Source organism: Bubalus bubalis, chromosome 24 (genome assembly GCF_019923935.1).
Source record: "Bubalus bubalis isolate 160015118507 breed Murrah chromosome 24, NDDB_SH_1, whole genome shotgun sequence".
Taxonomy (NCBI): Eukaryota; Metazoa; Chordata; class Mammalia; order Artiodactyla; family Bovidae; genus Bubalus; species Bubalus bubalis.
In genome coordinates this window covers 41377021-41508716 of record NC_059180.1, presented here as the reverse complement: position 1 = coordinate 41508716, position 131696 = coordinate 41377021, and the positions used below count along the sequence as shown (strand labels likewise).

General features: G+C 56.9%; 2 protein-coding genes and 1 long non-coding RNA gene across 6 annotated transcripts; 2 read left to right on the top strand and 1 right to left on the bottom strand.

Annotated features, from left to right (window-relative positions):
• Positions 1-35955: 35955 nt before the first annotated feature.
• LMF1 (lipase maturation factor 1) lies at positions 35956-93361 on the bottom strand. 4 transcript variants are annotated; one of them, XM_025274817.3, is made up of 12 exons: positions 93154-93361; positions 86951-87260; positions 83294-83304; positions 66058-66206; positions 55965-56030; positions 53539-53706; positions 43514-43697; positions 42913-43069; positions 42583-42766; positions 41843-41955; positions 40474-40601; positions 35956-40380 (listed from the first exon to the last, which is right to left on the bottom strand). In XM_025274817.3, the coding sequence occupies exons 1-11, from the start codon at positions 93344-93346 to the stop codon at positions 40493-40495; spliced, it is 1644 nt and encodes a 547-aa protein (XP_025130602.2). In that variant the 5' UTR covers positions 93347-93361; the 3' UTR covers positions 35956-40380; positions 40474-40492. The 4 variants fall into 4 exon arrangements, with proteins under 4 accessions (XP_025130602.2, XP_025130601.2, XP_025130600.2 ...); XM_025274816.3 differs by having other exon boundaries at positions 35956-40601; XM_025274815.3 differs by lacking the exons at positions 35956-40380; positions 40474-40601 and adding an exon at positions 41310-41528.
• Positions 93362-93530: 169 nt separating this feature from the next.
• On the top strand, positions 93531-96485 carry LOC123465349. The gene is made up of 2 exons (XR_006640572.1): positions 93531-93810; positions 95980-96485. It is a non-coding gene; the product is annotated as an uncharacterized LOC123465349 (long non-coding RNA).
• Positions 96486-104730: 8245 nt separating this feature from the next.
• Positions 104731-109744, top strand: SOX8 (SRY-box transcription factor 8). Its single transcript, XM_025274821.3, has 3 exons — positions 104731-105404; positions 106656-106882; positions 107574-109744. Exons 1-3 carry the CDS (start codon positions 104767-104769, stop codon positions 108311-108313), a joined length of 1605 nt encoding a protein of 534 aa, XP_025130606.3. The 5' UTR covers positions 104731-104766; the 3' UTR covers positions 108314-109744.
• The last annotated feature ends 21952 nt before the right edge of the window (positions 109745-131696 follow it).

Below are 131696 nucleotides of genomic sequence, written 5' to 3'. Positions count from 1 at the left end.
TGGCAGGTGACGTTTGAGGTGGCCAGGCATCCCCCTCCCCCCACGGCGGCACTGGTGAGCTAGACCGTCCGCCCGAATCTGTGAAAAAACGGGAGATGAGCTGTCAGGGTGCCTCTGCCCAACCCATATCCTCCCTCTCAGGTCCCCCACCTCAGGTCCCACCTTTCAGGTCCCCTCCTCAAGTCCCTCCTTAGGTCCCGCCACCTCAGGTCACCCCCTCAGATCCTCCCAAGTCCTCACCCCAGGTCCCCCGTCTCAGGTCTCCCCCTCAGGTCCCCCCCCTCAGGTCTCGCCTTCAGGTCCCCCCCCTCAGGTCTCGCCTTCAGGTCCCCCCCATCAGGTCCCCTCACTCAGGTCTCCCTCTCAGGTTCCCCCCCTCAGGTCTCCCCCCAGGTCCCCCCCGTCAGGTCCCCCCACTCAGGTCTCCCCCCAGGTCCCCCCCGTCAGGTCCCCCCACTCAGGTCTCCCTCTCAGGTCCCCCCCGTCAGGTCCCCCCACTCAGGTCTCCTTCTCAGGTTCCCCCCCGTCAGGTCCCCCCACTCAGGTCTCCCTCTCAGGTCCCCCCCGTCAGGTCCCCCCACTCAGGTCTCCTCCTTCAGGTCCCCCCCCTCAGGTCTCGCCTTCAGGTCCCCCCCATCAGGTCCCCTCACTCAGGTCTCCCTCTCAGGTTCCCCCCCTCAGGTCTCCCCCCAGGTCCCCCCCGTCAGGTCCCCCCACTCAGGTCTCCCCCCAGGTCCCCCCCGTCAGGTCCCCCCACTCAGGTCTCCCTCTCAGGTCCCCCCCGTCAGGTCCCCCCACTCAGGTCTCCTTCTCAGGTTCCCCCCCCGTCAGGTCCCCCCACTCAGGTCTCCCTCTCAGGTCCCCCCCGTCAGGTCCCCCCACTCAGGTCTCCCTCTCAGGTCCCCCCCGTCAGGTCCCCCCACTCAGGTCTCCCTCTCAGGTCCCCCCCGTCAGGTCCCCCCACTCAGGTCTCCTTCTCAGGTTCCCCCCCGTCAGGTCCCCCCACTCAGGTCTCCCTCTCAGGTCCCCCCCGTCAGGTCCCCCCACTCAGGTCTCCTCCTTCAGGTCCCCCCCCTCAGGTCTCGCCTTCAGGTCCCCCCCATCAGGTCCCCCCACTCAGGTCTCCCTCTCAGGTCCCCCCCGTCAGGTCCCCCCACTCAGGTCTCCCTCTCAGGTCCCCCCCGTCAGGTCCCCCCACTCAGGTCTCCTTCTCAGGTTCCCCCCCGTCAGGTCCCCCCCCCTCAGGTCTCCTCCTTCAGGTCTCTCCCTCAGGTCCCCCTCTTCAGGTCTCCTCCTTCAGGTCTCTCCCTCAGGTCCCCCCCTCAGGTCTCCCCCTCTGGTCCCCCCTCTAAGATCCCCCCCTTCAGGTCCCCCCCCTCAGGTCTCCTCACTCAGGTCCCCCCACTCAGATCCCCCCTCAGGTCTCCCACTCAGGTCCCCCTTCTCAGATCCCCCCCCTTCAGGTCTCCCCCTCAGGTCCCCCCCCTCAGGTCTCCTCACTCAGGTCTCCCCCTCAGGTCCCGCCTCTCAGATCCCCCCCTTCAGGTCTCCCCCTCAGGTCCCCCCCTCAGGTCCCCTCTTCAGGTCCCCCCTTCAGGTCTCCCCCTCAGGTCCCCCTGTCAGGTCCCCCCCCTCAGGTCTCGCCCTCTGGTCCCCCCCTCAGGTCCCCCCCTCTGGTCCCCCTCTCAGATCCCCCCCTCTCAGGTCCCCCCCTCAGGTCTCCCCCTCAGGACCCCCTCTCAGATCCCCCCCTTCAGGTCTCCTCACTCAGGTCCCCCCCTCAGGTCTCCCCCTCAGGACCCCCTCTCAGATCCCCCCCTTCAGGTCTCCTCACTCAGGTCCCCCCCTCAGGTCTCCCCCTCAGGTCCTCCCTCTCAGATTCCCCCCCCTCAGGTCCTCCCTCTCAGATTCCCCCCCCTCAGGTCTCCTCAGGTCCCCCCTCAAGCCCCCCCTCAGGTCCCCCCTCAAGCCCCCCCTCAGGTCCCCCCTCAAGCCCTCCCCTCAGGTCCCCCCTGTCAGGTCTCGCCCTCTGGTCTCCCCCTCAGGTCCCCCTGTCAGGTCTCGCCCTCTGGTCCCCCCCTCAGGTCCCCCCTGTCAGGTCTCCCCCTCAGGTCCCCCCTCAAGCCCCCCCTCCTCAGGTCTCCCCCTCAGGTCCCCCCTGTCAGGTCTCGCCCTCTGGTCTCCCCCTCAGGTCCCCCCTCTCAGATTCCCCCCCCCAGGTCTCCTCAGGTCCCCCCTCAAGCCCTCCCCTCAGGTCCCCCCCATCAGGTCTCGCCCTCTGGTCTCCCCCTCAGGTCCCCCCTCTCAGATCCCCCACCTCAGGTCCCTCCTCAAGCCCCCCCCCTCAGGTCCCCCCGTCAGGTCTCGCCCTCTGGTCTCCCCCTCAGGTCCCCCTGTCAGGTCTCGCCCTCTGGTCTCCCCCTCAGGTCCCCCTGTCAGGTCTCGCCCTCTGGTCCCCCCCCTCAGGTCCCCCTCTCAGGTCTCCCCCTCAGGACCCCCTCTCAGATCCCCCCCTTCAGCTCTCCTCACTCAGGTCCCCCCCTCAGGTCTCCCCCTCAGGTCCTCCCTCTCAGGTCCCCACCCCTCAGGTCCCCCCATCTCAGGTTCCCCCCCTCAGGTCTCCCCCGTCAGGTGCCCCCTCCCAGGTCGCCTCCTCAGATTCCCCTCTCAAGTCCTCCCCCTAGGGTCCACCTCTCTCAGGTGCCCCAACTCAGATCCCCTTTCAGGTACCCCCTCAGGTCCACCCCTCTTAGATTCCCCCTCTCAGGTCTCCCCCTCAGATACCCCAACTCAGTTACCCCAACTCAGGTCTCACCTCTCAGGTCTCCCCTCAGGTATCCCCTTCAGGTCCCCTCTGTCAAGTTCACCCTCTCAAGACCCACCACCTCAGATCCCCCCTCCGTCAGGCCCTCCCCCTCAAGTCCACCCGTCTCAGGTCTCCCCATGCAGATACCCGCTCTTAGGCCCTCCCTCAGGTCTCTCCCCTCATGTCCCCGCCCATCAGGTCCCCCCTTCTCAGATCAGCCCCTCCTGTCAGGTACTCCCCCTCCGGTGCCCCCTCTCAGTTCCCCCCTCAAACCTCCTCACCTAGGTCCCCTCTCAAGGGACACCCTCCCTCCTAAAGGGCTGTTCTGGACACCTGAGTGAGCCATGTGATTATTGTTCCAGGTGAATTTTGAGGTGTGCCATGGAACTGGACACCAGGCAGTTTTTGAAAAACTAACAGGCTGGGCAGACAGGCGACAGGGGACAAAGCTTGTCTTCCATCGTGACTCAGTAAGGACTTTGGGCACTGTCCTGATGGCCTGTGGCTTGGACAGCAAGTAAGCCAGGATTGTAGGGAGGGGGAGGGGTGTGTTGGAGACAAAATCCAGTGAATCAAGGCACAGCAGCTGTAAAGCCTGGTCTCCTGGGATCTACATCGAGTCTTGCCCCACCACCGTCTCCATTGGGAATGGTTGTGGGGTCTGGGGGTGGAGGCCAGGGGTGCTGCTCAACACCCACGGGGGTGGGGGTCCACCACCACCCTATCTTGGTGAGTCCTTGAGGCCCCCCTCTCCTTGTTTCTCCACAGCCTCTCCCTCCTCGAGCCCCCTGGCCTGGTCCTGGGCAGGGCCTGGGTTGTGCAGATGGCCAAGTTCCACTTTTGTCCATCTCTAATGGGCAAATGCACCAATGGCAGCACACGGCAAGAGGTGCTCCCTGTGGTATCTGGAGGTCCTGAGCAGTTCTTGGGCTGAGGTCTGTGGAGCTAGGTCTTTGGAGCTGGATCTCAGAGGAAGATCCCAGAAGCCCTGCCAAAACACAGTTTCATGTTGCATTTCACCTGAATTCCAAAAAAGCAGCTCCTGAAGTCCCATTACTGTGTGGTGGTGTCAGGCCATTCCATCTTCAGCTGGCGGCTCACCCATGTCCCCTGCCTGGCCTCTGCCACTAGGTGGAGCCACAGGCCTACCCAATTGCTTCCCCAAGTTGCAAACGCCAGACCTGCCTTTCAAATTTAGCGTCAGGACTCTTCAACTCTCCTAAATTTTTCAAGTTTCTGTTACATGGTGACATCTAGGGGTATTTAGAAACAAAAACAGAGCAGCTGTTACACTTAGGACTTTCACTTAAAACCAGTGATGATAAATCCAGTGCATGTAAACATCACAGTTTAAAGAAAAACAGCTTTATTTTCCCATCATTGGTGCAGATCCCTTAGAAGAGCTAGGTTATAACTACGTGGCCAACTCAAGTTCTTTTTGCTGTTCTGTCCACATTGATTTGCTGCTTTGTAATTCTTTTTGTTGAAAGATAAGGAAGGTCAAACATAAAATATTTAATGTAATTTTATGAGGATAAACAAGCTTGCAGAAACCTGGTTTGTAATCAAGGTTACTCTGCCCCGTCAGTCTTGCTGAGGCTCAGATATTCGGGATTCTCAGAGGACAGTGTCTGTGTTAGAGACTGGGTGATTGCGAGGGTCCCAGTCCTTTCAACTTTCAGGGTCTGAGGAGAGACTGGGCTGCTGTGATTACGGGGGCATCTTGCTACTTAAAAAAAGGTAATTAATAGACTGTAACTTTTTTTAGAGCACTTTTAGGCTTACAGAAAAACAAAGTAGAAAGGATGGTGTCCCTGTGTGCCCCCTGCCCTTCGCATCCCTTGTTGCTAGCCTCTACTCGTTACAGTTATGAACCAACCCCAGCACAGTGTTAGGTGGCATCCTCTTCCTGCAGCAGGTCCCCTGTCATGTGTGGTCCTTGCATCTCCCGGGCTCCCCTGGAATAGGGTCTCTGACTTAGTTTTGACTGCCTTGGCCATTCTGAGGTGTGCTGGTCAGGGATTTTGCAGGATGCCCCTCACCTGGGGTTTGTTGGATGTTTTTCTCTTGGTTGGGCAAGGAGATGGTGACTGCTGCTCGGATCATGACCTTTCTGTACATCCTGCTTCCTTCTCCTGAGATGAAGAGGGCCTGGAGGCACAGAACAGGGTCCTTCCTGTCCTCAAAGGGAGAAGGAGGGGGAAAGGGGCGAGTGCTTGAGGGGATGGCAACGGGGGCCAGGAGAGCACGCGGTGTCGGAGAGGCAGCAACAACAAAGCAGGGCTGAGGGAACTGGCCTGACACCCTTGAGCACCTAGTGGAGCACCTGGTGAGGAGCCCTGCAGCCGCTCGCGCCTGAGGCCTCATTTCAGAGAGAGCCAAGACTCTGCTTGGTGAGGGGCTCCTTGGTCACAGTGGTTGGGCTCTGTCTGGGCAGCACATGTTCTCCCAGCTTGGTTCCCTGGATCCATTGGGCAAACAGCCTGCTCTCTCCCTGCCGGGCTTGGCCTCAGGTGAGCTAGTAGGATTGTGAGTTCAGGCTGCTGTCTCTTCAGAACACCCCCTTTAGCTTTTCTGGGAGTTCTCCCTCTGGCCTCAGGGCCTTGAGCTACTGCCTTCATCTGCTTTGCCCTTTAGGGTCCACGTGTGGATTTGTGTTAGTTGTGGGTGACCAGCTCCTGCTGAGGGGCTTGAGGCTCCATGGGGAGCAGGCAGGAGAGGGTGAGAGGGAGCGTGGGTGTGCGCACAGACGAGGCAGTGACTGCAGGGCTGGCAGACACTCTGGGCTGAGTGGGTTGGGCTGGATTGGGGGGTGGGGGCGCCCCTGAAGGTCATCCCTGTCGCCTCCCCAGTGCTTGGGGTGGAAGTGGCTTGGAATCACATGGCCATCTGGTCCTTACCCCTCACTGTGCTGGTGACAACTGGTTTGTGGAAAAGCCTGTTTCCTAGAAAAAGTGCCTTTGGTTCCATTCTTCACTGACACATCCTTACTGAGTGAGGATGCTGAGTGAGGATCAAGGCTCCTGTCTTTTCATAAATGTTTTTGGTGAGTCTCTGTTTCCCATTGTCCCTCAGACACAGCTGATGGGCAGTCTTCCCATTTGTAGGACTCGCTTAGGCAGCCCCCTGCCCTGGACATCAGGATGTGGTCGAAGAGGTTCCTGCTGCCTTTGACAGTCTCTTGACTGACCGCTTTTTTTCAGTTGGCTCACAGCTTCTTCCAGACCCTCCACCTGTGTGCACCCCCCTGCCCCATGGCCTCCCCATCTGAGGAATCTGATAGCATTTAAAGCAGAAACACAACCAGCCCTACCCCCAGAAATTGAATTTTTTGTCATTTATCTTCAGAAAAGCACACCAAATGTTGAGTGTGGGTCACCTGGATTGCTTCAACTGTGGGTGAACAACCAGAAGTTCCCATTTTAATATCCACATGCCACCTTTCTCCCTTCCTAATGGGGGTCAGAGGTGCTTTGTGCATGACAGAGACCACCCCATTTCACTGCTTGAGAGCTCAGAGCTCTGTGTGTCAGAAACAGAGGGAGGGGGGCTTCCCTCCTGGTCCAGTGGTTAAAAATATGCCTTGCATGCAGAGGACGCCTCGGGAATATCCCACATGCCACAGGGCAACTAAACCTGTGGGCCACAGCTATTGAGCCCTTGCCCTAGGGCCTGAGCTCTGCAACAAGAGAAGCCACTGCGATGAGAAGCCTGTGCAGCACAACGGGAGAGTAGCCCCTGCCCGCTGCAACTAAAGAAAGCCTGTGCAAAGTGATGAAGACCCAGTACAACCAAAAAAAAGAAAAAAAGAAACAGTTAAGAGAAAGGAAAGCAGCATGGCCCTCTGCTGACTTTCTCCCATGAGTCTGGGAGTTGGACTGATGTTTGGTCTAACTGACATTTAGGGAATGGGTCTTATTTTGGAGCCAGACTGCTGGGGTTGACATTCTGCTGTTGTCCCCTCCCATTTTGTGTGGCTTCAGCTTTTCTGTGCCATGGTTTCTTCCCTTGTGAACTGAGGTTAACCCCACAGGGTGTGAGGATTAGATAAATTGGTACATTAAAAGGGCTAGTGGTCAGTGCTTGGTAAATGTGAGCCCAAGGTGATTTTGATGGTGGTGGTTTTGGTTATGATAATGGTGGTGATGATGGTGGGGATGATGGTGGTGATGGTGATGGTAGTTCTGGTAAGGATGGTGATGGTGGTGGTGATGATGAAGGTGGTATTTGTGATGATGGTCATGGTGATGATGGTAGTGATTTTGTTACTGGACCTCACAGCTTTGACTGGGTCTACTGCTAACTGCTGGGACCCAGCTCGAGGATGCCAGACCCCCATCCCATAGAACCAGTTCTAGCTCCACTCTTTCCAGCCACTTGACTTTGACTGTGGAGACATGTGGGACATTCTGTTTCATCTCCTTAGAGTAATTTTTCTCATATTAGAAAAGAAACACGTATACAGGAACACAATGGGTCCCATGTAAAAACAAACAAGATTTGTGTAAACTCAAATGTCAAAACATAATTCAGAGGATTATGAAAGGACTCACTGCTTGGTATTTTTTTGGTCTTTTTTGGTGTCCCAGTACATACTGAATTGACAAAATATTTGGGTCATAGACATTTCTAAGCACAGGTCTTATGTAGGAACTTAAGCATGCTTGTGTCTATATTTTTTTGGAAAAGGAGGGGAATTTATTCAGTTTATTCCCAGTGGAAAAAACTCTGATACATCAGGACAGAATTCTTGCCTTTTGCTGTTGTTGCAAAACTTTATCACATCCTCTGAACACAACCATGGTTTCACTGGAAGAGTAAACCCTGGAGAGATGGGGTGCTGGAGGTGAGTGGGGGCGGGGGTGGTACATGTGAGCCACTCAGCAGCATCGGTGTAGCCAGGGTTCCAGGAAGCAGCCCGCTGAAGGGTTTCTGTCAGAGGGTGTTCTTGTGACCTGTACTTGAGCATCGTGGACCAGGGGTCACTGGCCTGGCCTGGAGGGGAGGCTTTGGTGTGTCCCCTTCCTTGGCACCCCCTTCCTTGGCTCTGTCGGTGACTTCCTGGTGTGAGGACCCAACACCATTCATCTCCTCTGCTCCCCAGTGGGCTCCCAGGTTGCCAGGCGGGGGGGGCCACACTCCCCTCTTGACTCCTTCATCCAGTGTATGTTCTAATCAGCTTCATGTGGGAGATCAAGCAGCCCTTAAAGGATCTTCTGTACCTGGCTTTGGAGGGAAAAGCAGATGGCCCACACAGCAGCGACTCTTGCTGACCCAGGGGACTTGATTGGTGCTGGGTGACAGGGTGAACATGTGTGGTCATGGGTCATGAAGGGGATCAGGATGTGCCATGACAAAAATATAGCACCTTGGGGACTTTCCTGGTGGTCCAGTGGTTAAGACTCTGCTCTCCCAATGGAGGGCACTGGGGTTCGATCCCTGGCCAGGGAACTAGATCCTACATGGCAGCTAAAGATCCTGCATGCAGCAACTAGCACCCAGTGAAGCCAAATCATTTTTTAAATTTCAAATAAAGATTTTATAAAACTTAAAAAAATTAAAATAGCATTAACAAAACAAAACAGTACAAAATACAGCACCTTGATGTGAAGTTTATTTTGAACTGAAGGCATGCAAGAATCAACAGATGCATAAAGAGGGCTTTTTGGAGCGTCCCTCATCTGACTAAGAGCAGCTTCTGGGAAGTCAGGCAGTGGTAAATTCCTTCTGTGGGGGGTCTGCTCCCAGGGGACACTGGGAATAAGTTCTATCCCAAGTCCCTTCTAGGGGACATTATCACATACTTTGTTACGTTTCGATTATTCTCTTAAAACCCATTTGTCTTTCCTAAAGAGATTTGCTTTTCCTGTAAGAGGGCTTTTCTCCCGGCTCCCTTTCCCCTATTAAGTTAGGTATATAAGCATCTAATTGAAACCATTTATAGAGCCAGCTACTCTTCTGGGCTCCCATGTGCATACAAATGAACTTGTTCTTCTGTTAATCTGTTGTCAGTTCAGTCCACACACCTTGGTTACTACCCTACAGCTTCCTTCACCACAGAGGCTCCCTGACTTGGCCAGACCTGGGGGTGAGGTGAGGCGATGGGGGTGGAGGGGGCCAGAGCCAGGACTGAGGAGCCCCACGCCCTCCTTCTGCCCCTGCTCCACTCCCCTTGTGTGTGATATGCACAGAAACTCACCAGTTAGTGGGAAGGTCAGACAGGTGATGGCTTTCATGAGAAACAGAAACACTGTCAGGTGGGAAGGTGAGTGAGAGGAGAGGTCCAAGGGAAGGCAGATGGGGGGTTACAGAGAAGGGAGGGGTGCTCTTTCTACAGGGCGGGTGATTTGTCATGGTCTGGGGGACTTCACATATCGGAAAATTGAAAAAAAAAATGTTAGTTTTTTCCTCTAATTTTGGTTTGAAGTGGTTTTACAATGTCCCACGTAAGAAAAGGCAGTTTGCCATGTCCCACCTCCACACCTCGAACCTGTCTCCCTGGGCTCAGAGAGAACCACCAATCCATCGGCTCCATTGCCTGGGCCACGGGGAGCCAAAGGGCTTCAGGCAGCTCCGGTGACCCCCGCCCTCAGGAGGGGCAGGCAGCCACCCTTGCGCAGGATGCCTGCCCCTCCTCTTGGAGGCCACATCCTAACCAGGCGCAGATGCACTGGGCCGAGGTTTGCTGAGATGACTTAGAATGTTTCTTTTCTTTTAAATTTGTGAATTATTTTTGACTGTTCTGGGTCTTTGTTCCGCATGCAGGCTTTCTCTAGTTGTGGAGAGCGGGGACTTCCCATTGCAGTGGCTTCTCTTGTAGGGGAGCACAAGCTCAGTAGCTGTGGCTTGCGAGCTCTATAGCTTGGCCTCACAATTGTGGTGCATGGGCTTAGTTGCCCCTTGGCAGGTGGGATCTTCCAGGACCAGGGCTCAAACCTGCATCCCCTACGTCGGCAGATGGATTCTTAACCCCTGGACCACCAGGGGAGTCTCGGCTTAGAATGTTTATCGTTGAAAACCTTGTGTTCAGGTTGCAAGTGTGAGAGGTCATACCCGTATTTTCATGTAGGTACAGGATAACGTAGTTTCTGAATTTCAGGGAGCTCCTTTGAATCAAGCTGGTTTTCCAGGGTGAGACACTATAGAATGAAAGAGAGTTAAGATGAGAAGGGCCTTAGCACAACTCTCTAGCATCGCGTGTGCTTGGAGCACATCTGTTGAGAATTATGTGGGCCCTGCTTTTGTGGAAACGAATCTGAATTGCCTGTTTATCAAAGGAGGAAAATGAAGGGGCTACTGAGCCCGTGGCACAGGGGATGGACGTGGTGGTGCAGCTTTGAAGTGGCAGAAGAATGTTTGTCACTACTGTAAGCTTGGTGGTGGTATCTGGTATCGCTATGTGTTTTCTGGCTTTTTCTGATGAAGTTTGGTTCTTCGGGCCCTCTCTGGGATTGAAGGTGGCAGTGGGCTCGGGTTTCAGTGATGTGAAAGCCCTGATCGCTGTCTTGTGTTATGTGGCTTGAGGTGTTAACCTGGCCTCTGGGTCATTCCTTCTGCCCTGGGATAACTGGGATCCATCTCTTCCCAGGAGAAAACAAAATATTAAATATATTGGATGATGATGTCCTTTGATCAAAGATCCTTAAGGGAACACCCAGGAAGGAGATCATTAACAGGCTGAGATCATTCCCTCTGTTTCCAAACACTGACCAAAGATCATAGCCTGTGCACTGGAGGGCCCTGTGAGCCTCACAGAGTAGTAGGACCCCACATGCCCCAGACTCCTACATGCAGGGTTACAGAAAGATGAGTGGAAACGGGAGAAAGACAAACAACCCAGTTCAAAAATGCACCAATAGGGGCTTCCCTGGTGGTCCAGTGGTTGGAACTCTGTACTCCCAATGCGAGGGGCATGGGTTCAATCCCTAGTCAGGGAACAAAGATCTTGCATGCTGCACATTGTGGCCTAAGTAAAGTTTTTTTTGGGGGGGGCATGCCTTGTGGCATGTGGGATCTTAGTTCCCCAAGCAGGTATTGAACTCGCATCCTTCTGCAGTGGAAATGCAGATTCACAAATACTTCCCCAGAGAAGATAAGTGGATGGCCAACAAGGACATGAACAAATGCTTGACAGAATGCAAATCTGAGCCACCATAAGATTCCACTCACCCCCTCTCTGGTGGTTATAATAAAATAAAAATGCAAAATGACAAGTGCTGGCAAGGATGTGGAGAAATTGGTACCCTTGTGCACGGCTGATGGGGATGTAAAACGGTGTAGCAGCTGTGGGAAACAGTCGGAGTTTCCATGGAAGGTTAAGCACAGTCACCAGGTGACCCAGCAACTCCACTCCTGGGTACATACCCAAGAGAATTGAAAATGGGCACCTGAACAGATAGCTGCCTGCCCACGGTTTTTCCTGCAGTTACAGCAGCTGTGAGGTAGAAACAGCCTGGGTCCATTGATGGATGGTGGATAATTGGAGTGAAGTTGTCCATACAAGGGCCGTCATCCAGCTGTGAAAAGGAGCGAAGTGCCCACACACTACATTGTGGACGGACTTCAAAACCACTGTTCGAAGTGAATGAAAACAGACAGAAAGGGCCACATACCTGACATGTGTTCACTTGTGTGAAACATCCAGAACAGGCAAACTGAGAGACAGAAAACAGATTAGGACTTCCCTGGTGGTACAATGGATAGGAATCTGCCAGCCAGTGCAGGGGACACAGGTTTGATCTCTGATCTGGGAAGATCCCACATATCTCAGGGTGACTGAGCATGCACGCCACAACTGCTGAACCCGCTCGCCACCACTAGAGAAAGCTGTGCGCAGCAACGAAGACCCAGCACAACCAAAAGTAAATAAGTAAAACTATAAAAAAAGAAACCAGATTAGGGGCTGGGGTGGGGTGGGGAGTGAGTGCTAATGGGTGCAGAGTTTCCTTTTGGGGTGATGAAAATGTCTGGAACTAGCCAGGTGTGATGTTTGTACGAGGGAGACTAGTGAGACTCCTTTCCTGTCTGTCTGAGTGAGGACGGCGTGCAGGGGATGTCAGCAAGTGTGTTGTGCTGAAAGGCTGCATCTCCATCAGCCCTCCCCACAGGGTGTCCCTGAGTGGAAAGCAGTAAACTGGGCTCCCTAGCTGGAGGAGGAGGTTTCCCTTGGTGGCAGCGAGGGGCACGGAGGTCCAGGAGCCATACTACAGCCCCATGGCCTCCCACGTGGCCAGTTCTCTCGGCAGAGTCAGCTGCCGCAAGTTTTGTGTGGCGGTTAGACATCTTCCCGGCAGAATCCCCAGAGAATTCTAAATTTCAGTTGCACTCTCTAAATTTTCATTAAGAGCTTTCACCCAGAGAAAATGATGGATTAGATTTTATCATTGGAAAGAAGCCAGATAAAATTAGCTGCCTTTTAGTCCCCACGGCACCCCCCTCACTCCCTGGTTTTCTTTAAAGTCTCTGCTTTTCTCTCTTGGTTCCCAGGAAACAGGTGCCTGCGGATGTTTATTCGTTGAAAATACTGATGTTCGAGGCTGCCTTTGAGCCTCTCTGCTTTTGTTCCTTCAGTGATTTTGCTTTTACTCCAATCTCCTCAAGTCTGGGACAGCTTTGGGCCTTGGGCTCTGCATTGGAGAGTGTGTGGTTTCTTTCTTCTCCTCAGTAAAGCTTGTTTGTTGTTAGAACTTTACAGCCGAAAGCTGTAGAATATTTTTGCTGCACGAAAGAAATTCCTTGTCTGTCTTTTCTTTTCTCTCCCAAATTCTCCTTCTTGGCAAAGTTAACCTGTGTCTCATCCACCAAAGTGCAGTTAGGAGTTTGCCTCCCAACAGCCACTTTTAGCAAAGCTAGCCTTCTGAGAGGTGACTGTCTTTTGTTACCATGTGTGGATGGTGAATTGTGAAAACAGCTGTTATTTCTTCCCATATCAGTACAAGGAAGTCAGATTATTCTGCACAAAAACTCAGGCTTAGATCAGTCTGGAGGAGCTGAAACCATCGGGGAAGCTGGGGGCGAGGACATTGGAGTTATTCATGCGGGTGTGGGTTCCTTTAAATTCCACGTGCTTTTGGCTTCTTTATCACATGCACTAAAACTGAAACAATAATGAGCATGGCCCCTGCCCAAGGATGGGGATTCCTAGGTGGCTCAGTGGTAAAGAATCTGTCTGCCAATACAAGAGACACAGGACACAGAGGTTTGATCCTTGGGTTGGGAAGATCACTGGAGAAGGAAATGGCAGCCGGCTCCAGTATTCTTGCCGGGAAAATTCTGTAGACAGTGGAGCCTGGTGGGCTACATTCTGTGGGGTCACAAAGAGTCAGACACAACTGAGCACATAGTGTGTTTGTGTGTGTGTCTGTGTGTGCACATGCTTAATGATAACATGCAAATAAATGCATGAAGCATCTGTATCTTTTCATGATTGTTAAGTCAGTTTTTCCAGAAGAGTGATTTTTCAGATGGGTACCCTGCCCCCATTTTTAGGAGACTCTGTCAGGACTTTGAGACAATATGGCTTGAAAGAAAAGTCACATTAAATTTTATGTTATGGTTTGCATTTGGAAAATTTTCTAAAAATAAAACTTATTTTTATTTCAAACTATTAACTCTGGATCAGAAAGTATGACAGAGCCTTCCTGGCTATTAAGGCTGTGTGGAATATATATTCTAAGAGGGTGACCTTCGGGGCAGGGAGAGGCAAGTACGGATGGGACTTTCTCTGATGAGCACCAGGACCCTTTAGAGTTGCAGTGGCTTCCTTTCGCTGTCTTCCTGCAGCTCTGTTACTTGCCACTAGATGCATGTGAGTGCCCTTCATGACTGCAGTCATTTGGCTGATGCATCTATTCCTGGCAGTCAGTAGATAGGTATAAATTCCATGTCGAGTTCAGCAGAGATGTTGAGCAGGTTTCAGATGCCTTGCCCCATGTGTCCTAGCATCTTAAATTAATTGTCTGGGAAAAGGAGATTTTTGTGCTGTGTTGAGATGCAGGCGGATCCCAGTGTGTGTTCCCTGGAGCCTGGGAGGAACCTGGAGTCGGGCGCTGAGGTGAGAAGGACCCGTTCATACACGAAGGGCTTTCCCAGTGAAAACCTTTGATCCTCCTCCTGTGGTGCCAGTCCTGGCAGACTCTCAACACCCACCAAAGCATTCCTTCTGCCTCCCGCCCCTAAATTTAAATGTCATCCCAAAGGTGTTCTCCTGGCAGCTGAAAGGAAGATTTCACAGTCAATTTTATTGGTTTCTCGACTCTGTTTCACGATGATGCCGAAACCCCTAGGAACGTTTTTGAGACCGTGGTTTCAGGCCTCAATAAATCACTAAAACTGGGGGCCTAAGACAACACTGGTTCTCTCGCAGGCTGGAGCTGGAATCAGAGATGGCGCTGTCTCGGGGCCATGCCCCCTCTGGAGGCTGACGGGGCTGCAGCAGAGATCCAGGCTTGCCCAGCTCCTGGGGCACCAGGTGTCCCTGACCCGAGGCCATGTCACTTCAGCCTCTGTCCCCATCTTCATGTGGCTTCTCCTCTGTGGGGATGCCAGTCATTGGATTTAGAGCCACCCTGATCCAGGATGATCTCGTCTTAAAGCTTCTTTACTTCATTCCATCTGCGAGGACCCCATTGCCGCGTAATGTCATGATCTGATGTTCAGCTTGTGTTGGTTGTGTTTTACAGTTTTCTGTATCTGTGATGTTTTGGCATCTTAAGGAACCTAGCTTCTAGACCCCACCCACCTCCTTATCCAGCCCACACCCTATGCCAGTGTTCCCCCTGCCATTGGTCACCCAGGACCAGGGACCAGACAACTGGGGACAGCCCTAGAGCCCCTGGCCCCCAGGACGGAGAAAGGCTCTTCTAGGCCTCCCCCGGGTCCGGCTTCCACTCTTGTGCTTCCCTGTGGCCCTGCACATGTGGCTCCATCTCTGGGGTCTGTGAATTTGATAAACTTGGCTTTCCCCAGATGTTCTTCTGTGGCCACACCTGACCGACTGTCTCATGAGAGAGCACACAACAGCCTGGGCATGAATCATGGCGAATGTGGGTATTTGGGGACACTCTTAAGCCTCCCGTGTGGACTGCACATGTGTACATCGGTGTTGGATCAGCAGGTCTGGCCACTGTCCCCCTCCCTTGATGTACCTTGGGACTTGGGGGCTGGTCACCTGCAGGGCTGACTCTGTCCCAAGGCTGAGGCCCCAGGAATCTCCATCTGGGCTCTGAGGTGCTGCTGACTCAGTGCATTTTAGATAAGCAGGAAGTTCCTGGGAGGAAAACCACAAGCTTTATTTTTATTTAATTCCAGCTATTCTGTGGTTTTTGGAGATGGCCTTTAAAGATTTGTGTTTGATTTTTATCTCAAAGAGAATGCAGAAGAGCCCATGGGTTGGGGTCCAGAGAAAATACACACTGAGAAGAGAAGCAGCGAGCTTGCACCATGCAGCTGTGGGCAGGATGGGCCTGGGGGACAACCCCCCGGAGGCGGAGCGGCGACTAGGCTGGTGCTGCTGCCGAAGGCCCTGCCTGGCTGTGCAGGTCAGTCCCACAGGCCGGCGGGCTCAGTGGGCTGTTGGGTTTTAGGGGAGGTCTCTTTCATTGTCACTGGCCCAGAAAGCACACCAGGCTTTCCCCCTGTCTGGCCATTGTGAGGGTGACTGTGCCTCAGGGGTCCTGTTTAATGTCGTGGGGGACCAACTGGAGGATGGAGACTTCCCAGAAAACACTGTGGGGGCATCCCTTTGGGGCAGGTCAGAGGGCCAGGGAGAGAAGGAGGACCTTCAACCCGGGCCGGCCAAGCGCCACTGCTCTGGCTACAGCCCTGCCAGGGAGCAGCTTGCCAGATAGCAGGCCTCCCAAACCACCCTGAGAGCAGCGCTCTCGCCTGGGGCTCCGAGTCCCTGAGGAGGCCTTCCCGCTGCGGCCGCCCTCCCCCACTCTGGATCCTGGGAGAGTCTCTGTGTCAAGGGAGGGTCACCAAGTTCTTAGGGAAAAATCAAAGCAAATTCACCATAAAAGCTCATCTATGCTTTAGGGAATTTGGGCAGGGAGACACTTTGACAGATTGGTGCACCCTAAGCCCACCACAGTGGACCCCGTGCTGGCTGGGGAGGCGTGTGGGCCTGGAGCACAGGCCAGTGTGCAAGCGTGTTCATCTCCTCTGGATTTGGTGACTTTCAGCTTTTGGAGGATGGGGGCCCTAGCCTTGTGGGGACCCAAACTTCGGTCTGTATGATGTTGCCTCAGGACAGGGGGTTCACGCGTGTGCCTCTGTGAAGGATCGTTGCCTGGCACTGCTTGTCAGGAGGCTGTAGTTTCCACGTGGCTTGTTTCTGGCTGTGTGGACTCCAAAGGTCTTGCTCCTTGTTGGAGTCTCCATTCGTTCATTCATTCAATGTCCTATTTCCTGCTCCTGCCCCAGCATCTGGGCCTTGGCCAGTGGGAACCCCCCTCCTTTCTGGATGACAGGTGTCCGAGCTCTGCTGTCCCCGTGCCACTCTGAGGAGCCTGGGGCCCTCCAGTGGGAGGGGACTCTGGAGGAGCTCAGGGACGTGGCAGGGCGCACACACACGTTTGTCCATGCACCTCTGCTGTAGCCACTTGGACTGAAACTGAGTTCATGTCCATGTGCCTCTGATGCCCCCAGTTCCACAGCCTCACTGCCTCTGTGGGACGTGTATCCTCAACACGGAATCCCAGTCCCGCCACTCAGAGCACTTGTCTCTGTTCCTCCGCTCTGTGGCATCCGTCCCTGGTGAGGACCTGCCTTGTCGCCTTGCCTGGAGAGGACAGAGCTGATCTGGAATAAGTGAATAAGGAGGCGGGAAGGACCCGCACAGTGAGGGTGTACCCTTGCCCCCACCATGGGGACTTTGGCTCCACCGCCATCTGCTGTGGATAGGGTCACGTCACCTGCTGAAGAAGGAATTCATAGGGCCAGGACTCCATCTTAGGCCTGTTCATGCTGATCATGCTCGGCCACCTTTCCAATGGACTCTGAACTCTGTGTGAAAACAACAGAAGGATAAGACCCCCTCCAGACAGGGGAACCTTGAAGATTGTATCTAGGTTACTCATCGCCTAAGAGAAAATATACACCAATCACTCCTTCCTCTAGACAGGCCATAAACTTTTCTGTGTCTAACGGAGTGTAACCTCAGGTTTATTGATTATTGGCTAGTTGTTTGACTGTTTGAGCACATGAGCACATAGCACGTGAATCATGAGGTTATTGGGATTGTATTTTCCTTGGTTTATGTAAGTCTCAAGGAATTTGGAGTGGTGGGTTCAGACACGTACACATGGGGTATAAAAGATTTTCACAAATGCTGGTCAGGGTCCTTGGCTAAGAGGAGACTCTGCCTTGGGCCCGCCGGTGTAATAAACTGCATTCCACTATCTGCATTGTCCTTCTGAGTGAGTTTGTTTCCTGGAACGCGTGGCTACAACACTGCCTCAGTTTCCTTCTCTTGAGAATTGGGGTAACAGTGATGCCTGGCTTATTGGAAGAAGGTCATTTATGTACCGATGGACGCAGGCCTGGTGAGCCCTTGAAGCTGGGGTGTGTGCTTGTGCACATGTGTGTACATGTGTCTCTGTGTGTACGTGTGTCTGTGTGTGTGCACGTTGGCATGGCTCGGGCAGTAATGTGCAGAAGCAGGGTCAGGCGAGTCAGCTCAGCAGCTATTCCTGCACTTGTGCCTGAGGTGGGGCCCTGCCTGGCTCCCTGGGCCAGTGGCTGCCCTGCTGACCCCCGGCCTCTCTCAGCGGACACAGCTCTGCTCAGGAGCGCTGGTCACCTGGGGTGGCTCTGCAGGTGGACACTGTGGTCACTGGGCTTTCTGCCGGGCGCTTTGTCACTGTCCCCTCAGCTCTCTGGTCTGGACCCTAGCCCCTCTGGCGGCACTGAGCGCACAGACCCTGTCCATCTGTCTGCCGAGCCGCACTTCCTGTCTGCCACTGCCTGTCCCTGCTCACCCCTCCTAACTGCCCCAGGCCCTGCTGGGCCCATTTCTTGGTTTCCTTTTGGGGGCCCCCTGCGCATCCCGATTAGCATTTGAAAGAGCCCACATTTGCACTTAACAAGCCCGAGGTGGTTTCTGGCTGCAGCGCAGCCGAGTCTGCATCCTGTGACAGGGACAGACTCGGGAGGGGCGGTCTCAGCCCCTGGGCTCCCTGTCTGGCTGATGGGTCCCTCGGATGTTTGCACCTTGGACTCAGGCCTGTTTGCTTTCAGGGTCTGTTCCTTTCCCAGGGCTGCCTAAAAACGCCACAGGCTTGGGGGCTCCCGTCCCTTCACAGTCTGGAGGTCGGAGGTCAGATCAGGCCACTCTCTGTGGCTCCGGGGAGGCTCTTGCTGCCTCATCCACCTTCTAGGGCTGTCCATGGCCCTTGGTATTGGTCTCGTCTTCACACTGCTCTGGCTGTGTCTCTCCTCCTGTTGCAGGAAGGGGGACCCCTTCCAGAGCCTGAGAGTGGGCGCTTGTCTAACCTTTGGTGAATGAATTGTCCCAGGAGACTGCGTGCTGGCAAAGCCAGAGACTATTGGGAAGGGGCGCCTGGGCCCAGGAGCATTGCTTGGAAGCATGGCGCCTGGTCTCTCTGGGTTGTCTGTCCAGTCATCCTGACTCGCGGCGCTTCCTGGCGGTGCACATGTCGCTCAGCCAAGGTGGACTCCAGCAAGGAGGGCTCTGGGAGGTTGTAGGACCTGTGGGCTGGTGTCTTCTCTCTCCTTCTGACCTTTCCCAAATTGTTTCGTTTGGTGGTAACTCGTTAGTTCCGTGTTCCTTACCAGGACTTGCCGCTGTAAGAGAACTCTCACAGGTGGTTTCTATCTTGCCTGGCCAGGATGGGTGGTTTCAGTCTGTTTTCCCTAACACTCCTCCTGTAAGTCCTCCAGTCTTAGGGGATCAGGGCTGCCTTCCTCCAGGGGGGCCTCATCTTCTGCATTCATTGGCCGATGGATTCTTTACCACTGCACCACCTGGGAGGCCCCGGCGGGGGGCGAGGGGGGAAACCTTATCTTAAGGCCCCAGTTCCAGACAAGGTCACCTTCTTAGATGCTGTGGTCAGGATGTCAGCATCTACTTTTGGGGGACACAGTTTAGCCCATAGCAGGGTGCCAGCATATATTGTCTTGTATTTGAAGGTATCAATGTTGTTTATGTCTTAAAGTATTTAATTTTTAGGGATATGCATTGAAACATGAGCTCTGTGTTCCAGTGCTCCCAGTTCCTCCCTGGGAAATGGGTGCACCCCTGCTTCTCTGTGTCTTGGGTGTTCTGTGTGCGCAGAACCCTCCACACACACCCCCTTCTGCACCTTCTGTGAGGGGTTGACTCCACCTGCATGGCCTGTCTTTTGTGGACGTAATTTAGTGACATTAAAAGTTGGTAACCCAGTCTGGACACAACAGAGAATATCTTTGTAGAAGAAAATTCACTCACAGGCACAAGTGTGACCCAGGTTCCTGCAGGGGAGTGCCGGGTCACAGAAGGTGGGTATTTGTAATTCAGTTCTTTAACCTTTTATTGTGGAATGATCTCACATCTAGAGGAAAGTTGCAAAAACAGTATGGTGAATTCTGCATTCCTTTCTCCCAGCTCACCCAAAAGTCAATGTTTCCTGTGTTTGTCCTCAGAGATTAAGTTGCATTACAGTGCCCGCCCCTGACATATTCCAGGGGTGTGTTTCCTAAACACGAGGTGTTCAGTGTTCATTCTCCTAAAACTGAAGCACAAGGCAAACTCGGGATGTTAACCTCAAACAACACTGCTGCTGCTGCTGTTGCTGCTGCTAAGTCGCGTCAGTCGTGTCCGACTCTTAGCGACCCCATGGACTGTAGCCTACGAGGCGCCTCTGTCCATGGGATTTCCCAGGCAAGAGTACTGGAGTGGGGTGCCATTGCCTTCTCCACAAACAACACTAGGTGTTCTCTAATCTGAAGTTTGTACTCATACTTCTTTCAGTTCAGTTCGGTTCAGTTCAGTCGCTCAGTCATGTCCGACTCTTTGCGACCCCATGAATTGCAGCATGCCAGGCCTCCCTGTCCATCACCAACTCCCAGAGTTCACTCAAACTCACGTCCATCGAGTCGGTGATGCCATCCAGCCATGTCATCCTCTATTGTCCCCTTCTCCTCCTGCCCCCAATCCCTCCCAGCATCAGAGTCTTTTCCAATGAGTCAACTCTTCGAATGAGGTGGCCAAAGTACTGGAGTTTCAGCTTTAGCATCATTCCTTCCGAAGAAATCCCAGGGCTGATCTCCTTTAGAATGGACTGGTTGGATCTTCTTGCAATACAAGAGACTCTCAAGAGTCTTCTCCAACACCACAGTTCAAAAGCATCAATTCTTTGGTGCTCAGCTTTCTTCACAGTCCAACTCTCACATCCATACATGACCACTGGAAAAACCATAGCCTTGACTAGACAGACCTTTGTTGGCAAAGTAATGTCTCTGCTTTTCAATATGCTATCTAGGTTGGTCATAACTTTTCTTCCAAGGAGTAAGTGTCTTTTAATTTCATGGCTTCAATCACCATCTGCAGTAATTTTGGAGCCCAAAAAAATAAAGTCTGACACTGTTTCCACTGTTTTCCCATCTATTTGCCATGAAGTGATAGAACCAGATACCATGATCTTAGTTTTCTGAATGTTGAGCTTTAAGCCAACTTTTTCACTCTCCTCTTTCACTTTCATCAAGAGGCTTTTTAGTTCCTCTTCACTTTCTGCCATAAGGGTGGTGTCATCTGCATATCTGAGGTTATTGATATTTCTCCCAGCAATCTTGATTCCAGCTTGTGCTTCTTCCAGCCCAGCGTTTCTCATGATGTGCTCTGCATAGAAGTTAAATAAGCAGGGTGACAATACACAGCCTTGACATACTCCTTTTCCTATTTGGAACCAGTCTGTTCCATGTCCAGTTCTAATTGTTGCTTCCTGACCTGCATATAGGTTTCTCAAGAGGCAGGTCAGGTGGTCTGGTATTCCCATCTCTTTCAGAATTTTCCACAGTTTATTGTGATCCACACAGTCAAAGGCTTTGGCATAGTCAATAAAGCAGAAATAGATGTTTTTCTGGAACTCTCTTGCTTTTTCGATGATCCAGCGGATGTTGGCAATTTGATCTCTGGTTCCTCTGCCTTTTCTAAAACCAGCTTGAACATCTGGAAGTTCATGGTTAATTGTCCCATAATGACTTCTGCAGACTTGTTAGGTTAATTCTCAAGTGTTTCATCTCCTTGGTTTCCGAGGTTGGTGCAGGGGGTGGGTATGTATTGGTTGTTTTGTGTGGACAGAAAACTCTGGATTTCTGTGTGTGAATTTCATGCCTTTGTGAACTCACTTGTCGTTTGAGTCTGTTTTCCCCATTGATTCTTTAGGGCTAAGCCTGCTGTCCAATGCAGCTGTCACCTGCAGCTGTTGAATTTTTTTTTTTAATATTTATTTATTTGGCTGTGTCAGGTCTTAGTCGTGGCACATGGACTCAAGTTGTGGAGTGCGGGCTCCAGAGCAATTGGTCTTTGTTGCCCCCCAGCATGTGCGATCTTAGTTCCTCAACCAGGGGTCCTCTGCATGGCAAGGCAGATTCTTAACCACTGGACCGCCGGGGAAGTCCCTCTAGTTGTTGAATTTTGATGCAAAAGCACTAACTGAAAGATTGGCCATCAGAATACAACTCTGCTTGAGGAAAGGAGTAGTCATGTATGGATTTTTTTTTTTCCCCCAGTAGTCATGTGTGGATGTGAGAGTTGGACTTATTATAAAGAAAGCTGAGCGCCAAAGAATTGATGCCTTTGAACTGTGGAGTTGGAGAAGACTCTTGAGAGTCCCTTGGACTGCAAGGAGATCCAACCAGTCCACCCTAAAGGAAATCAGTCCTGAATATTCATTGGGAGGACAGATGCTGAAGCTGAAGCTCCAATACTTTGGCCACCTGATGTGAAGATCTGACTCTTTGAAAAAGACCCTGATGCTGGGACAGATTGAAGGCAGGAGGAGAAGGGGGTGACAGAGGATGAGATGGTTGGATAGCATCACCGGCTCGATAAACATGAGTTTGAGCAAGCTCCAGGAGTTGGTGATGGACAGGGAAGCCTGGTGTGCTGCAGTCCATGGGGTTGTAAAGAATTGGACACGACTGAGCGACTGAGCTGAACTGAACAACCAAGGCGGATTTTTCCCAAGACTCCAAAGTTACTTCACTATCAGAAATTCTATATAGAAAATTAAATTTTGTCAGGGCTTTAAAAAATATTTATTTATTTTGGCTGTGCTGGGTCTTCGTTATGGCACACATGCTCAGTAGTTACAGTGCCCAGGCTTATTTGTGGCACGTGGGATCTAGTTCCCTGACCAGGGATCGAACGTGGGCTCCTGCATTGGGAGCTTGGAGTCTCAGCCATTGGACCACCAGGCAAGTCCCTGTTAGTGCTTTTTTTGCACCTGTGGGGATAATCACGTGATTTTTGTCCTGAAATGTACCTATATAGTGAATTTTCTGTATCAAATTTCTGATAGTGTTGGGATAAATCCCCCTTCGTGTGGTGTCTTATTTTCCTCATACAGCATTGTATTCTGATGGCCAGTGTTTCGGTTAGTGCTTTCGCATCAGTATTAGTAAGTCATGCTGGTTTGTAAATGTCTTCTTTCATACTGTCCTTATTGTTGTTAGGTTACCAGTTTTCTTCTTGCATTAGAAAATGAATATAAAAGTTACCACCTCATTTCAACATTGTGGGATAATTTGTAAAGCTTTAAGACCATATGGCCCTTAAAGATTTGGTAGAATTTATCTGTGAAATTATCTAGGCCTAATTTTTTGGGAGGGTAGGGTGGGTTGGGGTGGTTTATGGTAACTTTTTTTCCATGGAAATAGGTCTGAGTTTTCCATCTCTAACAGTGTCAGTTTTGGTGTATATTTCCCCAGGACATTTCAAGGCTTCAGACTCATTTGTAGAGCCTGAAGTAAAGTGGCCTCTTTTCATGATTTCTATTGTTTCAATGATTATTTGCCCTTATTACTTCTTATTTTGTATATCTGGCTTTCTCCTCTTTTTTCAGTTAACTAATAGATGACATATTCTGTTAACTTAAAAATCAGGATTTTGGTTTACTAATCATGACTGGGCTTTTTCTGTTTTTCACCCTGGCATGTCTGTTCTCATTTTTTAGTATTTCCTTTCATATGCTCTTTATTGATTTACTTAGTTCTTTTTCTAAGCTTTTTTGGGTTGGGAATTTAACTTGTTTCGTATTTTTAAATAAAAATGTTTAATACTGCAAATTGTCTTATGATCAGTGCTTTAAATGTATTTCAAAGATTTTGGTATGTAGTGTTTTCACATCATTATCTTGTTAGAAATTCTGTAATTTTAGCTGTTTTTGTCCACTCATCCAGGAGTGAGCAATTAAAAAAAAAATTCCACATAGAAGTCTTTTTCTGTCTTCTTTTTGATACTTCATAACTTCTGGCCTTATTGCATTATGATCAGTTTTGTAACATTTCCACATGGTGGAATTCGATTTCTGTGGCTGTGTAACAGATTTCCACAGCTCGGGTTCAGTCACACCTGTTTACCATCACCTCTGGGCTCTGTGGGTGGGAGTCCCTGCCCAGCTCGCTGGGCCAGATCCATGGGGCCGCGGGCTGTGCATGTGCACCCTCGGGGGGCCATGCTCCTTGTGTGGGGGCGTCTCGACCGGCTCAGGTGGGAGCCTGGAGCCAGTGGGGAGTGGCGTCAGGGAGCCACAGTGCCTTTGTGCATCCTCCTGCGAGCCCACGCACACTCAGGGCCCAAAGCGATTGGAGCTCCGGAGAGGTGAGCGGTTCAGAGGTGCCCCAAGCACGATAGTCCGCAGGCAGTAGGTGGGCTCCTTCCTGGTTGTGCCTGAGGAGCTCGGGGCTGTGAGCTCCTGGGTGAGGGGGGAGAACTGCAGGGGGCGGGTGGGTACTTCCAGGGCTGGGTCGGGTGAGTGCTGACCGCGTGTTGGGCTGGTTCCCAGGGGCCACACGGAGGTGGAGGCTGGCGAGGGAGCAGGGCCCAGGGCCTCAGGCTGGGGGCTCAGCTGTGCTGGGGGGGCGAGCTTAGGTTGGGGTGACAGCAAGGCTGGAGGAGAGAGTGGAGGAGGGAGTAGGAGGCTGGGCAGGGAAGCAGGTGAGGGCTGGTGGGCGTGGCCTGTGGGGGTTGTCTGGCAGCGGTGTGTGTCGGGGTAGGGGCCCTGGACTGTCTGGGGTCTTCTAGGTTGGGAGGCTGTTGGAGTGGGGTCGAGTTGGGGGCAGACCCCCAGCAGGTTTGGCTGCCCCTCAGGGGCCAAGTCCTGACCACTGGACCACTCAGGGTTTCTTTGCTGTCCTGTCTGGAGGCGTCTCCACAGGACAGAGACTGGAGGTAGGGCCCCACCGTCAGAGGCAGCAGCGGGCCCTGCCACCAAAGCTGGCATCAGCACACAAGTTTGAGTCAGGGTTGTGGGGAAACAGCCAAGGGGAGGCAGGTTCCTCCTCTCATGTGTGAGCAGGACCAGGAAACACATCTGTGTGCTTTTCGTTATGTGTTATTTTTCCCTTGGCCTTTCCTCACTGGCAGAATCTAAGACCCATGTGAAATAGGTTAGATTAGATTAGTGGTTTGAGAACCTCCACGGGGGATGCCCAGGCCGCTTCCCCTCAGTTCTACCCAGTGTTTGCATGACGTGGGGCCGCAAGCAGAGAGGCCCTTGTCCCTTGGTCCAGCTCTGCCCTTGAGCTCTGCCCACAGACGCTGGACGTTGGTCCGAGTGAGGCCGATGTCCGGAGCCACAGACTGGTCAAGGCAGCTCCAGGGGATGCCCTGTGGCCAACACACAGGCTCTCGGCTCATGAGTACGAAAATCACCATGAAGCTGTCAAAATGGTGGTGGAATGAGGCGTGGGGAGGCTGCCTAGACCAGACCTGGTCAGTCGGGGGGCGGGTCTCGGGGCCCAGTGCCAGCCTCTCACCTCCAGAGGTCAGCATGACAGTCCTGGGGGTCCTGTTGACATGGTGACCCTCCCTCGGGGTGCCCCTTCCTGGGAGCTGTTGGCAGGCAGTGGCGGGCCAGCACTCACCTTGGCTGAACCTGGACTTGCGGGGTTCACATGGGGGTGCAGCCCCTTCAGACCCGGCCTCCGAGGGGCAGGGGCATCTGCAGGTCCACCCTGGGCCTGACCGAGGCTCAGCACTGGGCCCTGGGGAGTGGGGGTGGCTCCCGGGCTGGGGCCCCTGCCCTGGGGAGGAGACCCTGGTATGACTCTGTGTGGGACGTGGTGCTTGTCTGCCAGCTTCTCCCACTTGGCACTGGTAGCCATCCTGCCTTCTCTGGACTATCTGCCCCCTCCTACCCTGTCCCAGCTCCTCCAAACAGGGGTCAGTCCCCAGCTGACCGCTGTGTGGCTCTCCCCACTGAGGGGTGGCGGCTGTGGTGTGTCGACGCCTTTTGTCAGGCTCAGGAACCTCTGGTCCCAATTTGCTGAGAGGTGCTTGCTGTTTATCGTGAATAGATACTGAATTTTGTCTGATTTTTTTCCGCCTTTATTGATAGGATTTGTGTGGTTTCTCTTATTTGGTCTTTTAATTGATTTTTGACTTTTGAAACAGCTATCCATTCCTAGGCGGATCCCACTTGATCGGTGACTTGTTTTCTATGTTGTGAGGGGGTGATGGTCTCTGATTTTCTTATTTGTCCTTTCTTAATTTGGTTTGGATAAAGCTGACCTGGGAAGTGTTCCCTTTTTTTCTACTTTCTGGAAGAGATCAGGTAGGACTGTTGTTATTTCTTCCTTAAATGTTTGAAGAATCCGCCTGCAATGCAAGAGACCCAGGTTTGATCCCTGGGTGAAGAAGATCCCCTGGAGAAGGAAATGGCAACCCACTCCAGTATTCTTGCCTGGAGAATCTCCATGGACAGAGGAGCCTGGTGGGCTACAGTCCATGGGTTTGCAGAGAGTTGGACACGACTGAGCGAGTAAAGCACCACCACCAGAGTTCACCAGTAAAACCACTTGGGCCTGGGCATTTCTCTTTTGTAGTTATAACTACAAATTCAATGTCCTCCCAGTTATAGGACTATTCAGTACCTGTTACATTTGATTAGGTTTGGTTGTTTGTGGTTTGGGGGGATTTGGTTCATTTCATCTAAATTATCAAAGGAGAGCTGTTCCTGCGTCTGACTTGGGTGTGTCAGTGAGGCCGGGGCCAAGTGTGTGCCCCCAGGGCTGACCAGAGAAGTCAGAGGAAGCCGGGAGAGGGAGTCCCCGTCACACCTGCACTTGGGGGGGATGGTGGCTGTGTTGGTGTCCTGGGGCTGCGAAGTCAGATCCCCACAACCCGGACAGCTGAAATCAGGTGACATCCCCTGTGTGCCATCTCCTCTTGGTGTGAGGACCTCAGCCGCGTCTCCTCTTAGCTCATCGCACCAGAAAGCCCCTATTTCAAGGTTATGTTCTGAGGTTCTGCGTAGATGTAAATTTTGGGAGACACTATTCAACTCAACATTCAAAAAACTAAGATCCTGGCATCTGGTCCCATCACTTCATAGCACATAGATGGAGAAAAAGTGGCAACAGTGGCAGATTTTATTTTCTTGGGCTCCAAAATCACTATGGATGGTGACTGCAGCTATGAAATTAAAAGATGCTACTCCTTGGAAAGAAAGCTATGACAAAACCAGACAAGATATTAAAAAGCAGAGATATCACTTTGCCAACAAAGGTCCATGTAGTTGAAGGGGGTGACAGAGGATGAGATGGTTAGATGGCATCTCTGACTCAGTGGAGATGGTGAAGGACAGGGAAGCTGGGTGTGCTGCAGTCCGTGGGGGTTGCAAAGTCAGGCATGACTTAGCAACTAACAACAACAAACTCAATCTGCTACTGCCAACCTATAGGCCCTCCGTGGTGGAGTTGATCCCCCTGTGTGGGGACTGAGGAGCAGGGAACCCCAGGCCTGGGGATGCCTGTCCTGAGACCCGTGGTGAGGGACACACTGGGGTGGACCCGGGATGGCCTCTCAGGCAGACCTGTGTGCTAAAGCCCCAGGGCTGTGGTTGGCAAGGGGCGTGCTTGTCGCACTGGGTTGGAAGCAGCTGGGGGAGGACGGGACCGCTGGGGCTGGGTAGTTGTCTGGGGGTGTTGACTGGGCCTGGTCCCCCAGGACAGCGCATGAGCTCTGAACGTGCCATCCACTCCACTGGATGTGATGGTAAAAGGCCTCGGGGGCCGTGGTGCCCGGTGGAGATGGACAGACGGGACGGAGGGACGGCCCGGCCGGCTGCTTGCTGGGCGCCAGCCCCTGCAGCTGCACGCGGCCTCAATGGACTGAGGGGCTTTGATGGGGACACAGTTGGCCCCTGATAACTCGCTAATGGCGCTTCATATTTTTTCGTCTAGAAGAATTGTGTGAGTGTGAAGACTGCAGGGAGATGGAGGCCACTTGATGAAGAGCCTTGAGCCCACCCCTTAAAGGAACAAGGCGCGTTTCTCCCAAGGCCCCGACAGCTGGCTCCTCCAGCTCCAGCCCAGCGTATTGAGATGCAAATGCACGCCCGGCGGGAGCGCAGCTGCTGGCTGGCACCGAGGCCTTCGCCCCAGGTGCAGCCCCTCCGAGCCAGCGCCAGCCGGGGCTGCCACGCGGACGACCCTTCCAGGACAAACGGAATCGTGGCCCCACGCGGAGTAGAGGCAGGTGAGAGGCAGGTGAGAGGTACTGTCTGGTTCTGCCAGCTCTGTGTCACCGCTTGCCTGACTTTCAGCCCCAAAGTGAGGTGTCCCTGCAGGTAGATGAAGGAAGCTTTGTGAACCTGCTCTGGTCCTCAGGGCTCGGGGGAGAGGGAGGAAGGGCTGTCTGGGGGCTTTTGAGTCTCTCGCAACAGGTTTACAAACTCGGGGAACAAAGCCCTTCGACAATGGGCAACCATCAAAGGGAAAATGTGTCGGTCAGAACACAAGAGAGGTGGGAACAAAGCCCTTCGACAATGGGCAACCATCAAAGGGAAAATGTGTCGGTCAGAACACAAGAGAGGTGCTTGGGGCCCCCACCCGGAGTCAAGTGGGCACACACGGTCTGAGAAAAGACAAACACCCAGCTCCAGACTCTTACAATAAATGCAGCCTAAAAGGTCTGACACTATGACGAAAACAGATTTTTCTGTAGAAAACATTTTAATTGTGGATTGGAACACATATGGAAGTTCACAAAACGTGAGCTCAGAAAATGTTCACAAACAGAATGTGGGTGTAACTGCCCCAGGAGGTGCCCCCCAGTGTTGTCTGTATCGGCCTGCGCACCCATGGGGTTGAGTCGTACGTGAAATCCTGTGGCAGAATTCGAGTGCAGTCAGTTGTCCCATCGTGTGGTGCAGGCCCGTGTGTATTTCTCCACTCCTGAGAGGTGTCTGGGTCCTTAGTGATCTGTCAGTGCTGCTGTGGCCTCTTGTGCACGCCTGTAGTGCACAGGGACATCTGTCTACACTTCTATTGTGATGATTCAGACATGCCACTACTGGGTCCTGGTGTGTACACCGTCCGCCTTAGTAGATGTCACCAATCTCCAATGGGGACCAATGCTTCTACTGCTCTCAGCTTCACCAACACCTGGCATTGAAAGTCTTATTTATTTTAGCCTGCTGTAGTGATGTTTCAGGGTTTCTTACTTGACTGAGGGATAAGTGGTGGCATGCTGGAGCTGGCTTGACCGCCACACGAGACTGACCATGCTCACTGCTTCCAAGCTCTGTGCTGAGTGATCTGGTGAGAGTATTTAATCATGGAAATTAAAAAATACTACAAATCAGGGCTTTGTCCACAGAGTCAGTCATAATTTACATAAAACAAAATACACCTATGTTAAGTGTACAGCTTAACGGTTTTTGAGAAACCCTGAAGTACCTACCCTGCAATTAAGACAGAACATTTCCAGCTCTTGTAAATACTCCTTGTTTCACTTCCCAGTCAGCCCCTCCCCAGCCCGCCCCCTGGGGTTAACCCCTGATCTGTTCTCTGTCCCTGTAGTTGAGAATTTTCCCCTCCCTATAGCCTTGTATAAGGGGATGACAGAGGATGAGATGGTTGGATGGCATCACCGACTTGATGGACGTGAGTTTGAGGAAGCTTTGTGAGTTGGTGATGGACAGGGAAGCCCGACGTGCTGCAGTCCATGGGGTCACAGAGAGTCGGACATGACTGAGCGACTGAACTGATAGCCCTGCATACATGGAATTATGCAATGTGTATTCCTGTGTGTATTCCAGTGTGTATTAGCTCAGCATGTTTTCGAGGTTCAAGTTTGTAGCAATAATTTGATCTGTTTATTGCTAAGAATTATTTGTTGTGTGTTTACAGCGCTATGGGTTCATCCACTTGCCTACTGATGGGCTCCTGGGTTGCTTCCAGCTCTGCAGTTATTATGAAGAAGTCTGCTATGGACCTGCTTACAGGTCTCTGTGTTTTCATACCTAGGAGAGGAATGGCTGCATCATATGGGAGTACATGTTTAATGTTTTTTCAAAATGCCAAACTGTTTTTCATGTGGTTGCACATTTTATATTTTGACCATATTTTGTGTTTCCTCTTCCTCTATTTTATGAAAGTTTGTGTAGGATGATATTTTTTTCATTAAATGTTGGATAGAATATACTAATCAGGCCATCTTGGTCTAAAGTTTTGTGAGAAGATTTTAAATTAAGAATTCAATTTTTAAAATTGTTATGGAACTGTTAGGGTTTTCTCTTTCTTTGTGAGTCAGTTTTAGTAACGTGTACTTTCATGGAATTCTTTTTCACTTCAACTGGCATGTAAAGTCTATTGGAATAAAATTCACAATATTCTCTTAGTTATCCTTTCAGTGTCTATAGGATCTGTAGTGATGTCCCCCTTTTCCTTCTTGTTGTAATTTGTGTTTTGTCTCCTTTTCTGCTTGTTCATTGTGGCTAGAAGTTTATCCCTTTTACTGATACATGTTTAAACTTTTTAAAAAGCAAACATACTCATTTCTTTTCAAAAATGTTTATTATTTTTGACTGCGCTGGTCTTTGTTGCTGTGCGTGGACCTTCTCTAGTTGCAGTGGGGGGTCCTCTCTGATTGTGGTGTGCGGGCTTCTCATTGCAGAACCCAGGCTTTAGGGCACATGGGCTCCGTAGCTGTTGCACAAGGGCTTAGTTGTTCCATGGCATGTGGAATATTCCAGGACCAGGGATCGAACCTGTGTTCCCTACACTGGCAGGTGGATTCTTAACCACTGGATCGCCAGGGAAGTCTCCTTTTACTGATATTTTCAAGGAATCAGAGTCGGTTTCAGTGATTTTGTTCTCTAATGTTTGGTCCTGAAAGGGTTTTTGTTTTATGCAAAGGTCTTTGTTGGGAGTCCCCATGTCATCAGGACTAGGTGCCTCTTCCCTGCAGCCCAGGGTGCACTGTTCTGCCTTTCACCTCCTCTTGTACTGAATTATATTTTGTGTGTGTGAGTTCAGATACAAAATTTGATTTTTTTTTCCTCCAGCATTTTTACATGGTTTGAGCCAAAGGGGTTTTGCAGTAGACCAACTCACTGTAGTGAGATTTTAAAGGGACAACTTTTAGGTTAGAAAAAAGATATCATAAGAGAGATGGTGGGCCTCCACCTGGAAGCAAGCGCAAGAAGACAAGAGGGAAGTGCCTGGCAGCCCCGTGGTTAGGACTTTGTGCTGTCACCACCGAGAGCCTGAGTTTGATCCCTGGTCTGTTGTTGTTCAGTCCATCAGTCGTGTCTGACTTTTTGCAACCCCATGGACTGCAGCATGCCAGGCTTCCCTGTCCTTCACCATCTCCCAGAGCTTGTTCAGAGCTTGTTCTGTTGAGTTGGTGATGCCAGCCAACCATCGAGTCCTCTGTTGTCCCCTTTCTTCCCACCTTCAATCTTTCCCGGCATCAGGGTCTTTTCTAAGGAGTTGGCTCTTTGCATCAGGTGGCCAAAGTATTGGAGCTTCAGCATCAGTCCTTCCAATGAATATTCAGGGCTAATTTCCTTTAGGATTGACTGATTTGACCTCCTTGCAGTCCAAGTGATTCTCAAGAGTCTTCTCCATCACCACAGTGAAAAGCATCAATTCTTTGGTGCTCAGTCTTCTTTATGGTTCAACCATGACTATTGGAAAAACTGATTTTAGTTCAGGGCTGAACTAAAATCCCACACACTGTGCAGCCAAAATAAATGAATAAAAAAGAAAACAAAGAGCTTCAGGTGGGTAAAAAAGAAATAACACCATCCACTATTTGTATGTAAACTACAGACACAACTTAGAGATATCATGGGTTTGGTTCCAGCATACTGCAGGAAGCTTTAGCGCAATAACACAAGTCATATGACTTTCTTTGTTTCCCAGCGCATACAAAAGTTACCTTTACACTGTGCTGTTGTCTATTAAGTGTGCAATAGCCTTTTGTTTAAAGAGCAGTGTGCATACACACCTTCCGTTTAAAAACGCTAATCGTCATCTGAGCCTTCTGTGAGTTGCCTTGGTCTTGATGCTGCTGACTGAGCAGGGTGGCGGTTGCGGAAGGCTGGTGGCTGTGACAGGTTCTTAAAAGCAGATGCTGATGGTGCACGTTGACTGACTCTTCCTTTGTGAGCGAGCCCTCTGCAGCAGGCAGGAGTGCACGTTGACTGACTCTTCCTTTGTGAGCGAGCCCTCTGCAGCAGGCAGGAGTGCACGTTGACTGACTCTTTGTGAGTGAGCCCTCTGCAGCAGCCAGGACCACTGAGAGCAGTGCGCCCATAGCTGTTGTTCAGTTGCTCAGTCGTGTGGGACTCTTGGCTACCCCAAAGTTGAACTTCTTTAAAAACTGGAGTCAGTCCTCCCAAACCCTGCTGCTGCTTTATCAACTAAGTTCATGTAATATTTTAAAGTTTTGGTTTCCATTTCAACACTATTCACAGCATCTTCACTGGAGCTGATTCCGTCTCAAGAAGCCACTTTCTTTGCTCATTCATGAGAAGCAACTCCTCATTCATTAAAAATTCTGTCATGAGATTGAAGCAGCTCAGTGACAACTTTAGGCCCCACTTTTAGTTCTCTTGCTGTTTCTGTCATATCAGCAATTACTTCACTAAAGTCTTGAACCCCTCAAAGTTATCCATAGGGGTTGGAGTCAGCTTCTTCCAAATTCCTTTTAGTGTCGATGAGTCCTGAGTCACAAAAGTTCTTAATGGCATCTAGGATGGTGACTCCTTTTCAGAAGGTTTTCAGTGACTTTGCCCAGGTCCATCCAAGGAATCACTGCCTTAGGACATGTGTTTCTTAATTAATGACTTATCTTTGATCCTTGGGCTACAAAATGTATGTTGTGTTAGCAGGCATGAAAATAACATTAATCTCATTGTTCGTCTCCATCAGAGCTCTTGGGGGACCAGGTGCATTGTCAGTGAGCAGTAATATTAATGTTTTGAAAGGAACTGGAATTTTTTCCCCTGAACAGTAGGTCTCAACAGTGGGCTTATAATACTCAGTAAACCATGTTGTAAACAGATATGCTGCCATCCAGATTTTGTGGCTCCATTTATGGAGTGCAGGAGGGTAGATTTCACATAATTCTTAAGGGCTCTAGGATTTTCAGATGGTCAGTGAGCATTGGCTTCAACTTAAACTCACCAGCTGCCCTAGCCTCTGACAAGAGAGTCAGCCTGTCCTTTGAGGCCAGGCCCTGACTGCTCTCCAGCTCTGAGAGTCCTAGGTGGTTTCTTCCAATAGAAAGCTGTCTTGTCTGCATTGAAAATCTGTTATTTGGTATAGCCAGCTTCATTAATTGGCTCAGCTAGGTCTTCTGGATACCTTGCTGCAGCTCCTACATCAGCACTTGCTGCTTCACCTTGTACTTTTTTGTCATGGAGGCAGCTTCTTTCCTTCAGCCTCATGAACCTACCTCTGTCAGCCTCAGGCTTTCCTTCTGTGCCTTCCTCCCCTCTCAGCCTTTCCTTCTGCGCCTTCCTCCCCTCTCAGCCTTCATAGAATTGAAGAGAGTTAGGGCTTTGCTCTGGATGAGCTTTCTTTTAAGGGAATGTTCTGGCTGGTCAGATTTTCAATCTAGACTAAAACTTTCTCCACATCAGCAATAAGGCTGTTTGACTTTCTTATCATTCATGTGTTTACCGAAGGAGCACTTTAAATTTCCTTCAAGAACTTTTTCTTTGTCTTCACAACTTGGCTATTTGGTGCAAGAGGCCTAGCGTTTGGCCTGTTTTGACTTTTGACATGTCTTCCTCACTAAATTTAATCATCTTTGTTGTTGTTCAGTCACTAAGTCATGTTCAACTCTTTGCAACCCCATGGACTGCAGCATGCCAAGTTTCCCTGTCCTTTACTATCTCCCTGAGTTTGCTCAAACTCATGTCCACTGAGTTGGTAATTTCACCCAACCATCTCATCCTCTGTTGTCCCCTTCTCCTCCTGCCCTCAGTCTTGCCCAGTGAGTTGGCTCTTTGCATCAGGTGGCCAAAATATTGGAAAAAACTTTAGCTTCAGCATCAGTCCTTCCAATGAATATTCAGGGTTGACTTCCTTTAGGATTTACTGGTTTGATCTCCTTAAGTCCAAAGGACTCTCGAGAGTCTTCTTCAGCACCATAATTCAAAAGTGTCAATTTTTCAGCACTCAGCCTTCCTTATGGTCCAGTCATCTTTAGCTTTTGCTTTAAAGTGATAGATGTGCAACTCTTCCTTTCACTTGAACACTTAGAGGCCATTGTAGGGTGATTGATTAATTGGCCTAATTTCAGTATTGTTGTATCTCAGGGAACAGGGAGTCCTAAGGAGAGAAAGAGAGCTGGGAGGATGACAGGTCGGAAACAAATGTTGATCCATTAGGTTCACAGTCTTATAAAGGTACAGGTTGTGGCCTCAAAACAATTAACAGTAGTGACATCAAAGATCACCGATCACACATCACCATAACAAATGCAATATTCAAACATTTTAATTACTATTAAGAGAATTAAATTAATATTTAATTAAGTAAATATTACTACTAAAATGTGACATGGAGGCCTGACATGACAAAACGCTGTTGAAAAATGGTGCTGACAGGCTTGATGCAGGGTTGTTTCAATTTGTAAAAAGCACCAATATCTGTGAAGTGAGATGAGACGAGTCTGCCTGTGTTAGAACAAGAAGCTTCTACTTGTTGTGAGGGACGTGCTAAAGATGTCAAGGCAGTTTAGAGCAGTGGGGGCTGAGACCACGAGGTCCCAGGATGTATGATAAAGCTGTTATCATGTGGACCATGCGCACCCCTGGGCAGGTGTGACCCCTGGAACAGTGACGCACACAGCCCAGAGGCTGCAGGGTCACACAGCCCAGAGGCTGCAGGGTCAGCTGCTGCTCACCCGTCAGATCAGTCCCAGTGGATGAGGTGGCCACACACCTGCAGAGAGTGGGCAGAGGACCCCAGCTGTGCTCCGCCCCGAGGCCTTGCTAAGAATCTCATCTGAGTCGGGAAGAGGGGGTCGGTGGCCTCAGCAGACGCAGGTTTAAGAATCACCAGCACCGCGTAGCCACGACTGCCCTTCTGTTTGCCCTCCTTTCCTTGGCCTAGCATTGTGCAGCCATGACTGCCCTTATCATTTGCTTGTCTTTCCTCAGCTAATTGGTAGTCGCGTGTGTGACTGTCTTTCCAAGACCGTCAGTGACCAAGTGTGGTCACAGGCTGATTCTGGACACCCACCTTCCATCCCACCCGCCAACCACAGCCACATGTTTCAGCCTGAGTGAATCCAGCCGTGTGCACACAGCAGTAAAGGGATGGAGCACTTAATCTGCCCTCCCCCCAACGCTTTTGTGCCATGTGCCCCACACACATGGAAGCGTGAGGTCTCCCAGCCCCTGGGGCAGGGTCTCAGGACACTTACAAGGTTTTTTTTTTTGTTTTATTTAAAAAAATAGAGATGAAATTGACATTAAGATTAATCATTTTGCAGTGAACATTCAGTGACATTTAGTATATCAGTCTCATGCAGTTATCAACTCTATCTAGTTTCAAAGTATTTTATTACCTCAGAAAGAAGCCCTGAACCATTAGCAGTTGCCCCCCCCCCCCCACCCATTCTCTCCTCTGGCAACCACTAGTCAGCTTTGTATCCTTATATTTACCTGTTCTAGATATTTCTATAAAAGGAATCATATAACAGGTGATCTTTTTGTCTGGCTTATTTTACTGGGCATAATGTTTTCATAGAAAAGCTATGACTAACCTAGACAGCATATTAAAAAGCAGAGACATTACTTTGCCGGCAAAGGCCCATCTAGTCAAAGCTATGTTTTTTCCAGTAGTCATGTATGGATGTGAGAGTTGGACTATAAAGAAAGCCAAGTGCCAAAGAATTGATGCTTTTGAACTGTGGAGTTGGAGAAGACTCTTGAGAGTCCCTTGGACAGCAAGGAGATCAAACCACTCTATCCTAAAGGAAATCAGTCCTGAATATTCATTGGAAGGACTGATGCTGAAGCTGAAGCTCCAATACTTTGGCCACCTGATGTGAAGAACTGACTCATTGGAAGAGACCCTGATGCTGGAAAAGATTGAAGGCAGAAGGAGAATGGGACGACAGAGGATGAGACGGTTGGATGGCATCAACGACTCGATGGACATGAGTCTGAGTGAACTCAGGGAGTTGGTGATGGACAGGGAGGCCTGGCGTGCTGCAGTCCATGGGGTCACAGAAATGGACATGAGTGAGCAATTGAACTGAACTGAAAGTTTTATCCACATTGAAGTGTGTACTGGTACTTAGAAAAGAAATATTTATTTGGCTGCGTTGGGTTTTAGTTGCGGCACATGCAATCTTTAGTTGCCGCATGAGAACTAGATTGCAGTATGTGGAATCTAGTTTCCCAGCCAGCGATCGAACCTGGGCCACCTGCATTAGGAGCATAGAATCTTATTAGCCACTAGGCCACCAGGGAAAGTCCCTGAGTTAATTTTTGAATATGGTGTGAGGTGAGGGCCTAACCTCATTCTTTAGCATTTAGATCCATTTTTCCCAGCATCATTTGAAAAGACTATCCTCTTCCCTCTGAATGGTTTTGGCACCCTGTCAAAGACCATTTGACCAAACATGTGAGGGATTCTCTAGGCTCTGCTTTCTATTCTGTTGATCTGTGTGTCTATTTTTGTGCTATTACCAGTTTTGATTACTTTGTATTAAGTTTTAAAATCAGGAAGTGTGAGCCCGTCGACTTTCTTCTTTTTCAAAGTTGTTTTCATTATTTGGGGCCCTTGCAATTCCATGTGGACTTGAGGATTGACTTTTATATTTCTATAAAACAGGCCATTGGAATTTTGATAGAGATGCATCAACTTAGTAGATACTTTATTAGTACTGTCAACTTAACAGAATTAAGTCATCAAATCCATGGACATAGATGCTTCTCATTTTTGCACCTTTCAGTGTAGAAGTCGTTCACCTCCTTGGTTTTATTTATTCTTAGGTTTTTGATCCTTTTGGATGCTATTGTAAGTGGTATTGTTCCCTTAGTTTCTTTTTCAGATTGTTCATTGCAGGTATAGAAACACATCTGATTTTTGCATGTTGATCTCATACCCTCAGTCTTTGCTGAATTAATTTATTAGCTCCAGTAGTATTTTTGTGGATCACTGGACTTTTCTATATATGATTATATCATCTGTGAATATGGTTTCACTGCTTCCTTTCCAATTTCAAAGCCTTTTAATTATTTTTCTTGACTAATTGCTCTGGCTCAATCTCCAGTGCAGTGTTGAATAGCAGTGGTGCACATGGGTGTCCTTGTCTTGGTGTTGATCACAGAGGTAAAGTTTACAGTCTCTCACCATTGAGGATGACATTAGCTGTGGGGTTTTTCATGAATGTTTGTTATGTGTGGAAGTGCCCTTCTCTTCCTAGTTTTCTGAGTGGTTTTATCATGAGAGCAAATGACTTTCTTACATCAACTGAAAGACTTTTTTTCCCTGCACCTATATTCTGTTACTAGAGAAGGAAATGGCAATCCACTCCAGTATTCTTGCCTGGAGAATCTCATGGACAGAGAAGCCTGGCAGGCTACAGTCCATGGGGTTGCAAGAGTCGGACACGACACGGTGACCAAACCACCACCACCACATTCTGTTGATGTGGTGTATTACATTGATCGATTTTATGTTGAACCACTCTGGCATTTCTGGGGAAAATCCCACTCAGTCATGGCATATAATTCTCTTAATATGCTGATAGACTTGTTTTGCTAGTATTTTGTTGAGGATTTTTGTTATAAATAATTCTGATAACAGAATTATCTCTGTTCATAAAGGATACTGGTGTCTTTGTCTGTCTTTGTTACCAGGGTAATACTGCCCTCATAAGATGAGTTAGGAAGTGTTCCCTCCTTTTCTGATTTTTTTGGGAAAGAGTTTGGGAGGGATTTGTGTTAACTTTTCTTTGAATTCTTGGGAGTATTCTGTAACAAAGCCATCTGCTTCAGTCTTTTTCTCTGCTGGGAAGTTTTGATTACTGATTCAATCTTATGTGCAAGAGATCTCTTCAATTTCCTTTTTCTTCTTGAGTCACTTTGAGCGTTTCATGTCTTTAGGAATTTGGGTCGTCTAGGTTACCTGATTTGTTGGCACATTTGTTCACACTGTTTTCTTGTGGTCCTTTTTATGTCTGTGATGTAGATAGTAATGTCCCACTTAGCTTTTTTGATTTTAGTTGTTTGTATCTTCTCTTTTCGTCAGTAAAAGCTACTGTTGCGTCAATTCTGTTGATTATTTTAGGAACTATAAAGGTTAAGTTTTCTGACATGTGAGTTCCACCTTTGGAATTGAGTCCCTGAGCGCAAAGGTCCATGGTGTCCTCAGGCCACAGGATATAGGGTGGGAGTGGATCTTGGGGACAGGTTGTCATGATGCTGAGCAAGGGAACCTCTCCGCAGAGGGACGCAAGTAGCCTTCTTGGAATTCAAGTGTCCTTCGTACCAGAGTCTGTTCACTTCTGAAAGGGGTGTTGACCCAGCGTGCTGGCGGTGTGGGGGCGAGGGGCGCTGGGAGTGACAAACAGGCTGATAAAACTCAGGTAAAAGGCTGCCTCCCAGTCCCTGCGCGTGAGCACCTCAGTCCCTGCCTCTGCCGTTTGCTGCGTTAAGAGGAGACCACGGTCTAATTCACGAAGCCCTGCAAGCGCAGCCACTGTGTGAGGGTCCTCAGCTGTGCTTAGAAATCGGGGGAACAGGAAGAAAGACAGTAAGCGTGCAGCCCGAGGAGAAGACGGAAGGCAGACCTGGAAAAGGTGGCAGGAAGGAAAAGCACGCGTGCGGGTGAGACAGAGCAGGACAGCTGACCTGAGAAGCTGGAGTGGCTGCTGAGAACAGGGGCGAGGGGACCGAGAACAGCCCCCGACGAATGTCGGGGGGAGCAGGCCTCAGCCCCTGGGCGGCCTCCAGCGGGGCAGTCGAGACAGGTAGCCAGGCACTCAGGGCCGCTCAGGCTTCCACGTCTCCACGGGCCATTCTAAAAACTGACAGCCTCAGGAGATGGTCCTGCCCCTGAGGGGCCACAGGCCGGTGTTTACCGACCCTGTCCCTCCAGAGCCGGCGGCCTAAGAGCGCTGAACGTCGGGCCATCCCTGTGAGGACGCGGAAGCCTGGGGAGAGGAGGGCTGGATCTGACTGAAGGTGGGCGTGGCCTCAGCGTTTATCATCTCCGAGAGAGAAGACCTTCTGGCAAAGGGATGATGCCCAGAGCCCCTTTGATGGAGGCAGGCTCTCACACACCCTGCTCAGGGGGATAGGACCTGTGTTGAGCCTTTTGCTCTGTCCTCAAGCAAGAGGGAGGCAGTGGGTCCTCCCTGAGACAGGCCCCCAGCTGAGCCCCCAGCCAGACTCAGTGGGTCACCTGAGCTTAGCTGCTGCTTGGTGACCGGAGGCCCAAGTCCTGTCTTGGAGCAAGAGGGCCGAGTGCAGGGCCCTCGAGTTAGAGAGTTGTGGGGAGGTGTGGGGCTGGGCCCGGGCGTTGCAACCATCACCACATAGACCCCCATTCAGACTGAGGCAGCCACAGGGGCAGAGTGCTCTGCAGGGGAGAAGCCCCCAGACGGGGCGGGGGTCTCATCGAGGGCGAGCCTGTCAGGCAGAGGTTTCCATGAGGCGGCAGCTCGAGAGAGCGGGTGGGAAGAACTGACCTTAAATTTCCAGTCCCCTAGAGGGTCAATGCCCAGGCCACACTCTGCTCACCTCTCTTGCGAGCAGGCCACCCCTTCCTGTGTTGTGAGAATATCTCTGCCCCTGCCTTGAGTGGACTCCTGGTTTTAGAAGGTGAACCTAGGACCCTGTGCAGTGGCCCGTACCTGATAGAAATTCAGTTCCCAACCTGCAGCTGAGCTTCTTGTCGAGGAGGGCGGATCCTCACCCACCAGGACCCCCAGGACTCAGTCGCCTGTCCTGGGAGGGGTGAGCCAAGCCCCAACCTTGTGTCCCTGCCCCCCCGACCTCCCCACCAACAGCTGACTGTCCTGACACTGGACAGAGGCAGCTTCAGTTGGAGCAGACACACGTCTCTGGGCCTTTCTCTTGCATCAGGTCAACAGTGTATCCAGCACTGGGGGGCCAGCGTGAGCCCCTGCCAACCCATGTGTGACCAGGAGCAGCTGGGGTCGAGCAAAGGCAGGAGAGGTGGCCCTGAGTGTCGTGAGCACCGCGAGCTCCCAGTGCAAAGGCCCTGTGGCCCCACATGGCTGGTGGGTGAGCAGGATGAGAGGACGCAGGGGAGGGGCAAGGTGATGGGTGGAGACCACAGGTTCAGGCTCAGTGAGGTGGACCATGGGAGGGCTTTGCAGGAGGGTGGGCTCTGACTGTTCTCGACAGGAGGGTGTGGGTCTCAGGACAGGCTCTGAAGGTCGGGGTGGGGCCGCTTCTGACCAGTAGGGACCCCTCAGGGACCCGAGCCTGTGGAGGCATGGGCAGGTCTGATGGGGCCCTTGATTTGTTAGTGGGCCATGCACCCACCCTGACTGCACCTGGGATGTCCCCTGGGGTGAGAGCATGCCACTGGGTTCCTGGGCCACCTTCCTGCTATCACTCCTGTCCATGGCTCCACCCATGGCTCCGCCCAGCCTGCAGGTCTGAGATCACCGTCTGTGTGTGTCCTAAGAGGTCCCAGGAGTCTTGGGACCAGTATGGCTGGACCAAAGCCAAGAGAAGAGCCCATACCAGGAGTGCCGAGTCCTGACGGCTCCCCGGCCTGATCCCTGGGTGGCGCTGAGCCCAGAGTGTGGTGGGCAGGGCTGGCAGGGCGGACACCCACCACGGCTCCTGGCAAGGAGGCCACCTGTGGTTCTGGGGCCAGGGGGCCACCCGGAGCCAAGACACAGTGTCTCTTCAGGCCCCCTGCCCGTCCTGGGCCCCACAGGGGCACCCCTGGTACTCCCACCCACTGGCAGGGTCCCCAGGACAGCCCCCCGGGAAGGGCCCAGGCACGGCGGGCCAGCGGTAGCTCCATGCAGCCATCGTGGGCAGACGTGCTGGCTCCAGGCTCCGTGTCTGAGGCCCCATCTGTCCCGTGGTAGACACAGGGCGCCTGTTTGCCTGCGAGCAGAACACGGCCTCTCTGTTGGCACCTGGGCCGGCTGGCCCCCAGGCGGGCGGGGGGGCTCTGCACAGACTCACGCTTGTGCCCACCTCAGTCTGGCCTCCTGGCCTAGACCAGCTTGTTCTCGTGGGGACCCTCCGCATTGCAGCAGGCGCCGTGGATGGCTGGGGGGGCAGGTGTCCACTCACCGCTGACGTCAGGCTGTGGAGGTTCTGGGCTGCAGCCCAGGAGGGTCGCCAAGCAACAAACCATTAATCCAGTTCCACCTGAAGTGAGCAGGCCACAGAGCGGCTGCCCTGGGGACCCCGCACCCCAGTGTCCGGGCCAGGGCTGACCACTCTGCTGTGCCCCCCTCCCGGGTCAGGGTCAGGGTGCAGGAGGCTCCAGCGTGAGATGGAGCGCGTGGTCACAGGTGGGGGGAGGACCTCGATCAGGGTTGGTGGGGGTAGCCCACCCAAGGAGGACAGAGGCCCTGTCTACACCCTTGGGCATTGGTCACTGCAGGGGAGAGTGGGTGCAGGGGTGTGTGGGCTCTGAGGGGAGCCCCAGCTTCTCCCACACACGCACCTCCTGCATGCAGTGGGGACCCACTCTGGAGCAGAAAGGAGAGGCAGGGTTTTCTCCTGGCCACACTGGCATACGACACGCTGGGCTGAGGACCAGCCCGCTGGTGCCAAGGACCCAGAGTGGGTGCTGCAGGCACAGCTGGGGGCAGAGGCCACGCGGGCAGCACTGGGACGCCAGTGCCCGGGGCCTGCTGACCTGGAGCGCGGCCAGGGAGGGGCTCAGGGCCCCCTGGTGAGCAGCGATGTGGGGCCCAGGCAGACGAGGAAGCGTGGACCCCATCCGGGCCAGCAGCCCCTCCTCTCCAGCCCTGCTTCCCACACGTCCTTGGGGACGGAGACCCCCACTCAGAGCAACCAGCCGCTGTCTTCCTGCTTTATTTCCTGCCACGAGCCCTGGCCGCCTCTACTCAGGTTCTGGGTACGGCCACTCCCGGGACGTGAAGTAGCCCCTCAGGTCCTGGCGGCTGAGCGGCGGGAAGTAGGGGCCAAGCCGCCTGCGGATCCACCACTTGCCCTCGGCCGCGTGCCTGCCCCCAGGGCGGCTGAACTTGTACCTGTAGTGCTCTCCTCGGACCCACCTGCAAGGCGAGGGCAGCGGGCAGCCTCAGCCCCTGGACGGCCCTGGGCGCAGAGCTGGGCTGTGCCCGGCCAGAAGCAGCCAGAGGCCCAGCCTGTGATGGCAGGCAGTGGGGCTCGGGAGCAGAAGGGCCAAGCTTCAGGGCCTGCAGACTGAGCCTGCGGTCCTCAGTGGGTATGTGGGGCCTCGGGACTGCTGTGTCCAGGCCTGGTTCTGGGCCGGGCCGGCCCCCAGGGCAGAGCTCTGCATTTAGGAGAGAAGCCCTGAGGGGCAGCCGAGGCTGCAGCGGGGGCCTGTCTGGCAGGGGCGTCTCACCTGGGGGGGTCCCGGCCCTCAAAGGGGTTGTGGGCCAGCAGGGACAGGGCCTGCGCGTCGTTGGCCAGGAGCTTGCCCGCCAGGTGGATGATCCATTCGTTGTGCTCGTAGGTCTGGGGGTGAGGAGAGGACGGGGCACTCGGGGTGCAGACAGCTGAGAGCCCCCATGTGTGTGCACCCCGCCCCTCCCTCCTGACAGCTACCAGCCTTCAGGCTGCCGGCCTGGGCGCCCTGACTCAGCACACTTGGCAGTTAGCTCTCCTGGGTGGGGCTTTCCTGGGGGCCTGTACCCCGTGGTGTTGGTCCTTCCTGTTCTTGCCGCCTGCTTGCTCTCCTGGGCGCCTCCCCCGTGTCCTGTCCTCGGGGACCTGGGTGGAATGGGGCCAGGCCTGGCTTTGTCATTGGCAGGACCAGGGGTCCCAGACACGTGACTGAGCCTCCCAGAGGCTGTCGTCCTGGGCGGGGGTCACAGTCCTGCCGGTTTGCTCGGGTCTGAGTGAAGGCTCCGCGGATGCTGGCTGCCCTGCTGCTGGCCATGCCTGCCTTGTCTGCTCTGGGGGAAGCACTCTGAGAAGCCGGCAGGGAGGCCCGGCCCTGGGCACCCACAGAGCCTTGGGGGGGGGCCCTGGCAGGTTCCCATGGGCCACGCCCCAGCACAGACTCCCTTACCTCATCCTGTGTCTGTGGGGCCTCCCCACCGAGGGCCTCCCCATCGAGGGTCTCCCCACCGAGGGCCTCACCTGGAAAGCCGCGAACCACATGAGCCAGTCCAGGCGGTGGTGGTACGGCGAGATGAGGCAGGGGCGCCGCCTCAGGTCCCCGGGCTTGCACTTGAACTCGTAGTCCTCCCAGGCAGTGTCGGGCGCACTGGCGTTGGCGCTGGCTGTGCCCTGCAGGATGACCTCCGTGCGCTCCCTGGTGATGCTGGCAGGGATGGGGAGGGGCTGAGTCAGGGCTGAGCCTCCCCACCCTGACCCCCGACCCGAGCAGGCCACGGTAAGGCTGGGGGTGCAGGCGGGGGCTGGCCGCGTGTGCGCGTCTCCCCCGGGGTCTCAGTGGCCCTGAGGTACCTGCCAAAGGCTCCGTATGTGTTGACGATCCGGAGGGGGTTGAAGGAGCTGTTCATGACCTGCCGGGGGCTCAGCAAGTTGAGGACCACGGGGATGCTGAGCCAGGCTACCAGAACGCCCAGTGCCAGGTTGACCGTGCCCCGTGCCACGCTGCCTGCTGGGAGGGGGCACAATGGGTGGGCTGCAGCCCCCAGGCGTGGCCTCTCTGTGGCCCCTTGGGCCCACGGAGACCAAAAGAGGTATAGCTGGTCCCTAGGGGAGTCTGGGAAGGGCTCCCACCACGCGCAGCCCCTTCTCCCTGAGCCTAGGATACCTTCCAGGCTGATGTGGAAACACAGCCACTCCTTTCAGCCCCCCTCCAGCCCCCAAGCTGTCCCAAGACCTGGGCTGGAGTATCTGAGGTCACTGTGCCGAGGACCAGGACACACCGTCCATACCACGCAGGCGAAAGTGACCCTGCCCAGGCGTGGAGACACTGCTCTGTCTCCCAGGCCGCTGGGGTGGGCACGGGGCTGGGTGCCATAGCCTCAGGGGTTGATTGGCACCAGACATGGAGACCACCTGGGCTCCCCAGCCACGCCCGCCTTCCAGTGTCACCCACCACGTGTCCGGGGGGCCCCGGCCCCTCGGGCCTCCTCCTCCTGAATCTTCAGGACTTGGTCCTTGAGGCGGCCAGGCCCCGAGGGAAACAGGCCGCCCAGGGTGGCGTCATCGAAGCAGGCGAGGCTGGGCACGATGGTCAGCCAGTTCAGGAAGCTCAGGTTGCCGCTGATGATGAGGACCACCTGCGGGGAGACAGGCTCCAGCCGCTGCACCTCACGAGCTGTGGTGATGCACGGGCCGGGGTCGCGCCCTTCCCGAAGCCCGTGCTGATCCCAGGTGCCCAGCCCCCTACCCCACCCAGGCCGCTTGCCCTGCCTCCCTCAGACTGGCCCAGGGATGCCCATGTCCCAAACAACCTCAGAGGTGGGCTCTGCCCTGCGCCTCTGGTGAGACCCCTCCTGCTGACCCTGAGTCTGGCCTTTGCCCGCGTGCGGAGGCTGCTGGGGTTCTCAGCTTCACAGCCGGGAAAGGACGAATCTGTGTCTGTGGCAGCTGTCACTGTGACCAGTGAGCAGCAGGCCCAGCGTGCCTTCCTCGACAGCCAGCCCCGGGGCCCTGCAGCGCGTCCCTCACTGGGACGGGGTCTGGATGGGGCTCCTGCTGCTCCCCTGGACCAGGACTGGGGAGTGCGCTGGTGCATGCGCCTGTGTGCCAGCCCGGCTTCCACCACGGAGTGACCAGGCACGAGGCCAGCCCTGGGCCTGGGTCTATCCCCGGGGCAGGCGGCCTGCGAGGTCGGCCTGCACCTGGATGCAACTTAGCTGGACCCTGTCTTCGTGAACCTCCCAGTGCTATCTGCCGGGTGGCTGCCCGAGAGTCTGGTCACTGCCCGTCTTGAGAAGCCTCCATGGGCCCAGCTGGATCCGGTGAGTGTCCCTGTGAGCCTGGATGACCAGGGTCCAAGAAGCCCACACGTACTCAGTCCCCTGGGCTTGGCACTGACCAGACAACTTGTCAGAACTAAGGTCCCCCAAGTGCGGGACAGAAGGGGCTTCCGCTCCCTGGTCTGTCCACGAGTGTTGCTGCCTGCGTCCGGGGGTTGCCTCCCAGCCAGAAGCTCCATAGGGTCCCTTCTGGTAACCGCATGTCTGTCAGCTGTTCTAGAGACTCAAAGTGGCAGGTTCTCCATGATGCAGACCTGGCTGTCAAGGGTGTGGCTGGGAGTGGGGTGGTCTTCACTCAAGGGGAGAAGAGGCTGCAGGGTCACGCCCGCCCGTGTGCCCGGCAGGCGCCTCTGAGCACAGGGCCCCAGGCCAACTGCACACAGAGCTTCTGGGTCCTTACAGGAGTGACAGACACAGGGGAGGAGGCTCCAGGTGACTCAGCAGGGGGCTGGCTGGAGGCCAGGGAGGGTGAGGGGAGCACCCGGACACCCCCGTGCCTCGCTGAGTGCAGGTCCCGGCAGAGCCTGTCCTGTCAGCATGCAGACTGCCAGCTGCAGCCTCTTCATTTTCATTATTTGGTTTTCAAAGAGGTGACATTTTCCACTTTCAGGAAGTCCAAGTTACACTTTTAAAAAACTTTACAATTTTGCTTTTTGCGTCCCATCTAAGAAATCTTTTCTTCTTTCAGAGATATAAAGATCTAAAAATTTTCCAGGTCTGGATATTATATGTTTAGGTCTCAGATCTATTTCAAATTAGCGTTTTGGGGAAGGTGTGAGATAAGGGTCACACTGGCTCTGCTTTGGTCCAGGCTCTGCCCCTGGGGGTGGTGGGGCTCAGACCCGCAAGGAAGCAGGGGCTCTGGGACGACGGGGGTCTCAGGTGTGGGCGGTCCATGTGGCGGTGTCTACAGGGAGACACTGCCTCAAACACCACCTCAGAAAAGGGGAAACGACACCAGGAGCTGCAGGTCAGCAAGGTAGAAGGAAACGGGGATCAGTAGCACCAGCAAGTAAACAGACCCTCAGTGAAAAGAGACCCTCAGTGACAGCAGACCCGCAGTGACCACAGCGGAGTCGCCATGGTGATGAGAAGAGTAAGGAGGACTTCATCAAGTTCAGCTGTCCAACCAGATGGTCACATTTCTGCAGAGCAGTCAGACCCGGACCAGCCGACAGCCCCCAAGTAGCAGAGTGACCAAGTGCCCACCCAGGTCGTTTGTGTGCGTATCTGCCGCCCATGGGCTCCTCTGCTTCATGGGTCAGGGCTGAGTGGGGTGTTGAGGGAGGAGGTGAGACCACAGGCCCAGGCCAGAGCTATGCGGCCAGGTGAGGCTCAGCTGATACCCACTCCTTGATTTGTCGTTAAAGCTGTGTCTCCATCCTGGTGACCAGGGAGAACATGTGGTCACAGACACCAGCCTGACCCATGTCTAGCGGGGAGCTGGGTTTTTGACCAGTCAGTTTCATGGACCGTGATGGGGTTTCACAGAGTGTGATGTGAGATGTGGAGTCACAGCTCTCCCTGGATTACTTTGGGATTTTTTGGCTGTGCTGCACAGAGGGGGAATCCTAGTCCCCCAACTAGGGATCGAACCCGTGCTCCCTGCAGTGGAAGTGCGGAGTCTGAACCACTGGCCCACCAGGGAGGTCTCTCCCTGCATTACTCTGGAAAGCTAATTTTCCTGGTTCTGAGCCTAAAAATAATTTCTATGTTTCACTGTCTAGGATGTTAACAAACCCTGGTGCCCAAAGTGGCCCCACTTGCGCCTGCCCTAGTCTGGTGGTCTCTCCCACAGCCACGCCCAGCCCCTTGAGGTCCCTGGGCCTCTGGTCTTGAGCTGGCAGGGCTGCTCGGGGCTGACGGCGCTTTGCCCTGGGGTTTGCTGAGACTGCAGGATCCTGAGGGTCTGGGCTGGGGTGCCAGCAGGCCCTCCACCACCACGGAGGTGGCAGGGGTCATGTGGCCCGGGCCCAGCTCCCCCTGGGCAGACCTTGTCTCCGACCAGCAAGTCCTTAGATCTCCACTGGTTCCTCCTCTGTGTCAGCACGGGCTTAGGGGAGCTGTCCCTTTACCCCTCCTGACAGCCCCGCCAGCGCATTGTGCTTGCGGGTGGGCTGGTCAGCCGAATGGGGCCCGTTCTCTCCGAGGCTCAGCTGTGCAGTAAGGCCACTGGCATTGGAGATGGAGGGTGAGGACACGCGGGTCCCCGGGGGCCTGCCACCCTGGTGCAGCTGTGGGGCCACGTGGGTGGCAAGCCCTCTGCTTACTGCGCAGTTCTTGGCTGAGACGGCCGCCAGAGCTGGGGAGAAGCCCCTGGCACACTGCAGCCTCCATTGCGAAGACACCTCTGGGTCTGGCCCTGGGGGCCCTGCCCGTGTTCCACAGCCCTTGAGAAGGTGCGGGGAGCAGCCGGCCCCATCCATTGTCACACTGCCCTCGGGCCTAGTGACTGCTCGGGCCCCGCGGGCAGCGGATAGGTGGCATGTGCTCAGAGCCGCCGGGCTCTGGGAGAAGCCACCAGTCCCACCACTCCAGCCACACTCAAACTGCCCCCGTCACGCTGCGGAGCAGGGCAGCTAGAGGTTTCCTGGAGCCACCTGCCCACATTCACCCCAGGTGGCCCAAGGGCGGACCTCCCAGCTGTGGCTGGTGCAGCCTGCACCCTCACTGAGCCATAGCCTCGCCTTCCGGCCACATGGGCTCCCGAGACCCCAGAGGCATCCAGAGAAACCGAGGCAGGACACTGCTAGCCTGAAGGACCCCGAGGAGTGAGCAGTATCTGCTCCTCTGCACCCTTGCATGTACACACGCAACGCTAAAACCCAGACAGGTGAGCAGCAGAAGGAATGATGCTCAGGGAGAATCGTGATCTGGGAGACTGAGTGGGGGCCCTCTGTGATGTGGCGCAGGCGCAGGAGGCCCTTTGAGGGAGATGATGCAGCAGAGCCAACAGCTCCTAGACGGACTCCCGGACCAGAGTGAACGGCGCTCTCGGGCCTGAGGAGGCCTGGGATGAGGGTGCCTACAGTTTACTGGAGTGAGACCTCAGCCCACACGTGTTCTGGCCATTTCCCATTTCCGAGGATGAGTCAAAAGTAAAACAGTGTAAGCCTTTAGCCTGAAAAATGTTAAAAAATTAGAAGAAAAGGAAAGAAAAGTGAGGAAGGCAGCCCAGGGAGGCAGGACACCTGCCAACTGAGCTCGGAGCCCCTCAGTGGTCTCCACTCAGCTCCATGAATGAGAGGGAGGTGGGCAGCAGCAGGAATGTGAAGAAGGGTGATCAGGACGCAGGGTCCCTCAAGAGAGCTGAGCTGAGCATGAGGCCTGGCAGTGTCAGGACCCGCCACCCCTACCACGGACGAGGATCGAGAGCAAGGCCCACGGACACTGGCATCACCCCTGTTCCCCGCACACTTCCTCTGCTCTGCTGAGCCGAGTTTGCCAAGACCCCACCACCGCCGCCTCCACCCCAAGAAGCAGGGCTGCACCTCAGGGCTGTCTGCCTTATGCTCAGAGGCCACACAAATGACTGCATTTGGAAAAACGAAGCATCTGAGATGCTGGGAGCTGGAGGGGCTGGCTCGCCACGTGGGCACAGGGCAGGGGGCTCAGGAACCGAGAGCTGCAGTTCCGCCTCGGTTCCCTCGGCCACGGAGCTCGGAGGATGGGGCCTCCTCTGTGAGGCCGGGGAAAGTGCTTGACCCACCCAGGGTGTGTCCTCACTGACCTTACTCGGGTCTGGAAGACCCCTGAGTCCTGGGAACTCATGTGGAGAGACATTGTGTGTCCAGGAGGCTCAGAAAGCGATTTGTAAGGGAATCAGTGGCTGTCAGGAGAGAATCCGCAACACTGGCGTCCAGCAGTGACGGAAAGGTAACAGCCTGGAAGTGCTGAGTAGCCTGAAGGCACAGGCAGAGAAAAAACCTGCCCGGGGCAGAGTCAGAAGCCAAAACGGGCTGAAGCCAGTGGCTAAGAATGTGAAAACAGCTACTGTCAAAAATTAAGGGGCTTAAGACAGTCGTAAGTAAGAGAAATATGAAAATGCCAAAGAACTGGGCGGAAACTCGAGAGTTTAAAAAGTAACATATAAAACAATTCACTGGATAGGCTTTTGACAAAATTGACGCTGTAGAAGGAGTCGGTGAATCTGAGCCAGGACCACAGGAGCTCTGTGAAGTGAGGCACTGGGAGAAGTGGACCCGAGCAGGGCCCGGGGGACAGAGCCAAGCAGCCTGGCGGACGAGTGACCTAAACCCCGGGAGGGGAGGGGCGCGGAGGAACATGAAGAGACTTCTCAGTGATGAGAACTACATACAGATCACGGAAGCCTAGGAAATCTCAAAACAGGATAAACTCGAAGAAAGCCACACCCAAGGCACACTGAATCAACATGCTGAAAAACTGAAAAAGAAAAATCACAGAGGCTGCCAGAAGGGAGGAGTCATGGCCAGAGGGGTGGGGCTCAGGGCCCCCAGACTCCCCAGCGAGACCCCAGAGGGCTGAAGGGAAGTCACTTGCCAGCAGCCTCTGCTATGAAATGTTAGAAAACTACGGGACACAAAGGGAAAGTGGGCAAGCAGGACGCGCACGCCGGCAGGCAGGGGCTGGACATGGCAGCCTGTGGGCTGCTTATATGAGGCAGTTACGCAGCGTGGTCGCAGCTGCTGGAGTGACGGCTGCAAAGCTTTAACAGTGAGTGCGAACTTGTGCTTGTGATGAGAAGACCCCACATGCCCAGCAGGGTTCCCTGGGGGCCTTTGTTCCCCTCATTTCTGTTCCAAGCCAGTTATTTTCCATTCGGAATGAGAGTCATCTGAGGGGCCCTGGGTGCCTCTGGACCCATGAGGGCCACGGCCCAGCATGGGCACAAGGCTTCAGCTGGCGTGGCTCCCACAGCGATGACGCTGCCCACGCCCCCCCAGCTTTGGTCTGGGACCCCATCGTCTCACTGGCTGTAACCCAAGCCCTCCTGGAGAGACAGACACCAGGCCACCCCTGGGGGACCATAGTCTCTCCCACCCGCTCATGGCAAACATGGCTGGTCTGACTGCAGCCGTTGGGGGCCAAGGAAGCACCCCAGGGAGGGGTCGGGCGGCTCAGCACAGGTGGGGCTGGGACCCCTTGAGTCAGCTCAGGCCCTGAGTTTTCTGAGGGGGGGTTCTCCATCTTTGAATGGCCCCACCAGTGTGAGCCCTGGAGAGAGGCCATCGCCGTGCAGCCCTGGCACTCCTAGCCAGAGCTGTGGGGGCCGCAGGTCTGGGGCCATGCAGCCTTCTGAGGTCTGGGGCAGTGTGTCCGCTTGGCGCCTTGGCCTTGCTGGCTGGGGCTTTGAGTTCTGTGTCCTGAGGAGGCTTTGCTGGTTGGCCTCAGCCTCCTGCCCAGTGACCTCGGTGTCCCGGCTGCAGACTCAGCTGCAGGAGTTACGGTATGGGGCCAGCGCCAGAGTGGTCCTTTCTCCTGAGAGCTGTAGGAAGGCCAGGGCCACAAGCTGCCCCCACGACGCCGGTGTCTGGCTAGCCTGCCCTGGGCGTGGTCCTCTGGCCACTGGCTCAGGCTCCCCAGCTTTGGAGCCCAGGAGATGAGGACACTCCCTCATTGGCACAGCCACCTGAGTGGCCGTGACCGTCTGGATGTGGCAGGAGGGGCTCTTGTTGGGGGGCGAGGCAGGGCCCCGGGTGCTGGTCCACAGGCCACAACCAAGAACGCCCTGGCCCAGCAAGTTCCTGAGGCCCTGCAGTTCCAGCTGCATGAGGACTCGGCAGCCTAAGTCCATGTGTGGCCCTAACGACCTTTGAGCAATGCCTAGCTTTCCCACCCCAGTCCTGCCTCAGTGGGTCCCCTGGGCCCAGAGATACCCCTCCCTGTCACTTCACTGTGTGCCCAGCTGGGGGGTCTGACCCAGAGAATGAGGTTCATCAGAGCGTTTGGGGATGGAGGCCTGTTTCTAACATGGCAGCGGGAGCCCCAGGGACTCAGGAGGCTGTCGTGGCACCCCTGTCCAGCACACGCTGGCCATGACCCTGTGCCAGGGGACAGTGGGAAGACGAGCTGTGAGGTGCGACCTTAGGCCCAGGAGTTGCCCCTCAAGGAGGGGGAGGGTGCTCGTGGGTGATATTCTGTGGCCAGAAGCCCCAGGCAGTTACACTGTTACCCCAGCTGCGGAGAGTTCGCTCAGGCTGGTGGGGGCAGCTCTCTGTGCCCAAAGCTGTAGTGATGTCCCCACAGCGATGTTCCTTGGGCTGTGGCTGATGTCATGGAGTTTAGAAAAAGCCGGACGTGGTGGGAGGTAGGGACAGGAGTCTGGGATGTGAGGTGTGTATTTGCGTGGACCAGGAACCACGGGTCTGGTTCACGTCGGGATAGGAGGTCCCGCTGGGCCCACAGCAAAAGCTGACCACTGGCCCTGCAGGGTCTCTCCTTGGCAGAGCATGGGGTCCGAGGTCGAGGTGGTGCGCCTCCCCATGTAGACAACAGGCCGTCTCTGGAGAACTCGCAGAACCTTCCGGAACAGCTGTGCAAACTGAGCGTGGGAGGAGGTGCGAGTGCTCACATCCTCAGCCCTCTCCTGGGGAACAAACGGAAACAAACAGAGCCAGGGACCCTCGGGGTCGCGGGCGTGGAGACGAGAGCAGCATGCAAACCCACAGCACCCAGTGCCATGCCTGCAGAGGGCTGTGTTCCCGGGAGGCGGGCTTGCAGAGCCACAGGCCGTTCATCCTCTCTGCTCTGGACAGCTGAGGCCTGGCCCCAGGAGGGAACAGAGCAGGCCTCAGAGAAGAGCCGCAGCCTGGGCCTGTCCTGGGCACCATGTGGATGGGGGAATATGACGCTGGGATGTGCCTGGACCAAGGCTCCCAGGGCCTTGGGGGACGGAAGGCGAGTGCACAGCTGGCCTTTGAGAGTGACGCCCAGGGCCACAAGTCGGCCTGACCTGTCAGGGTCCGGCTCTGGCTCTCCTCTGCCCAGTGTCTGTCGCCACCACCGCCCACCACTGTCCACCCGGGCAGCAGAGCCCGAGCTGGGTGAAGACCCAGCCATGTGGCCTGGGAGCCACCGACCCCTGAGCCCCCAAGTCTGCATGGCCCCCACAGTGGAGATGCCAGCACCCCGGCCCAGGACACACTCGGCCAGGCCAGTCCAGTTAAAGGGTCCTCATCCTAAAATGCCATGAGACATCACGTGCACTGGGAACAAACAAAGGCATTTTGAGGCTGCTGGGTCAAATGTCAACATAAATACCTTCCCAAATCCTATTTTCAAGTAGCTAAACCCGTCTACCTGCACCAGTAACCCAAACTTCCTTCAATTAATTTTTTTGTGACATGGCCATTTGCTTTTCCTTACCGCTTGCCAGAGCTGGGCTTGGATTTCTGGAGAGAAACTAGTCAGTGAAGCCTGAGGGATGCCAGGAGGGCCCCTGCCACGTTTATAGCCCTGAGAGGGTTCCAGTGGTCCCAGGCTGGTGAAAGCAGCTGAAGCAGCAACTCATCAATGCCCCCACAGCCTCAAGAGCGATTCACAGTCACCCTGGTGACCATGCAGGCTGAGCAGACCTGGGTGCCCACAGAGGCTGTGCTCCAGGCAGGTCCTCTGAGTTGCCTTGGGAGCGGGACCCATGTTCTCCATCGGCAGAGCAAAGGGGAGCCAGCAATTGGGCATCCTGTGCCAGTGGAGGACCGTCTAGTGTGAGGCTGTGTCCATGCTGCCGGACCTCAAGGGTGCTTGAGCCTTTGCCTGAGCTGAAGTGTGTGCACGGCAGGGACGTGGAGGAGTGCCCCTGGGCTCCTGGGGACGTCCCTCCTCAGAGGCTGTTGGGAGTAAGGGTCACCGGCCAGCCAGAGTTTTGCCCTAGAGTCAAGTCCGGAAGAAGCTGTGGTGCATCCAGACAGTGAAGTATCAGTCAGCAGTAAGAGATGAGCTCTCTACCCACAGAAGGACACAAGCAACCTCAGCTGCACATCACTAAGTAGAGATGCCAGTCTGTAAGGGCCAGTTTGTACTCTTAACTCAGTTTTTCTGTAAATCTAACATTGTTCTTAAAAAGATTGTTGATTAAAAGCAAAGTAGAGCTTAAAATACTGGCAGCAAAAGCAGGTGGGTAGGGGAGACCAAGACGGCACATTGAAGCCACAGGACCATCATGGCGGCAAGGACAGGGATTCAGCATGTGCTCGCCTGAAACAGTATACTCAGTAATTAGGAGAGGGAAAATAACGGAATGAGAAAAACCTCAGAGGAGAGCTAAACAAGGGCAAAGAGAAAACAAAGCTGTGGAAATAAATGCACCTGCTGAAGTACAGGAACTTTTCACTGAAAGAGCATGAGGCTGGTTGGAAAAGAATCTGCTCTGAGCATCATGAGTGACAACTTCCAAGGAAAGGACACAAATCCAGACTGCAAAATAGGAGACTACCACACTTGTTCCTTGACCAGGACGTCTAAAAGCAGATAAAACGGACAAATTCCAAGGAAAATGTTTGCCATTAAAAAACCTACAGAAAACAGAGACCCTTCATGTTCAGCAGCCACGAAAGGTTGTCAGTGGCCACAAAGACCCCGCTCCGCCCACCATGCCCTGCCCGGGCCGAGTGGGGATATCGGAGCAACAGTTCCGTCTTGTTTATGAGGGTGAGAGTGAGACCCTGAGCAGAGCCAGACACGGCCAGTGTGGATAGAAAACCACTGAAGAACCTCACTGACAGTGCAAAAAACCCAGACAAAACGGTAGCAAGTGTACCCAGCAACGTGTTGGCATATACGCAGCACGACTGAGTTTGATTCATTCTAGGAGGGTAACTGACTGTGGCTGCATTTTTGCTAAACCTCACCCACTCATGACTAAAAATACCCAAAACAAAAAACACAAAACTTCTAGTAAACAAGAAACAAGAGAACTTGGTAGAAGCAGCCATAGTAAACAACCAACCAAGCCACAGGCTCCCTCCTGGCGTGGGTCCCCTCCCCCCGCCAGTACCATGGAGCCCACGTCTGGGGCAGCTCGGCACACAGGCCCCACGCCGAGGAGCGGGAAGATGGGGGCACGGTTCGCCGGGCGACGGGGGCCCTGCGGGTCCACCCCCACAGGCGCGGCAGATGGGATGTGGGAGCTCAGGTTCTCCGTGGGCGCGGCTCTCACCTGGAACAGGACCTGCAGGGCCCCGTGGACAATGCACATCCGCCGTCCGAGGAAGATGAAGAAGGGCACCACCAGCTCCAGGAAGTGGTTGCTGAGGGTCTCGAAGCGGTGGAACCACCACGGGGAGCGGTGCAGGAAGTAGGCCACGGGGTTGGGCACCGGTTGTGTCTGTGGGCGAGGGAGGCCCTGAGCTGTGCCTGGAGGCCCCCGGGGACCCGCCCTCCGCACCCTACCCCGTGTGCCCCGTGGCGGCCCTGCCGGAGAGGCACCCCCTCCAGCAGCTCACACGGCCGAGTTGGCACTCCTAGACTTCCCGTACTTCTGACGCCGACCCCTCAGGGACCCCTGAGGGCCCTGGTGACCAGGTGCTCAGAGACGGGGCGGGGGGCACTTGTGGTCACAGCGCTGAGCTGCTCAGGCGCTGGCAAACCCCCGTGAAGGGATGGGGTGTGGGGAGGAGGCGGGATGGCGGGAGCTCACACGTGGAGTTCCTCTCCGAGGACATGCAGGCTGGGGGCGCAGGGTCCCGGCCCCATGTGTGTGTTCCTGGGAATGGCCTCCACATGTGTGTGGGGTAGGCGGGTGCGGCAGGTCCCCAAGGCCTGTGTGTTGACTCAGCCGTGGCGCCGGCGCCCAGGGCCCAGCTGACGGGCCCTGTCCTCCCTGCACATGCAGCCGTCTGCAGAGGGGCCAGCTGTGCCGATGCTGTGTGGGGCTGGGGCGGCCACTGTGGACATCCAGCTCTGTGAAGGGCACGGGGCTGGGGGCGGGACACCAGGCTTCTGCGGCCCCAGCCCCGGTGGACCCACAGCCCCACTGACTCAGAGTGCGCCTCTCCGTGCCTGTGCACAGCGGGTCCGACAAGGGCGCCGGGGTCTGCTGTGCACTCCCCCTCCAGGGCCCTGTGTCCTTTGCACACACACGGCCCACACGTGCACGCATACAGACAGCACGGCTGCCATCAGCCATCAGAGGAAGTGAGTGAGTGTCAGTCGTGTCCAACTCTTTGCAACCACATGGTCTACACAGTCCATGGAATTCTCCAGGCCAGAATACTGGAGTAGGTAGCCTTTTCCTTCTCCAGGGGATCTTCCCCAGGGATTGAACCCAGGTCTCCCGCATTGCAGAGGGAAGGGCTGGGCCAAAGGTAAATGGTACTCTCGGTGGTAACTCCCCTGGATGTGGCTTAGAGCCCAGCGAAAGGAAGCACTCTCCCACAGCTGCCAGCCACGCGGCCCGTGCACCCTGGCCCTGGGTGTGGCTGCGGCCTGACCCTCTCCCTCCCGCCGTGGGTGTGATTCCTCGCGGATTAGCTGTGGACGCTGAGGCACCTGGTGTGCGGTGGGCACACGGAGATGCCGGTCAGAGAGCGCAGGCCCAGGTGCCTGGAGGGTGTGGTGTCCCACTGGACACAGGGAGGTGGGGGCTCCAAGTGCGACGCCCCAGGGAAGGGCCATCAACCCCCACTGGGAGAGTGTCTTCCTGCTAACTTCTCAACTGGACACGATTTCCATCTTACAGAGAAGTCGTTGTTTAGTTGCTCAGTTATGTCCAACTCTGTGACCCCATGGACTGTGGCCTGCCAGGCTCCTCTGTCCATGGGATTTCCCAGGCAAGAATACTGGAGTGGATTGCCATTTTCTCCTCCAGGGGATCTTCCCGACCCAGGGATTAAACCTGCATCTCCTGCATTGGCAGGCGGATTCTTTACTGCTCAGCCACCAGGGAAGCCCAGAGAAGTTGCAAGAACAGTAAAGGAACCTGGATGCCCAGCTTCCCAGGTGTCCCTCTTCTTCCAGCCCCTTCCTCCTTGGGTAGTTTTCTGTGCCTCCTAACACTGAGCTGTGATGACCTTGTGTGGGTCTCGTAGGAGCACAGTGGCCATGATGCTCTTCTGCTTGTTGCCGATGACGTCCTGGTCATGAGAGCAGCCGGGGCCTGGGACCCGCCAGCTCCTGCCTCTCTAGCCCACCTTCTGGGCACCAGGACCCTGACTCTGGGAACCCCAGCTCCTGCCTCTCTAGCCCCCGTCTGGGCGCTGGGATCCCGACTCTGGGACCCCCAGCTCCTGCCTCTAGCCCCCCATCTGGGCACTAGCACCCCAACTCTGGGACCCCCCACCCCCTCGGAGGGAGCAGGCCGAAGCCTCCCCGGGGAAGGAAGACATCCCGCCTGACAGGTGGTGCCCAGACCGGGTGAGAAAGACAGGGCTGGTTTGAGGAGCCCAGGCAAAGGGGGCTGAGCCGATGCCAGAGGAGAAGGTTGTTCTGAGGCCAGATGCCCTCAGGTGAATCACGGAAAGGCCCCAGCATGAGCCTGAGTGTGGTCAGCAGCAGCAGGAGCAGGGATTTGGAGGGCCTGTCCTGAGGGGATGGTGGGCTCAGCCTGCACCCACGCCCCCACCCACCCCTGGCCGCCCTGCTCACCTCGTAGTGGAAGTCCATGCAGGTGAGGTCCCGCCAGCACCGGTCCCCTCGGATCTTGATCAGGCCCTGCAAGGATGGAGAGGACTGTGAGCCACCCCTGCACAGACATGCAGGGGTGACTCAGAAGGGCAACTGCAAACAGTGTTCCTGGAGGGAACATTCAGCATCTCAGGAGTAACAGCAAATGCAGGAAAAAGAAACACTCTCCTTTTTACGTCAGTTCCTCCTGTGTTTCTTTAAAACCCAGCTTTTAGACTCTGAGCATCATCACAGTAATGCAACTGTGAGGTTTTAGAAAAGGCAAATTCATAAAGCACGAGAACACAGCCTGACAGAAATGCCAAGATGGGGGAGGGACGATGTCCCACTGGGCCTCAGACAGAGTATCCACCCGCTGCTGACATGATGGGAAACAGCACGTGGGAGACCCCGGCACTCAGGCACAGCATGAGGGAGACCTCGGGCTCAGGGACTCCTCTGCTGCCCAGTCCACTGGGCAACCCGCTGCAGAGAGGGGCTCCTGTGGGTGAGCGTCCTGGCAGCCCCGCCAGTCTCCCCGCCAGGCAGTGGCCAGCATGCTGCTCTTCAGTGGCCATGAGGGCAGTCAGCTCTCGTGCCTGCCACACATCCTGTTCACCTGCCCTTGGGAATCACAGCTCCACCTGACCCCTACATGGTCAGAAGCCATCTGTCCCCTGGCAGGAGTGAGGCTGTTGCTTGACACAGAGGTTCAGCCCTGATGTCTGTCTCAATGGACAACCGCCCTGGAAGGTGAGAACCGCATCACGAAGACAGCAGCCTGTATGGGAAGGACTCTGGGACAGTCGAGGGCTCTGAGCCAAGAGTAGACAGTGTGAGTCGCCCCACCTGTGGTGGCCAGCAAGGCGGGATGCCTGCCCAGGAGATGAGACGTGCCCCACTCCGGCCTGGCCGGGAGCATGGAGCCCACAGGATGGGCCGAGGACACAGCCAGCTCCTGGCCTGGGCCCCTGTGGGAGGCAGGGATGCCGTGGCACCCGGAACAGACACAAGAAACAGTGGAGCCCTGCGGCAGCCACACTGGCGGCTTCCACGGTGAGGCCAAGTACCTGTGTCCTGGCCGAGCTCACAGGCCAGGTGTGAGTCTGCCGTGCGGCCCAACAGCGAGTTCATACGTGTGTCCCATGGAGGCCACAATACCCAACTGTCCTGGGCACCGTCCTCCCTGGTGGCTGTCCAGCAACCCCCCCGGGGCCTGGGCGCCTCGCAGTCAGGTGGAACCACGCCCGAGGACCTGCTTGCCGTGTCTGCAGACTCTCGAGACAGGTCACTCTGGGGGCGGGGTTGAGGCTCTGGAAAGGGGGTTTGCTGAGATCACGGACGTGCTGAGGAGACAGCTCCCAGCATGGACACCCCAGACTTGGCTGCATCTGCATAGAAGCAGCGCTGCAGACCCCAGCATCCTGTTGGCCGAACGCCCCGCTGGCTCCTGAGGACAACGTGCCAGTTCACACGACGCTCCCCGTGAGCACGGCTCCGCTCCCTACATCCCCCGGAACCCGAGAGTGGCACTCTTTGGAGATTCACGCCAGGCAGAGAAGAAAAAAAACAAAATAATTAAAATGTCATTCAAATTCTAAGCTGATATGAGACACTTAAAAATCTGAAATGTTCTTCTGGGAGCAGAGGATAATTATATTCCTCCCATCTATTGATTTCTCTCTACAATGCAGATGTCAGATTTTCCACGGATTTTTTTTTCTTCCAGAGTAAGTGTCAAAGGAACAAAGCCTTCTTTGAGCCTTTTTCAGCCCAAAATTAATTCCAAAAAAATGGCACAGACAGGCCAGTAAGACACCAAGTGACCTGCAGCTGTCCGCCCAGCCCCTGCTTTTCTTGGGGAAAGGGCAAGTGCCAGGACCTGGGAACGTTCTGGGGCGGCTGAGGGGGCCCAGGCCTCACCTCATGGGCAGCGGGTGGGGACAGCGCCCAGGGGACGCAGAGGGGCTTCTCTCTGAAGCTCACAGGTCCCAGAACTCGCTTCTGAAAATCTCCCCCTTGGAAACGGGAGAAAGAAGGCCTTTGGCCACAGAAAGAACATCACTTTCTTGATGCTACATCTGTCCCCCCACACCTAACTGGGTGAGGGGCTCCCAGGCCTGTGGCGGGGGGAGGGGTGACGGCCTCAGGTTCCGAGCCAGCACCAGCTCCCTCGTCAGCGCCCCAGTGTTGCACGTGCCCTGCACCCCGTTCTCCCCTCAGAGTCTGCTCCAGGAACCCCACTGTTCATCTGTAAGCACAGGCGGCTGCCTTCTGTCTGCTCCTCCCACAAGTGGACACAGCACATCTGCAGGTGCAGGAAGGGGGCCGGCTCTCCCTGGAGCAGGCCTGCTGGTCAGGGATGTGTCCACAGCTGTGGGCATGCGGGCTGGGGTGCCTCAGTTCTGATCGAATCTGGCAGCGCCCTGCATCTTCTCTGGCCGCGGAGCTGACCCACGGGACCCCACGTGCTCTGCGAGAGGTGGGGGAGCCCTGTGTCCCGTCTCCTGATGATGCAACATTTGAGGGTCACAGCTCAGCGCTCAGACCTCACCTGAGTGCACATGGGCTTGCTCGGGGTCTCAGGACTGAACAGTCCACATCTGAAGGGGTCCCAGCCAATCCAGGGCCACCATGGGCCCCTTCTCTCCAGGACGGGGCAGTGTCTGCTTTCAGAATCCCAGGTGGGGTCAAACAGAAACCTGCCCTCTGAGCTCACCAAGGCAGCACGCAGGTGAGGGGCACTGCGTCGGCTGTGGGGGACCCTCTGGGCTGAACGTGAAGGGAGGGAAACTCTGGATACTGCTGGTGGGGGGCTCATCATGCCCCCTCCCTAAACCCCGGAAGCCTGTGAAAACCGCCCAGATGACCTCTGCCAGGGACAGACCTGCCAGAGCTGTGGAGCGGGTGGGGGGGACGGTCCAGGGCCCCCCACCACTGCAGGTCCAGGCACCACTGTCCTGCTGTGGCTGGTCAGAGACGAGGGACGGGGAGGGGAGCTGCTGTGAGGGAGTTCAGCTGGGTAGAGGTCAGAGCCCTTGGACAGTGCTCCTCAGGGTCCCAGGATGCCTCCCAGGAGCCGGGGTGACAGACTGCAGGCTCCGCAAGGAAGTGGCCGGGATGCCTACTTGATTTGTTCTTGGGGGGCGTGGTGTGTTGCATCCCCGTGTTTCTTTTATCACGTTAATAAGGTTTTTACTGCAGGGATTGACTTCTGGAGAGGAGGCTCTTCCTACTGAGCATCTGATCTTCTTTGTTGAAACAGCACTCAAAGCTCATTTTCTCCTTCTACACAGACACCCGGTGATTTCGGCACTGTTTACAAAATTGACTTTCCTTTTCCCTTGACCTGACTTGGTACCTTGGCTCAAAGTCAGTTGACAGCAGAGGTGGGTCTCTCTCCAGACTCTCCTCTCCTCCACGGATGTATTTTTGTAGTTTAGATCAACCTCATACTTCAGCTTTAAATTAACCTTAAGAATCAGGGAGTGTGAGTCCTCCAACTTTGTTCTTTTTCAAGATTCTCTTTATGTGAATTTTAGAATTGACATGTCTTTCCCTCAAAAAAGCCCACTGGGCTTTTTTGATAGAAATCACCCTGAATTTATATATACATCCAGGTGAAAAAGACATCTTGACAATACTGAGTCTTCTGCCCTGTGAGTGGGGGACACCTGTTTGCTTATGTAGGTCTTACGTTCATATCAGCAATGTTTTGCAGTTTTAATGCATGTCTTCTACATCCTTAATCAGATTTATTATGAGGCATTGGAGTTTTCAAGCAATGGCCCATAGTATTTTCAGAATTTTATTTTCAAATGACTTCTTTATAGTATATGATGGACCATTCATTTTTCACATTGACTGTATCCTGCAACCTTGCTAAATTAATGTATTCACTTCGGTAGCTGCTTTTTAAGATTCCTGGGGTTTTGTATGATCACATCTGTGAATGTTTCACTTCCTTTTTTGGAATCTTTGTGCCTTTATTTCTTTTTCCTGTCTTATTGCACTGGGATTTCAACACAGTGTTGGAGAGCAGCACCAGAAACAGGCAGCAGGCCTGTCTAATCACGCATGGATGCTCTCCCTCATCACGGCACAGGAGCCCCGCCTGAGATGACCTTGCATGGGCTCCTCGGTGTGCTCTGTGCTGAGACGGACAAACAGCTCTTCAGCTTCATTCTGCTGCTGTGGTGAAGTGCGTTTCTGAGGTAAGCCACGCCTCTCATGGCCAGGCTCGATCTGCCGGTGTTTTGCTTGGAGTCCCCGTGTCTCTGCTCGTGAGGGATGCTGGTTGGTTTTCCTTCTGCGCTGGCCTCCTCGGGTTCTGCTGGTCACGTGAAAGGACCTGGGGAATGGCCCCACCTCCGCTGTTCTCCAGGGTGTGTGTAGGACTGCCCTTACTTCCTCTTCAGATGTTTGATATCACTGCTGAAGCCATCTGTGCCTACACATTCTTTCTGGAATGGTTTTTTACATTTTGTTACAAATCCAATTTATTTACCAGATAGGAAGCCCTTTTGATTTCCTCTTTCCTTCTGTCTCAGTTTTGGTGAGCTACATTTGTCAAGGAATTTGTCCATTTCACCTGTGTTGTCAAATTCACTGGCCCAAAACTTTCATGATAGTCTGCGTGACTTTATGGCTGAGTTCAGACAAAACCGCCTTTATCTGAAGAAAGTGTTTTCTTGTGGGCCTTCAATCGCGGCTTGCCCTGCTGCATCCTGGCCTCAGCACAGTGGGTCCTGGGGTGTCTCTTTCTCCAGTTTAGATGCAGCTTTTGTGCGTTAACCAGACAGGTGTGGTCTGCACACCAAGAGCTGGGAATCCCAGGGTGTGTGTGCAGGTGTGAGGCTGGAGCTGTGGGTGGTAACCAGGCCCAGGCTGCCCTCCGCAGCCTGCAGGCACGCGGGTTGCCCAGGGCAGACAGAAAAGCGCATCCTCGTGCTGCCCCTGGGGGGCCCGGAGGCTTGTCCTCCTGCCCTGATTCTCCGCGGTCTCCTTTCATGCTGCGACCTCTCCATTTACGTCACGTAAAAACCACCTGCGTCAGGGACTTCCCTGCTGTCCAGTGGTTACGGCTCGGTGCTTTCACTTCTGGGCCCCGGTTCAGTCCTTGGTCAGGGAACTAAGATCCTGTAAGCTGTGTGGCATGGTAAAAAAAAAACCCCCGAAACAAAACAAAACAACAACAAAAAACACAACCTGCTCCGGCCACAGCAAAGATGCAATTCTCGGTGAAAACTGCTGACCTTAGCGGTGATATTGCTTAGTGAGAATTTAAGGTCCTACGTTCTTAACTCTTAAAATGTGAAGCAATAATAAAAACAACGTGGTACCTGGGGAAAGGTAGTGAAGGACGTTGGAAGAACTGTAGAGAGAACACGCAGGAAAAGAAAAGCCACGCTAACAACCTAGTCAATGCGGTGCAGGCCGACAGGCCCCCGCCCACACCTGGCAGCCGGATGGTCTCCCCGCCCTCCCCCAACATCCACAAGCAGGGCGCCCCCACTGACGTCCAGCAGCAGACAGGTTCCTACGGCCCTTGCTCTGGTGACACTGCGTCTTCTGGCTGCCGTCCTCGTGGGCCCTGGACGTCTCTGCGAGGCAGCCCCTGCCCCAAGGCAGGCTCCTACAGGAAGAAGGCCCGCGGCCCCCACCTGTGGTGACGCCCCTGCCCCCCGGCTGCTATGGGGACAGTTTGGGGTCGTCATGTCACCTCCACGTCCGCGGAAATGAAAACCAAGATAAGAACCCGCGACGCACAGGCCAGGCCTGCAGTCTGTGCGGGAGATAGGCGGGAAGCAGTGGCACCTGGCGGGGCTGCCGGTCGGTCTTTCCAGGGCTTGAAGGACGTGGCGTCACCTGCTGCTCCGCCCAGGAAAGCCCGGCCCTGGGGCATGCGGGGCTCTGCTCTCTGTGGGGCTGACGGGCGCCCGGCGCGGGGACGGCTGTGTGCACACCCGCCTGTGCTCACGCCTGCCCAGACCGCTCCCTCTCCTGAGTGACCCGTCGTCCTTCCCGGGCTGCACGCGGAGGCTCTGCCTGCTGTGGTGAGTGCGCCCCCAGCCTGTGGCTCGCCGTTTCTCAGTGGTGTCTTTTCAAGAGCTCAAGATTTTAATTGTCCAGTTAACCCATGTCTTTTCGTTAACGGTTAGTGGTTTCTGTGCTGTGAGCAGGCTTCACCTCTCCCAGGACTGCGGCTGTTCTACATTATCTGCGAGAGGTGTCTTGGTTTTATGTGTTTGTCCACCTCAAACCGCCTGTCATGGGAGGTGTGGTGGGGCGGGGGTTCGTGCACCCAATGGACACCCAGCACCTCTTGTGGAAGCTCCTTTCTGTCGTAGCCAACCTGGCTCACTGCCTTGTCCAAATGTCACCTGACGCTGATGTCAGCATGGCGCCGTCTGCACGCGCTGACCCGCCCATCGCTGCAGCCTTGCCGGCGTCTTCCTGGCACCTCGAGAGCCACCGTTCCTGGAGCATCCGGGACCCACAAGTAGCATGAAGCCAACTGCTTTACTCCCACTCAAGACTCGGTCCTGGGCATTTCCGTGCTCACCAAACAATCAGTTCACCGATTTTGAAAAAAAAAAAAACTCTTCTAGGATTATGTTGGGGCTGCATGAAATCTATCGACCAGTATGGGGACAACTGACTGCTGGCCACAAACAAGGAAGACTTCCTTGCCCAGGGCTCCTCTAAGCACCGTCTGGGGGTTTTCAGGGCCCAAGTGTCACACTTCTGTGAGTACTTCCTAAGTATTTTATGGTTGTTAGGGTTTATCTGCGGAGAAGGCAATGGCACCCCACTCCAGTACTCTTGCCTGGAAAATCCCATGGACAGAGGAGCCTGGTGGGCTGCCGTCCATGGGGTCACTAAGAGTCGGACACGACTGAGCGATTTCACTTTAACTTTTCACTTTCATGCATTGGAGAAGGAAATGGCAACCCACTCCAGTGTTCTTGCCTGGAGAATCCCAGGGACGGGGGAGCCTGGTGGGCTGCCGTCTCTGGGGTCGCATGGAGTCGGACACGACTGAAGCGACTTAGCAGCAGCAGGGTTTATCTGTAACTTTGTTTTCTGAGTTTTTGCTAGCAGGTGGAAACACTGGCCACATCCTGCACGTGGGTCAGCTTCACTCCCTAATTCTGCAGCCCATGTGATCGTCCATGTGTGGGATGAACACAGATGATTTCACTTCCTCCTTCCAGTCCTCAGGGCTTTCATCACTTTTTCTTTCTTTAAAGACAAGCTAAGACCTTCAACACACTGCTGAGTAGCCATGAGGAAAGTGGCCAGTACTGCCCTGTTCCCAAGCTTATAGGAAAAAACATTCAGTCTTTCACCATTTAGTCTGATGTCAGCTGTAGGCAGTTTGTATGTTATTTTTTATTAGGTTGAAGACATTTCCTTCTATTTCCAGTTTGCTAAGAACTTTTTTGTTAATTGTGAATAAGTGTTTAACACTGTCTAATGCTTTTTCTACATCGTAGGAGACTAATATGTCATCTGATCTCTTTCTTCCTTACGTCTGGCAACGTGGTGAATTACTTCGGACTGCAAGGAGATCCAACCTGTCCATCCTAAAGGAAATCAGTCCTGAATATTCGTTGGAAGGAGTGATGCTAAAGCTGAAACTCCAATACTGTGGCCACCTGATTCGAAGAACTGACTCATTTGAAAAGACCCCGATGCTGGGCAAGATTGAAGGCAGGAGAAGGGGATGACAGAGGATGAGATGGTTGGATGGCATCACTGACTCGATAGACATGAGTTTGAGTAAACTCCAGGAGTTGGTGATGGACAGGGAGGCCTGGCGTGCTGCAGTCCATGGGGTCGCAAAGAGGCAGACATGACTGAACTGAACTGAATTCATGTATCACCAGCCTTGCATCCTGGGAAACCCGTGTGGACCTGACCCCTCCATGTACTCTGGACCACCTGCTGACTGTTCCTTGAGAGTTTCTGTTGTGCTCTTGAGGAACACTGCTCTGGAACCTCCCTGTCTGAAATATCATTGTCCACTGGCCTCAGGAGTGCGCTGGGAAGGGTTCCCTCTCGTGTTCTCTGAATGAGTGCGTGTGGGTTTGCATTGATTCTTCCTTAAATATGTGACTGAACTCGTCAGTGGAGTGGCCTGGGGTTTTCGGTGGGAGGTGTTTACTGACTCAGTTCACACAACAGCTCAGCCCCGCTGGCCCTCTCATGTCAGTGCTGCGCACCCACCTCTGCGTCCTCTCAGCGCCCACTGCCCGCGCATGAAGCCGCTCATGCTATGTCTCTTTAATGTTGTATTTTGAAGAAAACCTTAGACTTCAGGAGAGCTGTAAAGACGGCATGGAGACCCTGCACACGTGTCCCTGCTGCTTCAGCCCCGCCCGGCTCTCAGCAGTCTCCCACGGACACCCTGGCTCACGGCTCCTCAGGCTGTAACGCACGGTGTGACGTGGATCCTCGAGATGCTGGCAGAGACCATCCGGGACAACCTGCCGGGCTGGTCCCGGGGGCGTAAGGCCCCAGGTCTGCCCAGCTCCCACGGACAGACCCTGGCTGCTGCCCCTCCTTTTCATCAAGCCAGCCTTGCCGCTCTGCTTTCCACAAAGCATGGCGAATAATATCCAGTGTACAGATAGAATCAAGTAATTACAACTTTTAGTGCACCTGATAATCTTTTATCCAGCTGGTGCTCACTGTCAATCAAAACTCCATAAAAGGTGCTTTACAACATGCTAATGATTCACCACCTCTGAGGCGTCGTGGGAGTTTGCTCAGCAGCGAGCTGCGCTCAGCGGCCTGACGGCTCCGCCACCCTGGGCTCTGCACCCGCTTGGCTGGGCTCCACCCTGGCCCTTGGCTTCAGTGCCACACACGAGGCTGCCATCATAGGAGATCCTGACACAGGCCTTTGAAACACTGCGTACGCTTTCATGCTTTTCAAAGCCAGATGAGAGAGAAGCCAGAGTCGAGCCCTAGGTGGGCAAGGAACTGCTAAAACAGATTTGAAGCTAAGAATGCCTTTGCTGTCAGGACGGCTCGTGGTCTCCTGTTTCATCAGAGGGACCCGCGAGCCATGCCCGCTCCAGTTAGGTGTGAACGAGGGCAGCACTGCACTCACCCTGGAGCCTGGACACACAGTCACCTGACGCAGCGCTGCCCAGTGCCGCAGCCACTCCTACCTGATTGGGTCAGGAGCCCGCGCCACCCCTCTGACCGCTCCCTACGAAGCTCATCCCCGGCACCTGGTGTCGGGGCTGGGGCGGTGTGTGGAGCTGAGAGCATGGCGCCTCGTCCTGGGGGCACGCCGTCCTGCTGGAGGACCGGCGCTCACTGCGGCCGGCAGGAACGAGGGTGTCGGACACTGTGCTGCAGGGATGCGGCCCCCCTGGTGTAAGATGCCCTTGAGTAAACAGAACACGGGTGAGGAGGGGCATGGAGTCCCGCCGAGTCACAGTGGCTGCTGACGCCTGGAGAACTGCGGCTCTGAGGGGGCCGGCAGGGCCAGGGGCAGGGACGCGCCCGCCGCACGGGCCCCACTCCCTGCAGGCACGTGGTTGCCCACGAGGAACAGCTTAGAGCAGATAGACGCCAGCCCGTCTGCACGGTGTGACTCTAGCGGAACAAGCAGGGCAGAGGTGGGAGGCACCGACCACAGAGCTGCGCGGCCTCTGCCTGGTGAGTCCCCTCACTCCTAGTTTAAGCTTCTGGAACCTCACAGGTGTAGCTAAAACTGAGATGTGCTCTTCCGCCGGCCGCGTAGCGGGCAGAGGCCTGGTCCGAGGGCCGGGAGGAGTGTGCAGCAGGAAGGGGGACGCTGAGCATGCGGCCTTCAGGAGCGACACCGGTCACACAGGCAGGTCGGGAGGAGAGACGGGAGGCCTCCCTGGGGTGGGGTCGGACACTCTGCACACCCTAGGAGGGCAGGGGGCAGGGGTGATGGGGGCCTCCCTGAGTGTCTTTTGTTCCCCGGGCCTTGGGGGAGTCAGGGTCTCAGAAACAGGCCCGTGGACCTCAGGGAAGTGGCAGGAGGGCACGTACCCCCTGCACATTAACGGGTAAAGGTTGTACTCACCGCTCCAAGCATGATTCTGAAAATCAGCCACCGGAAGCCCCACACGACGACCCGGGACGTGGGGGTGCCCCTGGGCAGTGCAGACAGCGTCCAGAGAGGGCACAGGAAGATTCCCAGGAAGCCGGTCTCCAGGAGCTGGGACTCCCACCCTGAGGAACAGAGAGCACATGAGCAGTAGCTTCCTGGGGCACCCGCGGCAGAGCCCAGGCGGGACGGCCTGAGAGGTGCTGAGCGCAGAGCAGACCGCGATCCCGGCTGCCCCGGGGAGGGGGAGCTGGCTGGGGGTGGGGGATGCAGGTCCAGGCTCTGCGTGGCTCAGCCTGGTGCCACCGGGTGGGGGCTGGTCGCTCTTCCCGCCGGGAGCCCGTGTGAGGGACACGGGTGTGGGCAGCACACCCGAGTGCTCAGTGTTTGTGAACATCTTCCTCAAAACCCAGACAAACCTGAATGAATTCTAAACCCTGTCTGCGCTGCTCGCTCTGAGACGCACTGAGTGTTCAGAGGAGAAACGCACAGATACGGCGACGCCAACAAGTAAAGCACCAGCCAGGGCAGGTGGAGCTGGTGGGTTTGTGGGTTTTCCCTGCACAACTGTTTGAAACTCGGCAGCTTAAAATTTTTCCTAGTAAAATATGGAGGCAGAAATCCCATTGACTCTCATTCGCTTTGTGGATTTCTGAAACTCAGTCCTCCTCTTGGAAAGAAGCCGGCGAGTTTGCTTTCTAGCGGCACCCGGAAGCCGCGGTGCGGGCGTCGGGGGGCGGTCCCGCCCGCCTCGGCCGAGCCTTCTGGGCTGCGGGCTCTGAGGACAGCAGAGCACCCCACGCAGTCTGGAGTTGATTCCAGAAGCAGAAGAAGCCTGGATGGTGCCGGGGAGGCATGCTGTTAGGAGGGAGCTGAGCAAGGTGGGCCCCAGAGCCCCAAGGGGGCTCTGTGATCAGGAGAGGAAAGCGGAGCCCATGGTGACTGGCCAAGGGGAGAGGGGCCCGCTGGCCCCCCAGGTGCTGCAGCCAGGACAGCAGGAAGGGCCTTCCCCGTGTAGAACCTCGAGGGTCCGCACACCGGAGCCACCACTTCACGTCCAGGTCTTGTCCTCCTTGTGGACATGGATGACCTGTGCTTCTTAACGCGCTTCAAACCTCCTTCCTGTCTCAACAGGAAGAAGCGGACTCTTCCTTTCTTGACAGCTTCTCTGGTGTTGTCCTGAGAGGTTGTGATCATTAAGTCTGGACTGCTTTCCAGTGCCATGGGGACATTTTATAACCTGCGGTTTACAGCAGCAGAACGTGGAGCGGCAGTAACGTGGCTCCGGGCGGACTTCACTCTGAGAAGGGCCCTCACAGGCCGCTCAACCCCACCCGCCTCTGCTCGGCCCCGCAAGTGGGCAGATCCCAGAGAGGCCAAGGCAGGAGCAGCACAGGCCCACCCGTGTGGGGCCCGCCTCCCACCTCCCTGGAGGCCCTCCACAGCTCGCAGGGCCCACGTGGGTGGGCGGAGGGGTCCCCAGAGCCCGGCCTGCCTTCCCTGTCACCTCGCTCTGCACAGACGCGACACACAGAATTTTAATGTGCTGCTTGAGTGACACCCATCAAAGTGACGTGCAAACGGCGGCGCCCAGAGAGCTGCTAAGTGCCGGGAAGCAGGTGACGGGCCTGCTGCACTCCAGGGACGCACGTGTCACCTGCCCTCCCGCCTGCTCCCCGCCCCCGGAAACTGCCTCGCCCTGCGGGGCGTGGGCACTCCGTCTCGCCCTCCAGGCCGAGGCCTGCTGCCATCAGCGCTCACTGGCACCCACCTGCTCTGCTTCCTCCACTGGGTCAGCAGCTGCGGCGCACACAAGGAGCCCCATTGTTCTCTGCGGCCCGGGACAGCCCTCCTCCAGACGCGCAACCTCGCCCCTCGCCGAGCGCAGGCCCGTCGTGGGGCTGGAAGTTTCCGCCTGCAGCAGGGGACCTCCCACCAGGGGCTTTGGGGTGGCAGTGAGCAGGCGGCCAGGAACCTACCTGACCACACCGCCCGCAGCTCACACTCACACCGCTGTGGCTCCGGGCTGGCTTCCCGGACACGGTCCAGGCTGGCCCAGCATGTGTGGGAGGTGTCCTTGCGAGCTTGAGGGTTGGCACCCCACCCTGCACGCGGGAGAGGAGAGCGTGGGCAGCTCCGTGGTCCCCCTTTTCCGAGGAGCCGCTTACCCACCGTCTCAGGGGACAGCCTGACAGGGACACGCGGTGTCATTCCGTCCCGTCCTGACCAGGGCTCAGGCCGGCCGCTGACGGTGGTCTCCATTTCTGAGTGCAGACACACTCCCCACCCTGCAGGCTGCGGCCACCTGTGGGCCAGATTGGCTGCAGGTGGGCAGACCAGAGCTCCCAAGCGCCTCTCTCCTGGCCCGTGCCTGCCGGGGCTGCCTGCAGCCAAGGGAGGCCCATGGTGTGCTGAACACTGCCCTCAGCCTCTCGGCTGACCTCACTCCCCACACCTGGGGCACCTGCTCCCCAAAGAACTGCTCCTGGACACGGTGCCGGCATTCAGCCCTGTCCTCCGGGCCTGTGAAGAGGGGAGACGTTCTTATGTTGAGGACCAAGGATCAGAAAATTCGCCCCTGGGTGGCCTGCGTCACAGAGCACGTGGCCACCACAGGGTGGGCATCGCGCTGCAGGACAGACATGGGTGGGGCCAGGCTGTTCCTGTGAGAGATGCTTGCTGACCGTCGGGGGCTCAGAGGGGGCTCCCAGATGCTGTGGTCAGTCACCCAGGGTCACGGGCAGCACACACAGGGAGGAAAGGTGACCTAAAGCAGGTTTCAGCGGCCATGGCCGCCCCAGGGCTCCGAGAGCAGCTGAAGCCTCACAGCCGCCTCGGAACTGTGACAGTTACTTAGGAGAGGAGTTAACTGCGGCAGGCGAGGATCCTTTACAGATGACAGCGCCCTCCGTGGGGTGAGCAGGAAGCCCATTAGCCTCACAGTCAGGAGCAGGAGACGGCGAAGGCGCCTCCCCGGGGCGCGGGGCTGCAGGTTTCCAGGCAGAGCAGCCATCCGCTGCTGCTGATGCCAAGGAAGGGCCGTTTCACACCTGGGACACGTCCTGGGGACGCTCCTATGTCCTGAGGCCACACCTCCTTCGAGGGGGTGGAGGATGGGGGCCGGGGTCACAGGTCAGCCGGGAGACGGAGGGGCCAGAGCAGCAGGCGGCCCCCCCTAAGGAACACAGTTCCGGAACGAAGGGCAGCTTTGCTGTGCGGTGTCCGGCCAGGGGGGTGAGCCGCACAGCGGTTGGCCAGACACTGAACCTCCATCCGCCCTTCACCCAGACGGGACCCCTACCAACACCGCCGTCCATTCAGCACTCCCTGCCCAACATGCAGCTAACATGCCTCCCTTCTTGGTTGAGACAAAATACAAAATGAGACCAGGTGAAAAGCACAAGGGAGGCCACACAGAACCTGAGGGAAACTCTCCCGCTGGTGTTTACAAATAGCCACCGGCCGCCGCATGTTATGGGGACACGCGTGTCTGTCTGTTCCCACCTGGATGGGGCACCAGGCGGCCGTGAGCCTGTCCAGTGAGGGCAGGAGCCCCTCACGTCTACCTCACACCCCTCCCAGAGGCCCCGCGTTGCGTAGGGCCTTGCCTAGGTCCGCTGACCCCTCCAGCTGTTGGAACCACTGGCAAAGATGCCCTGTCCTCGAGGAACCTGGGCCACCCTCAGGCCCCAGAGGTACTAATGATGCCCGCCTAGACGTGCGGCTGCTCCTGCTCACCTTCCCTCCCCCCACTGCCCTAAGCTGGGTCTGGCCTCCAGTCCACTGTCCCCCCACCCCCAGGACTCCATCTGCCCAGGAATCCTCTGGAGCTGGTGTGAGCTGCGCAGGTCTCCTGGGATAGGAGCCTCCTGGTCACTTCTCACATCTGTGAAGATTTCAGCCAGAGCTTGGATGGTGAATTTGAAAGAGCTGGTTAAAGGCTTCACGCTTTAAATAAAATAATTTTAAATTGCATGCTCCCAGTTAGGAAGCATTTAGCAAATTGGCAGTCTGTGTTTCACGGACGTCCTTGGGCGCTGCAGGGAACAGGAAGTGACCCGTGTGACCTGCGCGGTGACCCTCCTCCCGCTGCACTTGGTCACGGTGCTGGTTAATACTCGGTTGCTGTGGCAACCAGACTTCAGAGCCCCAGGTCCCCTGCTGCTCCGGTCCATGCAGGTGTCGCCAGCCAGCCCAAAACAAGATCCACGGTAATGACCTGGGCTGGCTTTGCGGGCTTGGGGTAACACACAGGAATGCTTCCTGTCACCGGAAATGAGACTTGGCAACAGATTTCTCAGGATTAACATATTCCAAACATTTAACATATATCAGGCTGGAGGGCACGGTGCCTTACTGTTTCTTTGTCTTTTGTTTCCTGTGCATGAGAATTAGCTGGCTCGTCTCAGAGAGCCGTGTCAGACTCCTCGCGAGAGGCGGGCGGTGCTACACGGGGCCCACCGGTCGCCAGGGCGAGTTCTGACCCGCCTCCACGCTGGCCACGCAGGGCTGACGCCCTGAGACTGGAGGAGGTCGGGCGGATCTGCATTGTCGGCTTCACCGGATGGCTCCAAGTCGCCGTCCTGGGGCTGTGGTGCTGAGTCTGAACAAAGTATTCAGGTGTAACTCTGAACACAAAACTTATTCCAGAACACGGCAAGAGACGTGTTTTTCAGAGCGATGGCTCCCGTGAGGAGGCGGACGTGGGCTGACGGATGCCTCTGACCGTGTTTCCACTCGGGCAGTGCAGGTGCCGCCAGAGGCGGGAGTGAGGGTGAGCAGAGCCCGCCCTGAGTGTGCGACGCCACAGCCCCCACGCAGAGCGCAGACGCGCGGGAGCTTGCGGGAAGGAGGGCAGGACCCGGCACGCCGCGTTCCCTGTGCAGCAGGGGGCTCTGCTCCAGTTCAGGTGCAGGTGAGACAGAGGGCGCCTCCCAGGGCCGCCGGCTCCCAAACCAGAGCAGCTGCCGCCGCCCGCACACCCGGCCTTGTCCAGCGGAGGCCGCCACGGGCGCTGTGACAGCACGGCCGATTCTGGCACTCTCAGAAGGGAAAGAGAGGAAGAGAGCTATCCAGGTACTGAAGATGAGCCAAGCGTTCACGGTGTTGGCTGTCCCGAATGCGGGTTCTGAACCAAGTGGCAGAGTGGTGGGGGCGGGAGGGAACGCATGACCCTTACCTCTCTGTCTTGTGTAATGGACCACGGACAGACCCACTCCCTCCATTCTGGACGGTGCTTTTCACCAAGTTAAGGCCTGAGATGCATGGATGTATCAATAACAGACCACCACACAAGCCTCCGGACAAAGCCACACACACACACTTGGAGCACAGGAAGGAGGGGCCCAGCCACGGAGGGTCCGGGAGGCCTGCAGCTGGAGGGCTGCCTGCAGGTCAGGGCCCAGCTTCTGTGCTTCCATCCCTGGGTCCCGCTGCTGCTCTTGAAGGAGATCAAACAGCTCTTCCTTAGATGAAAGGAGATTCCTCACCATCAAAACGGACAGAACCCGAGACACAGCACAGACGGCATAGGCGTAGACTGAGCTTACCGGGCGCCGATGCAGCACCAAGTGCCTGGTGGGGTCCCAGTGACCCCTGCCCCCAGCCCCAGCCTCGGGCACAGAGGAGGAGGCAGCCAGGTGAGGAGCTCTCTGCGCCCGTTGCTGGGTGTCTGGAAGCTCAGACCTTGAGATCGTCCCAGCCCCATCCTGCCTGCTCGACTCCACACCAGAGGGCCCTCTTGTAAGGACTGTCCCCAGGGAGGATGGCCCGTTTGTGGGATCCAGGCATCCCTGGGCAGCACCTCCTGTCAGGCACCGGTCCCAGGAGCAGGCCAACTTTGGAACTGGCCAAAGACAGGTCCTACTTGGCGGCTGGACACCCTGCTACCCTCCAGCCCTGAAGACCTGTACCCTCCTAAATCCCAGGATGCTGGGCCCTGCCCCAAACCCAGGTGGGGCCTGAACCTTACCTGCACCCCACCTTCGCCTCCTCTTTGCTGAGACTCTGAGACTCGTCCCAGGGCGTGAAGCCCCTCCTGTGAGGTGGAGACACTCCTCCAGCCTGGACAGCCACCAACAGGGCTTTTAGAAGCTCTTGTGGATAACCCTGGCCCAGCTCACGTCCACTCACCTTTGACTTCACTTATTAAAGCTAACTTATTAAAACTAACATTCATCCTTAACAGAAAACAAAAACGTTTAGTGAAGATAACTCAGAACCAGAGAGAAGTAGGAAGCGACCTGCTCACCCAGAGGTAAAGCTGGTTAACTCCTTGGTCATGGATTTCAAAACAGCTTCTAGAGGCAAGGTGGAATAGAGGACACACTGCTTAACGTGGCATAAACACGGCCCTGCACGCTGAACAGCACTGTGCTGAGTGAACCTTATCGTGGAGCAACGGGAGCAGAAGTAGCGTGTATGTAGCCAGCTCCCCACCTGAGCCTCAGACTCCCCCACAGTGGGGCGCCCTCCCCCACCTCCTGGTCCTGCTGCAGGAGCCCGGGGGGCAGCCCACCTGAGGTGCACGACATGCTCCAAAGGGGCGGCCACCAGCCTGCCCAGTCCTGAGAAAACAGCTGCTGCTGCTAAGTCGCTTCAGTTGTGTCCGACTCTGTGCGACCCCATAGACGGCAACCCACCAGGCTCCACCATCCCTGGGACTCTCCAGGCAAGAACACTGGAGTGGGTTGCCATTTCCTTCTCCAATTCATGAAAGTGAAAAGTGAAAATGAAGTCGCTCAGTCATGTCTGACTCTTAGCGACCCCATGGACTGCAGCGCACCAGGCTCTTCTGCCCATGGGATTTTCCAGGCAAGAGTACTGGAGTGGGGTGCCATTAGCAGACAAGCCCAATTTAGTCTCCAGTCCAGCTGCAGTGTCCAGGGCTGGCTCAGTAAGATGTCCATGGAGGGGCTGGGCGGAGGGCTCCAGGGACTCTGAACAGACTGGGAAGCCACGTCAGATCTTTTTGAGGCCGTGTTGACACTTTTCATCAGGATGAGCTGCCTGGTGAGGGTGGACTTGGGAGCTCTGCCTCAGCCGCCCCCCAATATTGCGTGGCTGGGGCTGTGGCCCATCCCACTGCCAAGTGGGCTGCTGCTCAGGGGCTCTGCCTGCAGGGGTTCCACCCAGCGCTCCACCTGGGTCCAGCCCAAGACCCGGCCTTTGTGCAGAGCCTGAGGAGGCCTCCAAGCTCCAGACACCTCACAGCAAGTGCAGCTGCTCCACGGACACTCAGGACACGAGGACTCGGGGTTCTCGACATGACGCGCAAGCGCACCACCAGCCCAGCTTCTGAGCCAGGTGCCTGGAGCCCCACTGAGACTCCTGTCTAGGGGGCTGCGTGCTGCTGCCCGTGACCGCTCAGAGGACCTGAGCCCCACGCCCCCTGCAGGCTCGGAGCTGAGACATGCTCCAGCGGGAACCAGGCCAATGCGCTGTGGGGAGGGTTTTGGCACCCACCAAAGACCTATGTCAGAGGTAGTGGGGGTGCAGGCCAGAGGGGGCTGGAGGAGCCCCTGGGGAGAGCAGTCCCTGCTGAGGCCCACATGGGTCCATGGACACCACGCAGGTTTCACCCCTGAATCCGGTCTGTCTTCTGAATGCTCAAAAGACAGGCGTTGAGGCTGAAGCCAAATGGAAAACCGTGTCAACTGGACATGAACTGGAGACGAGCCAGCATCTCATGACGAGTGCAGAATCCTGGGTTAAGGAGGTGGCCCCTCCCCGGTAAGTGGAGGACATGGCTGCCAGGCCTGCTGGACACACTGGGAGCTGCTCACAGGAGGAAACTGTGCCGGTGTCGGTCTCCGTTCAGCGGGTGCACCCGGACAAGAGCTGCTATTGTGACAGCAACAAAGCATGGCTCCCTAGTTTAAAATATCAAAGCTTTCACAAAAGGAACTGGCACGTAGTTGCTGACCCAGGCCGACCTAACAATGTCTCTCCCTGTTACCGCGCTGGCAGAGGGCAGGCTTGCCGACGCTGTGTTCCTCCCGCGCCCAATGACGGGGCGTGGGAGCCAGATGCTCCAGGGACGCACTCCGGACTCGGGCCGTGGTGGGCTCAGAGACCAGGGCCTTCTCTGCGGGCTGCAGCGGGCTCACTGAGACTAAGGCCTTCGCTCGCTCCTCAGAGCCTTTCAGGCTCAGGACACAGGCATGTCCCTGGCACGGGAACAGCGCCGGGGCGATGGGAATGAAGCCTGCCTGTTGGCCTCGCCTCAGACAGGTGACGATCAATGCTGAGGAAACAAGGACAAGGACCATCTCGCCAGCTGCTTTTAGCTGTTCTGTGCAAACGTGATCAAAAAAAGGGCTTCTTACAAACGACCCTGAGGATGCACTCCAGGACACCTCCGGGAGGAGGCGGTGGGGAGGTGCTGCGCCTCTGGCCTCACCCCAGCACAGTGAGGCTCCGGCCCCCAGACCACAAGGGTCCTGGGATGAACAGGGCAGCGAGTCATCAGTGGTACCTGCTCAGACAGAGCGTCCACCTGCCCACCACCCCAATCCAAGGCCTTGGAAGTCCCCGCTCCAAATGGTAACAGCGTGCAAGCAGAGCCTCTGTGGACTGAGGGGCACCAACAGGTTCTCACGTGTCGCATCGGTAAGAAATAAACAGTGTTGGGAGGGGCTGAGCCGCTGTGCTGGCAAGTGTGGAAAAGCTGCTGAGTGAAGCATGATCAGAGATGAAAAACAAAGCAAAGGAAGAGGCAGCCAGGGAGTGCCCTGGCCATCCAGTGGTTAGGGTTCTGGGCTTTCACTGCCTGAGTTCACTCCCCGGTTGGGGAAATGAGATCTCACAAGCTGTGTGGATCCCGCCAAAAAAAGTTATTAGAGAAAATTATTATACTTCACTATCAGCTTAGCACTCAACAATATTTACATAGTTGCAGCGTAAAGACCAAATATTGCCTTAATGACACCTGTGACGGCTGACCTGAGATGGAGGAGGAGCGTAGGGGGGTGCGGGAAGAACAGCGGGCGTGCACGGAGGCGTCCAGAGGCGACACAGCAGGAGCGCCGGATGGAAACACGACCGGGTAACGGAAACACAACCAGAGAAAACGACCGGGTAAGCCCGACAGAAACCCGACGGAAACACGACCGGATAAGCCCGACAGAAACACGACGGAAACACGACCGGGTAAACCCAAGAGAAACACGACCGGATAAGCCCGACAGAAACCCGACGGAAACACGACCGGGTAAACCCAACGGAAACACGACTGGATAAACCCGACAGAAACCCGACGGGATAAACCCGACAGAAACCCGACGGAAACACAACCGGGTAAACCCAACGGAAACACGACTGGATAAACCCGACAGAAACCCGAAGGAAACACGACCGGGTAAACCCAACGGAAACACGACTGGATAAACCCGACAGAAACCCGACGGGATAAACCCGACAGAAACCCGACGGAAACACGACCGGGTAAACCCGACGGAAACACGACTGGATAAACCCAATGGAAACCCAAAAGGCAGAACTGCTTGGGGAGATGGAGTCACCCCGAGAACAGGACGGGGTGAGCGCAGGAAAGCCACAGTGAGCTGTTTGTATTACAGGTTGTGTAATACGTCTTGAATTTCTAATCCCTTCACACACCTAACTTAAAGAATAATGAAAAGAACGATCTTCAGGCCATACTCTCTGGTTGCAGTGTAATAAAATCAGAAACTGACCAACCAGAGATAACCTACAAAGCCTTAAGCATTTGGAGTTTCTGATCCTCTTTAAACAGCACCTGGGCTGAAGAGGCAGTAACACCTGAAGGTTATGAAATTGTGTGTCTGTCCCTTGCCGGGGACACCAGGCCTCAGCCCACAGGGGCCCAGGACCAGTCACAGGGGGGTGACCACCCGTCTCCACGCTTTCATTTCAGGTAAGAAGAGTGGACAAATAATGAGTTAATCAACTCAAGATCTTAGAAAATACTAAATTCCTTCCTCCCAGAAGGAAGCGACCTATAAAAAGTAAAATTTAATGAGCCAGAACACATTTTTAAAAATCTGATAAATAAAACCAGTTCTTTGAAAGGAGCCACATGGCTACTGTGCAGTGGGAGGGCGGAGGGGCCACACAGGCTCTGGTCGTCGCAGGAGAGTCGTGTGGGGCTGGGCTTGGGGGCAGGGGGAGGGCAGCTGGTCAGCAAGCAGACTGGGGCTGCAAGACCAGCTGCGGGCCTCTGGGAACCGGGTGCCGATGAGCCTGCCTCAACGGCCTGGGCGCTGGCACCCAGGAGCCTTCTGCCCACTGTGATGCTCATCATCAGCTATACTGTGAACTGAAAAGGAAACACTGGCCCAACATCTACATGACTGAATAAAAGTACGAGGCAGTTTAGAAGATTCCAGACAAAAGCCCTCAAATTCAGGGTTTCTTCAGTATTCTAGAATTCTGCTTATTTTGTTTTAGAAACAAACGGATAACGAGATGTAATGGGAGAAATTCAGAACAACTAAAGCCTCAATAATTATGTAAACAAGAAAAAAGTCTTCAAAATATATTTTCTTCTCAGTTCTACTAAATGACGGTCACCAGATTCTGCCAAGTCAGAAAAGAGAAAGGCGGGACCCGACATGGTCGTGCGGGGACGCCAACAAGCTGTGTCCACGCTTACAGAGTTGAGCGGGCTCCAGGTGAGGACGGAGGTCAGGCAGGTGCTGAACATGGGGTGGTGCCTTTGGTTCCCCCACCCCAGCCCCTCCCCTGGGCAGTGGGTCTCCGGCACTGTGCTCCCCGTGGCCGGGACGGGTCAGAGAGGAGACAGCAAGGCCCAGAGCAGCCTGAGGAGGCTCAGGCCAGAGGGGCAGGCGGCGCTGGGACCCCAGCGAGAAGGGCCCCTTCCCCGCCACGCACGGTGGCGCCTCCTGCCTCCCTCTGGGAACCACCAGCTCCTCTGGGTCCATGGCAGCCCCAAGTCACCTGACCTAGGCTCTCAGTCCTTTCCAAGGACACGACCAGACACGAGGCCAGAACCACACAGCCCAGCAGCACCCACATCTCTGGGAGGTCGGAGGGCTGGGACAAGGGAGGCAGGGCTCCCTGGAAGGGCGAGCTCATGGCAGGGTGTCCTCAACTGCATCTGATCACGGGAATTTAATCACAAGAAACTGCTTTCTGGGACATGGGGCTGATGTGAGGGCCAGGCAAAGCTCGAGCTGGCTGGCAAGGGTCTGGAAACGCTTTGGTGGCCTTGCTGTGGCCGCAGCAGCTCTGAACTCGAGGCTGGCTAATCGCTTCCTGCAGGCAGGCTCCACTCCAGCACTGACGGGTTTTAATAAAAACTTCCAATTGGGCCAGTAAAGCCCTCATTAAGCTGTTTTTAAAGCATGAATTTAAGAGAGGTAAGGGTCACAGGGAGCCTTTAATTTGCAACGGCTGGCGGGAGGTGCCGCTGTGACAGGAAACGGGGGTCAAGCATCCAGGCCACTTAAACATGCGGCTGCCTGACCAGCCTGGAGGCAGACCTAACAGGCGGGGGCGAGGGCAGGCGCTGCTCTGCACCAGAGACCCAGCAGCAGGTGACCCAACTCAGCCGGCCCGCAGCCCAGGCTCCCCACCAGACCCCTGCCGGCCCCGCTACGGCCTTCCGCACAGCCCACTCGTGTTTATTTCAAACACTGCGGTTCACCACTTGAGGTGCTGCCTGGAGGATCCGCTGTGCTCTCAGCTCACGTGCATAACACGTGGCACAGCTCATGTGGGTCACCCCCACCGGCTCTGTCGGGGAAAACACGCCAGCTCAAACCTTCATTCTCCAGTAAAGCCTGCTCTCCTGTGCTGTGACCTACTACAAGTTGATAAAATATGCCTTTGTAAACAAAGATGAAAACATTTTATCTTTCTCTACTTGATCCTGCCAGAATTCGCTTTCCAGCTGGCTCTCCTGTGGACTTCATGGTTTATTGCAACTGGATTTTAACTAGTTTCACGAATCATTGTTTTGTCTCCAAATTGTTTGTGCTCCGTGTCTCCCTGCTGCATGGTGGCTCTGTCAGGGGTGCTGGTGGCATTACTTGGATCCTGTTGTCTCTTAAGGCACCCACTGTGTAGCCTGGACGCTACTGAGGATGGTTAAACATCTTGGGGAAACAGATCACATTTAGGATTCATGTAAAATAACTGTGATAGTGTGATTCCCAGGCATGGGAAGAAGCAACAAGGGAAAACATTTCCTGGATCATAGTGGTAAGTAATAAGATGGGGGATCCAGAGAATCTTTAATTATCAACGGGGCCTTATCCAGAAATTAGCAGCTGGAACAGCGTATCAACAGGAACTTTCACCTGACGCAGGATGAGCCTCCAGTATCATGGGACAAAACTTGGTTATGTAATGTCTCCCAAATATTGGCCGAATTCCAGATCAAGAGGAGGAAACTGAGAAATGGAGTGTTTCCTGCCAAATCAGTCAACAAAGGCTGTCACAGCCCTCACCGATTGCACCCCTTCGATGTGAGCTGGTGAGCCCCGAGGATACTCAGGATGTGGAAACTCGGGACACCGGCGCCAAGAGCTGAGGTGCCCATCAAGGAGTGATTCAGTGAGTGCAGATTCATGCGTCTTCCCACACACAGAGAAGCGCTGGACTCGGCATATCTGGTTTTCTTTAATTTACAATAATCTTCTGACATTCAGACAGCTCAGTTTAGTCGCTTAATCATGTCCAACTCTTTGTGACCCCGTGGACTGCAGCATGCCAGGCCTTCCTGTCCATCACCAACTCCTGGAGCTTACTCAAACTCATGTCCATTGAGTCGGTGATGCCATCCAACCATCTCATCCTCTGTCGTCCCCTTCTCCTCCCGCCTTCAATCTTTCCCAGCATCAGGGTCTTTTCTAAGGAATCAGTTCTTTGCATCAGGTGCCCAAAGTATTGGAGTTTCAGCTTCACCATCAGTCCTTCAGGACTGATCTCCTTTAGGATGGACTGGTTTGATCTTGCAGGCCAAGGGACTCTCAAGAGTCTTCTCCAACTCCACAGTTCAAAAGCATCAATTCTTCGGCACTCAGCTTTCTTTATGGTCCAACTCTCAAATCCATACATGACCACTGGACAAACCATACCTTGACTAGATGGACCTTTGTTAGTAAAGTAATGTCTGCTTTTTAATATGCTGTCTAGGTTGGTCACAGCTTTTCTTCCAAGGAGCAAGCGTCTTTAATTTTACGGCTGCAGTTACCATCTGCAGTGATTTTGAAGCCCCCAAAAATAAAGTCAGCCACTGTTTCCCCACCTATTTGCCATGAAGTGATGGGACCAGATGTCATGATCTTCATTTTTTGAATGCTGAGTTTTAAGCCAACTTTTTCACTCTCCTCTTTCACTTTCATCAAGAGGCTGTTTAGTTCCTCTTCACTTTCTGCCAGAAGGGTGGTGTCATCTGCATATCTGAGGTTATTGATATTTCTCCCGGCAATCTTGATCCCAGCTTGCTCTTCCTCCAGCCCAGCGTTTCACATGATGTACTCTGCATGTAAGTTAAATAAGCAGGGTGACAATATACAGCCTTGACGTACTCTGTTCCCAATTTGGAACCAGTCCGTTGTTTAGGTCCAGTTCTAACTGTTGCTTTTTGACCTGCATACAGATTTCTCAGGAGACAGGTAAGGTGGTCTGGTATTCCCATCTCTTGAAGGATTTTCCACTGTTTGTGGTGATCCACACAGTCAAAGGCTTTGGTGTAATCAATAAAGCAGAAATAGATGTTTTTTTGGAACTCTTTTGCTTTTTCTATGATCCAACAGATGTTGGCAATTTGATCTCTGGTTCCTCTGCCTTTTCTAAATCCAGCTTGAACGTCTGGAAGTTCTTGGTTCACATACTGTTGAAGCCTGGGTTGGAGAATTTTGAACATCACTTTGCTAGCAGGTAAGATGAGTGCAATTGTGTGGTAGTTTGAACATTCTTTGGTGTTGCTTCTTTGGGATTGGAATGAAAACTGGCCTTTTCCAGTCCTGTTGCCACTGCTGAGTTTTCCAAATTTGCTGGCATATTGAGTGCAGCACTTTCACAACGTCATCTTTTAGGATTTGAAATAGCTCAACTGGAATTCCATCACCTCCACTAGCTTTGTAGTGATGCTTCCTAAGGCTCACTTGACTTTGCATTTCAGGATGTCTAGCTCTAGGTGAGTGATCACACCATCCTGATTATCTGGGGCGCGAAGATCTTTTTTGTACAGTTCTTCTGTGTATTCTTGCCACTTCTTAATATCTTCTGCTTCTGTTAGATCGATACCATTTCTGTCCTTTATTGAGCCTATCTTTGCATGAAATGTTCCCTTGGTATCTCTAATTTTCTTGAAGAGATCTCTAGTCTTTCCTATTCTATTGTTTTCCTCTACTTCTTTACACTGATCACTAAGGAAGGCTTCCTTATCTCTCCTTGCTAGTCTTTGGAACTCTGCATTCAGATGGGTATTATCTTTCCTTTTCTCCTTTGCCTTTAGCTTCTCTCTTCTCAGCTATACCATTGGCCCTTTGTTACAAAACTTCTACATAACCTGGCTACTGCCTCGGCCCCCTTGGAGGAGTCCTCTCAGAGTTACTAGAGATGCTGCCTCCTGGGCCTAAGTCCTAAAAACTCCTGCCTGATACAACATGACTCCCCACCTTCAGGCTGTGACTGTCCTTCAGGCCCATGTCTTCAGGTTTGTTAGTGTTTTCCTCAGGTGTGCCCACTCTGCAGCAGGCCCGTTTCTGTGGGCTGTGCATCTCCAGTAATCTGTCATGGTGTCAAACACCATGTATGGAGAAACAGCAGCTACTGAGCTAAAAATAATCACCCAGAAACGCGCCCCCTCCGTGGGCTGTGGGGTGGGGTGTGGCCTGCACTGCCGCCCTGAGGACCGCAGGCTGCCTGGTGTCTCGGCACGGCTGCTGAACTGCCGGTTAGCTTACACTTGACTTCTGCTCCCTGTAAACTTCAGTCCTGTCCCTGCTTCTCCATCCTGCCCTTGTGGATCCCCTGGATGGGCACTGAGTACTGGTGCTCTGGTTGCAAGTACACTCTCCTAGGGGCACAACATCCACCGTTAACTTCTCAAACCTACCTGCAGTTCACACCGAGCCACTCCACAGAGGAGGAGGGTCCTGCCCCCAGCGTGTCTGTCACAGGCGTCCTCCTTGCAAGACACGTGGCTACTTTCGCTTCAAACCTTCCTGTACTTTATTTTTTAATCTGTTATCTGGCTGCGTCGGGGCTTAGCTGCGGCACGCAGGACCCTGGGTGCAGCACACAGACTCTAGTTGCAGTCAGCTCGTTCAGTCACTCAGTCGTGTCTGACTCTTTGTGACCCCATGGACTGCAGCACGCCAGGCCTCCGTCCATCACCAACTCCTGGAGTTTGCTCAGACTCATGTCCATTGAGTCAGTGATGCCAACCAACCATCTCATCCTCTGTCATCCCCTTCTCCTGCCTTCAGTCTCTCCAGCATCAGGGTCTTTTCCAGTGAGTCAGCCACGTCAAGTGGCCAAAGGATTGGAGCTTCAGGCTCAGCATCAGTCCTTCCAGTTGCATGGGCTTCATTGCCCCAAGGCATGTGGGATCTTAGTTTCCCAACCAGGAGTCAAACCCATGTCCCATGCATTGGGAAGCGGATTCTTTACCCCTGGACCACCAAGAAAGTCCCTGTCCTGTGTTTTAGAGCAGGAGAGGAGGAAACACAGGTTTCGTGTCCTGGCAGATGGATGGTTCCCCTCCTGCCACCCCTGCCCCTGGACTGCGCCTCCACAAATAGTGCCCCCCGGGCCCTACACCTGTGCCCCGAGGTGCAAGGCCCTTTGGGGCTCCCTGTTCCCCTACTCCAAAGGCTGGGCTCTGCTCCTCAGTCCAGGTCCCTGGGCTGGTGGCTCCTCCTCCTCCATTCATTCCTGACCCCGCCCCCTGTATCCAGCCCTACCCGTGAGCTTTTATTCCAGACATTGTAGTTTGTTCCCCTGCGGCCCTGGTCCTTCATCCCCTTGTGCTTGGGATCCTGCTGTGGGTAAGGGTGTGACGCCCCTGGGAGAGCACGTCTGTTGTTTCAACTATGCGGGCAGCCCCTGGCAGTCCACGCTGGCTGGGCAGCCTCGCGTCCCCTGTACACGCGTGTGCAGGCCTGAGGTCAGCAGGACTGGCCCGAGTGCACAGGAGAATCTGCAGCTCCTCCTCCAGCTCCCCCCAACCCCCAGCTCCTCCTGGATCCTCAGAGCCAAGGAGGACGGGCTTCCCTCAGAGGACTGTATGCTCACGCCAGCCTTTAAGAAGTGCTCACACTTGCGGAGACCCCACCCAAGTCTCCACCCCAACACCCCGCCTCCATCCTCACCCTGGGCCTCTGTCCAGCGCCAGCCCCTCCCCACAGCCATTCTTCCCTTGGGAGCCCACTGGACAGAACCCAAAGGGAACCCACACAGAACCGAAGAGAGATGCTGTGTGCCACTTTGTCCCAGTAATGGCTGCGAGACAGTCCAGGAAGCCCATCTGCAGTCCCTGCTCGAGGCCACAAGCCCCAGGTCATCTGTCCTGCTCATCGCAGGTGGCCCTGCTCTGCTGGTGAGGGAGTGACCTTTGAGGAGTGAAGCTGAAGACACTGACCTCCGACAGAGGCCAGATAGAGACCATGACAGGGGTGGCCCTGGATGCTGAGGTGAGGCCAGCGCAGGAGGTTGCCCCCACCACCACCCAGCATGGGAGGTCGCCGCCCCCCCGCCCCCCACCCAGTGCAGGCCTCAGAGCCACAGGGAGCCCCTGCTTCTGCTCCCAAGCTCAGAGGATTGGGGTCCAGACCGGCAGCACTCCCCAGGCCCTGCATTTCTGCCAGCTCGGGGGCCCGTGGGGTGGCGCTACCAGCAAAGCACAGCGGGACCCGCAGTCTCCGGGCAGAAACCCAGGAAGACCCAAGCCTGTGGGGCTCCAGGAATCCTGCGCCTTCTGGGGTGTCCCCGTGCACGCCGGGGAGTGAGGGCCGGCCTGCAGGGCACCGTGGCCCTTCAGTCACCAGCAGGAATGCCAGCGCCGACATCCTGGACGCCCACTGGGTGCCCACAGCCAGCATGGGAGGCGTGATGGGCAGAGGCGTGAGGCGGCATCTGGCCTCATTTGGCGGAGACTGCAGGTGAGGATGCAGGCCCGAGGCAGCCAGTGCAGCCGCGGGAGACGAGACCCGCCGGCGTGAGCAGCCGACACCCGGATTATGTGACCGTCACTTACCAAAGGAGTACCTGAAAGACAAGAGGAGAAGAGCCGTCACCAAACAGCTTCAAATTAATGCATCGCTTTACCTGCTAAAGAAAGACTGACCCACTGTCTCCAAACAGAACGGACACAGGTTACAGAGGTCAGAGGTCACATTACTGAGCCACAAGGAAGAAGGGCCTTCAGGTGGCAGAGCAAAGAGGAAGCTAGGGGGAGAGCGGTCTTCAGAGGTCTGAGTGGAGGTGAACCTGAGGAAAATCTGCACTCAAGTGTCTGAGTGGGGGGCTCGGTGAGGTGCACCTGCCCTGGGCGTCTGAGTGCAGGTGAGGTGAGGGGAGACCTGCCCTTGTTTACTGAACCTGGGGCACACCTTAGGTCCCCAGGTAACCGTCACTGACAGGAGTTTCTTACTGGCCCCACTGCACAGTTGCACTGCAGGGCTATGCCCACAGCAGGGCATGAGTAAGTATGTTTGGAAAAGTACATGTAACGCTCTTCACCCCTGAACAACCTGGCACCAGGCGGGCTGATGCTTCTGCAGTGGAGTGGTTTTTCTTAGCGGTTTGGTGTAAAGCCTGTGTAGATGGGGCTCAGGCAATTCTGATCCCCGTTCAAAGGTCACCTGCGCTTGGTTTCACTGCAGTGATCTCCTTCAAGCACCATGAAAATGTCCTACCCCGGAATCATTCATTTCAAATGACACCCCGTTACACTGAGCACAGATTATTAGAAAAGCAGCCCTAAGGGGAGCACATGTCAGACATGCCTTCCCTGAGGGAGTTGGGGCCCTGGGGAGCACACACATGTGTGACCCCAGGTCATGGGAGGGAGCCCCACAATGTAACATGAGTGGACCCAGGATACTCCTCACACCATGAATCCTCTCCCCAGGTCAACACGACGCCAGCACGCGGACCCCGGGATAAAGGGCACAACTGTCCGGCTCAGCGAGTGTCTGTGAGTGAGGACCAGGCACTGGCCTTGGCTACCCCACGGACAAGCCACACGCCTGCTCGGTGGTGGCAGCCGGACGCGGAGGCCACAGGTGTCCCCGGCCGTGTGAGGCACAGACAGGACACAGAGAGCGGTGCCAAGGGTGAGTGGGGACGCAAGCTGAGGAAACGTTTTGGAGGTAGATGGTGGCTGTTCTTGCACAAGTTAACTAGTTACACTTTGTGGTATGTAAATAGAGATGCTTTAACACAAACATTTGTTCAATGAAGTATTTACACGTGAAAGGACAGGGAGTCCAAGATTTGCAAGCCCCCAGGGAGGGGACGGCGGGTCCGAGGGGCCCCCGAGCGCCTGTTTCCTACACCAGGCACCTTCCCCCAGAGAAGGTAGGACACAGACCCCATCGGCCTGGCAACCAGGCACGCGGTGAGGCCAGGGGCCCTTCCTCACGGAGTTGGGGTACTCATCCATCCAGCCCGAGAGAGGTGGGCTTCCCACAGGGAACACCGCTTGGAGGAGGAAGACAGGAAACGGCTTGAGCTCTCTGCTGAGCAGGAGCCTGAGTTTCCACAGTAAACCCTTTACAACAGCCAGTCACACGCTGCCTGATGGAAGAAGTAAGTTCTCCCAATAAGTGACCTTGGTGAGCAGAGGAGAAGAAGGGGCTGATTGTCCTAACCTCACGGAGTGGACATTGCCGGTGTCCCTCAGAACCAGCTGGAGGAGCCTGGGAGCTGACAGGGCAGCTGGCCGGCCCGGCCCCCGCCCACAGCCTGGCCACAAGAGCAGCGTCCCTCAGTGGACTCGATGACGGGCCTCTGCTGAGGGCGTTAGGAAATGCCTTCTCGTATCTGCGCCTATTCTGAATTTTAAATCTCAAGGCTGCCTGATACAAGATTTTTAAATAGGTAGTTACATCTAATTATGTGAAAAGCTAAAAGGTATTCATTAGACTTTTACAGCTTTTACTGTATTTTTAACAGCCGGAACTTATGTTAGAAGAGGTAGCCATTCACAGAACCAGTTTAGGGGATGGTCTATTGTTCTGGTTTTTAAAGAAACTCAGCTGCACCCTATTCTAAGAGATTCAGATTTTGCTCCCAAATGGTTTGTGTGAGCGCCTCACCGCCAACTGTCTGCTAGAGACAACACTGCCACCGCCACCCAAGGTGGCCCGCAGCTCACTGACCGCTCATCTCCACGGGCAGGAAGGCAGAGAACTGAGGGGGGGAGCCCCCGCCTCCGCTTCTGTGTGCGCAGCCCTTGGCCTCGAGTCACCCAGTGGCCTTTGCGCCAGGTGACTGGAACACTGAACCGGGTTCCTGGAGATGTTTCACTTTGTAGGAGGGCATCAGGGATAAATATTTTATCTGCTCTCCCCTGGCTGGTGGCAGGGGGCGAGGAGGGGCAGCGTTGAATCTGCATAACTCCTCCTGCCTGTTGCAGAGAAGCATTTCTCCACTCGGGAAGCAGGTGGACGGGAATTTCTAACAAAGCGGGTTCTTTCAGGCTGAGCCTGTGAGCGCCCCTGGAGACAGCTGAACAGAAGCAGCGCTGGACGGGAAGGCCAGAGGAGCTAAAGCAGCGGCCTGGCCATGCAGCCAGTGGGTGACGGCCCCTCCTCCCCAAGCTGAGGAACACAGGGGCCACCATGGCACAGAAGGCCACGTCCAGCGCTGTCAGTGGGAGCAGAGAAGGCCCACGTCACGTCCGATGACCACGGGCAGTGGGGAGCCACCATTCCCGCAAGGCCTGGGGTGTTCCCATGGGCACAGGGCCCCCCGCACAGCCATGCGGTGGGGATGGCACTGCGCTGCTGCCCAGACCTCGAAAAGCCATAGCATCAAATCCACTTCTCCACATCAAATCCATCTACACCAGGGCCGCGGGCAGGAGAGCCTGGGCATCTTGGCGTCTCAGGCCAAGATAAAGTTTTCCTCCTTAGCGGCCACGATGCAGGGGTCCCTCCGCACCTCTGTGGCCCTTGGGCACCAGCTCCCGGCCCTTTGAAGTTGATCCTCTGTCCCTTCTGCCAGAGGCAAGTGCCAAGGCGGCTTCCTCTGCAGGAAGGGACTCCCGGAGCGCCCAACCTCGCTCCAAGTTTCCAGAGATAATCCTTTCTTCCTTGTGGGGGCCGGGAAGGTGGAGGGGGGGAGGGTGGCCACACGCCGCCTTAAGCACAACAAAGAAGCCCTTCAGGATTCCTGCCACAGCCAAGCACAGATAACAGAACCAGAAACCCAGCCTCTGGGGGAGCTGACACTAACCGAGGAGCCTGGGGCCGAAGGGACAACTTGGGCTTCCCGTGCATCTGAGTAGGACAGTGCCGGGCCGGTCAGTCCCTGCGAGTCACTCGCAGCAGCAGTCCCTGAGCTCTGGCTCTGTGTCTCTTCAGTGTCCCTGATCCCCAGGACACTCAACTCCCCCCATTGCACAGTCCCCTAGCACAGGAGGTGGGCAACATGGTCTCAGGTGCGGCCGCGATACTCCGAACAGAATCAAAGTTATTCCTGAAGCAGGAGGCTCCTAGGTTTGGGCTAAATGCAACCAGCAGTGCCCCTACAGCCTAGGAAAATGGGTGGTCTTTTCTGAACTCATAGAAGAAGACAGTTTGCTCACTCGCTCCTGCTGCCAGGAGGCCTTGCTAGGCTCAGCATAACGCCCCTGGGGCCCCGAGTCACCGTGCCTGCCTCCCAGGTGCCCCATCCGGCCTCTTACCAGATCTGTCCCACGTTGACCAGGGACATGTAGAGGACCCAAAGTGCAGCCATGAGGACCATATTGGCACAGCCAGAGACCAGGATGAATGAGGAGATGCCCAGACCGAGGAGAGCCAGGGCGTCCAGGTTGGCATCCATGTGAGACCAGTCCAGCAGCCAGAGGACGGTGGGGGCATAGCTCAGGGCATCCCAGCTGACTCGCCCTCCGAAGTGCCGCTGCACGCTCTGCAGGTACGCCCTGCAGGGCAGAAGTCCCCTGTCTCCGATCAGCTGCTTGTTCTGATGGAAGGCCACCAAGAATGCCACAACTGGAAGGAAGAGAAGACGGAGCAGTGTGAGCAGGAGCACAGCCGTCTGCGGACACTTCCCGGACGTGCGGGGCCCGGCCACGGGAGGAGACTGGACAGGGTCTGAGCAGCGGTTTGGAATCGAAGTGTGGACTCAAGAAGTCTGAGTGTTTCACAAGTCTCTGGGGAGAAAGTAGAAGATCTGACCCGGAAAAGTCACAGGGCACAGGTATAGGCACACACACGTGTGTGTGCTGCTCCTGTGTGTACACAGTGTATATACAGCACAGTGTATACAGTGCATATACAGCACACATGCATCTGTATGAGGTATGTGACCGGCTGCACAAAATGGTTAGGTAACCATCCCAGAAGGAACTTTGCTTAAAGAAAATTTACAATAAAACACTTATGTCAGAAACGTAGAAAGGCCTCAAATCTAAACTTCTACTTTAAGAAATCAGAAAAAAGAGCAGATTACATATAAAACAAGCATCAGAAAAGATATTTTAAAAAAGAGGTGACATCAATGAAATTGAGAACAGGAAAAAGAAAACCAAACCATCAAAATCTTACCGTTCTTCGATAAAATGAATATAATTGATAGAAGTCTAGTCAGAATAACCAAGAAAATGAGAGAAGACACTAATATCAGGGATGAAAAAAGGGACACTGCTAGAGGTTTCACAGACAAAAAGATAATACAGGAATACTGCAAATCTAAGATCATAAATTTGACGACTTAGATGAAATAGACCAATTACTTGAAATACATAAACTACCAAAACTCACAAAAGAAAAAATAAAGATAATACCCATAACAACCAACCAATTTCATCTCAGAAATGCAAGGCTGGTTCAACTCTCAAAGAACAACCAATGCAATCACCATACTAACAAGCTAAATAAGAAAACCATATGATACTATCAATAGACACACAAAAAGTACATGAAAGAATTTATTCATTCACGATAAAAAAATTTTTTTTAGCAAACTAGGAATAGAAGGGTACTTCATCAATCTGTAAATGGTGGCTACAAAAACCTACACCCAAGTTCATACGTAGAGATTAATGGCAATGCTCTTCCCTGAAGCCTTGAAACAAAGCATGACTATCTCTTCTCTCATTACTTCAGTAACACTGCATAGGAAATTCTAGCCAGGGCAATGAGGCAAGTATAAAAAATAAGAGTTACATAGATTAGAAAGGAAGGAAGGAAACTATTTCTATTAATAGACTGCCTCTGTAGAAAATCCCCCAAAATCAACCAAAATTGAAAAGAAGAAAAAAAAAGCCCTCATAGCACTAATAAGTGAGTTTATGAAAGTCATAGAATACAAGATTGACAAACAAAAGTCAACTGTATTACTATATACCAACAATGAACTATTGTAATCTAAATTTTTAAAAAATTACAACAGCCACCAAACACAGGGTCTAGACTAAAAAACACTGACAAAATATACACAGAATCTGTATGTGGAAAACTACAAAACATAATGAAAGTAATCTAAGGAGATCAAAATAAATACAAAGATTCATTGCGTTCATGAATTGGAAGAGTCAGCATTATTAAAAAGTCATTTCTCCCCAATTTGAACTATAGATTCAACGCACTCTCAATCAAAACATCCAGTAAAGTTTTCTGTAGACACTGACAAGCAGTTTCTAAAATGTGTATGTAAAAGTAAAGGAACTAGAATAGCCAAAATACTTCTGATAATGAACAAAGTTCAAGGCCTTATTTTACTCAACTTCAAAACTTACTACAGAGCTACGGTCATCAAGACAGTGTGGTATTAGCCAAAGTATAGACACATAAATCAATGGAAGAGAGTATAGAGCCCAGAAGTAGACCTACCCAAAGACAGTCAACTGACTTTTGACAAGGATGCAAAGACAGTTTAATGGAGAAAGACAGTCTTTCCAATAGGTGGTGCTGGAATAACTGGCCATCATATGCAAAAAAAAAATAAAAATGAACCTTGATATATAACACACATCTTATACAAAAATTTATTCAAAAAGGACCAGAGACTTAAGTGTAAAACATAATAGTATAGAACTTCCAAAAGAAAATATAGAAGAAAATGGATGTGACTTGGGTTTGGCAATACGTTTTTAGATAAGAACAATCAAACCATGATCCATGAAAGAAAAAGCCAGTAAACTCTACCAAATGAGAAAGTTTTGCTCTGTAAAACATATTTTTAAAAGAATGAAAAGACAAGTTGCAGATTAGGAAACGTATCTGTAGCTTACATATCTGATGAAAGACTTGCATCCAGAATACTCAAAGTGCCATTAAAACTCAACAAGAAAACAGACAACCCAGGTTTTCAAAGGGCAAAAGATCTGAGCAGACGCTGAAAGTCATCTGCTTCACACAGAGGATCCACAGATGGCAAATAAACACATGAAAAGATGCTCAATATCATTTGTTGTTGGGGAAACGCCAATTAAAACCACAATGCAATATCATCACACACCTATCATAACAGCCAAAATCCAAGAAACTGAAAATACCAAATGCTCCAGAGGATTCAGAACAAGGGTAACTCTCATTCCCTGCTGGTGGGACACACACGGTACGGTCACTCTGGAGGACAGTTTGGCAGTTTCTCATCAAGTTAAACACAGATTTACCATAAAACCCAGCAATTATACTCTTAGGTATTCACCCAAGTGAACTGAAAACTTAGATTTACACAAAGGCCTACATGTTCATAATTGCTAAAACTGGAAACATAGATGTCCCTCAGTGTTGGAATACGTAAACAAAGTGTGGTGTGTTAGGGAGCATCAGTGGAATGTTGATTCACTCAACAGCATGGGAGAACCTCCAGGCCGTGTTGCTGAGTAAAGGAAGCAGACCCAAAGGCTCCTGGGAAAGGCGGACCCCGGGGCCGAACACGGTCAGAGCGCGCCAGGCGCTGGTGTGGGGAGCAGTCGGTGACGTGCCCAGGGGATTCTGAAGGGATGGCACTGTTCTGTCTAGTCCTGGGGTGATGGACTACTATGCATCTGTCAAAACCCATAAAACTGTACATCACAAAACAGGAACCTTATCTAAACTATCAAAACAACCTAGCCAGGACCCCAGGGGATGCCAGGCTAGAGTGCAGACCAGGACACGTGAGTGCAACTCTGCTGCTAACGTACAACACGGCCACACAGATGCAGCATGGAAGGCAGGAGGGAGGGCTGGCCTAATTAACTTTGGAAATCATTCTGAGTAAAAACTATGAAATGTAAGGTCAATGACAAAGGGCTCCGTAGAGAAACACTGGAGTCTTAAGTGGGAGTAGGCTCAGACGTGAGACTCCTGCCCAAGTTCTGGATGAACTCCTCTGGCCCCGCCCAGGCTGCAGACTCTAGGCCCATGTCTGTGCAGACACCCCCAATGAGCCCGACATGCACCTTGTGGGAACCACCAACCTGCTGCGAGCCCCCAGCTCAGGCCAGAGCCTGAAGCTAAATGAGGATCCAGTGGAGAAGCTGAGCTCCTCCCCAGCCCCAGGAGGGCTCTCCCCAGACCCACAGCCTGTCCAGTCACCAGAGGACCCCAGATGAGCCCAGCCTGAGGGGTGTCCACCAAACACAGGGCCAGGCCTGCTCAGAACGTCAAGGTCACGAAGAGCGGGGAAGCCCAGAGATGCCGCAGCCCTGAGGGGACAGAGGAGCCGTGAAGGCGTTGCGGTGCGGGGACTGGAAGGGAAGGGGCGCTGGGGGGAGGCTGGGTCGAGGCCGTGGCTTGGTCGCCCGTGTTTCTGGTGTGAGTGTGACAGATGCCACGAGGGCGAGTGGACGCCTCGAGAAGCCGCTAGGGGCTCGGGGTCCAGGGACTCGCTCAGTGGTGACAGCTTTTCTGTAAACATGAGGCGTCCCCAAACCTGAGGTGTGGACACCATCCTGGCTTGTGAGGAGCTCTGGCACCTGTGTGGGCGCATGTGGTGGTCGGGGACAGCTCCACGGGTCCCAGCCTAGTTCCTGTGCCCAGGCTGCAGCAGCTGGATGAGGAGAACAGCGAGCTGAGGTCCTGCAAGCCCTGCCTGAAGGCCAATATCGAGCGCCTGGAGGTGAGCTGCCCGCCGGCTCCCGGCGCTCCTTCTGGGGTACTTGCGGGCCACCGGGACCTGAGACAGGGCTGCCAAGAAGGGGGAGCTGCCGGGTCGGCAATGGGCCTGTGGGGGGCATGGCTGGCCACGGGGTGTACCTGCCAGCAGGAGCAGACTGGTGACCAGGGAGCCAGGACAGGCGTGGCCCTCCCTTTGCTAGAAGGTGTGAGGCGCTGCCTGGTTCCTGGGGCTTAGATTAGGGGCCTCGCAGGTGGGCAGTCTCTGACCTGAGTGTCACACCCAGGGGCTGGGGTGCCAAGTGCGGGGGGGGGGGGGGAGGACACAGGTGGAAAAGCATCTTGCGGTGGCACAGAGCAATGACAGAGACTGAAAACAGTCAAGGGAAGTTTATGGAGCAGGAGCCGCTCCCAGAAGACAGAGACCAGAGGTGTTACACACCATCCCCACTGCAGGAGCTCCCAGGGAGATGCACAGACAGGCAGGACAACGGCACTAAGAACCCCGTCAGGTGTGCAGAGGGTGTGGAAGCTTAAGGCCCATCACTCAGCCTCCTGGTGGGTTACACTCAACATCAGGTGGAAGGTGTGGACCCCACTGCCTTGTGGGAAGTTCCTGGGACTTAAGAGATGCTGAGGTTGCTGGCAGTCTCCAGGAGACCTGCAGCCTCCAGAAGAGACCAACCCAGGGCGCTGCCTACTTGCCAGCTGGTCAACCAGGGACCCTTGTCGCCGAAGATGGTAAACTGGTTCCTCAGGGCAGCTGACAAACTCCAATCCTACTTCACATAGTGAGAAAAGGTAGGTAGAGAAAAATTTCATGCGCCAAAGCAACTCACTCTGTGCTCAGCGCCAGGCTTAAACTATCTGCCTGACCCACTGGTTCAGAAGGGTTTCCTTCTGAACTGGACTGAGGGTCCTCGCAGAGATCAAAGCCAGCCGGGCTCCCTGGAGGCAGAGCTGGTTCTGTAAGCTGCGCTCTCTGCTCGAGGAGCCAGCGGGCTTTTCCCAGTTAACGGCGCCGGTTTAAAGGTCTATTAAAGCCTCGCAGATTAACATTGTCTTGACTTCATCTTTCCCTAAGTGACAGCTCAAACGTTTAGAATGCCTGTTTAATCCCGTGGAGGATAGAGCATAGCAGCAAGAACTATTTTTTACAGTAACTTAGAGCACTGGAGAACAGACGAGAGTCGTGGCTGAGTTGCCGCCCCCCTCCTCGGACCGGGGCCCCGGGTGCCCACTCCGGGTTGGCAGAAGGTCGCCGGGCAGAGAGCGGCACACGCGCCCCCTTCGAAGGCGTGTGCGGAAGCGACTCGGAAATGACGCGGGGACGCCCGGTGCCCAGCGCCCTCCGGACCCGCTGGGACCGGGCTGCCCACGGGCCCAGGCCACTCTGCCGGTGGCCGCCCCCAGCCCTGCCGGCCCCGCGCTGCCACGTTCGTTAGCGAAGCTGTTTGGCGTCGGGTGCCACTGCTGGTCTCGGGGGTTTGCGCCCCTCCGCGCGTGGGGGCCGGGGCGGGGCGCGCACACACGCTGGGGGACTCCGGGCGCCCAGTCGTATTCTGGGGGGCGGCCCGGTAGGCGAGGCCGGCGCGGGGCGCGCGGCTCTCCACCTGCTCACGCCTGGCTCGGGCCGCGCCCCGCAGGTGAGCCCGCACTTGCTGCCCCGGCACCAAAGCTGCGGGGCCGCAGTCACCGCCTCACCGGCTCTGGTCAGCGCGGGATCGGCCGGGGGACCCCGGGGCTCGGCCGCGAACACGCCTCAGGGGCGCCCTGGGCGTGGCGGACGGGGCGCGCGCGGAGGGGCCACACTAGGGGCCTGGCCCAGCGGACTCACAATAAACGAAAGCGAGGGCCCTCAGGAGCACGATCCTGGTCAGCCAGAAAGTGCCCGCGCGGAGGCGGGCCGGGCGGCCCTTGAAGTCGCGCCCCTGCCCCGGCGGAGCCTCGGGCTCCGGGTCCCCAGCCCCAGCCTTGCGTCTCCTCAGCGACTCCCCGGGCGCCGCCATCGCTGGGCCAGCACAGCGCATGCGCGGGGGCCCCGCGAGCCCCGCCCCGCCGCGAGGCCCCGCCCACACCTGAGGCCAGGCCCGCCGGCCGGGGGCGAGCTCCTGGCCGGTTGCCGCGCGCTCCCCTAGGCCCCGCAGCGTGAGCGCGTGGGAGCCTGTACAGCCGCGCCCCCGCCCCACCCGCCCGTTCATTCACTGCCTCGGCCACCGTTGCAGGGGCTTCCTGGGCACTCCCCTGCCTAGGCGCCCGCCCTCCGGGACCCTCACGGTAGAGAGGGCGGAAAGGCACTTAAGAAGCAGAAATGCAACGTGAAAGAGGTGATTGGAAAGCACGAATCTGACCGCAGGCCTGGTCCGCGTCCACAGTGGCTGAGATGTGGGCATCGGGAGGCCGCCGGTGGGTCCTGCGCTCCCTCAGCGGGCCCTGGCTATGTGCGGACGACTGGAGCAGCCGCTGCGCCCCAGGGCTCCAGGGGTGTATACAGGTACCACAGGCGTCTCCTGCCCAGCGCCCCATCTCTGCTGTCTGAGGAGGGCGCTGGGGGGACCCTGACACAACTAGTGAGGGACAGTGTGGGCTGAGTCTGGCCCTAAATCTCAGACCCTCCAGCTTCCTTGCCCTCCCCCTGGCCTCAAGCCCACAGCTCTGCACTGGACAGCAAAGCCCCCTTAGACAGTCAGCGCTCCTATTGGCCCTCCAGCCACAGGAGACAGTGGCGGGCTGAGGATTCAGAGGAAGGAAGAACTTACTGACCAATGAATGACCCAAGCATCACCCCAGTGAGGACACCAGCAATGCTACCTTCTGAGGACACAGGAGAGGTGCCTCTGAGCAGGTGGAGTCGCAGGCATTCCTCAGGGCAAACAAGAGGTGTGCGAAAGGGCAGGCATAGAGCCTTTGGGGTTACTGGGTGAACTGTGGAGCACCTGAAAGGAAATGATTGAGACAGGTGTGGGTTTTTCTTATTCATTTGCTAGAGCTCTTTATGTATTAAAGATCCTCTTTAGGGCTTCCCTGGTGGCCCAGATGGTAAAGAATCTGCCTGCAATGCAGGAGGCCTGGGTTTGATCCCTGTGTTGGAAATATGCGCTGGAGAAGAGAATGGTAACCCACTCCAGTATTCTTGCCTGGAGAATTCCATGGACAGAGGAACCTGGCGGGCTACAGTCCATAGGGTCACAAAGAGTCGGACACAACTGGGTGACTAACACACACACACACACATATTGCTTGAGATTTTATTTTAGACTATCTTTCCATTCCAAAGTGGAAGTAGAACAGTGTCCTCAATTTATAAACAGATCAAAGTCCATGAGGTATAGCTCTCATTGTAACTAATTATTCCCTGAGCATATGCAGCAGTTTTGTGTTGCTCACTGAGAATTCAAAGGTAAATATGAAACAGCTCTTGATCTTGAAAGAATTCACAGTCTAGCCGGGGAGGGACAACCACCTCGTCATACCATGTGAAATGCCCCCCACACATGCCCAGACGAGTGTGTGGTGAATTTTGTCAAGAAAGATCATCTTCTTCTATGTATGTTACAAATGCTCATTCTGGGTCTTTTGTCTTGTTCCTAGTGTTTGGTGTGTTACCAATAGTTATGTGGTCAAATGACCAGTTTTCCTGGCTTGTTTATTTATATCTTCACCACCTGTCATGTGGACTCCATGAGAAGAGGGGCTGCCTCTGAACAGAGGCTCTCCCAGATAGGCTTGATCAGCAACTTCTGGACCCCCCGCCCCAGCCTCCACTGTTGGTGTTGATAGCATTTTGAGCCACTGAACTGAACTGGGCTTCCCTGGTGGCTCAGTGATAAAGAATCCACATGCAATGCAGGAGACTAGGGTTCAATCCCTGGGTTGGGAAGATGTCCTGGAGAAGGAGATGGTTACCCACTCCAGTGTTCTTGCCTGGAGAATTCCATGGACAGAGGAGCTACAGCCCATGGAGTCGCAAAGAGTTGGACACGACTGAATGACTGAGTGTCCATACACACGTGCTTCTACAGTGTGTGTTTTTCTTTTAAAATGCTCCCTTTTCTTTTCCATGAAAAGCCCTCCCTTCAGACCTCGTCTGTAGAGTAGCACCTCTAAGAGTTCTGACAGAGGTGCATTCACCCGCAACGTGGAGAGCCCCCAGCAGACAAGCGTGTGCCCAAGGACCTGGTCAGGCCTTGCTTCCAGGTCCTTCCACAGGAACCCACATGCCGCACTTCTCCCATCCCTCCTTGTCACCCCCCGCAGTGGGCCATGAGCCCACGCAGCCATCTGGGGGGAGCGAGGGAGAGTCCAGCGCCCCTGGTGCAAGCCTGCCCGAGCATCCCTGGGTCCTCACTGAGCGCTCCGAGCAGTGGGAGCAGCGCAGGGGCCGGGGGCGAGGAGGTCTGCGCTGCTGCCAGGTGGGACCCGGGCGCTGCCTTTCAGGTGGGGATGGAGCCACAAAGGGCCCTTTGTCCTCAGCCTCCCCTGGCCGGCGCTGCATTGTCCCCCCACCCCAGAAGGGCACAATGGGACATTGTGCAGAGCAGAAAAGGGCCCCTTGTCCAGCCTCCAGCTCCCGGGGCTCTGGGCTCCCTCCTCGGGTCTGCCCAGGGTGGGCGAGGCCACCAGAGAGGTCTTCTTGGAGCTCATGTTCTCATGTCCCCTCCAGGTCCTCCTTCCTGAGCTGACCATCTGAGAGTCTAGAACCTCCGTGGGAATGAACGCTGACGAGCAGGACCTGGCTGTAGAAAGGCCAGCCAGAAACTCAAGTTCTCGCCTGTTTCAACCTGAATTTAATAAAATGTGCACTGGTGTATTATTCAGCCATAAAACAAGAGATAGGTACTGATGTATCTACAACATAGATGGACCCTGAAATGTGTGCAGTGAGAGAATTCAGACACATAAAGCCACATATTATACGAGTCCATTTACATGAAATGTCCAGAGTTAAGTCCATCCACAGAGACAGAAAGTGGACCAGTGGCTCCAGGGAGTGGGGTGGGGGGTGAGATTGCTCACAGGGGCAGGGTTTCCTTGTGGGATGAGGGAAACATTCTATAGAGAGGTGGTGCAGAATATGGCGAGTGTATGAAATGCTACTGAATTGTACGCCTAAACATACTTACTTCTACGCTATGTGGGTTTCACCAAAATAAAAAAAAAAATATCTGCTCTGGTCCTAGTTTCAGAATCACTTAAAAAGGCACTGCTTTACCAGTCACAATAGGTCTTGTCATTTATACTAAACTTACATCTTGATCTAAATTGTTATTGAGTCGCTCAGTTGTGTCCGACTCTTTGTGACCCCATGGACTGTAGCATACTAGGCCTCCCTGTCCATCACCAACTCCCAGAGCTTGCTCAAACTCATGTCCATTGAGTCAGTGATGCCATCCAATCATCTCATCCTCTGTTGTGCCCTTCTCCTCCTGCCTTCAATCTTTCCCAGGGTCAGGGTCTTTTCCAATGAGCTGGCTCTTCACATCAGGTGGCCAAAGTGTGGGGAGTGGCTAACAGTTGTAAAATAATATTAGATATTATTGTGCCCCACAAGGGTAACCCACTCAGAAACAAACCTTTTTCTGCAACCCTGAGCCACAGGGCTGCGGGCCTGGTGCTGGATGGCACTCTGAGGTGCCTTCTCTGGCTCCCCAGCTCACGCCTGCATGAGCATCGATGGAGCTGCCAACTAGCCAACACCAGGGCCTGGAGAGGCTCCTGAACCCACATTTACAAGCAGATTACTGTATGAAAATAATTCAAAAAGATACGAGAAAGGCCAGAGGTGCTGAGAAGAGGCCTGACTGCCCTCTGGGCTGGTTGCAGGAAGATCTGGAGCCAACCCCAACTAGACAGAACCAGAAAGGGCCCAGAAAGAAGGGGAGGAGAGAACGGGGGCCCCCTGAGAAGAGCCATCAGCTTGAGATAGGCTGGGGTCCTGGGAACCACGGGGTGGGCCCGGAGCTGGGGCGCACGGCTCATGGCTGGCAGTGCTCCCAGCAGCTGCGGGGCGGCTCCACGGAGGAAGGGCCACGTCGGCACCTCGTCCAGCTGTCCCCGGGCACCCGGGCCGAGCAGCCCCCACTGCATCAGGGCAACTGTCCCCGACGTGCCTTTGCAGCTGTCTCTGGCACCCACAAGAACCCAGCTTGCGCCCGAATCTAATCGTGCACCCTTCATTTACCCCAATTTTTCATGTCTTGACATCTGCTGACGGGAGGGGCAGGACCTGCTGGCGCTAACATCTGTCACTGTCTTCTGGAGGTGGTCAGCGTGCACCAGCCCCACTCTGTCCAGCAGCCAAAAGCCCCTGGTGAGGCTGGCAGGTGCGGGAGGGGGTGGGCAAGCAGGTGCGGGCCATTTGTGGTTGTTCTGGAACGGTGACTCACGGGCGGCTGTTCTGCTTGGCTCGCCGTTTCCTGTCCCCGCGGCTTGGGCAGTCTACCCTGCACCCCCAGAGGAGCCCAGCCCCGTGCGGCCCTGCAGGGCGGTGGACATGAGTATTGCCAGGCAGAATGGGCAGAAAGTTACCCTCTCTGGCTGCACAGCCCTGAGGGGAAAAGAACAGACAGTTAAGCTTTTCTTGTGGAATCACATTCTGAATGGGAAAAAGTCTTGGAAACCTCCAAGGTCACAGTCAGGACCCCCATAGGTGAATCTGGCCCATGGGGCTGTATCAGTTACCAAACCCCACGGTAATGCCATATAACAAACAGCCTCAAAGCCACAGGTCACTGTTGGTGGGCAGTGCTCCCCAGCCAGCCTGGCACAGGCACCTTACAGCCTCGCCCACAGTGGCCTCCACGCCCACCTCCCTGCCTGGCTCCTGAAGGGACCTGCCTCCAGGACCCCTGATGTGGCCCAGACCTCGGGGTGCTGAGGGCTGGGCAGGGGGACCTGTGTCCAGGGCCAGCCGCACCTGGTCGTGCCTTCCTGTGACTCTCACCCAGTGGTGAAGCAGAGTCTGCACTTCCGGAAGGGGCGAGCAACACTGTTGTCACGGGCTCTCCTGCAGGACGCCCAGCAGACCTGCCCATGGCAACGTGCCGGGAGAGCATCCAGCTTCCTGTGACGGAGTTCACAGGGAGGACGCAAGACACATGGGGTGTTGTCCGCGGCACACCCAGCATACTACGGAGCAGGGTCACTCCCGCAGGTGTCGCGGGCCCCCTGCTGCCCAGAGTAATGCCAGAACTCGCCCGAGCTAGAGGCCAGAGGATGGCATCAGGATCCGCAGCTGGGAGCGCCCTCCTTGAGGGGACCCCAATGCCCCCCGGGGGAGCCCCACAGCCCCTCAGGGCAGGAGGTTGGGCGGGGACGAGCCTTCAGCTCCTGTTCACAGGCTGGCTGGGAAACCTCCAGCCACACCTCCTGGAACGCTTCGCAGGCCAAGCCTCTGCAGGGCCAACCCCGCGAGCGTCATCCGCTGTCCCAGCACCAACGCAGGTCTGGCCTGGAAGCCCTGGAAGTGTTTGCAGAACGAGCGACAAAACACATCACACTCACCCCCGATCTAAACTCACAGACCTGCTCAGTGGCCACGGGTGCTCTCTGTTTCTTGACTACAGAGTGTTGAAAGCTGTGGAAGACTGCCTCTAACCTCTCGGGTTGATCCTCTAGCGGACGCTCAGGGGTTCCATGGTCAAGAGCCTTGGGAGTCGGTGCATCCAGGACCCTTGGCACTCAGCTCCGCACAGCCTGCGCAGGGCCCTGTGTCCAGGGGCTTTGGAGAGGGAGCAGCGGCCCAGCGGTTAGGAGGCTTCGATCCATCTGCCCCCGGGCCCCCAGCTACCTCCTCTGATGACTGGCCGGTGCCCTGCTCATGCCTGGCCAGGGAGCCTATTCCTTCTCAAGCTGACACCAGGTGACTGGGCGGCGACCACCAGTGTGAACGGCAAAGCTGGCCCCCATCTCGCAGTCCTGGGGTCCCGGGCACAGGAGCAGGCGGCTGCCGCTCATATCCTGTACGCGTCCCACCAGGAAGGGGGTGAGCCGGCTGCTGCCCCACCAGACCCGGAGGCCCCAAGGGCTCTGCCTGGCCCGCGTCTGAGCACCTCCCACCTCCTTGCGGGAGAACCGTGACCCCCCAGCATCTCCCCCAGAGAAACACCTTGGTTAAACCCCCTTCACCGTGCTCAGAAAGACAAACACCTGCGTGAAAATCTGTGACAGAGTGTGCTTTAACTTGCCTTGGACATAGTGGGTCTGTGAAAACTTCCAGAGGTGTCCAGGGCCCAGCCGGCCGGAGCCCCTTACTAGGAAAGGGGATTTTCTTTGTGACGTGTCTACTTCCAGCCACGCTGGCCCACCCTAGGCTCACCTGACACAGGCTGGTGCTGAGCGGTTGAACTTGGACAAAGTACGTGCTCTGTCGCTCAGTCAGGTTCGATTCTGCGACCCCATGGACTGTAGCCCGCCAGGCTCCTCTGTCCGTGGGATTTCCCAGGCAAGAATACTGGAGTAGGTTGCCAGTTCCTTCTCCAGGGGATCTTCCCAACCCAGGGATCAAACCAGCATCTCCTGGGTCTCCTGCATTGGCAGGAGGATTCTTTACCCACTGAAGCACCTGGAAAGCCCAACTTGGACAAGTGAGTGAGTGAAAGTCGCTCAGTCGTGTCTGACTCTGTGACCCCCATGGACTATACAGTCCACAGAACTGTCCGGGCCAGAATACTGGAGTGGGTAGCCTTTTCCGTCTCCAGGGGATCTTCCCAACCCAGGGATTGATCCCAGGTCTCCCGCATTGCAGGCAGATTCTTTATCAGCTGAGCCTCAAGGGAAGCCCAACTTGGACAAGAAGCCTCATTAAATCAGAAAGTCAAGCTTGGAGGGAAAAACATAGCTCTTGGCAGCCTGTTTGGGCTCAGAAAGCTGTTTTTCTGGTCAGTTTCAACACCCTGGTCCCCCTCCTTCAGGTGGACTGAGGAAGTCCCTCCAGTCCCATTGCTGGGGTCCGCAGGGTGAGGGCCCAGAATGGGGCTGGGGTCCGGAGATCCAGGAGTCCAGTGGCATGCAGAGCCCTTCTGCAGGGACAGGGAGTGGATTTACCAGCTGATGGGAGGGGCCGTCCAGAGGCAGGCAGAGCCCAATGCCTCCTCGGCGCCCAGTTACTCTGGGAAAGATGCTGCTGGCCCTGGCTGGACCCCCTGGGGCTCCCTCTACCCTGGGGACCCCACCTGAAGGCGGCTTTGGCAGCAGAATTAGGTCTCTTCCTGCCATCAGAGACCTAATGGTTGCAGGTGGAGCCAGCTCCAAGCCTGATGGCTGGAGAGAGACGGATGGGCACAGCCGGAGGCTCGGGGACCCGGGGTGGGGGTGGGGGGGTGAATGGAGGCGGAGCAGAGACCGCAGCTGTCCCGACACACCTGTGCGCACATCTCACTGGGCAGACATCTCCTTGGGTTGAGCATCGTCCCTCCCCAAAGAATGGCCACAGCACGGGGGTTCCACTGGCAGCCTGCAGGCACCCCCAGGTGCTGTGGGTTTATTCATCAGGAGGCCTTGGAGCTGGTGACGGTGCAGAGGGACAGCCTGGGCTGGGCCCTGTGCCTGGAGGCCGGGAGGCACCTGAGGAGGTGCCCGCTGGACGCAGCGATTGCTCAGGACCTGCACCTGCCATGGGCGGCCCCGAACACCCTGCCCTACGGGCAGAGACGGGAAGATCCAGATGCGACCTTCTAGAGTCCTCCACACAGAGTGATGAGGGCCACCACTGCCCGCCCCTGGGGGACACCGGTCCAACCCAGGGGCCAGTTTCCACCCAGACCAGAACTTCCACAGCAGCTGGCAACGATGCTGGGGAGGGGGGCTGAGCAAAACGCTTGGCTCCGAGCCCCGAGGGTCTGTCACCAGGGCTGCTAGAGCCCTGGGGCACCTGTCTTCTCTCTCCGGGACCTGGTGGGCCAGGATGAGGCTGCCTCCATGGGGCCTCTGCTCAGAGCTGCCCCCTCATCTCTGGCCTGGGCGTTTGGTGTCTGCACACCGGCCAGTAATTAAAAGTACCAATTAATCCCTGAGGTTCAGCTGGGGTTCCCAGGATGTCATGCCAACTGCCTCGGGCTGCTTGCCAAGAGGCCCAGGCCGGGGCTGCGGATGCACAGAGGACACACGGCCGCTGGGGCTCAGGGGCCCACGTGGCCCGCCCCACAAGGCCAACTACAGACATGGCTTCCCTGACACTCGGCGAGGAGAGCCAGCCAGGGGACGGGCGGGGACGGGCAGGGTGCCCTTCTCTGCAGTGGCCTGGGGCCCTCAGCAGCCCGTTCAGACAGGGACTTCCCAAGCGGGTCCAGCAGCTGCTGTGGGTGGGCCAGGGGGTCTCTGCACCTGGAAGGGGTTGCCCTGCAGCTCTCTAGCCTTCCGCTGGCAGGCCTCATAGGCACAGGGGCGCCTGGCAGCCACACCCCCTTCTCTGCAGGGTCCTGGAGCCTCTGCCAGGGGATGCTGGCCTAGAAACCTTGCTTACATCAATGTTCCCAGGCTGATGGTCGAGGGTCAGGGTCCTGCTCCAAACCTGGCCCATCAGATCATCTCCCTGAAATGGCACAGCCCACTCCGTAAAGGTGCAGCGTGTGGACTGGGGTCCGCAGGACAGGAAGGAAGAGCTAGGAGAAGGGGGGGCCAGGAGGGGAACTGGGAGCTGCCCCCACCTCGCTGTGTTCACAGACCACCGGTGCTTTTTGCTGCCCCAGGGCCTTGGCACATGCTCCGTGCCCCCTCCCCACCATGCTCTTTCCTCTCTAATCTGTCAGAAGCTTCAGGCCTCAACTTGTCACTTCCTCAGAGCCGCCTTCCTGGACTACCCTGCCCACGCCCATGCCCACCCGTGGTAAGATCTTGCAGCTTGGTGTGTTGGCCCTCCTCAGACACCAGCACCTTCTGGGCTGGGACTGTGTGTTGCCCAGAAAGGCCGCCGCACACAGCGGGCACCTCATCAGTACAAGAACCAGCTGTGGCCCTGCCTCCTCTGCAGGCCGCATCCTGGGTCCACTTAGGGGCTGCCTGGAAGCTCAGGAGACGAACCCAGGTCTGGGGCTGGAGCGCACCTGGAGAATTTTACAGCCTTCACGCCAGCCAGGGGGTTTTGGGGGTACTTCGGGGCATCAGCAGCAGGAACGAGCCGAGCCCTGGCAGGGGTCTGCTGCCCCATCACGGGGAACAGTGGCCTGCACATATGTGACAAGCTGCCCACAGCACTGTGTCAGTCCCAGCCACAGCAGCCCGGGGACGCCCAGGGTGGTCACATGCCACACACTGTGGCCTGGATCAGGCGCTGGGCTCCTCTAGCTCAGCATCTTTTCCTCCAGGGGTCCCATTGGTCACCGGTCTGTGTCCTAGCTGTGCGGCGCCCCTCCACGGGTTGGTGGGAGCAGGGAGAGGCCGCCCTGCCCAGTGTGCCCAAGGCAGCCTGGGCTCCATTCTCCTCTTCATGGAAACACAGACCTGGTGCCCAAGGGCACACCCAGTACAGTGGGGTGGGATCCGGGCCCCAGGGCAGGTCTGTCATCCCTGCCACCTTCCCCGCATCTACAGGGTGCCTGGGTCCCTGGGTCCCTATGGGCCAAAAGTCCGGCGGCTGCCCTGGGGTACCCCCCCGCCCTTGCCTTGGGCCTCTGGCTGTAGGGTGGGGCCCCAAGAGGAGGGCAGGGCCTCAGGAGGGAAGCCACCGCGACGAGGGGAATGTGACTCTGCAAAGACGGGCAGGCGACGGGAGGGGAGGCACGGGGACAGGCCCCTCTGGAGGCTGGCTCTCCCTCCACCGACGGGGCCTTCTCCAGCACCCTTAGAGCAAGGCGCCTCAGGGTGCTTTCCTGGGAGACTGGAGGTCAGGGTCACTGACCCGGGGCAAGTGGGGCAGCCCGTCCCTGACCCAAAGGTGGCGGGGACTTGCCTCTGGGCCCTGTTGCCAGCGGCCCCAGATGTGAGGCTGTGGGGTCCAGGCAGCCCCCGGAGCCCACTTGGCGTCTGCCTGAAACTAGGCCTTCTCCAAGGCCGAGTGTGCAGAATCTTCATTTCTAAAGGGGTCACAGCCCAGGTGCTCAGGCTCTGTGGGTAGGAAGGGGGAGGGACCGGGTACTGGGGGCACCGTCTGGCTAAGGAGTGGGGTGAGGGCAAGAGGCTCTCCCTGCAAGGTCAGAGGCTCAGTGGCAGCCCTCAAGTTGGTAAAAGCATCACCGACTTTCAATTTGGAGTTAACCGACCAGCCCCTTCTGCTCCTTAGGCTGCACTGCTGCTAGTCAGGGAATCATGACCCGAACCAGAGGTGCGTGGTTGGGGACTGGGCACCCTTGCCCTGGGTCACTCGGGTTGGGCGGGCCACAAGTTCGAAGACAGGCGCGTTCAGAGTTGGCTGCCCCAAGGGGTGCAGTCTGGCGAAGCCTGGGCGGCTGGTCCGTCGTCTCAGGGCGGGTTTGGAGAAAGAATCCGAGCCGCCCTCGGGGACTGCCGGGCCCGCGGCCAACTCGCGGGGGCGGCCTCGGGCGGGGACTCGGAGCCGCGGCCCGGCGCTTGCCTCCGGGGAAATGTCCCCTCTCCGACCCCGCGGTCCCCACCAGGGCGGCACACCCCGCCCCCTTCTCTCCTTGGCTGGCGCGCCCACCTCCTCCACTCCAGGCGCCCGGAGCGACCTCCGCCTCCGCCAGACCACCCAGGACCGCCCCGCCGGACGGCCTCGGTGCCCCCAACCCCCGGATCAGGTCCGGAAAGCCCTAGGCCCCCGCGTCCGGCCACGCCATCCGCCGGGCCGCCCTAGGGACTCTGCAGCGAGGGTCAGCCCCGGCCCCGCCCAGCGCTCCCGCCCACTTTAGCTGCCGCTGCTCCCGCGGCCGCGCCCCCGCCGCACTTTCCACGCCGGGACGGGACCGGACCTGAGGTCGCCCAGCTCCAAGCCGTGTCCCCTGAGCGCGCGTTACCTGGACGTGCGCGGCGTGCAGACTGGCGCGCGGGAGGCTCCTCCACTTCGCGCCGGCCTTGCGGGCGGGGAGCCGATCCCCGCCCTGGGCCGCAGGCTGGCGGGCAGTTGACCCAGGCGCCTCTGGGCTGTGGGCAAGACGTCGGGGCTCGACGCAGGCCTGGGGGGGTGGGGGGGAGGCTTTTGAGGGCCCGCCTCCTCGCGCAGCGGGCAGCGGGGGCTGGGGGCTGGGCCCAGGGCCGGGACGCGCCAGCAGAGGGAGCGCCGCCGAGCACCCCGGCAGGGACAGGGCGCCCCGAGCGCCCGGTGCTCCCCGCCGCTGCCCCCTTCCCCTTCCCTCCCCGTCTGGAAGGGGGGCCCGCGGCGTGATGCACAGTCCGGCCTCCGATCCTCGGCTGCCGGGCGCGCCGGCCCCACGTGGTGAGGCGCCAGGCGGGGCGGGCGGGGGCGCCGCGGGAATCGCGGCGCTTTCTTTAAGGTGGGGGGGGGGGGCGGGGGGCGGCCAAGCTCCGCCCCCAGTGGCAGTGGGGTGCGTGCCGGCCAATGGGGAGCAGGACTGAGGGCGGAGCCTTGTGGCAGCCGCTTAAAGAAACTTGTTGCGGGTCGCCCCGCGGGGACCGATCTCCGGCGGCAGCGGCGGCTGTAAGCGGGCTGGGGTCGGGCCATCACGCGGCAACCTCGGGTCCCAGAGCGGCTGCAGCGCAGCGGCCATCGACCCGGTGCGCCTCCCTGGTGCGCGCTTCTCCGCGCGCGGCCCCGATGCTGGACATGAGCGAGGCCCGCGCCCAGCCGCCCTGCAGCCCGTCTGGCACTGCCAGCTCCATGTCGCACGTGGAGGACTCGGACTCGGATGCGCCGCCCTCGCCCGCCGGTTCCGAGGGTCTGGGCCGCGCGGCGGGCGCGGGGGGCGGCGGCCGGGGCGACGCGGCCGAGGCGGCGGATGAGCGCTTCCCCGCCTGCATCCGCGACGCCGTGTCGCAGGTGCTCAAGGGCTACGACTGGAGCCTGGTGCCCATGCCCGTGCGCGGCGGCGGCGGCGGCGCTCTCAAGGCCAAGCCGCATGTGAAGCGGCCCATGAACGCCTTCATGGTGTGGGCGCAGGCAGCGCGCCGCAAGCTGGCGGATCAGTACCCGCACCTGCACAACGCCGAGCTCAGCAAGACGCTGGGCAAGCTGTGGCGGTGAGTGCCTGTTCTCAGGCCGGGGGCGGGGACCGGGCCCTGGGGTGCCTGGAGCTGGGAGGTGGCGCAGCGCCCGGCCTCGGCCCTTCTCCCAGTGGCCGTTCCCAGGGCGAGTCCTAGTGGAAAAACCCGATCTGGCCAGCCGGTCGGGTGCGGGGTCCAGGACAGACTGGGCAGGCAGAGGGCAGCGGGAGGTGTGTGCCCCCGAAAACACGCCTGGAGTCCAGAAACAGCCCCCTCTAGGCCATGACTGGCATGCTGAGTTAGGGGACCTCAGCTGTGAATGGCCCCAGAGCCTGTCCCTCCCAGTGGAAAGAGGCCTCCTTCTAGAAGCAGGACCCATCCCTGGAGGTGCCCTCTCCTTGGAAAGGACGCCCGAACCACCCCATTGCAGGAGTCGAGAGGCAGATGGAAGGGTGTGGTTCGCCTGATGGCATCTCCCTGCAGCTTCTCCCTCTTCTCCACCTCTGCACCCTCAGCGGGGACAGAGGGGAACGCAGGTGCTGTTCAGCGCTGGTGCCCACATTGGCCTGATGAGGCTGGCCATTCTGTAGAAAGTAGCTGCCCTACAGCGGTAGTGGGCCTCAGCGACAGGACTGCTCTTCGTTCAGGGCAGCCCACCCCCACCAAATGCTCTCTACTGGGCTTCACAGTGGGAGGCTTTGGGGTCAGGGCACTGGTCCCCTTTCCTGCCCCTCACCTTGCGAGTGGGCACTCAGACCTTGTGTTTGTGTCTTCTGTGCTCCTGCCCCTGTCCAGTTAGTGCTGTGCCCCCAGACCCTGGCCCACAGGCAGTTAGAGGGGAGCTCTGGAAGGGTATGAGGGGCCAGGGTGTGTTCACAGCCTCAGTGAGGACCACTGGGTCGTGCCAGTGTTTCTGGAGCCCTGGGAAGCCAAGCTGCCCGGAGTCTCGGCTTGGCTCCCAGGAAGCCTCCCTTTGTCCAAGTGTATGCTCAGCTGGGTCCTGGCCTCTGCACCCGCCTGCCTTAGAAAGTCCCAAAGGGAGGGAACAAACAGGCTCGGGAGGGGAAGTAAGAGGGAGAAGATGGAAACGGGAGGACCTGAGTCTTTCCTGGCTCATTCCTCCGATCTCCCCTGGCTTACTCCCGCCCAACCTCGGAGCAGGGGCGCACGGCCTGGGGCCCCTACCCCCACGGAGGCGCGGGCAGGCACACAGCTCCCCTGGACCTCCCAGGCTCACCGATGTGGTGCCGGCCGCCTGCTCATCCCACCCCTGCCTCTGTCCCGCAGCCTGCTGAGTGAGAGTGAGAAGCGCCCCTTTGTGGAGGAGGCGGAGCGGCTGCGTGTCCAGCACAAGAAGGACCACCCCGATTACAAGTACCAGCCACGCCGCAGGAAGAGTGTGAAGACCGGCCAGAGCGACTCGGACTCGGGCGCCGAGCTGGGCCACCACCCGGGCGGCATGTACAAGACCGACGCCGGCCTGGGGGATGCGCACCACCACAGTGACCACACAGGTGGGCTCCTGGGGCCAGCGAGCAGGTCAGGGCCCACAAGAGAACCAGGCCTTCCCCGGGTCCCCTGAGAAAGGCCTGTAGCCCCGAGAGGCAGCTATTCCGATGCCCATGGGGCCTGCTCGGCCTCCTCTGACACTGGGTGCCTCAGGGCTCATCCTGGCCCAGTGCCCTGTGACTTGGGCGTTTTCTGTCCTTCAGGAAGGCCTTTCTGCTCCCCTGGCCTTTTTACTGGTTCTGACCTCAGGTTCACTCATGCTGCTGGGCTGGTGGTCAGCAGCTCAGTTTCAGGATCAGACTGACCCGGGTGGAATCCCGGCCAGCTGAGCAGTCTCAGTCGAGCTGGCGAAAGCAATGGGCCTGGGGAGACAGGTTTGGTGTGGACCCTGTGGTTGCCATGGGTGAGGGACTGGGTGCTTCCTCTCCTCCCCTCCACCCCCACCTTGGTGGTCACGACAGGGCCTCCCTGGCCCCAGGTCTTCCCCTAGAACAGTGCTTAACGGAATTTCCTTGGCTGTGGAGTGAGGTCTGGGTCTGGCTTTGCTGGAATTTCTGGGAAATATACAGGAACAAAAAGCCGTTGATTCCTACCTGCGGCAGTTAGCGGGGCGGGTTTTCCTCCCGTGTGTGTGTCGCCAGCCCAGCTGCCCCCTACAGAAGGGGCATTCATCCCTGAAATGTGCTCTGTCCCCAGGGCAGACCCACGGGCCGCCCACCCCGCCCACAACCCCCAAGACTGACCTGCACCACGGGGGCAAGCAGGAGCTGAAGCTGGAAGGCCGCCGCCTGGTGGACAGTGGGCGTCAGAACATTGACTTCAGCAACGTGGACATCTCCGAGCTGAGCAGTGAGGTCATCGGGAACATGGACACCTTCGACGTCCACGAGTTCGACCAGTACCTGCCCCTCAACGGCCACTCGGCCCTGCCCGCTGAGCCTGGCCAGCCCGCGGCGGCCGGCTCCTACGGGGGCGCATCCTACTCGCATTCCGGGGCGGCCGGCATCGGGGCGTCCCCTGTATGGGCCCACAAGGGCACGCCGTCGGCCTCCGCATCGCCCACCGAGGCGGGCCCCCCACGGCCGCATATCAAGACGGAGCAGCTGAGCCCCGGGCACTATGGCGACCAGTCGCACGGCTCCCCGGGCCATGCCGACTTCGGCTCCTACAGCGCGCAGGCCAGCGTCACCACTGCCGCCCCCGCCGCAGCCGCCAGCTCCTTCACCAGCTCGCAGTGCGACTACACCGACCTGCAGGCGCCCAGCTACTACGGCCCGTTCCCTGGCTACCCGTCAGGCCTCTACCAGTACCCCTACTTCCACTCGCCCCGCCGGCCCTACGCCTCGCCCCTGCTCGGGGGTCTGTCTGTGCCGCCTGCCCACAGCCCCCCCAGTAACTGGGAGCAGCCCGTGTACACCACCCTGACCAGACCCTGAGGGTGCGGCCACGGGAGGGGCGCCGGCCGAGGACCTCCTCGCCCCGGTAGAGACACACAGCCTCCAGGGGCTCGGAAGGTGCAGCAAGGGCAGGAGTCGTGGCTACGTCAAGTGCCTGCCGAGGTCCGTGAGGAGCCAGGCTGTGTGAATGAGCCCCCTCTGCTTCCAGATTTCCAAACCCCCATCCACGGACAAAGCCCTCCTTCCCTTCCCTCTCTTTTTGCGGGGACTGCGGCTTGGAAGCCCAGCCGGGCCCCTCTTCCAAGCAGGCACGGGAGCCTGGGTTTTGCCTCTCCATGGCTGCAAAGCGGCAGCCACAGCACAAAAGACAAAAGGAGGGAAGAGGCGCGGGGGCTCCGGGCCCCCTGAGCTCCGAAGGCCCTGCCAGCCTTGGTACTGAGAACGCGCAGGGCCCACGGATGACGTTCCCGTGGCTGAGAGGCGTCCGAGGGAACACCTCCTGGGACCAGCCCATTAGACTGGAGGTGTTCCATGTAGTTAGGGTTCTTCCGAGCAAGGTTTGGCTGGATTAACACTTCTCTGTTTTTATTTTATTATTTTTTTTTAATTTTTATTTTTGAAGCTTCAATGTGTTTGATTTGTTTTGAAAGCTGTTAAAATGTATTTATGTTCTGTGTTATTTTATCTTTAATTAATGAAATAATCTGTGCAGAGAGTAGAATTTAAGACGAAACAGAAGCCGGAGAGCTGAGGGTGAGGCGTGGGCGGGGCAGAGGGTGGGGGTCCCTGCTCTGAGTGGCAGGGCCCCAGCTCCGGGTCCCCCGGAGGTGGCCGGAGCCCCAAGGCAGGAGAAGGGGCTTGTCTTGTGGTTTCTCTAATCAGGTTGGGGTACCCCTGGCACGGGCATTAAGTCAAGGTTTAGGAGGCAGAGCGCCACTGAATTTCATCCCTGCCCGCGGCCGTGCCAAGTGGTGGAGGCGGAGATTTCCTGGGACTCGGTGGCTCCAGAAACGCATTAATCTCGGCTCTTAGGAACCAGGCGCCACCTACAAGCTGTGAAACTAGAACCTTCTCCACTAAGCATTTTTAGATCTTTAGTTTTAGAAGAAAAATGCCGGATTTACCTGTCCTGCTTCCGCTGTGCGCTGAGCGACGATAACCGCCTACTTCCTGGAAAATTGTGCCTTTAAAACTTTGTAAATTTAAGTACATCTGAGATGTTGCTTCTTTTTACTTTTTCTACTTTTTCCTACCTTTTTCTAGAACAAAATTTTTTTTTTTTTTTGCATATGTCTTCCTGGGGGTGGGGGCAGGGGGCTGCAGCAAACTCGTTTTTATGCAATCTATTTTTTGGTGTCAAGTTTGAACTTTCGCTGTCACTTACCTGCTGTGTTTCGCTCCTTTCTGACCAAGCAACGCTAACTTTTGTACAGACTGATTTGATAAAAATTAAAAAATGCTTTTTATCTACGTGGGCTGCATTTTGTGTGTTGCTTCCTGTAAGCCTAGGAGCTGTGGGTCTCCAAGACCGAGGGGGTCCCGTTTTAAAGGGGGGCTCTGTGAGGGTTAACCCCAGGCTCCCCGGGAAGGGGCCGGCTGGCTAGACCACCCTCCATCTTCCTGCGGGTGTTGGGGGGAGGCTCCTCAGGAGGCAAAACGGGTCCAGATGAGCCAGATTCGGGCGGCGGTTTCCTCCCGGGCGAATCCCAGAGCTGGTCTCTGGGTGGCTGACGGCATTTTTCGGGCGCTGGCTCGGAGCCAGGCCGGGAGCTGGATAAAAGCCGCCCCACAGGCCCTGGGCAGGGCTGTCTGGTGAGCAGAAAGGGTTTCTAGGCAGAGACGGTTGTGGGAGCGACGACAAGCGAGGGGTCTTTCCCGCATATGCGGCTCGTACGGGGGCTTCGCAAGCCCGGGGGTGCCCACCTCGGAGCTGCACAGACTCGGCTGGGTTGAGAAGGTTGAGAGGGAGATCATACTTCTCATGAGAACCGAGATACGCCAGGCAGCTGCCTCTGTAATTTTAATGGGGCGGCGCGGGCAGGGGGGCGCACACCCCGTCCCCTTGCTGGCCCAGCCGCCCACGTGGCTGCAGTCCAGGGCGCGTCCCTCACCCCACGCTAGGGAGCTGCGTCCAAGGCCTGCCAAGAGCAGCGTTTGGGAAGAGCTGCCCGGATTTATGAGGGTTCGTGAGGCCAGTGTGTGCCAAGCTTCCCAGGTCTGGGAAGGGGCTGCAGAAAGCCAGGCTCACGGACGCCCGCGGCCTTCACAGCCGGCTGCCTTCACGGAGCCAACCCTGCCTGGCCTGTGCCCGGCCAAGGGCTGTCCAAGTCCATATGGCCTTCCGAGCCCTCATACTGATGCCCCAAATCGAGGAAGGCCCCAGCATCCAGCTTGCTGACAAGAGGAAAGGAGGCCTCCCCTGTGCTGCTCTGGGACGGCCCTGGTTCCCGAGGGCTGGCGGCTCTGCTGGTTTTGTCTGGACTTGGAGGGGCTCCTGTGAGTTAACTCCCCAGGGCCCGGTCTTCTCCTGCCGACTTACCCTGGGCGGGGTTCCCATGGGTTTCAGACCTCTGAGCTCCGGAGGCTCAGAGGTGAGTCCCCACCCCTGCCTGGCCTAGGGCCTGGAGATGCTGTGTCCTTGCCCCTCCAGGGGCTCCCTCCCCTTTTGGGGGGCTAGGCTGGTGGCTCACCTCCCGCCCCCGCCGGGAGCATTTCCCAACATCACAGGTTGAGCCCACAGCCAAGGGCCTTGGAAGTGATGGGAATCTTTGTTTCTCCAAATGCCAGACCCCTCAGTGACACTCTCAGAAGCCATCCAGGGTGGACACCTGAGAGGTCAGGGCTGCTGGGAGGGGTCCCTGGCCTGTCCTCGTCCTCAGGCTGGAGAAGGATTTTTTTTCTTTTTTGGCCATCCCACGAGGCATCAGGATGCTAGCTCCCCAACCAGGGATGGAGCCCGAGCCCCCTGCAGTGGAAGGAAGAGTCCTAACCACTGGACCCCCAGGGAAGTCCCTGGTGAAGGGTTTTTGAGGAGAGCCTGGCTAACAATGTTCCCTCCAAGGTCGGCCTCGCCCGGCCTCGCCCTGAGTCCAGGAGAGCCAGGCTGCAAGCTGGTTCGGAGTCCTGTTCTCGGGAGGCCTCCCACCCCAGGGCCAGCCTGGCAGAAGTTCCTCAATTTTCACTTCCTCACCCAGAAGCGAGAGCATTGCCTCTGGTGAGGGAGAAAGGGGAACTGGCCTTCACGACCCAGCCCTGCTCAGGTGAGGTAGGAAGGCCCTTCCTGGAATGACATTGGCTCTCAGAAGGGGACTTCCTGCTTGGATGGGAGCTCACAGCCCTCGTGGCGTCAGCTCCCGGGCAGGCCTGGGTCCTCTGGGCGGCTGCCTGGGGAAGGCCCGAAGGCCTGCTCACCTGCGGATCTCGAGGCTTGGGCTCGGGACCCACCCAGCCTGCTGTGACTTTGGGCCACATTTAATGGGACAACAGCCTGGACGGGACATTACAGATGGAGGGTTCTGGCCTGGTGTGGAGTCACTCTTTCCTCCCCGATGTCTGGTCCGTGGCGTCAGGTGGGGCAGGGGCGGGGGCAGACAATGTCTCCAGGTGGTGACTTAGGGCCACCAGGCACCGGGAAAGCCCTCACGCCCTGTGTGGACGCCTCCGTGGACACATTCCAACAGGCTTCATGGAAAACCCGTGTTGACCACGACCCAGTCTGGACACCACAAAGCCAGCGGTGCCAAGTACCCCACCCTCACCCCGGGGCCAGTGTAGACCCGAGACAGGACAGACGGGGTGCTCTGCCAGGCGCTTGGGGTGAGGAGGGTTCCTTCTTGAGGAAGGAGGTATGTAGCCACACTCTGCCCCCAAACTCAGGACCCTGGCCCCGATGGGGCGTGGGGGCCCTCCAAGGAGAAAAGCCAGGGAGGGAAGGAGCAGAAGGCAGAAATACACCCAGGGCCGTGGCCCCGCTGCCACCGAGGATGATCCTGCAGTAGGGAGCAGGGCCACGGCCTGGCCCCGAGGGCCCAGCGCGTCTACCCTGGACCGTGTGCCGGGCACCCAGGCTCTGAGGCTGTCCTCTCTCGTGCCTCTTCCAGCTGGTTCTGGGGCACCTGGCCTCCCTCTGGGAGCCTTGGCTTCCCCACCTGTAAGATAGAAGTGACCCCCTGACGTGCTGGGCAGAACCAGCAAGTTTAGGGCCTGAGCGGACGGTTGAGAGTGGCCCCTGGAGCCATTACCACCTCCAGTCACACCATGCGGCTCCGTGCTCATCGGCAGAATAAGGCAGATTTGCTGCTTAAAAAAATCAAGTGAAAATGAAATGGGCAGAGAATGTGCATTCCAAGGCGGGGGGATGCCTGCTCCCAGCCCCGCCCCGGACCCCTCCTGCCGCTCTGAGTGCCTGCAGGAAGGTTGCCATGCCAGGGGCTGGAAGCTCTGCCCCTCTGCGCCCATGACCACGGGGTGGCGACGGCCTTGCCAAGGTGCCCTGAGGGTGCATTCAGAGAGGCCAGGGCCAGCACGGACAAATAGGACTGGAGCCCTCCGGCCCCTTCCTGCGGACGGACTCGTCCTGGGCCCCTGGGGTCTTCCCTCCCCTCATTTCCCCCCAGGTGCCCAGTGACTTCCTCAGCTCAGCCCCAGACCGGCTGGTGGAGGCCAGGTTGCCTTCCTGCCTCCCGCCGGGCAGGGCTGTCCCAGGATGCAGGGGGGGTGGGGAACAGTCCGGTGAGCCGTAAACATCTCCCTGCGCCCCCCAGCTCTCTTCAGCCCCTGTTGTTCCTAGGGGGCTGAGGCCAGAACGTGGGGGGGCTTGGGGCTCCAGCTGCCCTGGGAAAGCGCAAGGTCCCTGGACAGACCTCTTCACGAGGCCCCTCCCTAGGTCAGCTGGGCCCTGCTCAGCCACTCCCAGGCCAGGGCGCCCCCCGTGGGACCCCGCAAAGGGTTAAGGTGCTGGAGGCCGGGTGGAGCGCAGCCGGGCTGGTGCGGGGCCAAGAGCAGGCGAAGGCGCTGCATTTTAATGAATCATTATTGCCGGGAGGCCTTTGTCTTGCTTTATCCGGTGCACAATAAAAGAATTAATTAGACAGAAAATGGCAGGGCAAGGAACTGACAAGTCATTAAGGGCTGCTGAATGACCGATGAGATGCACGCAGGGGTGGATTTCAGCTCCGGAATCATAATGGCCGGGCGGGTGCTTTGTATGCGCGACCAGCCGGCCTGGGCGGCATTGTGGGCCCTGCCATGGTGGCCACGCGGGCAGTGGGAATCGGCTGACAAAATCGATGTATTAATTTTTGTGTGCAGACACAGCGTAAATATTTGGCGGCAGAGGGGACTTTGGGGTGGGCGTCCTGGCCTCCAGACTCGACTCCCGGCTCAGGGGACAGAGGCCAGCAGAGGGGGTGCCCCCCACTCCCTGCACTGTGAGAAGCAGAAGGCGGGGGTGGGGGAGAAGGAGAAAGACTGAAAGGAGAGGAAAGAGGAGGAGACAGGTGAGGAGAGGAGGGGGAAAAAGACAGGAGAGGGGGCGAGTGCAGAGGGGAGAGGGAGCCTGGAAAACCCAGAAGCAGCTCTCCCGAGAGCCAGGCTCCACCAGCGCCTGCTGCCGCTGTCATGGTTATTCAGACGTCACAAGGGAAAAAAAAGTGCCACCTACAGATCCAGCTCTCCCACCCAGAAAAGCTGAGCTGCTCTGGGAGGGCAGAGCAGAGAGCCTGCAAGTCAGGAGTGCACCAGGGAGGGCTGGGGGAGGCTGGCCAGCCCCTCTGTGCATCCGCTCCCCAGGGGGCTGGAGCTGGTAATTGCTAGAAGGCCCCTGCTCCTTCACAGAATGGCCTGTGCCCCACGGGGTGTCCTCTCAGGGGTGGGAGGAAAGGGGTCTCCCCATGCAGGTGATGGGAGTGTGGGGGGCCAGCAGGGTTTGTCCACTGGATGTTAAGGGACAGGTGGCACCACCCCAGGACTGCTTGCCCAGCTCGTGATCTGGCTGACGGAGGAGGAGAGCCCAAGGCCACGTCCCTGGTCTTGGCACTCAAGCCCAGGCTGGGGGGCTCCTGGGCTCCTGAGCTCCTTCACCGTCAGCCCCCTGCCGCACACCCTGCCCCCGCACAGGCGGAGGTGGGGTGCTGGCTGCCTCTGAGGGTGGGGGCTCTGCCAGATCAGGGCTGCTCGGAGCAGAGGCCACACCTGTTTCCAGATGACCTGGTCCTGTTGGCGGCAGGGCCTCTGGACAAACCCCCCCCACACAATTGTGTCAGATGTGTATCCCCTCTGACACACAAGTTTGGGACTGAGGCGGCCTGGACCCTCTGGGCATCACCCCAAAAAGGGGGCCTCCTCTCCCTTCTCACCACTTTCTGGGGCCACTGGGGTCCTCTGGGGAACCGGCTCACTAAAGGACAGGGAGGGAGGGATGAGATGAACGTGGAGAGGGCCTGGGTGACCCTGGCTCTAGAAACTGGAGGCGTCTACTTTACCCAGACAGGAAGAGAGGGTCATCTCGGCAGGGTCCGGTGCCTGGCGTTGGGGAGCTTGCCCCCACCCCTGCCCAGGGCCTCTCTGGCCTCTTCGGTCCCACTGTAAAATGAGAAGGATGATGTGGACCACCCAGGAACAGGGCTCAGAGGCATGGGAGATGCACGTGGACAGTGCTCAGCACGGGACTGGGTTCGGAGCAGCCACCAAACACATCCCAGAGTGGATCTCGAGCTGAAGTTGGGATCACACCTCAGCCAGGGGTCGGCCTGCTGGGCAGGGCTGGCCCTGTAAACGGTACCATCCTACGCACACTCACTCAGTGCCAGGGGCCCATCTGGCTGGTTCTTTTCTTGCTGGGCGTGAGTGGGAAGCAGTAGTGAGGAGACACAGCCCCAAGCCATGCCTGGGGCAGGCAGAAATCTCCGGGCCAGGACTCAGGCACAGCCTGTCACAGCTCTGGGTCCCAACTCATCCTGGTTTCTCCCAACACTGACTGTCACGTGTCCAAGAAGGCCCTCTGTCCCTGGAGAACCTGAACGATGGTTGCCCAACAGACAGGTGTGGGAGCTCACACACTGCCCTGCTATGGAAAACACACACTTCGGGGTGTGGATGGGGGCAAGGGGAGGAGTAACCCCATCCCAACACGGGCAGTGAGCCCCTGGGTGGCCTTACGAGCTCAACAGGGTCAGAGCCTTGGCTGTGCTTGACCTTCACCTTTGACCTAGGCTGTTCTGGGTACAGACCAGATGCTCAGGGAGTGTTTGCTGACTGTGAATCCGTGAATGAATGGAGGAAGATGGGGCAAGTCTCAGTTCTCCAAAGCCTGAAGTCAGATGACTGCCCAGTGGCCCCAGAAGGGCAGGAAGCCAGGCTGTTTCTCTTTCAATAGGTCTCAGACAGTGGCTCCCTGTACAGGCCTAGCAGGGAGTGAAAAGGGGTGGCTGATGGGACCGGAGACACAAAGGAACCCTGGGAACCCTGGGCATCCCTGGGTGGTAGGCTGGTGGTCCACACACAGTGGTTGTTGTGGGGGGGCTGGCCTGCTCTGACTGTTTAATAGAGAATGATGAGGAACACTGATGATCGAGACCTCGAATGATTGAGAGACATCTGAAGCACGTGCTGAGCTCCCTTCTCCAGAAGGCATGGCAGGGAGGGCGCCTGCCAGAACGGCCAACATTTAAAGAAGGGAAAACATGAAGCTCTGGAGAGGACGTGGGGACCGGGGCCTCATCCCTTGAAATGGGCTCCGTCCTCCTACAGTGAGCATACACATACCCTGTGGCGTGGCAGCCCCGCTCCAGGCACGTGCACACCCATGAAAGCACTCGTGCTAACGAGATAGACGGGGAGCTTCCCACATGCCCTTCAAGTAAGGAAGGGAATGTCTTCCCACACGTTGTGGTCCAACTCAGCTAGGAGAAGGAGCCGGGCTCCTCGGGGGTGGGCCCCCAGGGGCAGGGATCTCGCAAGACTCCATTCATTTCCAGGATGAGGGCTTTTGCTTTCTTCTTTTTAAAGGCAGGGCAGTGAGAAAAACACACGGAAGGATTTCTCCCAAGATCAACCCCAAATTCTGCTGACCTCTCTACGGGAAGTGGGGTCTCTGGAAGTTTTTCTCCCCACAGTGGGGGGACCCACATCCCCAAGTCTCCACATTCTGGAAGGTTCCATTCCACTCAGCAGATGGAGAGAAACTACGCTGAAGACAGGAGAGTAGTGGTGAGGAGAGCCCATGTCCCGGGTGTCCAGGGCATCTTTTTTCTGCTGGGGGCAGGGGAGGGCAGGAGCCCCGCACAGCTGCCTGAGGCCCCAGAGAGGAATGTCCAGGCATGAGCGCGGTCCTGTGAAAGGAGGATACCTCCGCGCTCTGCTGCGTGAGAATCTGGGGAAGCCATTCACAAGGGCTGGGGGGCAGTTGGGTGTGCTGGAGGGGGCAGGGGCCGTGAGGATAGCGGCCACCAGCCGGGTGAGCTGGGCGGGTCTGTGCTATCTCAGCCAAGGCCTGAGGGTCTGTGATTTCCCCACAGGCACCCTGCTGGCCGGCCCAGGCCAAGCCCCGGGCAGAGGAACAAAGTGGGGCGAGGCCCCGGGGGCGGGATGGGCCAGGCTCTGCTGCTGTGAAGATGGACGCTGCACCGTCTGCACTCCGAGAGGCGTGGGCTGTCTGGCCCTGGCCGGCTGGGAAGGGGAAGGGCCCTCGCCCGGCAGCTGGACAGAGGGGCTTGTGGGCCAAGGCGCTGCTCCCAGGCTTGGCCTCCCTGAGTCCCACCCAAGGTCCCACTGCCCATAAGCCCCCTGCGCTGGCATCACCCGCAGGGGACGCGTTCTTGGTGTCTTAGTTAAGAAGGTTCTGGATCCTTCTGCACGCCCGGGAGCGCAGTGGGCACGTCTGGATACTCAGGCTGGCCCCTGGGAGCCGGCCGGGTGTGGGGCGCACACCAGGGGCTGCGGGACTTGGAGCCGGGCCGGCGGGAGGTGCCCCGGCGCCAGGACCCGAGCGGGAAGCGCCGGCGGCAGTGTTTCCTCCCCTGGAACACCAGCCCGGCCGCCCGCGGGCAGATGGAAGTCGCAGGCCGGCCGAGCGGGGGTTTCCATCGCCTCGGGAGCGCCTGCAGCGAGCAGGCGCTGTCGCGGAGGAAGCCGGCGCTAGGGCTCCGGGAGGTGGGCGTCCCGCTTCCATCTGGCATGGAAGCTGTATTCTTGCAAAGCAGGACGCAGCCCGCTCCGGTGCCTTTGGAAAGCAGACCAACTCCTTCTCGACGGTGCTGGGTCGATGGGGTCGCGGGCCCTCGCCCCCTCCCGCCTCCAGCTCCGCACACCGTGTGTGCGCTCGGCGGGGCTGCTACCCCACGCGGGCGCCCGTCACCTGTTCCTCCCATTTGCGAGCTAATTCCGCAGGGCGCGTGGGCGGCGGCGGGCGCGGCAGATCCGGAGTGTGGGCGCGGCTGCTCCCCGCGCCGGTACAAAACAGCACGGCGGAGGCGCATTTGCATGAAGCTCGGGAGAGGCCCCACCCAAATCTTCCTTGGTGTGGAGCCCATGAAGCTCGTCTGCAAAATGCAGCCCCTCGTCCGCCCCGCCACCCCGCCATCCGGAAGGATGCTGGGACCCCAGCCAGAGGCCGCTTCTGTTCCCTGCTGGTTCGCACCACTCCCCCCTCCCCCACTCCCACCCCCCGGGCCGGGCGTGTCCCAGAGGCTCAGACTCGGTTTACTCATCTGGGAAATGGGCACCTGGGTCCACCTGTCTGGGCACCGCGGGGGCCGAGGGAGCCACCAGGGGAAGAGAGGAGCGATATTCCCGTGGGCAGCCAGGTGGTCAGCTCGAAGGAGCAGAGGCTTGGGCCCCACGGAGCCTAAACGGGACTAAAACGTGAGATTCCTGCGCAGCCGTAGATGGTGGAGAAGCCAGAGCCACGGTGCTGGGGCCCGCACCGCAAGGCTGGGGGCCCCCAGGGAGGAAGCTCAAGAAACGCCTGCGGAATGAAGACAGCTCGGGTCCTGGAGGCGCTGGACCAGGCTGAGGGGCTCCCTGAGGGAGATTCGTGGAAGGGGGGCTCCTAACCGTGGAAATAATTAACTTGCTGTGCGGACTGGCTCCCGACTGGGCATCAAGCGGCATGCAGGAGGGCCTGGCCCGGTGGGCGGGGCCTGCGGGGCTGGCGGAGGAGGTGTGTGTAGGGGGGTGAGTCCAGAGGGAGAGCCCAGCGGGCACCCCGCAGGCCCTGTACCCAAGACAGAGATGGAGTAGCAGGAAGCCAGCTGGCTCAGCTGGAGCCAGAATGGTCATTTCCACTTCCCAGGAGACCTAAGGGGACTGAGAGGACTACCTTTTGTTTTCAGCATCTGGGGAGGAAGGGTGGGACTCAGTCCTGCCCACATGCCATGTGCCCCGAGAAGGCAGCGGGGAGCCTACTGTGGTCATTGCTGACCTCAGCACCTCATGCAGGCACATGAGCTGACCATCGGGGTGGACAGGGGATCCGGGGATAGCATCTGGGTGGGAGGTCCGCGGGCTGAGCTCTGGCCAGCGCCCCTCGTGACATCACTCAGACTCCCTGCCTGGCGGGGGTCTCCCCAGTCTGTCGATGGAGAATGGGGTCTCATGTCACAAAGTGCCTGGTGAGACCTCTTGAGTTGCCCTTCAGCTGATGTAGGTTTAGGGGACTGATCCTGGGAGAAGGAGGGCTTTTCTTGTGATCTTCATCCCGGGAGCCCACTGGATTCCCCCAGATTTCTCCTGTGGGCTTCCAAGAACCTGGCTTGGGACAGTCTGCAGGAGCCACTGGGGACTCCAACATAGACTCTGGGTGGCCAGACCCTTCCTGCTGTCTTTGGACTTGGGATGCTCCAGCCAGAGGTGTACACAAGCGACATCTCCTGAGCTCAGATGAGACAAGAGTGGGCACAGGTCCTTGGGAGGGCCTCCCCTCTGTCCTCAAGCCTGGCTGCCCTGGCATCCTGCCTGTGCCGGGGAGCTTACCACCTGGCCAGGCCATCCCAGGCCGGAGGCGGCAGCTTGACCCCAGCCTGACCTCCCGGAAGCCCCATGGGGTCAACTCTTTCCCTGCCCCAGTTTCTCAGTGACCTCGATAAGTGGCCGGTGTGAGCTCAGCTGCTGGCTCTGTCCGAAGTAGGGCTGGAGGAGCCCCAGGCCCCAGGGAGGGGCTGCCTGTCGACAGCTCCCCCCGTGACGGCTGCGTCTGGCTGAGAAGCAGCGAGGGGCTCTCGGGCCGCAGGGGCTGAGTTCGGGGGTCTGGCTGCCCCAGAAAATCAAAACCACATTTTCTCTCCTGGAGCTTCTCAGAGTGCTTTAAACCAGACTCGGAAAACTCATTTGGACGGACGCTGTTTCCACCCGGGAGGGTCTGATTTTCCTCGGAATGCCAGCAGGACGGTCAGCTGGAAGCCGAGCTCAGGAGAGCAGAGAGGGACACCGGACCCTGGGCAGGCCGGGGGCTCGCCTCCTAGCTCTGCTCATGGCCGGCCGCCTGGCCTTGGACACGGCTCTCGGCCTGTCTGGGCACTGCTCCTCATCTGGGGGCTCCCTGGGGATCAGGTGACAGGACACAGGCAGCCCCTTTATGCCGGCCTCAGAGCCTGCTTCTGGAATGACCGGGGTTGCCCTTCGGTGGGGACAGCAGGCATGTGTGACCTCTGCAGGCAGGGAATTAGTGCCTCTGCATAGAGGAGCAGCCGGTATAGCCCCCAGGACCCCGATACACCGTGTGTGTGTGTGTGTGTGTGTGTGTGTGTGTGTTCGCCCAGTCACTCAGTCGTGTCCCACTCTTAGAGACCCCATGGACTGTCGCCCGCCAGGCTCCTCTGTCCATGGGATCCTCCAGGCAAGAGCACTGGAGTGGGTTCCTGTGCCCTCCTCCAGGGAATCTTTCCCACCCAGGGACCGAACCCTCATCTCCTGCGTCTCCTGCATTGCAGGCAGATTGTTTACCACTGAGCCACCTGGGAAGCCCTGATACGCCTCACCGGGGGCTGAATAAAATGATTCCAATCCAACCTGTTCTTGGAGAGCCCGTGCGGAGGATAAACGGGTGCGAAGCTGACACCTGGTGTGCGCCGGCCAGGTTTGTGGGCCAGGACCGCGCAGGGAGGCTCGGCCGTGCGCACTGCCGTGGCCCCGGGACAGCAGGTGACACCAGCCAGGCCAAGGGGGAGACGTGTTGTGGCCCCCTGCACGCAGAGCCTCACTCGGCCCCGAATGGGAAGGGAACGTGGGCGCTCGCTATGGTAGGAGCGCACCTCGAAAACACGACGCTGAGTGAGAGAAGCCAGATGCAGAAGGCCACACAGTGAGAAAGCCCCAAACGTGGAGCGTCCAGGGCGGGCAGATCCGCAAAGAGGGTGGGTCAGTGGTCCCCGGGGGCTGGGCAGGGCGTGACCATCCTGGAGCTGCATGGAGGTGGTGGTCGCATCACGTCGAGAATGTTCCTTGTAAATGGTTAATTTTGTGTTACGGGAATCTCACCTCGATAAATTAGAAAGATTCGTGGCAGCCAAGATGACTCAGGTGTGGGGCTGACTCACCCAGAGCATTTGCACTGTGGTCGCTTAAAGACAGATCCGAACTTTTCCACAAACTGAAAGACCCAAGTGAGGTCGCTTAGGCTGAGGAGGAGAGAGGCACCCTGGCTGAGCAGGGGCCCGGCTGGCTTGACGCAGGGGTTTCTCCAAGGTAGGAGGGAACTGGAGCGTAAGCGTTCCGTCCCCCAAGCAGTGGACGCAGGCTGGACCACCCCAGGGCAGGGGGCGGCTTTGAGAAGTGAGTCTTTGTCGGGCCTGGGCCAGGCCGGGGGTGTGGAGAAGCCAGCATGGAGAGGGGGCTGCAGAGGCGCACGAGGGGCCTGGCCTCTCTGGGTTCGGCCAGTGCCCAGGGATCCTGCCCAGCGCCGAGGATGCGGCTCAGAGTGCAGGGCTGGGGCCGGACCAGACCCTTACCCCGGGGTCTCCACGTCCAGCCCCGAGGGCTTCGGGCACCCCTGCGCTCACATTCATCTGCGTGTCCCTTGGGGCCCAGAGCTCACTCCCTGAGTCGCACACTCTCTGGGGCAGGGGTGGCTCCAGGGAGACTTCCCAGGCTTTACAGAAAGTGCTGCCGGTGGTGGGAGTCTGAGACGGGCCCCTCGCACTGCCCAGCAGGGCTAGAATCCCAGACATGGCCCCAGAAGGTGCTGCAGTGGCCCTTGGTCCCCTGGAGTCCCACTCGCCCGGCTCCCCAGACAGCAGCATGCGGCAACCTCCCACCAAGGGCCCCATGCAGTGTCCCCTCCCACCACGTGCTGGCTGTCAGACCCCAGTAACAGTTAGGCAGAGGCCGGTGCATCTCCACGGGGGAAGGCCTTGGTCCCCCAGGAAGCGCTGGCCTCAGGCAGTGGCCCCTGGAAACCCAGAGCCCGTGACATCTTGGGAGGCTGTGCTCCTCTGTGGTGTACGGGCCGGGCCTGTGTGGCAGGGGTGGGCACAGGCAGCAGCCCTCCTGGGGAGAAGAGGCTTCCCAGGGCATGGGTCACTCACACCCGTCTGCGTGCAGCCTCTGGCAGGAGCCGCGTGCTGTCCACCTGCCTCTGCACCGGGATGTGATTTCCTGATCCGTGATGGTGATGACAGCAGCCCCAGACAGGAAGCCTTTTCCAGCCCCGGCCAAAGCGCCTCTGCCTGTGACCTCCAGGTGGGGGGTGCTGGTTGCACCCACTTTACAGATGGGAATACTGAGGCTCAGAGAGGGGTGGCACCTGGTGCAGGCCCTAGGAATCCTTGGGGGTACAGAGTGAGTTAAGAGTCATCTCCAGTCTCTCCCTCACCCTGTGGTCCTACCTGTCCCCTGGGATTCCTATAGCAGAGGCCCGGGACCCCTGGACAAGCGAGTGTGTCCCCATGTCCATGGGGTGGGGGATCCCGGTGCCCTGTTTGTAGGGCTGAGGGGGTAACGCGCCTGCACAGCTCTGAGTGCCCAGGAGGTGACGACTTATTTATCTACGGCTGTGCTGGGTCCTTGTTGCTATGTTGCTGTGCGGGGTTTTCTCTAGTTGCGGTGAGCGGGCTGGGTGGGGGTGGCTCTTCACTGTGGAGTGTGGGCTTCTTATTGCTGTGGTTATTCTTGCTAAGCAGGGGCTCTAGAGCGCAGGCTAGGAAGTTGTGGTGCATGGGTTTAGTTGCATGTAGATCTTCCCGGACCAGGGTTCAAATCGGTGGGATCGAATTGGTGTCCCCTGCATTGGCAGGCGGATTCCTAACCATGGGACCACCAGGAAAGCCCGCGGACCAGGACTTATCTTCATCGCCCCCAGGTGACTGTCAGAGACAGAAGCGCTCATGGGCAGGGCATGTCCCTCAAGTTCCTGGTTAATCCCTGGTTCCCCAAGGACGTGACTGTATTTGGAGAACAGGGCCTTTAGAGAGGTGGAGAAGGTATATTGGGGTTGTTAAACATAAACATAACATAAAGGGTGCTGCAGTTGTGTCCGACTCTGTGCGACCCCATAGACGGCAGCCCACCAGGCTCCCCCGTCCCTGGGATTCTCCAGGCAAGAACACTGGAGTGGGTTGCCATTTCCTTCTCCAATGCATGAAAGTGAAAAGTGAAAGTGAAGTCGCTCAGTCCTGTCTGACTCTTAGTGACCCCATGGACTGCAGCCCACCAGGCTCCTCCGTCCATGGGATTTTCCAGGCAAGAGTACTGGAGTGGGGTGCCATTGCCTTCTCCGAAATTGGGGTTGTTAGGGGGGCCCTAATCAACATAACTGGTGTCCTTTGGAGGTCAGGACACAGAAGGGCACAGGGGAGACCCCGGGGTCCCAGGGAGAAGGCGGCTGTGTGCTCCCTGAGGACAGGCCGCCAGAGGACCAGCCCTGCCCACAACCTGGTCTCTATGTCCAGCACCAGGACTGGGAGGAGACACACTCCTGCCGTCGAGCCGGTCTGTGGGGCTTTGGTCTGGCGGCCTGAGCCAGCAGAAGCCACTGAAATACTTGCTGGTCAAGCACAGCCTAACACAGGCAGCTGTGTCCACACCCTGGGAGGGGTTCCAGAAGCTTCTGTGACCTTGACATCTGCCCATCGGGGTTCCAGGCTGCCTGTGCAGCCCCCCTCCCCCTGCAGGGAGCTTGGCGTGGACACACACTGTACCTGGTCTCACACTGGCCCTCTCCCAAACCAGACCTTGGCATCAGAACTCCAGGAGAGGCCGCCCCGGAATGTTCCGCCCTGGCTCCACGCCTGCCGGGCCGCGTGGCGGGCACAACGGTGCGGTTCACACCCCTGGTGAGTTGAATACCAAGGACTCAAGGTTTCTTTTCCTCCAGAAGCCCTTAACTAACTTCATGAAAAAAAAAAAAATTATTTTTCCTGATATAAATGTGGAGCCCAGAGTGGGTTCCAGTCTTCCATAAACATTCAGGGGCCCGGGGAGCATGGCAAACGTGAGTGACTCTGCAAGCTGCCTGTGGGCCGCCAGGCCCCCCACTCCCAGGTCAATACTGATGCAGAGCAGAGGTGGTGCCCAACAGGCCTTCAGGGTAGGGGGAGCCCACAGGACGGCCACGCAAATGCTGCCAGAGGCCCCGGGCCTGAGCTGGACAGAGTCCTTGGGCTGGGCAGAGAAGGGGTCTCTGTGCTGGAATGTGGGACTGTAAGCTGGGATGGGGTCTGTGCCCTGGGATGGGGGGTCTGTGAGCTGGGATGGGGTCTGTGCGCTGGGATAGGGAGTCCGTGACCTGGGATGGGGATCCGTGAGCTGGAATGGGGTCTGTGCCCTGGGATGGGGGGTCCGTGCCCGGGGATGGGGGGTCCGTGCCCTGGGATGGGGGGTCCGTGAGCTGGGATGAGGGGTCTGTGAGCTGGGATAGGGTCCGTGCCCTGGGATGGGGGTCTCTGAGCTGGAATTGGGGGGCTCTGAACTTGGATTGGGGGGCTCTGAGCTGGAACTGGGGGGCTCTGAGCTGGGCAGAGATGGGGCTGCAGCACCTGCATAGGGCACCCCTCCCCCATCTCACATCCATCAATTCCTTTTCTCTGCAAAACAAAGTAGGGGAGAATTTTCCTAATTTATTTCAATTAAGACTCAGATGATTAAACATCGATATTTGGAGGGTGTTGGAGCTGAAACTGCTCCCATTTTCCTGAGTGCCCTGCGGGTCCAGGCCCCACAGCAGCCCCTGGGGACTGGTGGCCGTGGAGGGACGTCACCCAGGCCTGAATTGTGCTTTGGAGCTGAAAAGTCGCTGTCTCACAAGACCCAAGGCTGTAGGGTGGTGAGTTGGGCCTCTTGGCAAGGGGCTGTGTGTCTCTACCATGGATGTGTGTATTGGGTCAAATTCCCACCTTCGCAGCCTGCCCACCACCTCCTCCTAAGTCCTGGCCTTGGGCAGAAGACACAGCACTGCCCCGTGGCTACAGACACAGGCCTGTGCAGCACGCCGCGTCTGAGCAGCGAGACGGGCGCTTCTGGAGAGGCCCAGGTTCACCTGGCCCAGCCTGCTCTCTGGGCTCCCCAGCTTCTCCTTGCTTACAACCAGAGACAGGGGGCTTACTCCCTGTGAAGGCACCTGGAAGGATGTCTTGAAGGGCAGGCCTCTCCTGCCTTCCTGCTGGGCTGTTACTAAACTTCCCGCCTGCTGGGGCCTGTCCCATCACATCAGGGGGCTGGGGAACTGGGCTGAGGGCAGTGTCTTCCTGGTTCTGTCCAGCAGCAGCAGCCTGCCTGGCTAGAGAGGGAAGTCGGCCATGAATGAATGAACGGGTTTGCTGCAGAGTCTGTGAGGCTTCAGGACATTTTCTGGGTGAGGAGCCGGCCGGGGAGCGCGCCCACCTCTGCGGCAGCTCCGATTGGCGCGTTTTCTCCAGCCTCCTGAGCGGCCTTGCCAAGTGTCATAAAAATACATCAGTGCTCTGGCCGCCCAGAGTCGTACTTACTGCCAGCGGGTGCGGGGGGGAGGTTGATAGGTTAAACAAATTCCACCCCAGAATTTACTGCGCCCGTTCGTCTTCTGCCTCAGAGCAGGCCCATATTTCACGCAGAAACACCTCCCTGAGTGTCCGAGGGGGAGGGTCCAGCTCGTGGAAGGCAGCTTCCAGATTTTTGGGTGAACAAGGGTAGCTGTATAAACTGGCCAAAAACACGTCCTTTACAGAAAGGCGTTTGTGGAATTGCTTTCCAGTAACTGGTACATCAGGGGTAGGACGGGAAACTGCAGCTTGAATTGGGCAGAAGAAATTTCCTTTTCTGGCTTCTGTGCATATCTGAAGTCTCGGAAAACGGAGTGGGGAGGAAGGGGAGGTGATGGAGGTGGGTGCGGGTTCTGAGTTTTGCTCTGCCCTGTGGGCAGAACCTCTCATTGGGATCGGAGGTGCTGGTGCCCACAGCACCCAGCTCGGGGCTTCTGGCCGGCTTGGGTTCAGGGTTGCTCTGAGGGGAGCAGGCGCGTGTGTTGGGAAGGGCTTGACCCGCAGGGTGGCATCTCAGATTCAGCCCCAGAGCCCTTCCCCTGCACCCACCTCCCAGCCGAGTGCCCACGAGGGCTGGGGTCCCGGGACCACCAATGTGAACTCATGCCGGCCCCAAGGGGCGTAGGACCTTGGCAGTCTGCGGTCTTGTCCCCTGGGGCACGACGGCCAGTTGGGGACCAGTCTCAGCATCTGACCCTCCCACTGTGGCCACAGCCCTGGAGCCGGTCACTCCCATCCCGTCCAAGGGGACACTGTCACCACGGCTGTCCTGGCCTCTGGGACCTTGGCGGTGGGCCCTTCACTCAATCCCCCAGCACTGGGGGGCAGTCTGAGAGCTGGCCCAGAGCAAGATGGTGTGCTGCGTGGTGGGGGGGTGGACCCGAGGGAGCATGAAGAGTGTCGCTGCACGTATGACTTCTTTTATCTGTTGGAGATGTGCATTGGTGCCCGGGGGCAGAAGGCTGGGCCCGTGACCCCAGGAGGAGCAGCCTGGTGGCACCTGCCCGGTGGTCCTCAACCCCAGGGACTTCCTGCTGTGGGCCTGGGCGAGCAGCCCCTGGGGGCCGCCCTGCACTGAGCCGGCCAGTGGGCCGATGGCGGGCGTGAGTCACCACAGCACGCAGGGCCAGGACGCCCCTGCAGGGAGGGCCCTGTGGGCGGGGGCATGGCTCTGTCTGGCCAGACGGCTCATGTCTTCACCAGGCGCCTGAAATAGCTCCAGCGGCATCCAGCACAGGGAGGAGAGCATGGATGCCCAGTAGGACGGACGTGCCCGGAGCCTCGGGCAGCTCTGCCAGGCCAGGTAACCAGAGCCTGGTGGGGACACCCTTCTGGCCCAGGTACAGCCTGCAGGGGGCAGCTGGCTGTCCCCAGTCCTCCTCGGGAGGCTCCATGCCCTTCTCCCACCCCTGCGGGCTCTGCCAGGCCCTCAGTGAGGGAACCTGGCCCCACTGCCTGCTTCCCTGGGGCCGTGGTGGGGCTCCTAGGACCCATGAGGCTCTGCGGGTCCCCAAGCCCCCAGGGTCTCCCATGCCCTCCACCTGGGCCTGCAGACCCTGGGCAGGGGTCTTCATCCTGGTCCCTCAGGCCCCGTCCCCCAGGCTCCTGGGTCCACCCGTGACCGGGGCATCCCGGCCAGTGTCCTGCCCTCACCCCCCGCAACCCCCGTCAGCCTGCCCAAGGGAGGCAGGACCTCATTGCTCACAGACCATCCTTCAGGCCAGGCCAGGGGCTGCTCTGGGGGGTACTGGGGCCTGTGGGCAGGAGGGACCCCCAGGTGAGGTTGGAGCTGCCTCCTGGGGGTACTGGGGGGTCCTGATGGACCAGGCAGATGGCAAACCCAGAGCCTGTTCTGCAGGTGGTCTGGCCTGATTTATTTATTTTTTTTGGCCGCACTGTGCGGCCTGTGGGATCTCAGTTCCTTCACCAGGAATTGAACCTGTGCCCTCAGTAGTGAAAACGCAGAGTCCTCTAGCCGCTGGACCCCTGGGGAATTCCCTGGCTTGTGCTTTTAATAAAAGGAGAGGAAGTTGAGGGCAGAGCCTCCTCCCCGGGGATGAGGGCGGGGGGGTCGCAGGTCCTGTTGAGAAGAGGAGGCCAGTGGAGGGCACGAGGCGTCCTGGAGTGAGTGTGCACGCCCGGTCTGCGGCTGGACGCCCAGCAGGTGTCCAGACAGGGGCCGTGGAAGGGGCTCTGTGGGAACGAGAGGACACCCTGATGCTGGCAAAGGGAGACCCAAAGCCCAGGAACGCTGCGGTGGTCAGAGCCCCGTCCTCTGCATACCTGCAGATCATATGCCCCCGGCCTGGGGCGCCTGCGCAAGGACAGGTGGGCGCAACGCCCACCAGGCGGGTCTCCTGGTCCTTCCGGAGGGAGGAACATGGGGTCTGCCCAGGTGGGGCTCGCCTGGCTGCAGGGCGCCCGACCGGCTTGCTCCAGACCTGATGAGGCTGCAGCAGCAGCAGCTTCAGGCACGGCTGTCGGCCAGCACGGCCCGGCCGAGGCTGCTTCTCCAGGCGACCAGTGCCCCATCCTGCGTCCAGGTCCAGCATGTCCACCTGCCTCGGCCTCCCTGGGGTGGGGCGGGCAGGGGCATCCGGCGTCTTGGGTGTGAGACCATGAGAAAGGCCAGGCGTGGAGGGACCTTGAAGGACTTCCTGTTGTCAGTTTGAGGTGCCTGGTGCTGGACTGTGGCATTAACTCTGAATTTAAAACAAGGCTGTTAACCAGCAGGGCAGCCCCTGGGACACGCCTGCGCCAGATGCGGAAGCCAGACAGCACCACCGCTTAGGCGTGCTCGCAAGCACGTGGGTGAGCACGCAGTGCGGTGGGTTCCCCGGCTGCTTCCGCTCTGGGGTAGCGGCGATGTATCCACATGGCCTGTCGGCGGGCAGGAGACCCTCCCCTCCATGGGAGAGGGAACAGAAATGTGTGGCTGCTGAGCTCTGAGTGTGTCTCCCAGCCAGTGTCTCCCCTCATTGGTCTCCAGGTGTCGAGGGAGCTGGTCTGAGCCCAGCACATCCCAGCCTGGGTTCTGGAGACGGGGATTTCAGGAGGACCGTGACCCCAGGAGTGCTGGCGAGCAAGCAGCTGAGAGCCATGGGCAGTGGGCTCTGTACGTGCAGGACAGGGCACCGCCCGGGCTCACCTGCCACAGGAGACGCTGTGAAGACACAGGGGAGGACAGCTGTGTCAGGACGGGGCAGAGGCTGGGGCCATGTGGCCACCAGGGGCCACCAGGGCCGGACGAGCCAGGAGGACCCTCCGCTAGAGCCTCAGGAAGAACTCGACCCTGTTGACATGTCGATTTCCGAGTTGGCGTCCAGAGTGCAATAGAGTATGTTCCCGTTTTAAGCCTGTCTGTGATCCTGGGTTCCTGGCCCACGTCTGCTCGGGTTTCCTGCAGCTGCCTGGTCTTGGGACATCTGTGGTGCTCCTGGCTGGTGGCTGCATCCCTTCGGTTCTGTCGCCGGCTCCCTGCCCCGCACCATACAGCAGGGGAGGCTCCTGGGGGGTTAACTCTGTCCTGATTCCCATGGCCCTGGGGCTGGGGAGTGGTGAGCAGGCATGTGGCCCCCGCGGGCTCTGCGGGAGCCTAAGAAGCCATCTCTGTGCTTGACCTGCTGGGCATCCGTGAGGTCAGGGGCTTGGCTCCCTCCACCTTGGGCCGTGACCTCACTCGCCCCCCAACCCAGGTCAGGAAACCTGGGGGCTTATCCGGCCCCCGGCCCTGGCCCAACCTCAGAGGGGACCCCAGCCTCTGGGCCTCAGGGATGACATGCTTCTCTGCCTGAAGCTGCTCATGGGATGGCACAGAGCTGGGAGTGTCGTAGGTGCTGAAGACGCCAGTGAACCTGATCTGCCTGCCCGACACCTGTTTGGATGTGACCGCACTCAAGGGGGATGTTGTCAGTGCTGTTTGCCTTGCTGGACCCGTGGCGGCCTGGGACCTGCTTGTCTTCAAGATGATCCACTTGAGTTCAAGCCTGCTAGAAAAGAGGCTTCCAGAGGTGGTTCATGACACCGGTGGAGTTCTCTTTCTGGCCCACACACACTGGAAGAAGCACAGACATGCTGGCCAGTCGGGTTCTCACTGAGGCCCCTGATTGCTCAGCGTGGGGCCCGTTTGGGGTGAGGGTAGCTTGCTGACACCCAGGAGCCCCGACAGGCAGGCGGGGCCGGGTTTGGGGAGGCCCAGTGCAGCTCTGCCTGAGCATGGTGGGGGCCACGCTGGGAGGGATGAGGGCTGGTTAAATCGAGTGGAAAATCAGTCTTCAGGGCTCCCCGGTGGCCACCATGTCCCCGGGAAGGCGCGGATTACCCGCACAGCCTGGCAGCCTCCGCCTGTGTTTCCCAAGGTGATTTGATAGCTGGACAGCTGCTCTGGAATCCACAGTCTGGGAAGGCAGCCTGGGATCGCCACAGAGCGCTGCAAGGGGCCACCCGGGGTCCTGGGACACAAGCGCGTCCCCCTGATGTTGCCCGGTCCTGGGACAGCCCGAGCTGGCTCCCACCTCCCTGGCTTTGTTTGTGCCATTGCCCTCCGCCCCCCACAGGCCCTCCCACGGCCACAGAGCAGGCAGGGGGATGGCTGAGGTGGTGAGGGCCCAGGGCCCCGCCCAGCCCACCCCAGGCCCAGGGCCAGGTACCAGCAGTGTCCACGGAGGACATGTGGCCATGGCCCACAGGGATCCTGGGGCTGGGCTGGGTCCTCCATGGCGCCCAAAGCTCTCCGGAGCACTCCCAAGTTAGATGCACACACATGTATGCACACGTGTGCACACAGTGCTGAGCTCGCCTGCATATGTGTGTACACACGTGTACACACAGTGCCGTGCTCTTGTGCACACACGCATGTGCACACACATAGGGACCCATGCAGTTAGCAGGTACAACATGATTCCCTTTGCACCCTCCTCTGCCTGTGAAGCAGGTGCCAGAGTCTTCCTACTCGAATGTCCCGCCTACCCCAGACCCTCTGGACATCCGGATCCCTAATGGCTTCTCCTGGGCTGTTCTGACCTCCAGCGGCTCCAGAAGGAGCTGGCCGAGGGCGGGGAGCACAGGCTGGTGGGACCCAGGGGAGCAGTCCAGTTCTGCTCAGTCCCAGCGGCCAGGAGACCCTCCCTCTGCCTGCATGTGACAGGTGTTGAGGGGGCCCTACTGTGTGCTGGACTCTGAGGAGCTGGGTTGGGGGTGGGCTCTGGGTCTGGGTGGAGCTCTGTTTCTGAGCAGCGTAAGGCCCTGGGCACCTTAGCCAGGAGGATGGGGCATTGAGTGGGACAGGTGAGGCCTGTGGGAATGGGCAGTGGCTGGCTGGCGGGGTCCCCGGGAGAACCATGCTCACTTGATAAGGGGTGGGCCCTGGAGACCCACCCGAGCTGCGCTTCCTGGAGATGGGCCAGAGGACTGGGGTTCCTCCAGGCCTGCTAGTTCTCGAGCAACTGTTTCCAGCTCCTGGGAGGTGGGATCCGAGGTCCAGAAGCCCCACCCAGTAGCAGCCTGAACACTATGGGTGTCTACCCACCTCGTGGCCACTCCCTGAGTCTGTCCACAGTGGGGGGGATGGTTGAGCTGTCCCTGGGGGTGGGGATTCAGGGGTGGACCTCTGAGCTGGTGGCCCCTGTGAGCCTCAGTCTCCCTGTCTGAGCAGGGGGCTGGCCTGGAGCACAGTGCGCGCTGCCCAAGCTTAGAGTTTGGGGCAGCTTGACCCCACCAGTCTCAGTGATGGAGACAGTGCCCTTGCCTGCTGGTGGCCGCTGCCCTGGGGTGCTGCTCATGGCCAGAGCTCGGGGCCATGTGTGTTGGGTCTGGGCCCACCCTCTGTGGCTGCATCTGCTCGGAGCAGCTGGGATGGCTGGCTCTTGGGCCAGGGTTGGTGGAGGACAGAGGCCTCCAGGGCCCGGGGTGGTACAGGAGGGCGCATAGCCCTGTCGGGATCCCATGGGCCCCCATGAGCTCCAGGGCCCCTAAAGCGCCCCAGGCCCTAGCCATTAGGACAGGTACGTTCAGAGCCCCTGTCACCCAGCAAGGTGAGCGGTCCTTACTGAGATGGCGTCAGGTGTGTGGCCGTCCTTCTGCGGAACCGTCTGTGGTGCTAGGCCGGCACTCAGTCAGAATACTGTGTGCCTGGTTTGCTGGATCTGCATGGCGGCTCAGGGCTCTGGGCCTGGTTGTGGGATCCTGGGGCCTCAGTGGGCAGGGGTGCGCTGGTTAACAAACCACCACACTCAGCGCCTTAGGACGGAAGCTCATTCTCTCCCAGGCTGGTGGTTGCAAGCCCCACCTGGGCCTCAGGGGCTGAGATCGGAGTGTCTACAGGCCGGGCTCCACAGAGGCTCAGGGCAGAACACGTGCCCTGCCTTCTCCAGCGTCTGCAGACGCTCCATCCCTGGCTCGTGGCCCCTCCTCCACATTCACAGCTAGAAATGGCCGGTTGGGTCCTACTCAGGGCATTGCAGCTCCCCGGCCCC

Bases quoted from the DNA above. Each gene is read 5' to 3' on its own strand.
- LMF1 (XM_025274815.3), bottom strand. From the start codon at position 93,346: ATGCGCTGTGCTGGCCCAGCGATGGCGGCGCCCGGGGAGTCGCTGAGG. The intron at 43,698-53,538 runs GTGAGAGCCGCG...GTCTCCCCGCAG, and splicing joins CCCTGCAGGTCCTGTTCCAG to GTGGTCCTCATCATCAGCGG. The intron at 41,529-41,842 runs GTGAGACGCCCC...CTCGCCTTGCAG, and splicing joins GAGGGCCGGGACCCCCCCAG to GTGGGTCCGAGGAGAGCACT.
- SOX8 (XM_025274821.3), top strand. From the start codon at position 104,767: ATGGGGAGCAGGACTGAGGGCGGAGCCTTGTGGCAGCCGCTTAAAGAA. The intron at 105,405-106,655 runs GTGAGTGCCTGT...TCTGTCCCGCAG, and splicing joins ACGCTGGGCAAGCTGTGGCG to CCTGCTGAGTGAGAGTGAGA. The intron at 106,883-107,573 runs GTGGGCTCCTGG...CTCTGTCCCCAG, and splicing joins CCACCACAGTGACCACACAG to GGCAGACCCACGGGCCGCCC.